At 47.9% G+C, this 144179-nt stretch overlaps 1 protein-coding gene across 1 annotated transcript; it reads right to left on the reverse strand.

The window, feature by feature from the left end:
- Positions 1-28381: 28381 nt before the first annotated feature.
- NDUFS6 (NADH:ubiquinone oxidoreductase subunit S6) lies at positions 28382-120007 on the reverse strand. Its single transcript, XM_063922816.1, has 4 exons — positions 119741-120007; positions 32207-32260; positions 28710-28832; positions 28382-28510 (listed from the first exon to the last, which is right to left on the reverse strand). The coding sequence occupies exons 1-4, from the start codon at positions 119924-119926 to the stop codon at positions 28442-28444; spliced, it is 432 nt and encodes a 143-aa protein (XP_063778886.1). The 5' UTR covers positions 119927-120007; the 3' UTR covers positions 28382-28441.
- Between the last annotated feature and the right edge of the window lie 24172 nt (positions 120008-144179).

A 144179-nucleotide genomic window follows, 5' to 3' on the forward strand; every position in this document is an offset into this window, starting at 1 on the left:
GCTGAAATACGGACATACCGTGGATCCGAATTAAAAGCCTGTGGCACTGCAGTCAGACACTCCACCCATTGAGCTACCAGCCCTGCTTAAGGTGGCATTAGTGTCGCCTCTGGCCCTCCCTTCAACCCTTTGTGGATTGAAAGGAATAAAGGGATGGGCCAGAATAGATATCAGAGGTGGAGCAGCCAAAGAAAGATAAGTGTACTTACCTTTTTAAAATTAGGCAGTGTTATTCGTCTGAAAACCTCACAAAGGATAGGCTGCCAACTGTGTATGTATTGTGTTAGAGTAATCAGTTCCCCTTGGGGTCTGTCTTCCTGTATCCCTGTTGCTAGGTTCAATGTCCCTGTCTCTATGACCTTGTTAACCCAGCAGCCCACTATAGTAAGTGGAATGGCTATTCCCGATTGTTCTTTATTATTCGGTCTGAAAAACCCTGAATGATGTAGCCCCTGGTACTGGAAGTACAATTTTCCTCGATATGCAGGAGACCGATGGGTCCACCATTGGTGGATATTCCCAGAGTTGCCTACTATCAGGAGGAATAGGCACGTAAGATAAAATCCTTCTGGATGTGAGCTTTCTTATCTGGGTGTAGCCACACTTCTTGAAATTGATATAGGAAAGTAGCCACAGATCTTCCACTTTAAGTGAGATCTGTAAAATCCCCTTTACAGCTAAAATGAGGGACCCCACCTAAGATGGGGTGGTAGTGTCCTCAATCTGGACATTTCCCTCCGGGGCATGTCATCAAATTGTAACACTGCTGGAAGCAGACATGTTTGAGACACAAATTGAGTAAGATGAGGAGAACTCTGCTTTGTCTTCAGGGGGGTACACACGGAGAGATCCGTGCTTGAAATGTAAGCAATCTGACTAGATTGCTTAGAAGATGCCCCCCAGCGAAAGTGATGCGCACTATCGCCGGTGAAGTGATGCGCACTATCGCCGGTGCTAGATTGGCATGCAGGCACAATCTAGCACATCGCTCATTTCACCCACTTGGTGAAATGAGTGCCCCCCTCGCTCAGCACACACCGCGCTGTGCTGAGCGGAGGGAGAGATGTGTGCTGAGCGGTCTGTGACAGATCGCTCAGCACACATCTCTCTAGTGCAGAGGTTCTCAAACTCGGTCCTCTGGGGCCCACACAGTGCATGTTTTGCAGGTCTCCTCACAGATTCGCAAGTGAAATAATTAGCTCCACCTGTGGACCTTTTAAAATGTGTCAGTAATTAATACACCTGTGCACCTGCTGGGTTACCTGCAAAACATGCACTGTGTGGGCTCCCGAGGACCGAGTTTGAGAACCTCTGCTCTAGTGTGTACTGGTCTTTCCCTGGCTGAGGTTAAACTGTCCCTAGATATTTTATTAATTTAAAACCTGTGCCCATATTGTTCAGGGGCTATATAGGTTGAGTCTGTAAGACCTCTCTGTCCCCTCTGCCAGCTGCCAGATCCTAAGAGACATCTGACATTCCAATGAGAGCAGTCACCATGATGGTGTAGACTCCTGTGACTTGCCGGATGACTGTGAGGCTGCATCATTAGTACACTGTTCACAATATAATGACACCACTGTAAGTAATTGTGTAAACTACTAGTATAGTTGCAATTGAACAGCATTTGTGAGCCCCTGGATGCAGTGCCTATGCCTGCCATTATCACAGAGAATCCAACACACAAAGATATATGAGTATCAGACACAGTTATAGAAGTGTACATTAGCAGAGAGCTCTACAAAAAGAGAAAATATATATATGCATTTACATGTTAGTTTTATTGATGGTAATGACATATTTCTAAACAGTCATACACAGGATCAGAGCCATGACCTCCACAGTAGGCAGACAGCTTATTGAGTAAGTAAGCTATGTGCTCCTGCTAATAATACCTATATACTAGATATACAGAGATAGATAGATAGCATATAAATTCCCCCACACTAGCCCACACTGTCGACTGTAAGGTCCCAGCAGGCTGTCAGCTGCTTGCATTAGCGCGCTCTCTGCAAAATATGGCTGTTGGAAGCAGTCTCAAAATGGCCCTGTATTGTATAGAAAACGCAAGAAATATACACTCCCCACCCCCCTTTTTCACCTGATATGGTGCCTTGGTTGAGCGGTTTTATCGCTGTTGCATTAGAATGGAGCTGTGAACCTGCTCCCGGTGCCTAGTGAACCATAAATACGGAGCTGATTGGGAGATGTATTAGCTCCAGTCTGCATGACAGAGAGAGCTATAGTAGCAAGCAGTGGTGTCAGATTACTTGCAGACAGCTAGACAAATTCAAACTGGTCTGCCCCGCCTTGCCCACAAATCAAAGATCCCTATTGCATGATAGAGGGGTCTTACAGAGAAATACACATTAGTGTTCTCTCTTACTGTTGTGAAAAACAACAGGGAGCTGTCTGTTATTCAGAACCCCCTGTGTGACTGTTCACAGACCTCCGTTATGGGTGGTGGTGGTGGTGGGGGGGAGAGATCGCTCTGCAAGGAGCGTCCTGCGCTGCCACCAGCCCCGGGACCCCTGCTAGTCGAGGTCCCGGGTCCTTCTCACCTCTGTCATTTTCAGTTGCTTAAGGGTGGCAGGCGGCTCCAGGGAACTCCAGAGCAAGCCCTCACATGGCTGCCTGTGAGCTACCCTGGAACTGATGTCCTAGCAGCCGGGGAACCGGCTGCCAAACCTCTCAGATAGGTGGGAACGGGTCCCCCCCAAAAGCTCCCACGTAGCAGGCAGGTAGTAGCCAAATACAGTAACTGCCAGTGTTGTTTGTGAAAGAGAACTAAAAATAAATTAAAAATGAAAGTAAAACTTTGGAGCCCTCCAGAGTGTGACCGGCTCTGAGGGCACTTTTTCTAAAATTAGTCTGATGGGAAAGGGGCACAGAGGGGAGAAGCCAGCACACACACTCAGTTTGAAATATTTAAAGTACACCGGCTCCAAGGACCCATCTATACCCCACTGCATATCACCATCCCAGTATCCACTATGGATGAATGAGAAAATTGACAAAGCAGATACCTGCACCTTTAGTGTCACTAAACGTAGCCCTCCATCTAACCCCGTCTGTAAAAATAGCAAAAGACGAGATAACTTGAAAGAGGAGATTGGAAACTTCCGAGTTTCACACCAACAAATATAAGCTCACCAAATCCTGTGATGAGCTGCTGTAACTGGCTTCCTCCTAGCACGGAACATGGTTGGTATAACTGACTCTGAAATGTCCTCTCGTCTTAAGAGAGCGGTTTCAACAGCCACCCCGTCAAACGTGGCCGCGCTAAATTGGGATAAAGAAACGGATCCTGTTACAGTAGGTCTGGAAGTAGCGGAAGTGGCAACAGATCGTCTGCGAGTAGAACGCGGAGATTCAAGAACCAAGCTCTCAGAGGCCAATGAGGCACCACTAGTATGACGGTCATGGACTCTCTTTTGATCCACTTTAGCAAGCGAGGAAGCAGCGGAAATGGTGGAAATAGATACATGAGGCTGTACCGCCACGCCATCGTGAGGGCATCCATGGCCATTGCCCTTGGATCTCTAGTTCTAGAGAAATACTTGGGTGTCCGATTATTTTGGCGAGATGCCATAAGATCCACCTGTAGGTAACCCCACCGCTGGACTAACATCTGGAACATTTATGGATGTAAAGCCCATTCTCCTGGATGAAAATCCTGATGATTGAGATAGTTTGCTTCCCAGTTGTCCAACCATGGATGAACACTGCTGATAATATCACTTAGTGATGATTGGCCGAATTCAGGATTCAAGCAACTTCTCGCATGGCCATGCAACTTCGAGTCCCTCCTTGTTTGTTGATGTATGCGACTGCCGTCACGTTGTCTGACTGAACTTGAACAGTTTGAGACTGGAGCATGTGAACTGCCTGTTGCAGAGCGCTGAAAATTGCTCTGAGTTCCAGGACATTTATTGACAGTAATTTTTCTCGGTCTTTTGCATCCGTCGTCAGAATGATCCAATTCAAGACTCCGAACCTTCTTCCCACTGTGAGATTTCTGTTGTGGAGCCACCGGAGCAGTGAAACTCTGGCCCTTGGAGACAAAGGCACCATTTGATGAATTTGTAGACGAGACCCTGACCAATGTGCAATAAGATCTAGCTGAAAAGGACGTGAGTTAAATCTTCCGAACTGGAGTGCTTTAAAAGACGCCACCATTTTTTCTAACAGTTGAATGCAGAAGTGCACCGAGGCTGTCCGTGGTTTGAGCACTAACTATACCAGATGACAAATACTTTGCTCTTTCTCCTCTGGAAGGTAAATTCGTTGATCTACCGTAACCAGAATTATTCAGAGAAATTGAATTTGTTGAGACGGGACAAGGCTTGATTTTTTTGAAGTTGACAATCCAACCGTGCTGAACTAGGACATTGAATGTTAGCAAGGCATTTTGAAGGAGTATTTGTTGAGACGAAACCTTGATGAGTAGGTCGTCTAAGTACGGAACTATCACTACTCCCTGTTCTGAGATGAGCAATCATCACAGACATCACTTTTGTGAATATCCGAGGCACTGATGAGAGCCCAAATGGTAGTGCCTGAAATTGATAATGGTTTTGTTGTACTGCAAACCTTAAGTATGCCTGATGTGATGGCCAAATTGGAATGGTTTGTACAAAAAAATTGGAATAAAACCCTTGAACTTGCTGGTGTACTGGTACCTGAATTAAAACTGCTGAATCTACGAGAGACTGAATAGCGGCCTGCAGAACTGCCTTTGTCTCCTGACACAGGCAGACCTGTCTTGAAAAACCACATTGGTGGCAGGCAATCGAACTCTATTTTGTAACCCTTGCACACTAAATTGCGGATCCACACATCTGTGGATGTCTGAAACCACGCTAAGTGAAATGTTTGAAGGCGTGCTCCCACTACTGAAAATCCGAGATGGGCTGGAAGCCCGTCATGCCACTGGTTTGTCAGCTGGCTTTATTTCATGATGACGGTTAGTGGTTTGTTGAAATCCACGTCTACTCTGTACGTTTGTTCCTCGAGCATGGCCTCGAAAGGACTTATGTCGAAAAGATCTGAACGCTTGTCCAGAGTACTTCCTTTTTAGGTACTGGTGCAGGCAACGGTAGGAACACAGATTTTCCTCCAGTAGCCTGAGAAATCCATTTGTCCAATTCAGGATGAAATAACATATCGCCAGTATAAGACAATGCTTCTATTCCTTGTTTCAACTCAGCCTCTACCTGCCAAGACCGCAACAAAAGAGACCAATGGGCCGCAATAATAGAGGATGAAATCTGAGAACTGACTTGTCCAACATCCACAGATTCCATAGCCAAATACTCAGTCAAATCGCAAATGTGATCGGTTAAAAGTACAAGCTGGTCTGAGGAAAGCCCTTGTTGCAAGCCTAACCTGAGCTGTTTTGCCCATGATACTACAGATTTGTTAACCCAAGATCCAACTAAAGCTGGTCTAAGCAACACTCCTGCTGCTGCATCAATTGACTTTAGCATGGCCTCTAGCTTATGCTCCTACAGGTCTTTAAGTGTTGTTGCAGCCGAGACTGGAATGGTTAACTTCTTTGAAAGATATGAAACTGAAGAGTACACTGGTGGCAAATTTTCCCATTTAGTTGTCATAGACTGTGGGAAAGAATAGTTAGACAGAAATCGCTTTGACATAGAATAGCGTTTATCTGGATTTTGCCATACTTCCATCAATTGCTTCAGAGAATCTGAAAATTGCTTTCAAGGTATCTGAAAAACAAAAACACAGTTGCCCTTTGTCTCTTAGCAAATAAAACCTCATCTTTTGACAGAGACTCCTCTGTCTCCATGAAATCTAGTACCTGGCGTACCGCCTGAATGAGATCATCACTGCCCGGGCTATCAGTGACCTCGCTATCTGACTCCTGGCCCAATTCTCCTCTTCTTCCTGAGAAACAAGGTCTGGCATTGAATCGTCAGGAGTGTAAAATCGAGGAAACGGGTAAATTATGAGACAAACAATGACTACATTTAGGATTTGAACTATTCATGGACATTGGTAAACCCTGCAAAGTTCTCAAAATATCCTGAGCCCACTCTGGCTGCTCAAACGACATTGACAATGGATCAGAGTTTGCCGACTCACGGTCCTTCTGTGCAGCGGACAATTCTGATGCCAAATCAGCCATCATACCTGCCATCATAGCCCAAGGAGTATCAGGCCAGAGGTCCTTATTTGGACCCGAATTTGCAAGACACTCTGTGCAAGTGGAAGTTCCATCACGTAACACTATCACAGTTATAGCAGACAAGATGCTTTTTTGATTTTGAGTTTGCTATTCCAGTCATCATGAACACAGACAGACAGTAATACAAAGAAACAAAGGTACTCACGACTCAGTAAAAAAAATATCTGAAGTGTGTATAAGACTGGTACACACTAAAATAAGATTTTACTTACCGGTAAATCTATTTCTCGTAGTCCGTAGTGGATGCTGGGGACTCCGTAAGGACCATGGGGAATAGACGGGCTCCACAGGAGAAATGGGCACTTTAAGAAATAATTTGGATTCTAGTGTGCTCTGGCTCCTCCCTCTAGGTCCCTCCTCCAGACCTCAGTTAGAGAAACTGTGCCCGGAAGAGCTGACAGTACAAGGAAAGGATTTTGGGAATCCAGGGTAAGACTCATACCAGCCACACCAATCACATCGTATAACTTGTGATAACTTTACCCAGTTAACAGTATGAACAACAACAGAGCATCAGATCAACCCTGATGCAACTATACATAACCCTTATTTAAGCAATAACTATATACAAGCATTGCAGAAGAAGTCCGCACTTGGGACGGGCGCCCAGCATCCACTACGGACTACGAGAAATAGATTTACCGGTAAGTAAAATCTTATTTCCTCTAACGTCCTAGTGGATGCTGGGGACTCCGTAAGGACCATGGGGATTATACCAAAGCTCCCAAACGGGCGGGAGAGTGCGGATGACTCTGCAGCACCGAATGAGCAAACACAAGGTCCTCCTCAGCCAGGGTATCAAACTTGTAGAACTTTGCAAAGGTGTTTGAACCTGACCAAGTAGCCGCTCGGCAAAGCTGTAATGCCGAGACCCCTCGGGCAGCCACCCAAGAAGAGCCCACCTTCCTAGTGGAGTGGGCCTTAACTGATTTTGGCAGCGGCAATCCAGCCGCAGAATGAGCCTGCTGAATCGTGTTACAGATCCAGCGAGCAATAGTTTGCTTTGAAGCAGGCGCCCCAAGCTTGTTGGAAGCATACAGGATAAACAAAGATTCTGTTTTCCTGACCCTAGCCGTTCTGGCTACATAAACCTTCAAAGCCCTGACCACATCCAGTAACTCGGAATCCTCCAAGTCATTAGTAGCCACAGGCACCACAATAGGTTGGTTTATATGAAAGGATGAAACCACTTTTGGCAGACATTGTGGGCGGGTCCGCAATTCTGCTCTATCCGCATGGAAAACCAGATAAGGGCTTTGATGTGACAAAGCCACCAATTCTGACACACGCCTAGCCGAAGCCAAGGCTAGTAGCAGGACCACTTTCCAGGTGAGATATTTCAATTCCACCGTCTCGAGTGGTTCAAACCAGTGTGATTTCAAGAAACTCAACACCACGTTAAGATCCCAAGGTGCCACAAAAGGGGACTGAACATGCAGCACTCCCTTTACAAACGTCTGAACTTCAGGCAGAGTAGCCAGTTCTTTTGGAAAGAAAATGGATAGGGCCGAAATCTGGACCTTAATGGAGCCCAATTTAAGGCCCAAAGTCACTCCCGACTGTAGGAAGTGAAGGAAACGGCCCAGCTGGAATTCCTCTGTAGGGGCATTCCTGGCCTCACACCAAGCAACATATTTACGCCATATACGGTGATAATGTTGAGCCGTCACGTCCTTCCTAGCCTTTATCAGCGTAGGAATGACCTCATCCGGAATGCCTTTTTCTGCTAGGATCCGGCGTTCAACCGCCATGCCATCAAACGCAGCCGCGGTAAGTCTTGGAACAGACAGGGCCCCTGTTGCAACAAGTCCTGTCTTAGAGGCAGAGGCCACGGGTCCTCTGTGAGCATTTCTTGCAGATCTGGATACCAAGTCCTTCTTGGCCAATCCGAAACAATGAGTATTGTTCTCATTCCTCTTTTTCTTATGATTCTCAGCACCTTGGGTATGAGAGGAAGAGGAGGAAATACATAGACCGACTGGAACACCCACGGCGTCACCAGTGCGTCCACAGCTATCGCCTGAGGGTCTCTTGACCTGGTGCAATACTTCTGTAGCTTTTTGTTGAGGCAGGATGCCATCATGTCCACCTGTGGCAGCTCCCACCGACTTGCAACCTGCGCGAAGACTTCTTGATGAAGTCCCCATTCTCCCGGGTGGAGGTCGTGCCTGCTGAGGAAGTCTGCTTCCCTGTTGTCCACTCCCGGGATGAACACTGCTGACAGTGCGCTTACGTGATTCTCCGCCCAGCGAAGAATTCTGGTGGCTTCTACCATCTCCACCCTGCTCCTTGTGCCGCCTTGGTGGTTTACATGAGCCACTGCGGTGATGTTGTCTGACTGAATCAGAACCGGGTGGTCGCGAAGTAGGGACTCCGCTTGACGTAGGGCGTTGTATATGGCCCTTAGTTCCAGGATGTTGATGTGAAGGCAAGTCTCCTGACTTGACCACAGCCCTTGGAAATTTCTTCCCTGTGTGACTGCTCCCCACCCTCGGAGGCTTGCATCCGTGGTCACCAGGACCCAGTCCTGAATGCCGAATCTGCGACCTTCGAGAAGGTGAGCAGTCTGCAGCCAGCACAGGAGCGACACCCTGGCCCTGGGGGATAGGGTGATTAACCGATGAATCTGAAGATGTGATCCGGACCATTTGTCCAGTAGATCCCATTGAAAGGTCCTCGCATGGAACCCGCCGAAGGGAATGGCCTCGTATGATGCCACCATCTTTCCCAGGACTCGCAAGCAGTGATGCACCGACACCTGTTTTGGTTTTAATAGGTCTGTGACCAGTGTCATGAGCTCCTGAGCCTTCTCCATCGGGAGATAAACCCTCTTCTGGTCTGTGTCCAGAATCATGCCCAGGAAAGGCAGACGAGTCGTAGGAATTAACTGCGACTTTGGAATATTTAGAATCCAGCCGTGCTGTTGTAACACTTCCCGAGAGCGTGCCACACTGATCAGCAACTGCTCTCTGGACCTCGCCTTTATGAGGAGATCGTCCAAGTATGGGATAATTGTGACCCCTTGCTTCCGCAGGAGCACCATCATTTCCGCCATTACCTTGGTAAATATTCTCGGTGCTGTGGAGAGACCAAACGGCAACGTCTGAAATTGGTAATGACAATCCTGTACCACAAATCTGAGGTACGCCTGATGAGGTGGATAAATGGGGACATGAAGGTATGCATCCTTTATGTCCAGAGACACCATAAAATCCCCCCCTTCCAGGCTTGCGATGACCGCTCTGAGCGATTCCATCTTGAACTTGAACCTTTTCAGGTATATGTTCAGGGATTTTAAATTCAATATGGGTCTGACCGAACCGTCCGGTTTCGGTACCACAAACATGGTCGAATAATAACCCTTTCCTTATTGAAGGAGGGGAACCTTGACCACCACCTGCTGAAGATACAATTGGTGAATTGCAGCTAACACTATTTCCCTCTCTAAGGGGGAAGCTGGCAGGGCCGATTTGAGGTATCGGTGAGGGGGCATCTCTTCGAATTCCAGCTTGTATCCCTGAGACACAATCTCTATCGCCCAGGGATCCACCTGGGAGTGAACCCACTTGTGGCTGAAATTTCGGAGACGCGCCCCCACCGGGTCTGGCTCCGCCTGTGGAGCCCCAGCGTCATGCGGTGGATTTAGTGGAAGCCGGGGAGTACTTCTGTTCCTGGGAACTAGCTGTGTTGTGCAGCTTCTTTCCTCTGCCCCTGCCTCTGGCAAGAAAGGACGCACCTCGGACTTTCTTGCCTTTTTGTGATCGAAAGGACTGCATTTGGTAATACGGTGCTTTCTTAGGTTGTGAGGAAACATGTGGCAAAAAATTTGACTTTCCAGTAGTAGCTGTGGAGACCAGGTCCGAGAGACCCTCCCCAAACAATTCCTCATTCTTGTAAGGTAAAACCTCCATGTGCCTTTTTGAGTCGGCATCACCTGTCCATTGCAGAGTCCACAGGACCCTTCTGGCAGAAATTGACATTGCATTTATTCTAGAGCCCAGTAGGCAAATGTCTCTGAGCATCTCTCATATATAGGACAGCGTCTTTTATATGCCCCAGGGTCATTAATATAGTATCCTTGTCTAAGGTATCAAGTTCCTCAGATAAGGTATCCGTCCATGCTGCTACAGCACTACACACTCAGGCCGACGCAATTGCCGGCCTTAGTAAGGTACCTGAATGTGTATAAATGGACTTCAGGGTACCCTCTTGCTATCTATCCGCAGCATCTTTTAGGGTGGCCGTATCCTGTGACGGCAGGGCTACCCTCTTGGATAAGCGTGTTAAAGCTTTGTCCACCCTAGGGGAGGATTCCCAGCGTAACCTGTCCGTTGGTGGGAAAGGATACGCCATAAGCATCCGTTTGGAAATCTGCAGTTTTTTATCTGGAGATTCCCAAGCCTTTTCACATAACTCATTTGGCTCATGTGAAGGGGGCAAGGTCACCACTTGCCTTTTCCCCCATACATATGAACCCTCTTGTCAGGGACTGGGGTTTCCACTGTGATGTGCAACACATCCTTAATTGCTATAATCATATAACGGATGGATTTAGACAATTTAGGCTGTAACTTTGCATCATCGTAATCGACACTGGAGTCAGAATCCATGTCGGTATCTGTGTCAACAATTTGGGATAGTGGGCGCTTCTGAGACCATGACGGCCTCTGCGACATAGGATCAGGCATGGGCTGAGACCCCGACTGTCCTAAGGTTTCAGCTTTATCCAACCTTTTATGCAAGGAACTAACATTATCATTTAAAACCTTCCACATATCCATCCAATCAGGTGTCGGCGCCGTCGGCGGAGACACCACATTCATTTGCTCCCGCTCTGCTTCCACATAACCTTCCTCGTCAAACATGTCGACACAAGCGTACCGACACACCACACACACAGGGGATGCTCTTTTCGAAGACCGTTCCCCCACAAGGCCCTTTGGAGAGACAGAGACAGTATGCCAGCACACACCCCAGCGCTATATGTCCCAGGAATCACATAGTAACTTAGAGTTAACCCAGTAGCTGCTGTATATTTAGTTTTTGCGCCTAATTTATGTGCCACCCCTCTCTTTTTACCCTCTTCTACCGTGAATCTGCAGGGGATAGCCTGGGGAGCTTCCTCTCAGCGGAGCTATGGAGAAAAAATGGCGCTGGTGAGTGCTGAGGAAGAAGCCCCGCCCCCTCAGCGGCGGGCTTCTGTCCCGCGTTTTTGTAAAATATGGCGGGGGCTCATACATATATACAGTGCCCAACTGTATATATGTCTAACTTTTGCCAAGAGGTCCTAATTGCTGCCCAGGGCGCCCCCCCCCCCCCCCCCTGCGCGCTGCACCCTACAGTGACCGGAGTATGTGGGTGTAGTGTGGGAGCAATGGCGCACAGCTGCAGTGCTGTGCGCTACCTCAGTGAAGACTGGAGTCTTCCGGCTCTGCGAGGGGGGCGGCGGCGCGGCTCCGGGATCGGACGACAAAGGGTGAGATCCTGTGTACGATCCCTCTGGAGCTAATGGTGTCCAGTAGCCTAAGAAGCAGGACCTATCTGCAGAGAGTAGGGCTGCTTCTCTCCCCTCAGTCCCACGATGCAGGGAGTCTGTTGCCAGCAGAGCTCCCTGAAAATAAAAAACCTAACAAAATACTTTCTTATAGCAAGCTCAGTAGAGCTCACTAATCAGCACCCAGCTCGTCCGGGCACAGATTCAAACTGAGGTCTGGAGGAGGGACATAGAGGGAGGAGCTAGAGCACACCAGAATCCAAATTCTTTCTTAAAGTGCCCATGTCTCCTGCGGAGCCTGTCTATTCCCCATGGTCCTTACGGAGTCCCCAGCATCCACTAGGACGTTAGAGAAATTCTGTTAAGTTTGTGCTGCACTGAAAAACCTACTAACACCCCTGCCCCCTCCAGTGTGTTGTAGGACCAACACCAAATTCCTGCAAGAAGAAACAGGAAGTCAGTATAAAATAGCATCCACACCATGTGCTTATTTTATTTCATTTTTTTTTTTTAAATATATACCCCTATATCTATAACAAACGTATATATTGTCAGCATAGGCTTAATAGCCTGTTTTGCCTAGACTATGCAGGTCTACATATCTAACAGCAGGAAGCACAGTGCCCATTATGCTGAGGTGACTGGGGCCACCAAAACCTCTCCCCACCGCCTGTTAGTTAGCTGCAATAAAGACACATGGTAGTAGGGACTCTAATTCAGTAGTCAGCAAAGCAAAGCATTGACAGTACCTCTTACTGCAGTAAGCCACAGAGCTTCCTTTCCAAACGCAGGAAGCCCTGGCTAGCAGTGAGAGAAGGACTCTTCCCCCCCCCCACACACGAATTCCCCGGCAGCATAAACTCCCACTAAGCTTAGGCTTACAAAGTGCAGTGGCGGGAAGCTGAGTAGAGCGGTGACGGGCGCAGCGGAGCGACCGAAATACCGGACCCTTAGGCCTGGGATTATATGTGGCAGGAAACCTGACTTTCTTGGATTCTGCTTCTGATTGCAGAATATCTGTCAATTCCTTAACAAACTGAATATTCCCAGCAAAAGGCAAAGATTCCAGAACCTTTTTTGATTCTGAATCAGCTTTCCATGTACGTAACCAAACTGCTCTACGAGCAGCTACTGTTAAGGCTGATGCTTTAGAAGCAATTGTACCCATATCTATTGCTGTTGCTTCTTCCAAGAATACTGCAGCCTGTTTCATGTGAGCTATATGGGATTCTTGCTCCCTAGAAGGTGCTGAAACCCATCTTCCAGTACCTCTGCCCATTCCGCTACTGCTTTTTCCATCCAAGCTGAAGCCATAGCTGGCCTTATGACTGCCCCCGACAGAGAAAATATGGTTTTCAAAAACCCATCCACTCTCCTGTCAGTGACATCATCTAATGACGTTGATGGCAAAGGCAATATAGATTTTTGCACTAATCGAATGACATGCGTATCTACTTTTAAACAGTCCCCAGTTGGAAAAATAGGATTTTAGCTACCTACCGGTAAATCCTTTTCTCGTACTCCGTAGAGGATGCTGGGGTCCATATTAGTACCATGGGGTATAGATGGGTCCTCCAAGAGCCATTGGCACTTTAAGAGTTTAAGAGTGTGGGCTGGATCCTCCCTCTATGCCCCTCCTACCAGACTCAGTCTAGAAACTGTCCCCGAGGAGACGACTTACTTCGAGAGAAGGAATTACACAGATAGTGGCGAGATTCATACCAGCTCACACAACACACAAACCCGGCCAACATGCCGGACCAACTCAGCAACAGCTGAAACAGTAAATAACTCAGAACTTACCTAGAAACCATGTAACACTGAACCATAAAAAGAAACAACGCAGGAAAACAAATCACTGGGCGGGCGCCCAGCATCCTCTACAGACTACGAGAAAAGGATTTACTGGTAGGTAACCAAAATCCTATTTTCTTTTACGTCCTAGAGGATACTGATTAGTACCATGGGGATGTCCCAAAGCTCCCAGTACGGGAGGGAGAGCGCGGAAGCTCCTGCAACACTGCTTTACCAAACTTGAGGTCATCAGAGGCCAAAGTATTGAACTTGTAAAACTTGGCAAAGGTGTTTGACCCAGACCTAGTAACAGCTCGACAGAGTTGCACCACCGAGACACCCCGGGAAGCCGCCCAGGAAGAGCCCACTTTACAAGTAGAGTGGGCCTTTACGGATTTCGGACACGGCAAGCCTGCCGTGGAATAAGCATGCTGGATAGTGAACCTGATCCAGCGTGAAATCGACTGCTTAGAAGGACATCCAATTTTCTTTGGATCATAGAGGACAAACAGGGAGTCACTTTTCCTGTGACAAGCCGTCCTCTTCACGTAAATCTTCAAAGTCCTCACTACATCCAAGGCCTTTGAAGTAATTGAGGAGTCAGTAGCCACTGGCACCACAATAGGTTTGTTGATGTGGAAAGCCGACACAACCTTAGGAAGGAACTGTGGACGAGTCCTAAGTTCCGCCCTATCTTCATAGAAGATCAGATAGGGACTTTTACAAGATAAAGCCCCCAATTCCGACTCGCGTTGTGCAGAAGCCAAGGCCAACAAGGTGACCGCCTTCCATGTGAGCAACTTGAGATCAGCCTCCTGTATAGGCTCAAACCAAGCCGACTGCAAGAACTGCAACACCACATCCAGATCCCATGGAGCCGTAGGCGCCACAAAGGGAGGCTGGATGTGCAGAACCCCTTTCAGAAAGGTCTGAACCTAAGGAAGAGCAGCCAACTGTCTTTGGAAGAAGATGGATAAAGCAGAGATCTGGACCTTGACAGTGCCCAGTCTCAGTCCCATATCCACCCCTGCTTGCAGGAAAAGTAGAAAACGTCCAAGTTGAAACTCCACCGCCGGAAACTTCTTGGCCTCACACCAAGAAACATATTTCTTCCAAATGCGATGGTAATGCTTAGACGTTACCCCCTTCCTGGCCTGTACCAGGGTAGGAATGACCTCACTCGGGATACCTTTCCGAGCTAAGATCTAGCGTTCAACCGCCATGCCATCAAACGTAGCCGCGGTAAGTCTTGATAAGCGAACGGCCCCTGCAGAAGCAGATCCTCCCGAAGAGGTAAAGGCCGTGTATCTTCCAGCAGAAGATCCAGCAGATCCGCATACCAAGCCCTCCTTGGCCAGTCCGGAGCTATGAGGATTGCCAGGACCTTTGTTCTTCTCACGAGTTGAAGAACCTTTGGTATCGGAGGAAGTGGAGGGAACACATACACTGATTTGAACACCCACAGAGTTACCAGTGCATCCACCGCCACTGCCTGTGGGTCTCTTGACCTGTAGCAGTACCTCCGTAGCTTCTTGTTGAGGCGTGAGGCCATCATGTCTATGTGGGGAACCCCCCACCAACTGGTTACCTCCTCAAACACCTCCGGATGGAGTCCCCGCTCCCCTGGATGGAGATCGTGTCTGCTGAGGAAGTGTGCTTCCCAGTTGTCCACGCCCGGAATGAACATTGCCGACATTACCACCGCGTGCCTTTCTGCCCAGCTGAGGATCTTTTACACCTCTGCCATGGCAGCTCTGCTTTTCGTTCCGCCCTGTCGATTTAAGTAGGCCACTGTGGTCACACTGTCCGACTGCACCTGAACAGCCCGATGTTGTAGAAGGCATGCTGCCTGCAGAAAGGCGTTGTACACTGCCCTGAGCTCCAGGAATTTTATAGGGAGGAGAGACTCTTGGTCCGACCAACAACCCTGAAAGGTTTCCCCCAGAGCGACTGCTCCCCAACCTCTTAGACTTGAATCTGTGGTTACAAGGATCCAGTCTTGAATTCCAAACCTTCGCCCTTCCAGAAGGTGTGGAAGCTGCAGCCACCAGAGGAGTGAAATCCTGGCTTTCGGAGACAGGCGTATCCTCTTGTGCATATGTAGGTGAGAGCCCGACCACTGGTCCAAGAGGTCCAGTTGAAAAAGGCGAGCATGAAACGTGCCGTACCGTAGAGCCTGGTAGGCGGTAACCATCTTCCCCAGGTGGCGTATGCATTGATGAACCGATACCCGGGTAGGTCGTAGGACATCTCGGGCCATGGTTTGAATCACCAACGCTTTCTCAGCCGGGAGAAACACCCTCTGCACTTCCATGTCGAAGATCATTCCCAGGAAAGACAGCCATCTTGTCAGCTCCAGGTGAGACTTTGGAAGGTTTAGGATCCAACCATGTTTCCTGAGCAGCTGTGTCATGAGCGTGATGGATCGCAACAGCCTGTCCCTGGACGATGCCTTGATCCAGATTAGGAATTATGTTCACCCCCTGCCTGCGGAGGAGGACAATCATCTCCGCCATCACCTTGGTGAAGATCCTTGGTGCTGTGGAGAGGCCAAACGGCAGCGCCTGGAACTGATAGTGCTCGTCCAACAGTGCAAACCGGAGGTATGCCTGATGTGGCGACCAAATGGGAATGTGGAGGTAAGCATCCTTGATGTCCAGAGACACCAGGAATTTCCCCCTCGTGAGTCCTGAGATGACAGCCCTCAAAGATTCCATCTTGAATTTGAACTCCCTGAGGTAAGGGTTCAAAGACTTTAAAGTTTAGAATAGGCCGTACCGAACCATCCGGTTTCGGTACCACAAAAAGGCTAGAATAATAACCCTTGTTCCACTGCTGAGGTGGAAACGGAACAATGACCTCCGAAAACCACCAATTTCCTGATGGCTTCCAAAAGAATTGTCCTGTTTGCAGCAGGGCTGGCAAGCCTGACTTGAAGAAACGGTGAGGCGGGGGATCTTAAAACTCCAGTCTGTACCCTCTGGACACTATATCCAGAACCCAGGGGTCAAGACCCGATGACACCCAGACGTGGCTGAACTGCCGGAGTCTTGCCCCCACCTGTCCTTCCTCCAGGCTTAGCTGTCCACCATCATGCGGAGGACTTAGGGATATCAGAAGCGGGCTTCTGGGTCTGGGAACCTGCGGGAGCAGGTTTCTTTCCTTTGGCACGACCACCTCTGAAGAAGGTGTTCGAAGTTTTATTCTTTCTAGGCCTTGCGGGCCGAAAGGACTGTGACGTGGAAGATGAGAAAGGCTTCTTCGTAGCCGGGGCAGCTGAGGGGAGAAAAGGAGACTTACCCGCGGTAGCCGTGCCAATCCACGCATCCAGCGCCTACCCAAAGAGAGCCTGACCCATGTATGGCAGGCCCTCCACACACTTCCTGGATTCCGCGTCCGCAGAACAGTTGCGCAGCCAGAGACCCCTGCGAGCCGAGACAGACATGGAGGAGATCCCCGCCGCCATGGAACCCAGGTCCTTCATAAAATCCACCAGGAACCCTGCAGAATCCTGAATATTACGTAAAAATAATTACGTCACCGTTATCCAACGTAGTAGATTCCTCCTGCAGAGTGATAGACCACCTGGCCATCGCTTTTGCAATCCAAGCACAGGCTATAGTAGGCCATAATATAGCCCCTGAAGCCGTGTAAATGGACTTTAGCGTAGCATCCACCTTGCGACCTGCCGGGTCCTTTAACGCGGTAAACCCAGGGACCGGTAATACCACCTGTTTGGACAGCCTGGAGACAGAGGTGTCCACGATAGGTGGAGACTCCCATCTCTTCCTATCTTCCTCTGGGAAGGGAAAAGCCACCAAGACTCTCTTGGGAATCTGGAATTTCTTTTCCGAAGTTTCCCATGCCTTTTCAATGATAGCATTCAATTCCTTGGATGCCGGGAAAGTGAGAGGGGGCTTTTTATGATCTGTGAAGAAGGCCTCCTCCACCTGGTCCGGTGCTGTGTCCGAAATGTGTAAAACATCCCTAACAGCTTCAATCATCAACTGCACCCCCCTGGCAAGTGATGCCGTCCCCCTTGACACATCCCCCTCACCGTCTGCAGCATCAGAATCAGTGTCCATGTCATCCTGCATAATTGCAAGTGCACGTATGTGAGAATGTACCACAGGGGACCCCCGAGGAAGTAGTATCCGACCACACAACCACAGAGGACTAGAGGACCTGAGTGGAATGCTCAGTCCTAGCCACCCTATCGGAAATCTAAGAAATAGTCCCCCTCAGAGAGGCTAACCATTCTGGCTCTCTAGCTGGGATCTGTGCTAAGACAGTGCAATCCTGATTACATGGAATGGAGTCTTCCTGGGAAGACAAATCCTCTGCTGCATATTAAACAGTTTCCCTAGACATGTTGCACACACACTCAAACACCCCACAAGCACAGAGTTTCCCTTCCCAAGAATGGCAGAGAGACACAGATTGGAGCCAATCCACACACAGCGCTATCAAAGGTACCGAGCGCACCGAGTACCGCTGAGCCATCCCGGAGCGCGAGTGAGACCGTGCTCCATACCCTAAGGCCGCCTTCTTCACACTGTCCCCCCGCTTGCAAGGGGGGATAGTGACTCACTCGCCACCTCTTCAGCTCCCGAGGGGGTGGCGGCTGGCTGCCAGGGCGAGCGTTCCCCTGTGGCGGGTCGCGATCAGACCCTTCTGAAGCCAGTGTTCAGTCAGCGGGAGCAGTGGCAAAAGACCCCGCAGCAGCCCACACTCAGCCCACACTCAAACTCTTAAAGTGCCAATGGCTCCTGGTGGACCCGTCTATTCCCCATGGTACTAATATGGACCCCAGCATTCTCTAGGACGTAAGAGAAAGGATAATTTGAATACCATTTTCTGGGAATTCTGTATTTTTTATTGGGTGTAGCCCAAGCTTCTTCCATGATTTCCGTCAGCTGATCCTGGAAACTCTAACCTAACTGTTTTGGGACGTTTAAACACAGGTGCCTTGCACACAGGCTCTGCTGAATCCTCTAAGAACAGAATAGCCTTCATTGCTCTAATTAATTCAGCTACATCCACTGAGCTGATACCCTCTACCTGTTCTTCGTATGCTAAAGCAGAGTAGATAGAGCTATCATCATCTGATGTATCATCCTGTGTAGCCTGTGATTTGATGATTTATTTACACTCGGTTTATTAGCTGGTTTCATTGGAGAAGCTTTTGGGGATATACCGTAGGAAGGGAGCTGCATGTATGAGTTAATAGTGTACCCTACTCATGGTATTGAAGCTGTAGGAATTACCCGTTCAGTTATACTGGACAAGGTCTGTGCAAACATTGCCCAAGGTAGATCTACCTGACGCTGAACAGGGATCTGCCTTGTAATCTGCTGAAAAGCAAAACAATTTGCACATAAACCACCCTGTACCAGATCCAGAGAGGATAATACAGTTTTGCAGGACAAACATGATATGAGTGTTGGTGTTACGGTCAGTGTAACCTCGTCACTTTTGCCGCTCTTAGACATGATAAATAATCAGCACTTCTACAGTGGACTACACAATTTGTGACTGTAATCACTTTACCCTTTAAAGTGATATCAATCTGACCCTACCCATGCACCAGCATTGAGGCTCAGGAGAAACCACTGACAAACAAATATAAAGTCAGCAATCACACTAGCAGTCAGTCACATGTTAAATATTAGTCACATGCGCATATTAACAACTACAAACATATTCAAAGTATGTAGGAGTACATATTACTGCATTCTGTTCTATACAGATCTTAACGTATTCAGACGCAATGCGAAGAAAACCACAGTAATGTACACAGACTCATATGCAATGGGCACTAAACTTAACTATTCATACTCACAAAAGTAGATAGAAATTTAGTGCTGTATAACCCGTACTCAGTAGAGTGGGATACAGGGAGACTCACCTCACTTCCAAGATCGATCAATATGTTAGCGAACGATGAGTGGATCCAGACGCTACTAGTGTACAGTTGCTCCGGGAACTTTAGGTGAACACAGATGCTCCGGTCACACAGACGCCTGTACTGAGACCGGGTCTCCTTGCGGTAGCTTTATAGTGAACACAGATCAGCGGCCTATGCTGCGACCGAGACCCCTCGTGGTAGCGTCTGAGACGGAAGTGAGGCAACAGTTCATGGTGGGAGACCGACGGAAACTGGTCATGAACTGGGGGGATGGGCGACCAGGAGAGCGCCTGACTCCCCACCGCTGACATCAACCCTAGGGATCGCAGCCTCATACTATTCCTGGTGCCTGATGAGCCCTAAGGCCTAGCGCTGGAGCACCTGTGGTGGCGGCGCGCCAGCTACTGTTTGGTAGTCTCCTCCCAAAATAGTGTGGCTGTGTCCGTATTCCCATTCTAAGCGGAAACGATGCCTTACCTTCTCCCCGTGCTCGTGGGTAAGCGTTGTTGCAACCCGGCGGAGAGTTGTTGGAGTGACTCTTTCCAATATGAGTATAAGACGCTGTTAGGAAAGATCACTCAAAAACATAGTAAGACTATAAAAAATGAAATAAAAAAAGCTTAGGGCAGCCAAAAACAGCAGTCCTCTGACCATGGTCCGGCTCCTGCCGCACCAAACAAAAAACTGATTTGCCTGAGCCAGTGGGCGGGGATATATGGACGGGCCTATTGCATCCTGGGAGGACTGAAAGCATGTGATCATTTGGTGCCAATCCGCTATCACTCTATCATATCCCATTGTTATCCTGTGGATAACCTGTAAACTCAGCCGGAGAAAATGACAGTTGGGAGCTGATTGGCTGGAGCACCATTTATCATACGCAATAAGTTTTATCAATCACAACAAGTTTCATCACTCAATTTTAAATGAGGCCCATAGATATTGATGAAGATTAAAAAAAAAAAAAAAATATATATATATATATATATATATGCACACACACACACACATTACTGCCTCACAGCACTGAGGTCATGGGTTCAATTCCCACCATGGCCCTAATTGTGCAGAGTTTGTATATTCTCCCCCGAGTACTCCGATTTCCTCCCACAATCCCAAAAATATACTGGTAGGTTAATTGGCTTCCAACAAAATTAACCCTAGTGTGAATGTGTCTGTGTGTACGTGTGGTAGGGAATATAGACTGTAAGCTCCACTGGGGCAGAGACTGATGTGAATGGGCCAATATTCTCTGTAAAGCGCTGCAATATATGTGTGCGCTATATAATTAACTGGTAATAAATATTATATATATAATAAGATTTTACTTACCGGTAAATCTATTTCTCGCAGTCCGTAGTGGATGCTGGGGACTCCGTAAGGACCATGGGGAATAGACAGGCTCCGCAGGAGACAGGGCACTTTAAGAAAGAATTTGGATACTGGTGTGCTCTGGCTCCTCCCTCTATGTCCCTCCTCCAGACCTCAGTTAGAGAAACTGTGCCCGGAAGAGCTGACAGTACAAGGAAAGGATTTTGGAATCCAGGGCAAGACTCATACCAGTCACACCAATCACACCGTGTAACTTGTGATAAACTTACCCAGTTAACAGTATGAACAACAACGGAGCATCAGATCAACCCTGATGCAACCAAACATAGCCCTTATTTAAGCAATAACTATATACAAGTATTGCAGAAGAAGTCCGCACTTGGGACGGGCGCCCAGCATCCACTAAGGACTCCGAGAAATAGATTTACCGGTAAGTAAAATCTTATTTTCTCTAACGTCCTAGTGGATGCTGGGGACTCCGTAAGGACCATGGGGATTATACCAAAGCTCCCAAACGGGCGGGAGAGTGCGGATGACTCTGCAGCACCGAATGAGCAAACACAAGGTCCTCCTCAGCCAGGGTATCAAACTTGTAAAACTTTGCAAAAGTGTTTGAACCTGACCAAGTAGCTGCTCGGCAAAGCTGTAATGCCGAGACCCCTCGGGCAGCCGCCCAAGAAGAGCCCACCTTCCTTGTGGAGTGGGCTTTTACTGATTTCGGAAGCGTCAATCCAGCCGCAGAATGAGCCTGCTGAATCGTGTTACAGATCCAGCGAGCAATAGTTTGCTTTGAAGCAGGAGCACCCAGCTTGTTGGATGCATACAGGATAAACAGCGACTCAGTTTTTCTGACTCTAGCCGTTCTGGCTACATAAACCTTCAAAGCCCTGACCACATCTAGTAACTCGGAATCCTCCAAGTCACGAGTAGCCACAGGCACCACAATAGGTTGGTTCATATGAAAGGACGACACCACTTTTGGCAGAAATTGTGGACGGGTCCGCAATTCTGCCCTGTCCATATGGAAAACCAGATAGGTGCTTTGATGTGACAAAGCCGCTAATTGTGACACACGCCTAGCTGACGCCAAGGCTAATAGCATGACCACCTTCCACGTGAGAAATTTTAACTCCACGGTTTTGAGTGGCTCAAACCAGTGTGACTTCAGGAAACTCAACACCACGTTAAGATCCCAAGGTGCCACTGGAGGCACAAAAGGGGGCTGAATATGCAGCACTCCCTTTACAAACGTCTGGACTTCAGGAAGAGAAGCCAGTTCTTTTTGAAAGAAAATGGATAGAGCCGAAATCTGGATCTGGACCTTAATGGAACCCAATTTCAGGCCCAAAGTCACTCCCGACTGTAGGAAGTGAAGGAAACGGCCCAGCTGGAATTCCTCCGTAGGGGCATTCCTGGCCTCACACCAAGCAACATATTTTCGCCATATACGGTGATAATGTTTAGCCGTCACGTCCTTCCTAGCCTTAATCAGCGTAGGAATAACTTCATCCGGAATGCCTTTTTCTGCTAGGATCCGGCGTTCAACCGCCATGCCGTCAAACGCAGCCGCGGTAAGTCTTGGAACAGACAGGGCCCCTGTTGCAGCAAGTCCTGTCTTAGAGGCAGAGGCCATGGGTCCTCTGTGAGCATTTCTTGCAGATCCGGATACCAAGTCCTTCTTGGCCAATCCGGAACAATGAGTATTGTTCTCACTCCTCTTTTTCTTATAGTTCTCAGCACCTTTGGTATGAGAGGAAGAGGAGGAAATACATAAACCGACTGGAACACCCACGGTGTCACTAGTGCGTATACAGCTATCGCCTGAGGGTCTCTTGACTTGGCGCAATATCTCTGTAGCTTTTTGTTGAGGCGGGATGTCATGTCCACCTGTGGCAGTTCTCACCGCCTTGCAATCTGCGTGAAGACTTCTTGATGAAGTCCCCACTCTCCCGGGTGGAGGTCGTGCCTGCTGAGGAAGTCTGCTTCCCAGTTGTCCACTCCCGGAATGAACACTGCTGACAGTGCTCTTACATGATTCTCCGCCCAGCGAAGAATTCTGGTGGCTTCCGCCATCGCCACCCTGCTCCTTGTGCCGCCTTGGCGGTTTACATGAGCCACTGCGGTGATGTTGTCTGACTGAATCAGCACCGATTGGTCGCGAAGCAGGGACTCCGCTTGACTTAGGGCGTTGTATATGGCCCTTAGTTCCAGGATATTGATGTGAAGGCAAGTCTCCTGACTTGACCACAGACCTTGGAAATTTCTTCCCTGTGTGACTGCTCCCCACCCTCGGAGGCTTGCATCCGTGGTCACCAGGACCCAGTCCTTAATGCCGAATCTGCGACCTTCGAGAAGGTGAGCAGTCTGCAGCCACCACAGGAGAGACACCCTGGCCCTGGGGGATAGGGTGATCAGCCGATGCATCTGTAGATGTGATCCGGACCACTTGTCCAACAGATCCCATTGAAAGGTCCTCGCATGGAACCTGCAGAAGGGAATGGCCTCGTATGATGCCACCATCTTTCTCAGGACTCGCATGCAGTGATGCACCGACACCTGTTTTGGTTTTAATAGGTCTCTGACCAGTGTCATGAGCTCCTGTGCCTTCTCCATCGGGAGATAAACCCTCTTCTGGTCTGTGTCCAGAATCATGCCCAGGAAAGGCAGACGAGTCGTAGGAATTAACTGCGACTTTGGAATATTTAGAATCCAGCCGTGCTGTTGTAACACTTCCCGAGAGCGTGCCACACTGATCAGCAACTGCTCTCTGGACCTCGCCTTTATGAGGAGATCGTCCAAGTATGGGATAATTGTGACCCCTTGCTTTCGCAGGAGCACTATCATTTCTGCCATTACCTTGGTAAATATTCTCGGTGCCGTGGAGAGACCAAACGGCAACGTCTGGAATTGGTAATGACAATCCTGTACCACAAATCTGAGGTACGCCTGATGAGGTGGATAAATGGGGACATGAAGGTATGCATCCTTTATGTCCAGAGACACCATAAAATCCCCCCCTTCCAGGCTTGCAATGACCGCTCTGAGCGATTCCATCTTGAACTTGAACCTTTTCAGGTATATCTTCAGGGATTTTAAATTTAATATGGGTCTGACCAAACCGTCCGGTTTCGGTACCACAAACATGGTCGAATAATAACACTTTCCTTGTTGAAGGAGGGGAACCTTGACCACCACCTGCTGAAGATACAATTTGTGAATTGCAGCTAACACTATTTCCCTCTCTAAGGGGGAAGCTGGCAGGGCCGATTTGAGGTATCGGTGAGGGGGCATCTCTTCGAATTCCAGCTTGTATCCCTGAGACACAATCTCTATCGCCCAGGGATCCACCTGGGAGTGAACCCACTTGTGGCTGAAATTTTGGAGACGCGCCCCCACCGAGCCTAGCTCCGCCTGTGGAGCCCCAGCGTCATGCGTGGATTTAGTGGAAGCCGGGGAGGACTTCTGTTCCTGGGAACTAGCTGTGTTGTGCAGCTTCTTTCCTCTGCCCCTGACTCTGGCAAGAAAGGACGCACCTCGGACTTTCTTGCCTTTTTGTGATCGAAAGGACTGCATTTGGTAATACGGTGCTTTCTTAGGTTGTGAGGGAACATATGGCAAAAAATTTGACTTTCCAGCAGTAGCTGTGGAGACTAGGTCCGAGAAACCTTCCCCAAACAACTCCTCACCCTTGTAAGGTAAAACCTCCATGTGCCTTTTTGAGTCGGCATCGCCTGTCCATTGTCGAGTCCACAGGACCCTTCTGGCAGAAATCGACATTGCATTTATTCTAGAGCCCAGAAGGCTAATGTCTCTTTGAGCATCTCTCATATATAGGACAGCGTCTTTTATATGCCCCAGGGTCATTAATATAGTATCCTTGTCCAAGGTATCAAGTTCCTCAGATAAGGTATCCGTCCATGCTGCTACAGCACTACACACCCATGCCGACGCAATTGCCGGCCTTAGTAAGGTACCTGAATGTATATAAATGGACTTCAGGGTACCCTCTTGCTTTCTATCCGCAGCATCTTTTAGGGTGGCCGTATCCTGTGACGGCAGGGCTACCCTTTTGGATAAGCGTGTGAGAGCTTTGTCCACCCTAGGGGAGGATTCCCAGCGTAACCTGTCCGTTGGCGGGAAAGGATACGCCATAAGCATCCGTTTGGAAATCTGCAGTTTTTTATCTGGAGATTCCCAAGCCTTTTCACATAACTCATTTAGCTCATGTGAAGGGGGAAAGGTCACCACCTGCCTTTTTTCCCAATACATATGAACCCTCTTGTCAGGGACTGGGGATTCCTCTGTGATGTGCAACACATCCTTTATCGCTATAATCATATAACAGATGGCTTTAGCCAATTTAGGCTGTAACTTTGCATCATCGCCATCGACACTGGAGTCAGAATCTGTGTCGATATCTGTGTCAACAATTTGGGATAGTGGGCGCTTCTGAGACCATGACGGCCTCTGCGACATAGGATCAGGCATGGGCTGAGACCCCGACTGTCCTAAGGTTTCAGCTTTATCCAACTTTTTATGCAAGGAACTAACATTATCATTTAAAACCTTCCACATATCCATCCAATCGGGTGTCGGCGGCGACCCCACATTCATTTGCTCCAGCTCTGCTTCCACATAGCCTTCCTCGTCAAACATGTCGACACAAGCGTACCGACACACCACACACACACAGGGGATGCTCTTTTTGAAGACAGTTCCCCCACAAGGCCTTTTGGAGAGACAGAGAGAGAGTATGCCAGCACACACCCCAGCGCTATATGTCCCAGGAATCACACAGTAACTTAGTGCTAACCCAGTAGCTGCTGTATATAATGTTTTTGCGCCTAATTTATGTGCCCCCCCTCTCTTTTTACCCTCTTCTACCGTGTTTCTGCAGGGGAGAGCCTGGGGAGCTTCCTCTCAGCGGAGCTGTGGAGAGAAAATGGCGCTGGTGAGTGCTGAGGAAGAAGCCCCGCCCCCTCAGTGGCGGGCTTCTGTCCCGCGTTTCTGTGTAAAATTATGGCGGGGGCTCATGCATATATACAGTGCCCAACTGTATATATGCCCACTTTTGCCAAGAGGTCTCTAATTGCTGCCCAGGGCGCCCCCCCCCCCCCCCTCCGGCACCCTACAGTGACCGGAGTATGTGGGTTTAATGTGGAAGCAATGGCGCACAGCTGCAGTGCTGTGCGCTACCTCAGTGAAGACTGGAGTCTTCTGCCGCCGATTTCAAAGTCTTCTTGCTTCATTCACCGGCTTCTGTCTTCCGGCTCTGTGAGGGGGACGGCGGCGCGGCTCCGGGATCGGACGACAAAGGGTGAGATCCTGTGTACGATCCCTCTGGAGCTAATGGTGTCCAGTAGCCTAAGAAGCAGGACCTATCTTCAGTGAGTAGGGCTGCTACTCTCCCCTCAGTCCCACGTTGCAGAGAGTCTGTTGCCAGCAGATCTCTCTGAAAATAAAAAAACCTAACAAAATACTTTCTTATAGCAAGCTCAGGAGAGCTCACCAAGTAGCACCCAGCTCTGTCCGGGCACAGATTCAAACTGAGGTCTGGAGGAGGGACATAGAGGGAGGAGCCAGAGCACACCAGTATCCAAATTCTTTCTTAAAGTGCCCTGTCTCCTGCGGAGCCCGTCTATTCCCCATGGTCCTTACGGAGTCCCCAGCATCCACTAGGACGTTAGAGAAATATATACATACATACACACACATATACATGTTGAGTATCCCTTATTAAAAATCCCACATTTTTGGGTCCCCTACTGAGATAATGACATATATATTATGTGCATATATAGATATATAATAAAATATATATGCATATGTGTCATTATCTAAGTAGGAGAACCAAAAATGTGTTATTTTGGATAAGGGATACTCAACCTTATATATATATATATATATATATATATATATATATATATATATATATATTTTTTTTTTTTATTTTTTATTTTACAAGGTTATCCACCTAGTGGAACAGATCGCACTCTCCAGACTTTAATCTCAATTATTCAGCAAAGAGAATTTAATAAAGGTAATCTCACAGTTCCAGTTGTAAAGTCCAATTCCAATTCCGACGTTTCGGTCCACACCAGGACCTTTGTCAAGGAGTTACAGCATAGTTACAGCAGACATCAGCACAGCATGGTCAGCATAAATGGGAACTGTTGTTACAAAGGGATAGCCTCACCGGCCCCCATTAGCCGGTGAGGCTATCCCTTTGTAACAACTGTTCCCATTTATGCTGACCATGCTGTGCTGATGTCTGCTGTAACTATGCTGTAACTCCTTGACAAAGGTCCTGGTGTGGACCGAAACGTCGGAATTGGACTTTACAACTGGAACTGTGAGATTACCTTTATTAAATTCTCTTTGCTGAATAATTGAGATTAAAGTCTGGAGAGTGCTATCTGTTCCACTAGGTGGATAACCTTGTACTGTACTATGGGTCCCACCTCTAAGTGGGTTGGACTCTGATTGGCACCCCAGCTGTTGGCAGAGTTTATGTGAGAGTGCAGGGATCTGTATGTATATATATATATATATATATATACATATATATATATATATATAAACACACACATATATATATTTTTATTTTATTTTTATTTATTTATTTTTTACATAGATTTGGGTTGATTTGGCTAATCTCATCATGTATTGTTCAGATAATATATTTATATGTATTATATTAGTTTCAGGGCTCCCAGCGCGTTGCCACGGGAACCGGCTGACGTGATCGCGTCACTTCCGGCCGGGCCGTGCTGCCGAAACCGGAAGTGCGGGACATGAGACGCCGGACACTCCGTGGTCCACGCAGCTGAGAGTCATGATCGTGGGGGTAAGTGGGTTTTATGTTTCTATTTAAACACTGTTTTTGCACTATGTTGTTGTCTGAGGAAGGGGATACGTCCCCGAAACGTCACCTGTTTGTTTCAATAAAGACTCCACGTCGTGGAGGTTGCTTTTCACTATCTACAAGACTGAGAGTGCCACCTGTTCTTTCCTATTGTATATATATATATATATATATATATATATATATATATAAATAAACACACACATATATATATTTTTATTTTATTTTTATTTATTTATTTTTAACATAGATTTGGGTTGATTTGGCTAATCTCATCATGTATTGTTCAGATTATAATATATTTATATGTATTATATTAGTAAGTACATTTTAAAGGAATTACCTTGCCCTGTATAGGAATATCTTATTTTATATTTCAGTAAGCACAAAAGCCACCACCCATCTCTGAGAACAGCCCGCTCCAGTTAACTCTGGCTACTGTTGTGTGAAGTGTGCTGCTGGTATTTATTTGTTTAGAATAATTGGCTGACCTCAAGCATAATGCCTTGAGATCCAAACACATTTAAGGTTACCTCTATGCAGAAACGCACACAATTTAGAGAGTCAAACTTCCTAGCGTCATTTCCCCGACCGAATTCTGCTGGAAGCTCACTTTAGAGCATACTTAACTCTTGCAAATAACTCAATTATGTCATACCTTTAGAGATACCGGATAGAGACGGAAAAAAATAATTTGGTCTCAATGTAAATGCACCATACCATCATTCCAAAAAATAAAACAAAAATCAATGACATTTTAAAAGCATAAGTGGCAAGGTCTAAATTATTACACAGATTTAATAGTTTAGGTTTGTACACAAGTGATGTATATTGAAAAGCCTAATGATAATGCTTCTGTTTAAACTGAAGTCCACAGTATCCGCAAGTTCCGATTTTTGTTTCTTTATCCTGTTGGAAAGGAAAGGAGAGATACATTAGTATAATGGATTACAGTGGAGCATGCTTTCTTAAAGGAAGCTACTGTTTCAGCTGAAAAAATTTGTGATATTTTGTGAATATTGTAGGGAGGTTAGAAAAATGCAATGATTGCTGTTACGATAAAGCAATAAATTGATGATGCAATGAAGTCATTAAGGAATGAACTTACCAAGTTAATATAAACTTTAGGGTGCCCCAAGGCTCCGCCTTCTCCATCACATGACACAATTCTATTTTCAGAATCATTAACAGGTTGTTCGGCAATCAAGTTAATAGCAAATTGCTCATTGACCTGAAAGACAATCAGTACATGTATATATATTTATTTAAAATAAAATTGCACTTGATTTCTGTAAGTAGGAAATAAAAGTATTAAAACATGGAATCACGTAACACGGTAATCCTAATTTTAGGGTTTATAGTTAAAAAATGAGTTTTGATATTTATCAATATACCTTAACTGCAAATGTGTCTCTTAATCTAAACATTTTACATTAAAAATCTAGTTATAAAAACTATTAAAACCCTTCTCCATTACATTACATAGAGCACTGCAACTCTAAGTAGCTTCTGTTTCTGAGCATAAGTCTCTCTCTGTCTCCTTACGGGGGTATTCTTAATAGGTGCATTAAAATGATGTACTGTTCCCATCTGCTCGTGCTGATGGATAAGACGGCTAACCGCACATAGGCTGTGTTACAGTTTAAAGTAATGTGATGTCTCAGTGACTGACAACACAAATACCTTCCAGGTTACTCTGGCAGACATCAAGGCACCGACTGTGGCAGCTGAAAGACCCCGTCTACCTACTTTGTGGGACGGCCATGCGATGTCTTGACACTTCTGAATGACAAAAGGGCCATACTGCTGTCACTTAATGCACGGCTCTCAAGGCATGGATGACCTTATTATTAATGCTTGGTCTCTGAAAATCAATCCTACTGCAGAAATACGCACACACTCTTTCTAGCGGATAAATGAGCAGGGATGGAAAATAAAACATTTGCTGTGCTACCAGAAAAGTACAAAGTAGTCTACAATTAGCACTGCACATCCTCAGCATTGTGAATCACCTCCATCTAATAGCAAAAGATAACCTATCGGTTTCTGCTTTGGTCTTTTAGCCTGGGTTTCTAGTCCTTGCTATATCTGTTAGTATTGATCAGCACGCTAACAACTATTAGTTGAAGAAGCAGAACTGCAGAGGAAACTGAAATGTCAGGAAAAACAAAAAAACAAATGCAAACAACCGATCTTTTTCAAATACAGCACAAAAATTTGTAAAAGATGAAGTTTCAAAAATCGATACAATAAATGTAGAATAAAAAGATTCTTTAACCAATCATAGGCAGCTTGGCTAAAATTCCTGAAAAGGACTTAAAAATAATGAATTAATATAAACTGGATGTCTTTTATATAATAAACCAGTGGCCCACAAACTTTTTTGAATCACGGCGCCCTAAAGCATCAGCATTTTTTCGTGGCACCCCTAAGATAAAGGTTTCTTACGGAGAATTTTTAAAAAATTCTATTAAATTAAGTACATTGTGCTTATCGGTCAGCCTTAGGGTCAGTTATGTGGTGGTGATTATCCACATGTTTTACGATTGGCAGCCACTAGCACTGGTTTAGCCTATCACTTTGACCATAAATAATTTGATTTGTTCCTGGACCACCAACCTGAGGCACCCCTGCAAGAGCCTTGCGGCACCACAGGGTGCATAGGCACACATTGAGAAACATGATAGCACACTCATGTTCCATTCTAGTAAGCACCATTATGAGCCTACCATACACTGAAGCCTGAGATTAAGCACCATTACAAGTAATACTTACTTCTAGCAGCCAGATATTAGCTCTTAGCCATCTCTCATCTACCCATATGTGAAAGGTTTGCAAACTGTGTTTGGTACCATTCTGACTGTATCCTTATTTGAGTCTACGTCCATACTGTACTTGATATTAAGGGATGACATACGTTTGCATTTTGTTCTATTTGTCTACTAGTTAATTCCAGATGAAAGATGGACCATGTTAATATCCAGATGAAAGATGGACCATCAATAGGCAGTCAACAGTCGACATGAGTTTAGGTTGACAGGGTCGAAAGGTCAACAAGTAAATGGTCGACACATGATTTTTAAGGTTAGGCGCGATACGGAGGGTTAGGGTGACAATAACCCAAAAGAAAATGTGCTAACCTCTTTTTGTGATGACCTCTTGACTTTGTTGACCTAAATCCAGTCGGCTATTTAACACGTGTGTTTAAACTTAGACGAATGCATACAAGACACTTATTTGAAAGTGCACAAATCCTTTACGCAACATGGAGAAGGCGTACAGATTTGGAATGTAACACAATTTGTAATGCGCAATGGAATTTGCTGGCGCAATATAATTTATAAATCTAGCTTGATCTCTTCAAACTGCAAGGCTCTTAAGGTGAGGGGGTAAGATTTCGAAACGGCGCTTTTCAATGCAATTGCGTCTTCAGTCCACTTGATTTAAATGTGCAATAATACTAAATATTTTCTATTTTATTAAATATATATATATATATATATATATATATATATATATATTTTATTGCTCTTTTAAATTGAGTGGCCGAAGACACAGCAGCATTAAAAAAGGTGCAATTTAATAGATTTACCCTCAGGGGGATATCCAATTAGCCCCGGTAATTTACCGGGGCTAATTGTCCCGCCGGGGCTATCTTATTACCCCCGATAAGCCAGCACAAGCAGTGGCTTATCAGGGGTTACCTGAAGCTGCACTGGGTGCTGGCTCCTGACAGCGCCCGGTGCAGCGCTGCTTCTCTGGCTCCCCCAGTCACATGGCCACTCCCGCGTCATGTGACCGCTGCCGGGGGCGGAGGAGAGGGGGGATACGGTCACGGCACTGCCCAGGCTTCTCTGCCGTGGGGTCACCGCGCTGAGGACAACTTCCGGATGCCTGCAGTCCCAGCCTGCTGCTGCTGCAGCGGGCATGGGACGCTGAAGGTTGTCCCGCTCATCGGGGATCAGGCAGGTGAAACCAAATCCCCGGAAACAGACCCGTGTCCGTGCTAAAACGGGGCTTTTCCTACCGAAAACACACAGGTTTCACTGAACCTGTGTGTTTTCGGGAGAAAGGGCATTTTCTTTTTTACAGGCGATCAATCTGGATAGCCTGTTAAAAACCATCGGTGAAACATCTGGAAAAATCGAGAAAAACATACATACGTTTTTCGCACCTGATGTTTTACTGGGCCTAATGGGATATACCCCTTAGGATTTGCGGTATTCCGATAGTCTTGAGCATAGGAAGTGTGTTATAAAATTCCCTCTTTAATACATGGATTTAATATCATTGTAACAATGGGGGAGATGTATCAAGTCTTCTAAACAGAGAAAAAGTGGACAAGTTACCCATAGGAACCAACCAGCTGCTACAATAACTACAATTTTTCAAGTACATTCTATAAAATGATATATACAGTAGAAGCTGATTAGTTGTTATAGGAAACTTCTCCACTCTTTAGAAAGCTTAATACATACAGTATCCCCCAAACTCTTATAATGCAATAAGTAACTTAATGCAGCCTGCAAAGTACAGGATACTGGCATCTATTTCAATATACATACACATATATACAACACACACAAAACAATTTCTCAAACCTACCTCCTTCTGCTTTCCAACAAATCGTATTTTCCTGTAGTCATCGTCATCAAATGCCTAAAAAGTAAAGCATATCTATTATCCTTAATTATATTAACTAGTACCAATAAACTCAAAAATATACATATTTATATAACTACAGCCAATTCCTCTTTAATCAATGACAATTCTTTGGTTGTATTTTACCTTTCCTGAAAGAAGTTTGGATAATCCTTCAAGGTTTATGGAGTCGGAGTTGTGGAGACAGAAGAAATGTGCCAACTCAGACTTCAAAAGCTTATAATGTTGGTACAGCAGGAGTGAGGATTAGCAGTATTGTGTGTTATTAACTGGAGAATACATGACTATGAACTATACATATACATTTATTTAATTATACTAATGTCATGTATTCTCCAGTATCAAGAAAGTAATGAGTTACTTGTTGTCAGAAGAGGTTACTCTACAAATGATGACACAGTTGGAACGTACTAAAAAAGAGGAATCGGGAGGTTTGGTGTACCAACACCACAGCCCTGACAAAGTACGTTTTAATAGTTTTGTCTAAAATGGGAGGGAACAGTTCCTTTAAAGGTCTAATAGTGTTCACTCTAGGTGCAGAGTGCTGATCAGGAGGGCATATCTAAATTTTGAAGGGCAGTAGATGTAGCCATTCATCACGTCTAAACTTTAGTCCTCCAAAATGTAAATATGCCATCCTAATCAGCACCCTGCACTAGAGTGAACACTAATAACATAAAAACCAAAAATAATCAAATAACATATTTGTTTTTTCTTGTTTTTTTAATATCTTGTGGACTAGTGTGGGAGGGGTGGGGTAGAGGCAAAACATTCTGTAACCAATCAGATTACTAGACACAAAAACCACAGAACTGTTCAGAAGGCTACATGAGACAAGGATGATACCATAAAGTAATAAGTGAACTAACAGAATCAAAAAGATCCAGACACTATTGATAGTGGAATGGAGTAGGATAACTGCCATAGCTTGAAATAGAAATTTGTAATTGCTCTTGTCAACTTGGTGCAGGAAGAGTTTTACACATCAATCACAATTATATTTAAGTTTCAGAGAGTCTAATTTTTCGTACTGGGGTTCTTATTAAAAACATAGGGCTCATGCAGTTCTGTGGGCATAATCAATAATAATAAGAATGCAAGAGGAAATAAAAAAGCAATACCCAAAGGTATTACTAAGCCCAGGCGCTAGATGGGTGGTTCCCCACAGCAGCTATACAGAAAAGGGTTGGTCAGACCCCCAAACAATATGTAAACAAGGAAATACAGCGCTTAAATGGTCACATAAGCAAAAACAGGTAGCATGTAAAATCTTTGTTTTATTAAAACATGGAGTAAAAATTTATTTAAAAAATATATATATGATGGTTGAATCAAGTGCACATAGCTGGCAACTGCCACATAAATTCAAATATCAATCTAGATAGGTGTTTTTCCTAGTGTCAAAAGTCCTTGCAGAAGGTAGGTATTATATAGAACCTGTTCCTATGATAGTCCCCTTGAATATAAGGACCCTATATCCTATCCGTGAGTTATAGTTACCACCAGCGTCCCTTGAGGTAATTAGGCGAATCTGCGTCCGCAAATGGCTGTTCCTCAGAGGGTGGTAGATGTGAATCTTCCACGGTGTAATATAGGTTCTTTTAAGGGTCCAAGTTGTTGAAAAGTCAATTGAGGGGGCTTGGTCCAGGTCCAATCCTTCCAAGGTCTAGGCAAACACACTGTCAGGCAAGTCCCACCAACGCGTTTCGTTGCTTGCGTGCAACTTTTTCAACCTTGATATTTGAATTTATGTGGCAGTTGCCAGCTATGTGCACTTGATTCAACCATCATATATATATTTTTTAAATACATTTTTACTCCATGTTTTAATAAAACAAAGATTTTACATGCTACCTGTTTTTGCTTATGTGACCATTTAAGCGCTGTATTTCCTTGTTTAAATAATAAGAATGCAGTCTACTTTAAAAATACCTACTGCGGGTTGTAATATTGCTTAAGTACATGGGGATGTAGTTACGATCCTGGCGGTCAGGATCCCGGCAGTCCGAATACCGACATTGGGATTCCGACCGCCGAGAATGCAGACAGCTGTGCCAATGCTATTCTGACTCATGGGAGTCCACGACATCCATAGAGTGGGAATAGAACCTTCAGCACATGCAGCCTTTCTACCGAGCCCGCAAGGAGCTTTCTAGCGCTGTCCACGCTGCCGGCATTCCGGTGGCCGGGATTGGTATACTGACCGCCGGGATTCCACACTAAAACCAGTACATGGACTTAAATTAGATACTAAATTAGTTATGCTATAATGATGCTGTGTATTTTCTACTTGGTATGGACCCTATCAATTCACCAGTAACTAGTGACATAATTTAGGCACTACTAAGCATTACACTGTGATGTCAGTTGCTTCTAGATTTCCAAATTGTACACCTACAACTATGAAAAGTCCTCTCCAGTTTGAGATAGGGAATTGATAGCTATTGCATTTTCCCCAATAGTGACTCAGGTCAAAGGTTGTGCTCAGTACTAATAAAACCTAAAGAAAATATTTGCTAGAAAGACTTGCAGATATATGTATGCTTCACTGTACTACAATATAGCCACTATATGCCTCACTGTACTACAATACGGCCACTATATGCCTCACTGTACTACAATACGGCCACTATATGCCTCACTGTACTACAATACGGCCACTATATACCTCACTGTACTACAATATGGCCACTATATGCCTCACTGTACTACAATATGGCCACTATAGGCTTCACGTTAACATTCACGTCATAACACTACTACTGCCCACTATAACATCCCCGCACACAGTACCCACCCCTACTTGTTGCTTCTGCTGCTAATATGGTGAATAATTTAGCACTATAACTGGTTACAGCACTAGATTGTAATTTACTATAAGAAGTGCATCCTTAACGCTAAGGCAGTGCTTCCTACCAGGCAGCTGTCAGTGTACTTTATTCTTTACAAGCAAAACTCTCAGTATGATGAGCCCTTTCCCCAATGCTACAATAACTCAGGTTACTGCCGGTGCAACCTGGGTCACGGCTTCATGTCAAATGGTATCTTTTAAAATAACCTGGATCCAGTTACCGAGGAATCCAACCCTGGTAGCTACCAGGTTTGAACCCGGGAAGAACCTGGGCAGCCTTCAGTGTAAACGGTTGAGCCGGGTCGGACTAAAAGCCTATGTACAGTATATTACACAGCTGCAATGGAAAATTTAGAACCTCCACCACAAACGTCAAATATCTAAATGGACATTAAACATTAAATCAATGAGCTGCAACCTTGAAAGATGGCAAGAACACTTTAAGCACCTATTAAATTGCCCCAGGCCTGAAAACTAAGACCATCAATATTGCAGTGACATAACGGATAACCCCCCCAAATGCAGACGAAATTAGACAAGCAATTAAAAAGCTGAAGAATGGAAAAGCATCAGGCATTGATAACATCCCAGCAGAAGCTTTAAAAATGGGAGGAAAGGCAATAGTAAACCAACTCAGAGACATATATACCCTTGTCTGGAAAGAGTCCTGTGTTCCAGAAGACTTCAAAAATAGTAATTCCCATTAACAAAAAAGGTGACCCTACAAACTGTAAAAACTACAGGCATACAATACCAGTCAAAAATGTGGACACACCTTCTCATTCAATGGTTTTTATTTATTTTAAATTATTTTCTACATTGTAGATTAATACTGAAGACATCAAAACTATGAAAGAACACACATGGAATTATGCTGTAAACAAAAACAAGAATTTACTTACCGATAATTCTATTTCTCGTAGTCCGTAGTGGATGCTGGGAACTCCGTAAGGACCATGGGGAATAGCGGCTCCGCAGGAGACAGGGCACATCTAAAGAAAGCTTTAGGATCACCTGGTGTGCACTGGCTCCTCCCCCTATGACCCTCCTCCAAGCCTCAGTTAGGATACTGTGCCCGGACGAGCGTACACAATAAGGAAGGATTTTGAATCCCGGGTAAGACTCATACCAGCCACACCAATCACACTGTACAACTTGTGATCTGAACCCAGTTAACAGCATGATAATAGAGAAGCCTCTCGAAAAGATGGCTCACTACAACAATAACCCGAATTTTTTGGTAACAATAATTATGTACCAGTATTGCAGACAATCCGCACTTGGGATGGGCGCCCAGCATCCACTACGGACTACGAGAAATAGAATTATCGGTAAGTAAATTCTTATTTTCTCTGACGTCCTAGTGGATGCTGGGAACTCCGTAAGGACCATGGGGATTATACCAAAGCTCCCAAACGGGCGGGAGAGTGCGGATGACTCTGCAGCCCCCAATGAGAGAACTCCCGGTCCTCCTCAGCCAGGGTATCAAATTTGTAGAATTTTACAAACGTATTTGCTCCTGACCAAGTAACTGCTCGGCAAAGTTGTAAAGCCGAGACCCCTCGGGCAGCTGCCCAAGATGAGCCCACCTTCCTTGTGGAGTGGGCATTTACAGATTTTTGGCTGTGGCAGGCCTGCCACAGAATGTGCAAGCTGAATTGTACTACAAATCCAACGAGCAATAGTCTGCTTAGAAGCAGGAGCACCCAGCTAGTTGGGTGCATAGAGGATAAACAGCGAGTCAGATTTCCTGACTCCAGCCGTCCTGGAAACATATATTTTCCGGGTCCTGACAACGTCTAGCAACTTGGAGTCCTCCAAGTCCCTAGTAGCCGCAGGCACCACAATAGGTTTGGTTCAGGTGAACGCTGAAACCACCTTAGGGAGAAACTGAGGACGAGTCCTCAATTCCGCCCTGTCCGAATGGAAAATCAGATAAGGGCTTTTACAGGATAAAGCCACCAATTCTGACACGCGCCTGGCCCAGGCCAGAGCCAACAGCATGACCACTTTTTCTGTGAGATATTTTAACTCCACAGATTTAAGTGTGTCAAACCAATGTGACTTTTGGAACCCAAAAACCACCTGGAGATCCCAAAAGTGCCACTAAAGGCACAAAAGGAGGCTGTATATGCAGTACCCCTTTAACAAATGTCTGAACTTCAGGGACTGAAGCTAGTTCTTTTTTTTTTTTTTTTTTTTTTGGAAGAAAATTTACAGAGCCGAAATTTGAACCTTAATGGACCCCAATTTCAGGCCCATAGATACTCCTGTTTGCAGGAAATGTAGGAATCGACCCAGTTGAATTTCCTCCGTCGAGCCTTACTGGCCTCGCACCACGCAACATATTTTCGCCAAATGCGGTGATAATGTTTTGCGGTTACATCCTTCCTGGCTTTGATCAGGATAGGGATGACTTCATCCGGAATGCCTTTTTCCTTCAGGATCCGGCGTTCAACCGCCATGCCGTCAACGCAGCCGCGGTAAGTCTTGTAACAGACAAGGTCCTTGCTGGAGCAGGTCCCTTCTTAGAGGTAGAGGCTACGGATCCTCCGTGAGCATCTCTTGAAGTTCCGGTTACCAATTCCTTCTTGGCCAATCCGGAGCCACTAATATAGTGCTTACTCCTCTCCATCTTATCAATCTCAGTACCTTGGGTATGAGAGGCAGAGGAGGGAACCCATACACTGATTGGTACACCCACGGTGTTACCAGAGCATCTACAGCTATTGCCTGAGGGTCCCTTGACGTGGCGCAATACCTGTCGAGTTTTTCCCAACGGTTTATAATCATGTGGAAGACTTCTGGGTGAAGTCCTTACTCTCCCGGGTGGAGGTCGTGCTGAGGAAAACTGCTTCCCAGTTGTCCACTCCCGGAATGAAAACTGCTGACAGTGCTATCACATGGTTTTTCGCCCCGCGAAGAATCCTTGCAGCTTCTGCCATTGCCCTCCTGCTTCTTGTGGCACCCTGTCTGTTTACGTGGGTGACTGCCGTAATGTTGTCCGACTGGATCAACACCGGCTGACCTTGAAGCAGAGGTCTTGCTAAGCTTAGAGCATTGTAAATGGCCCTTAGCTTCAGGACATTTATGTGAAGTGATGTCTCCAGGCTTGACCATAAGCCCTGGATATTCCTTCCCTGTGTGACTGCTCCCCAGCCTCGCAGGCTGGCATCCGTGGCCACCAGGACCCAGTCCCGCATGCCGAATCTGCGGCCCTCTAGAAGATGAGCACTCTGCAACCACCACAGGAGGGATACCCTTGTCCCTGGTGACAGGGTTATCCGCTGAAGCATCTGAAGATGCGACCCGGACCATTTGTCCAGTAGGTTCCACTGGAAAGTCTTGCGTGGAATCTGCCGAATGGGATTGCTTCGTAGGAAGCCACCATTTTTACCCAGAACCCTTGTGCATTGATGCACTGAGACTTGGTTCGGTTTTAGGAGGTTCCTGACTAGCTCGGATAACTCCCTGGCTTTCTCCTCCGGGAGAAACACCTTCTTTCTGGACTGTGTCCAGGATCATCCCTAGGAACAGAAGACAAGTCGTCGGAACCAGCTGCGATTTTGGAATATTGAGAATCCAATCGTGCTGCCGCAACACTACCTGAGGTAGTGCTACACCGATCTCCAACTGTTCCCTGGATCTCATCCTTATCAGGGAATCGTCCAAGTAAAGGATAACTAAAATTCCCTTCCTTCGAAGGAATATCATCATTACGGTCATTACTTCAGTAAAGACCCGGGGTGCCGAGGACCATCCCTACGGCAGCGTCTGAACTGATAGTGACAGTTCTGTACCATAACCTGAGATACCCTTGGTGAGAAGGGTAAATTTTGACATGAAGGTAAGCATCCTTGATGTCCCGAGACATCATGTAGTCCCCTTCTTCCAGGTTTGCAATCACTGCTCTGAGTGACTCAATTTTGAATTTGAACCTCTGTATGTAAGTGTTCAAAGATTTTAGATTTTAGATTTTAAAATCGGTCTCACCGAGCCGTCTGGCTTCGGTACCACAATAGTGTGGAATAATACCCCGTTCCCTGTTGCAGGAGGGGTACCTTAATTATCACCTGCTGGGAATACAGCTTGTAAATGGCTTCCAAAACTGCCTCCCTGTCAGCGGGAGACGTCGGTAAAACAGACTTTTGGAAACGGCGAGGGGAATACGTCTCGAATTCCAATTTGTACCCCTGAAATATTACCTGAAGGATCCAGGGGTCTACTTGCGAGTGAGCCCACTGCGCACTGAAATTCATTGAGAACGGGCCCCCACCGTGCCTGAACTTGTAAAGCCCTAGCGTCATACTGAGAGCTTGGCAGAGGCGGAAAAGGGTTTCTGTTCCTGGGAACTGGCTGATCTCTGCAGCCATTTTCCTCTCCCTCTGTCACGAGCAGAAAAGAGGAACCCTTTTGTCCGCTTGCCAACCAGGACTGCGCCTGATAATACGGCGTCTTATTTTGAGAGGCGACCTGGGGTACATCCCCTTTTTTTTTTTTAAGGCAATACTTCCAAATGCCGTTTGGAATCCGCATCACCTGACCACTTTACTGGTATAATTGGACAACGCACTTATACTTGATGCCAGTCGGCAAATATTCCGCTGTGCATCATGCATATATAGAAATGCATCTTTTAATTGCTCTATAGGCAATAATATACTGTCCTTATCTAGGATATCAAATTTCCAGTCAGGGAATCCGACCACGCCAACCCAGCACTGCACATCCAGGCTGAGGCGATTGCTGGTCGCAGTATAACACCAGTATGTGTGTAAATACATTTTAGGATACCCTCCTGCTTTCTATCAGCAGGATCCCTAAGGGCGGCCATCTCCAGAGAGGGTAGAGCCCTTGTTCTTACAAGCGTGTGAGCGCCTTATCCCCCCTAGGGGGTGTTTCCCAACGCACCCTAACCTCTGGCGGGAAAAGGTATACTGCCAATAACTTTTTAGAATTTATCAATTGTTATCGGGGGGAAACCCACGCATCATCACACACCTCATTTTATTTCTCAGATTCAGGAAAACTACAGGAAGTTTTTCCTCACCAAACATAATACCCCTTTTTTTGGTGGTATTTATATTATCAGAAGACTGTAAACTTTTTCCATTGCCTCAATCATGCAATGTGTGGCCCTATTGGAAATCACGGTTGTCTCTTCACCGTCGACACAGGAGTCAGTATCCGTGTCGGCGTCTGTATCTGAGGTAACGGGCGCTTTAGAGCCCCTGTATGAGACGTCTGGACATGCACAAGCTGAGTAGCCGGCTGTCTCATGTCAACCACTGTCTTTTATACAAAGCTGACACTGTCACGCAATTTCAACAGTACATCCACTCAGGTGTCGACCCCCCAGGGGGTGACAACACTATTACAGACACTCTACTCCGTCTCCTCATCATTTTTCTCCTCATACATGTCGACACAAACGTACCGACACACAGCACACACACAGGGAATGCTCTGATAGAGGACAGGACCCCACTAGCCCTTTGGGGAGACAGAGGGAGAGTTTGCCAGCACACACCAGAGCGCTATATATATACAGGGATAACCTTATATAAGTGTTTTTCCCTTTATAGCTGCTGTAGTTTATACTGCGCCTAATTTGTGCCCCCCTCTCTTTTTTAACCCCTTTCTGTAGTGTAGTGACTGCAGGGGAGAGCCAGGGAGCTTCCCTCCAACTGAGCTGTGAGGGAAAATGGCGCCAGTGTGCTGAGGAGATAGGCTCCGCCCCTTTCTCTGCGTCCTTATCATCCGTTTTCTTGTATGTTTTGGCAGGGGTTAAATGCATCCATATAGCCCAGGAGTTATATGTGATGCATTTATTTTAGCCATAAAAGGTTTTCTATCGATTTATTGCGTCTCAGGGCGCTGCCCCCCCAGCGCCCTGCACCCTCAGTGACCGGAGTGTGAAGTGTGCTGAGAGCAATGGCGCACAGCTGCGGTGCTGTGCGCCTACCTTTATCTGAAGACAGGAAAGTCTTCTGCCGCCGATTTTTCCGGACCTCTTCGCTCTTCTGGCTCTGTAAGGGGGCCGGCGGCGCGGCTCCGGTGACCCATCCAGGCTGAACCTGTGATCGTCCCTCTGGAGCTAATGTCCAGTAGCCTAAGAAGCCCAATCCACTCTGCACGCAGGTGAGTTCGCTTCTTCTCCCCTTAGTCCCTCGATGCAGTGAGCCTGTTGCCAGCAGGTCTCACTGAAAATAATAAACCTAAACTACAACTTTCACAAAGAGCTCAGGAGAGCCCCTAGTGTGCACCCTTCTCGTCGGGCACAGAAAATCTAACTGAGGCTTGGAGGAGGGTCATAGGGGGAGGAGCCAGTGCACACCAGGTGATCCTAAAGCTTTCTTTAGATGTGCCCTGTCTCCTGCGGAGCCGCTATTCCCCATGGTCCTTACGGAGTTCCCAGCATCCACTAGGACGTCAGAGAAAAAGAGTTAAACAAAACAAAATATGTTTTATATTTTAGTTTCCTCAAAGTAGCCCCCTTTTGCTTTGATGACAGCTTTGCACACGTTTGGCATTCTTGTGCCTGTTCATCTGCAGTCTCCAAATTCCAGCTGCAAAGATCTCTCCAATACGAGGGTCTATACGTGGCCTGTGATTGCGGCCTCTGAGGGGGTAGTGATGTGGCCAGTGGGCGGGATATTGTTCACCTGGGGCATGGCTGCAGAGGCGTGGTTTGCCTAGGGGTATACCCTTAGTTCATGGGTCTTCAAACTGTGGCCCTCCAGCTGCTGTGGAACTACACATCCAGCATGCCCTGCCACAGTTTTGCTATTAAGGCATGCTAAAACTCAGGCAGGGCATACTGGGATGTGTAGTTAAACAATAGCTGGAGGTCCGCAGGTTGAAGACCCATGCCTTAGTTGTTTGCCCGGTGTCAGCTGCTCATTAATGTGGTCTCGGGGGGAGGGGCATTGTTTGCCTGGGGGTAGCTACACAGCAGTGTGGCTGCAGGGGGCTGGTTTGCTTTTTTTTTTTTTTTTGGGGGGGGGGGGGGGGGGTCTGGCTCCTACACCTTCATCCTAGCTCCTAGATTTTAGAGTAATGTGTCAAGCCCTGACCTGAGGAACAAATAAGAGGTAGGAGACACCTAGATGTCAGGTATGCTTGTCTAGTGGGGGGGCCAGGAGACAGACTCCTTGCTGCACACAATAGGAGTAGAGATAATGTAGGACTCCTGAGTCCCGCTTCAGATGATATCCCTGTCCTAGAAAAGCAGTCCAGTAGTGGAGAAGACTCCTGAGACCAGGGATCTGCACAGTTTGCAAAAGGAGAACAGAAAGCACTCAGGCTGAAACTGAATGGGGAAATACTGCAAGATCACTATTGTCACCCAATCACTCTGCCCTGTCCTATTGGGAACAATGCACCCTGCAGGACCCGCTCATTTAAAAAAAAAAAATTAATTCCTAGCTGCCTAAAAGTGTAAATACGAGTGCTGGATAGCATGTAAAAGTAGCTGGGCGAAGCGCCCATGAAATTGATCCTACACAGGACACTGTACTCTGTACTATCTGATATTATATGCTTTATGCTGTTACAAATAAAACGTATGATGCTGGGGAATATACATTACGGAAAGGGATATTTTAACCACTTTGATGAGATTTGTCCTCACTGGAAATCTAAGAGATCTACAATTTCACAGCACTTCCATATGAATGGTTACTCACCATAATCTTAATGCACTGACAATGGAACTACATATCATAACTAAACAACCATAGATCAGCACAAATGTCCTTACTAAGTAGCCAAAGCACTTTCTTGTCTAGTGTTTCAATTTTTTGCCCATTCCATCTATACAAACACACCTATAACTCCATCACCATAAACATATTTTACAGCCCAACGTCATCTATTGTAAACATATGCTATTATAATTTTGACAATACATTATGCAAAACTCTGTGATTATACACACAAATATATATACATATACAGGTTGAGTATCCCTTATCCAAAATGCTTGGGACCAGAGGTATTTTGGATATGGGATTTTTCCGTATTTTGGAATAATTGCATACAATAATGAGATATCATGGCGATGGGACTCATGTCTAAGCACAGAAGGCATTTATGTTACATATACACCTTATACAGACAGCCTGAAGGTCATTTTAGCCAATATTTTTTTATAACTTTGTGCATTAAACAAAGTGTGTTTACATTCACACAGTTCATTTGTTTCATATACACCTTATACACACAGCCTGAAGGTCATTTAATACAATATTTTTAATAACTTTGTGTATTAAACAAAGTTTGTGTACATTGAGCCATCAGAAAAATAAGAATGTACTCACCGGTAATTCTATTTCTCGTAGTCCGTAGTGGATGCTGGGGACTCTGTAAGGACCATGGGGAATAGACGGGCTCCGCAGGAGACTGGGCACTCTAAAAGAAAGATTAGGTACTATCTGGTGTGCACTGGCTCCTCCCTCTATGCTCCTCCTCCAGACCTCAGTTAGGGAAACTGTGCCTGGAAGAGCTGACACTACAAGGAAAGGATTTGGAATCCAGGGTAAGACTCATACCAGCCACACCAATCACACCGTATAACTTGTGATAACCATACCCAGTTAACAGTATGAACAACAACTGAGCCTCAATCAACGGATGGCTCATAACAATAACCCTTTAGTAAGCAATAACTATATACACGTATTGCAGAAGAAGTCCGCACTTGGGACGGGCGCCCACCATCCACTACGGACTACGAGAAATAGAATTACCGGTGAGTAAATTCTTATTTTCTCTGACGTCCTAGTGGATGCTGGGGACTCCGTAAGGACCATGGGGATTATACCAAAGCTCCCAAACGGGTGGGAGAGTGCGGACGACTCTGCAGCACAGAATGAGCAAACTCAAGGTCCTCCTCAGCCAGGGTATCAAACTTGTAGAACTTAGCAAATGTGTTTGAACCCGACCAAGTAGCAGCCCGGCAAAGCTGTAAAGCCGAGACCCCTCGGGCAGCCGCCCAAGAAGAGCCCACTTTCCTTGTGGGATGGGCTTTTACTGATTTTGGATGCGGCAATCCAGCCGCAGAGTGAGCCAGCTGAATCGTGCTACAGATCCAGCGAGCAATAGTCTGCTTCGAAGCAGGAGCGCCAACCTTGTTGGCTGCATACAGAATAAACAGCGAGTCAGACTTTCTGACTCCCGCCGTTCTGGAAACATACATTTTCAAAGCCCGGACTACGTCCAGCAACTTGGAATCCTCCAAGTCCCTAGCAGCCGCAGGCACCACAATAGGTTGGTTCAAATGAAACGATGATACCACCTTAGGGAGAAATTGGGGACGAGTCCTCAATTCTGCCCTGTCCATATGGAAGATCAGATAGGGGCTTTTACATGACAAAGCCGCCAATTCTGACACACGCCTAGCCGAAGCTAAGGCCAATAGCATGACCACTTTCCACGTGAGATATTTTAGCTCCACGGTCTTAAGTGGCTCAAACCAGTGGGATTGCAAGAAATCCAACACAACGTTAAGATCCCAAGGTGCCACTGGTGGCACAAAAGGAGGCTGAATATGCATCACTCCCTTTACAAACGTCTGAACCTCAGGCAGTGAAGCCAGTTGTTTTTGAAAGAAAATGGATAGGGCCAAGATCTAAACCTTTATGGACCCTAATTTGAGGCCCATAGTCACACCTGACTGTAGGAAATGCAGAAAACGACCCAACTGGAAGTCCTCTGTAGGGGCCTTCCTGGCTTTACACCAAGCAACATATTTCCGCCATATGCGGTGATAATGCTTTGCTGTCACATCCTTCCTAGCTCTTATCAGCGTAGGAATTACTTCATCCGGTATACCCTTTTCTGCTAGGATCCGGCGTTCAACCGCCATGCCGTCAAACGCAGCCGCGGTAAGTCTTGGAACAGACAGGGCCCCTGCTGCAACAGGTCCTGTCTGAGAGGCAGAGGCCATGGGTCCTCTGTGACCATCTCTTGAAGTTCTGGGTACCAAGTCCTTCTTGGCCAATCCGGAACAATGAGTATTGTTCTCACTCCTCTTTTTCTTACTATTCTCAGTACCTTGTGTATGAGAGGGAGAGGAGGAAACACATATACCGACTGGAACACCCACGGAGTTACCAGTGCGTCCACAGCTATCGCCTGAGGGTCCCTTGACCTGGCGCAATATTTAAGCTTTTTGTTGAGGCGGGACGCCATCATGTCCACCTGTGGCCGTTCCCACCGATTTGCAATCTGCTCGAAGACTTCTTGATGAAGTCCCCACTCTCCCGGGTGGAGGTCGTGCCTGCTGAGGAAGTCTGCTTCCCAGTTGTCCACTCCCGGAATGAACACTGCTGACAGTGCTTGTATGTGATTCTCCGCCCAACGAAGAATCCTTGTGGCTTCCGCCATCGCCACCCTGCTTCTTGTGCCGCCCTGTCGGTTTACATGGGCGACTGCCGTGATGTTGTCTGACTGAATCAGCACTGGTTGGTCTCGAAGCAGGGGCTCCGCTTGACTCAGGGCGTTGTATATGGCCCTTAATTCCAGTATGTTTATGTGCAGACGAGTCTCCTGACTTGACCACAGCCCCTGGAAGTTTCTTCCCTGAGTGACTGCCCCCCATCCGCGGAGGCTTGCATCCGTGGTCACCAGGACCCAGTCCTGTATGCCGAACCTGCGACCCTCGAGAAGATGAGCACTCTGCAGCCACCACAGAAGAAACACCCTGGCCCTCGGGGACAGGGCGATCAGCCGATGCATCTGAAGATGCGATCCGGACCACTTGTCCAACAGATCCCACTGAAAGATCCTGGCATGGAACCTGCCGAAAGGAATGGCTTCGTATGACGCTACCATCTTTCCCAGGACTCGCGTGCAGTGATGCACCGACACCTGCTTTGGTTTCAGGAGATCCCTGACCATGGTCACTAACTCCTGAGCCTTCTCCTCCGGGAGAAATACCTTCTTCTGTTCTGTGTCCAGAATCATGCCCAGGAAGGGCAGATGCATCGTAGGAATCAGCTGCGACTTTGGAATATTCAGAATCCAGCCGTGCCGTAGCAACACTTCCTGAGAGTGCGCTACGCTGACCAACAACTGCTCTCTGGACCTCGCCTTTATGAGGAGATCGTCCAAGTACGGGATAACTGTAACTCCTTGCTTCCGGAGAAGTACCATCATCTCCGCCATTACCTTGGTAAAGACTCTCGGTGCCGTGCATAGACCAAACGGCAACGTCTGGAATTGGTAATGACAGTCCTGTACCACAAACCTGAGGTACTCCTGGTGAGGCGGATAAATGGGGACATGCAAGTACGCATCCTTGATGTCCAGAGATACCATAAAATCCCCCTCTTCCAGGCTGGCAATGACCGCTCTGAGCGATTCCATTTTGAACCTGAACTTTCTCATGTAAATGTTCAAGGATTTTAAATTTAGAATGGGTCTTACCGAACAGTCCGGTTTCGGTACCACAAACAGTGTGGAATAGTAACCCCTTCCCTGCTGAAGAGGGGGTACCATTATTATCACTTGCTGGAGGTACAGCTTGTGAATAGCCGTCAGGACTATCTCCCTCCCCGTGGGAGAAGCTGGCAAGGCGGATTTTAGGTAACGGTGAGGGGGCGTCACTTCGAATTCCAGCTTGTATCCCTGAGATACAATTTGTATAGCCCAAGTATCCACTTGTGAGCGAACCCACTGGTTGCAGAATTTTCGGAGACGCGCCCCCACCGCTCCTGGCTCCGCCTGTGGAGCCCCAGCGTCATGCGGTGGACTTAGTGGAAGCAGGGGAGGACTTTTGTTCCTGAGAACTGGCTGCATGGTGCAGCTTCTTTCCTCTACCCCTGCCTCTGGCAAGAAAGGATGCACCTCTGACTCTCTTGCTTTTTTGAGAACGAAAGGACTGCATTTGGTAATACGGTGCTTTCTTAGGCTGTGAGGAAACCTGTGGCAAGAAAGTCGACTTTCCAGCTGTCGCTGTGGATACGAGGTCCGAGAGACCGTCTCCAAACAATTCCTCACCCTTATAGGGCAAAACCTCCATGTGTTTTTTAGAGTCGGCATCCCCTGTCCATTGCAGAGTCCATAAGACCCTCCTGGCAGAAATGGACATTGCATTTATTCGAGAGCCCAGCAGGCAAATGTCCCTCTGGGCATCCCGCATATATAAGACGACGTCTTCAATATGGCTAAGTGTTAGCAATACGGTATCCCTGTCCAGGGTATCCAACCCCTCTGACAGAGTATCTGTCCATGCTGCAACAGCACTGCACATCCAAGCTGAAGCAATAGCTGGTCTCGGTAGAGTACCAGAGTGTGTATACACAGACTTCAAGATACCTTCCTGCTTCCTATCCGCAGGTTCCTTTAGGGCGGCCGTATCCTGAGACGGCAGGGCCACTCTTTTAGATAAGCGCGTCAGGGCCTTGTCAACCCTAGGGGAGGATTCCCAGCGCAACCTATCCGTTGGCGGGAAAGGGTACGCCATTAGTACTCTCTTGGGAATCACCACTTTCTTATCAGGGGAAGACCACGCTTCTTCACATAACTCATTTAATTCATGTGACGGGGGAAAAGTCACTGGCTGCTTTTTCTCCCCAAACATATTTACCCTCTTGTCAGGGACAGGGTCAGCCTCTGAAATGTGTAATACATTTTTCATTGCAATAATCATGTATCGGATGGCCTTAGTCATTTTAGGCTGTAATAGTGCCTCATCCTCGTCGACGCTGGAGTCGGACTCCGTGTCGACATCTGTGTCAACCAACTGAGATAGTGGGCGTTTTTGAGACGCTGACTGCCTCTGAGGCGCCTGGGCAGGCCCGGGATGAGAGCCCGGCTGTCCCCCGGCAGCAACATAATCAAATCTCTTATGTAATGAGTTTACATTGTCATTTAAGACCTTCTACATATCCATCCAATCAGATGTCGGCTCCGACGGGGGCGACACCACATTTATCTGCACTTGCTCCGCCTCCACGTAACCCTCCTCATCAAACATGTCGACACAGCCGTACCGACACACAGCACACACAGGGAATGCTCTGACTGAGGACAGGACCCCACAAGGTCTATGGGGAGACAGAGAAAGAGTATGCCAGCACACACCACAGCGCTATATACACAGGGATACACACTACCAGAAGTGAATTTTTCCCAATAGCTGCTGTATCAATACACCTTTTGCCTAAATTTATGTGCCCCCCTCTCTTTTTACCCTCTTAGTGCCAGGAGACTGCAGGGGAGAGCCTGGGGAGCATCCTTCCAGCGGAGCTGTGAAGAGAAATGGCGCTGGTGTGCTGAGAAAGAAGGCCCCGCCCCCTCAGCGGCGGGCTTCTGTCCCGCTGTTTCTGACTAAAAAATGGCGGGGGTTTTACACATATACAGTCACAGACTGTATTATGTGTCTTTTTTATGCCAAAGGTATTCTTATTGCGGCCCAGGGCGCCCCCCCCCCCCAGCGCCCTGCACCCTACAGTGACCGGAGTGTGTGGTGTGCAGTGGGAGCAATGGCGCACAGCTGCGGTGCTGTGCGCTACCTTAATGAAGACAGGAGTCTTCAGCAGCCGATTTCATCACCAACTTCTGATCTTCTGGCTCTGCGAGGGGGACGGCGGCGCGGCTCCGGGAACGGACGACCGAGGACCTTTGCCTGTGTTCGAACCCTCTGGAGCTAATGGTGTCCAGTAGCCTAAGAAGCGAAACCTAGCTGTGTACAGGTACGTTTGCTTCTCTCCCCTCGGTCCCACGTAGCAGTGAGTCTGTTGCCAGCAGACCTCACTGAAAATAAAAAACCTAACATTACTTTCTTTACTAGCAGGCTCAGGAGAGCCCACTAGGTGCATCCAGCTCTGGCCGGGCACAGATTCTAACTGAGGTCTGGAGGAGGGGCATAGAGGGAGGAGCCAGTGCACACCAGATAGTACCTAATCTTTCTTTTAGAGTGCCCAGTCTCTTGCGGAGCCCGTCTATTCCCCATGGTCCTTACGGAGTCCCCAGCATCCACTAGGACGTCAGAGAAATATAATTACCGGTGAGTATTAAACAAAGTTTGTGTACATTGAGCCATCAGAAAACAAAGATTCCACTATCTCACTCTCACTCAAAAAAGTCCGTATTTCGGAATATTCCGTATTTCGGAATATTTGGATATGGGATATTCAACCTGTGTATATATATATATATATATATATATATATATATATATATATATATATATATATATATATATATATATATATATATATATATATATAGATCCCACACAATGGAGGCACTCTGCGAATAATAACTGACACCACCACAGCCGGTACGGTCAACGTTTCAGGGACTTCTCCCTTTTATCAAGACACAACCAGCACTGACATAGAAAAACATATATATACAAAACTATCTCTTACCAAACACCAATAAACGAGCAGGATACATTGTCCCCCCAGCTGCAGGTACTAAACTCCACAGCTGTCCCACTAACTGTCGAGAACAGCGTCCGAGCGGGGTGGGCGCGGCCTTCTCACGTCGGGGAATGGTTGCATAGCAACACTCCCCACAACGTCTCACAGCCAACCGCCGCAGCCCGCAGGTGCTGACCTCACTCCCACGTCACCTCCTCCGTAGGTGCGGCCTGGTGGGCGGCAGACGATTGGCTCCACGCTGCGAGGGGTTGCCTAGCAACCATCCCCAACAGAAAGAGAGCACGGATCCCGAATAACACCCAATGTGCACATGTAAAACATACACAAATATCCAAACATAACAAAAAAGACTCTGAGGTATTCTGATCGTCCTCCCTAACCAATAGTGGAAAAACGATCAGGCAAAATAAACATATAATATAACGGATAAGATTCATCTGGCCTGTATCTTAATAACATGTTGTTATATTGCTAATCAGTAATGCTATAACAGTTACAGAAGACTAATAGATTAAATAAAGTGTTTCAGATAACTAGTAAAAAGCATGGAAAAACAACTTATCTGTATACTAATAAACCAGACCTGAACTGGCCTATGCTCACTTCTCTCTGGAGAAATTACAAGAAGCAATTGAAGATTAATGCTTCATTAAGACCATGGGGATGCACAGTCTGCAATTTGTGTATCCACCAAGCTTCTTTCTGTAACAGGGTTTTGCCCATGTCACCACCTCTGACTCTGTCTGGAATGTGATCAATAATTTTATAGCGAATAGTCGCCAAAGAATGATGGCAATTCTTGAAGTGTCTTGCCACCGGCTGATCACTTCCCTTCCCCTCCAGTGCCGCTCTAATGCTGGATCTATGTAACGCAATTCTCTCTTTGAACTGCCTTATACTCTTACCCACATATAACAGGCCACAAGGGCACTTGATATAATACACAATAAATTTGCTAGTGCACGTAAGGGCATATCTGATCTTAAAAGATTTCCCTGATCTGGGGTGTAGAAACGTATCACCTATTTCCAGGCAACTGCAGGTTGTACATCCTGTACATCTGTAGTTCCCAGGTTGACGTGTAAGGACGTGTAAGGACCATGGTTAGAAATATCATTATGGACTACAATATCCTTCACATTACGTCCTCGCCTATATGAAGCCATCAGTGAGGTATTTTTCAATGAGGGCAATTCTTTGTCTCTGGAAATCACAGGCCAAATTCCTTTGGCCCTGCTGTATAGATGTTTACTGGCAGTGGTATAATCCTGAGTCCACACCATCCGGGACTGTTCTTCAGTCCGTGTTTTAGTTAGTGATGAGCGGGTTCGGTTTTACTCGATTTTACTCGGTTCTAAAAACGGCATCTTATTGGCTATCCAAAACACGTGACATCCGTGAACCAATAAGATGCCGTTTTGAGAACCGAGTAGAACCGAGTAAAACCGAACCCGCTCATCACTAGTTTTAGTCCTTAATGCCTCAGATCGTGAAATGGCTAAAGCTTTTTGTTCAGCTTTTTGAAGAGAATCTATAGAGTACCCTCTGGCTTTGAATTTTTCTGTCATATTAGAGATCTGTATCTGGGCGTCCTCCTCGTCGCTACAGATTCGTCTTATGCGTAGAAATTGGGAGAACGGGAGACTCCACTTTGTGGATTCTGGATGGAAACTGTTTGCTCTTAAGACCGTATTGCGGTCGGTGGGTTTGTAATACATACTCGTATTAATGCTGAAGTCAGTCCCTATTGAAACAGCTACATCCAGATAATGGATCTTTTCAAAACTACATTCAAAGGTGAATTTAATGTCAGAATCCTTTTCGTTGATTGATGTAATCATATCCTTGAATTCTGCTTCCGTCCCCGTCCAAATGCTAAAGATATCGTCTATGTAGCGACGGAAAAGGAGGATGTTATCCGCATAGCCCTTGTTGCTGAAAAAAAGATGTTTCTCTAATTCGCTCATAAAGACGTTGGCGAAACTGGGTGCCACACACGATCCCATGGCGCACCCAGTCCGTTGGCGAAAAATCTTGTTGTCAAACAGAAAGTAATTTCTTTCTAGTGTGAGACCTAGAAGGGTAATGAAGAAGGCAATATCGGGACCACCATATTCCGGTTGGTTCCTCAGGAATGTTTCCATTGCATGTAGACCCCTCTCGTGGGGAATGCTGGTGTATAGATTAATCACGTCGACTGTGCACAGCAAATAGCGAGTCGGTAGAGGTGAAATGGACTGTAATGTAAGAATGAAGGCCGTGGTATCTTTCAGGCAAAGCGGTAATTTCCGGATCAATGGCTGTACATAAAAATCCAGAAATTTAGAAAGATTGTAGTAGAGAGAATCCCTTGCCGCTATAATGGGGCGTCCCGGAGGGTTAACCACATCCTTATGGAGTTTAGGGATGGTGTAAAACACCGGAAGGATGGGCCATTGTTCGCTCAATGCCTCTCTAGTGTTATCTGTGATGATTCCATCTTCCACTGCCTTTTTTAAGATCTTATGCAATTCTGTTTGGTATTGTGCAGTCGGATCCTTACTGAGTTGTTCATAGGTCACTGTATTATCCAATTGTCTATACGCTTCAATTTTATAGGCGGTAAGGTCTTGCACCACGATGCCTCCACCTTTATCCGCCGGTCGTATGGTAATGTCCTTATAATTACCTAATTGCTTCAAAGCTGCAAACTCTATCCTCGAGAGGTTGTGCACACCTGGATGCTGTATGGGGGTACTTTCTTCAATGTACGTCTCCATGCAATTGGTGAAGGTTTTAATACTTTTATTCAACGACAGAGGGTTGAAATTCGACTTCTTGTATATAGGCATAGGTTCAACAGTGTTGGTTTTATTGGCAAAATGTTCTTTGAGTTTGACCCGACGATTTAACTTAAATAAATCAACTTTGTTCGTAAATACATCAGGCCCACGCGTGGGGACAAATGAAAGTCCTTTGTTCAATACCTGGACTTCTGTAGTGCTTAATGACCTCGATGAAAGGTTGAACACTATGTTTTCTTGGATGCTGCTTTTGCCTGCTTCCCTTTTGTTTTGGCCCCCCCTGCGTGTCCGGGCTCTTTTTTTGACTCGTTTTTTGAGCGAGTTTTTACTCCAGCTGGTTGTTTCTGAGAGGCGGAAGTGGAAGCACATTCCGTGTCACTGGAAGATAATGCCGTGCTAGATTGATCCGTTTCTAATGCAAACTTCTTAGATTTCTGTATTGGGCTGATGCTTTATTGTATACCCAACTATATACCTGATTTAGCTCGTAATCTCTGTTGACAGTAGCACGTTTGGCTTTCTTAAAATTGATCAGCTCTGTCTGATATTTATCTATTTGTACAGATAATTTTTCCAGCCAATCTGGGGGTGCTTCTGCCTCAATTTTGCTTAAATGGATGCTTTCAAAAGTAGAGATTTTTTCTTTAGTAATTTCCAATTCTCTTCTAGATTCTGCCACAACCAGCAATATCAAGTCAAAAAAACAACGACACAACCAGCTACAGATTCGTCTTATGCGTAGAAATTGGGAGAACGGGAGACTCCACTTTGTGGATTCTGGATGGAAACGGTTTGCTCTTAAGACCGTAGCTATATAACAACATGTTATTAAGATACAGGCCAGATGAATCTTATCCGTTATATTATATGTTTATTTTGCCTGATCGTTTTTCCACTATTGGTTAGGGAGGACGATCAGAATACCTCAGAGTCTTTTTTGTTATGTTTGGATATTTGTGTATGTTTTACATGTGCACATTGGGTGTTATTCAGGATCCGTGCTCTCTTTCTGTTGGGGGTGGTTGCTAGGCAACCCCTCGCAGCGTGGAGCCAATCGTCTGCCGCCCACCAGGCCGCACCTACGGAGGAGGTGACGTGGGAGTGAGGTCAGCACCTGCGGGCTGCGGCGGTTGGCTGTGAGACGTTGTGGGGAGTGTTGCTATGCAACCATTCCCCGACGTGAGAAGGCCGCGCCCACCCCGCTCGGACGCTGTTCTCGACAGTTAGTGGGACAGCTGTGGAGTTTAGTACCTGCAGCTGGGGGGACAATGTATCCTGCTCGTTTATTGGTGTTTGGTAAGAGATAGTTTTGTATATATATGTTTTTCTATGTCAGTGCTGGTTGTGTCTTGATAAAAGGGAGAAGTCCCTGAAACGTTGACCGTACCGGCTGTGGTGGTGTCAGTTATTATTCGCCGAGTGCCTCCATTGTGTGGGATCCATATACTCGTCTGAGAGGTTGTGCACCGGACCTGTTGAAATCTTCCAAGCATGAGTGCCAGACACATTGTGCTGATATATATATATATATATATATATATATACTTATTTATTTGTTTATATATATATATATATATATACACACACACACACACACACACACACACACACACACACTATATACGTACAATACAGTTCATCCATATACATTTGGACCCAATTTTGTTTTATTTCATCAGCTTACAAAAAATGATATTTAAGGTAAGAACTTACCGTTGTTAAATCTCTTTCTGCGAGGTACACTGGGCTCAACAAGGAAATACATCGGGGTGTAGAGTAGGATCTTGATCCGAGGAACCAACAGGCTCAAAGCTTTAGACTGTTCCCAAGATGCACAGCGCCGCCTCCTCTATAACCCCGCCTCCATGCCAGAGAGCTCAGTTTAGTTAACCAGCCCAATGCAGTATCAGGTACCAGAGACGACAACCGCTCGTAGCCAATTTCACCAAACACTCACCACAGGAGAGGGTGTCAGCGGCTATGCCAATACCAACCCAAAAAAGCTAAGTGCATCAGGGTGGGCGCCTTGTGGAGCCTAGTGTACCTCGCAGAAAGAGATTTAACAACGGTAAGTTCTTACCATAAATCTCGTTTTCTGCTGCGGGGTACACTGGGCTCCACAAGAAAATACATCGGGGATGTCCCAAAGCAGTTCCTCACGGGAGGGGACGCACTGTAGGGGGCACAAGAACCCGGCGTCCAAAGAAAGCATCCTGGGAAGCGGCGGTATCAAAGGCATAGAACCTAATGAACGTGTTCCTCGAGGACCACGTAGCCGCCTTGCACAATTGTTCAAGGTTCTCACCATGGTGGGCCGCCCAAGAAGGTCCAACCGAATGAGTAGAATGGGCTTTGATGGTAGCAGGAACCGGACGACCGGCCTGTACATAAGCATGTGCAATCACCATTCTAATCCATCTGTGTTATGCACACCAGTGCCTGCAGGAATGTACTGGTGTCTGAACTGTTATGCACACCAGTGCCTGCAGGAATGTACTGGTGTCTGAACTGTTATGCACACCAGTGCCTGCAGGAATGTACTGGTGTCTGAACAGATAGGGATGCAAAACAAATGAACTCACAGACAGACTGGGGAATATGACATTACGTACACAGAAGGTGATAGGGTAACAAAATAAACACAAAGTGAACAGAGAAGCCCAGAGGCTAAGAAACTGGGTGTCTCCCTAGTATTAAGAATGCTCAGATGGAAAAAGCAAGATGTTGTGTTTTAATACGTAGAGAACCCGAAATGCTGTTGCTAAGGGCAACAGCAAAACCCTAAAGGGTTACCAACGGGTGTGGCAGTAAACTCCTTGGTCAGAGATGGAATGATAGACACAAGGAGAGTCTCCACAATCCTAATCCTCACTTGCAGTGCACAGGTTCAGCTTACTGCCACTAAACTGACACCTGAACACCTTGCACAGTGAGACAGGATTTAGGCAGGCAAGTCTGAGAATACAGCCGCAAACTTGCTAAATTCACAGAGTAGCAAAAGAACCCCAGCAAGTTAAACGACTGACTCCAGTCTTACTGCTAGGTCTGGATTGGCAGAGTGTAGTACCAAATCCCAAGGCCTATATGCAGTAAGCAACAACAAATACAAAGCTACACAGTACTGGCTAACTTTCAGGAACTAACTAACCAACAAAGATTCAGCAGCATCTGCTTAACCTGAGAAGAGGCCTTATATAGCAGGTGCTGTCCACGCCCCACTCAGACCTCACAGACTGTGAGCACAAAAACCAGCACCGGATCCCCTGCCGTGCACAGAGCCTGTAACCACTGCACAGCAAAAGACCCGAACCGGAGTATCAGCTGCGCTCAGGTACTCCGCTAGCACTTGTCTCCCGGTTGCCATGACGACGTGGCAGCACAGGGCAGGAGACCCTAACAGTACCCCCCCTCTGACGAGGGATCAATAAACCCCTACCACCGGGTTTATCGGGGAACTGCGAGAAGAAAGAGCGTATCAGTCTGGGGGCATGAAGATCACAACTGCGCACCCACGACCGCTCCTCCGGGCCATACCCCTTCCAGTGCACCAAAAATGACAGCCGACCCCGAACCATCTTGGAGTCAAGAATCCTTTCAACAACAAACTCCCTCTGGCCACGTATCAGAAGAGGGGAAGGTCTTCCACTGGAAGAAGGATTACTAATCGCCCGTTTTAAAAGGGAACAATGAAATGTTTTATTGATACCCAAAGAACGGGGCAGATCTAACTGAAATGCCACCGGATTGATAACCCTGGTGATCTTATAAGGGCCGATGAACCGGGGGCCTAACTTATGAGATGGCTGTCTCAACTTCAAATTCTTGGTAGACAACCAGACGAAGTCTCCTAATTTGAAGCTGCAGGGTCTTTTCCGCTTATCAAAAACCCTTTTGGTCACTAATGACACAGACACAAGGGCTTTCTTCACTTTCCTCCAAATACCTCTAAGGACCGAAACCAAAGAGGAACCACCAGGCGTGGAGTCCAGGGGGTCAAAAGAATTGGCCTTAGGATGATGCCCATACACACAAAGGAAGGGAGAGATCCCTGTAGCAGAGTGAGCCGCGTTGTTATAGGCAAACTCCGCCATGGACAGATGAGCAACCCAGTCAGTCTGACACTTGGAGACATAACACCTGAGGAACTGCTCCAAGGACTGGTTCACCCTTTCAGTCTGCCCATTAGACTGCGGATGGTAGCCTGACGACAAGCTGACAGAAATCTGGAGATCGGAACAAAATGCCCTCCAGAATTTGGCCACAAACTGGGATCCGCGGTCAGAGACCACATCAAGTGGCAACCCGTGGAGACGCACAACATGCAGCATAAATAATTCAGACAGGCGTCTGGCCGATGGCAGCCCAACCACTGGAACGAAGTGCGCCATCTTCGAAAACCTGTCAACGACAACCCAGATGGCTGTCATCCCCGAGGATTTGGGCAAGTCCACCACAAAATCCATTGAAATGTGGGTCCATGGCTTAGATGGGATAGAGAGTGGATGTAATGGGCCACCAGGAACCCCTCTAGGAGTCTTATTTCGGGCACAGATGTCACATGCCCGAACCCACTGATCCACATCCTTAGCCACCGAGGGCCACCACACCGCCCTAGATAGCAACTCCCGAGTTCTGGCAATACCCGGGTGACCTGCAGACTTCTTGGCATGGAATTCCAGGAACACTCGCTGTCTTAACCTAGGAGGCACAAACAAAAGACCTCCCGGAAGGTCTGGAGGAGCCTGCTCCTGTGCTCTAAGGACTAATGATAAGAGGTCTTGGGTAATGCCCACTTTAATACATGATGGGGACACAATGGGCAACGGCTCCTCGGTGGTCTCCTGGATTGGAGCAAAACTCAGCGAGAGCGCATCAGCCTTGATATTTTTTGACCCAGGGCGATATGTTATCAAAAAATTAAAGCGAGCAAAAAACAAAGCCCATCGTGCCTGCCTGGCATTGAGACGCTTCGCTGACTCTAAATATGCCAGATTCTTATGGTCGGTGAGAATTGAGACCACAAACTTAGCCCCCTCAAGCCAGTGTCTCCACTCCTCGAGTGCATCCTTAATAGCCAACAATTCCCGGTTACCCACGTCATAATTCATCTCGGCAGGCGAAAATTTACGGGAAAAGTAAGCACAGGGATGAAGGCGATTATCAGACACTCCCATCTGAGATAGCACTGCCCCAATACCCATCTCAGAGGCATCCACCTCCACCACAAAAGGACGCTCTGGATCTGGGTGTCGCAGCACCTTGGCCGATACAAATGCCCTTTTGAGACGGGCAAAAGCCGCTTTAGCCTCACAAGACCAGTGAGCAACATCCGCCCCTTTCTTAGTGAGTGCCACCAAGGGCGCCACTATAGACGAAAATCCAGCGATAAATCGTCTATAAAAATTTGCAAAGCCCAGGAAACGCTGAAGCGCCTTCAAACTAGTGGGCTGCACCCAATCCAGGACTGCCTGTACCTTGGAACCCTCCATTTGGAAACCTTCTGGGGAGATAATATATCCTAGAAATGCGATTTGCTGAACTTCAAATTCGCACTTCTCCAGCTTCGCCCCAAGCCGGTGGTCTCTGAGTTTCTGGAGGACTAAGCGTACATGCTTCCGATGTTCCTCCAGGGAATGGGAGAAGATTAGGATGTCATCTAAGTATACAACTAAGAATCTATCCAAATATTCCCTGAGTACATCGTTCATGAAATCCTGGAAGACTGCCGGGGCATTACAGAGCCCAAAAGGCATCACCAAATATTCATAATGCCCTGAGTGCGTATTAAAGGCAGTCTTCCATTCATCCCCCTCTCTTATTCGGATTAGATTGTACGCCCCGCGTAGGTCAATCTTAGAAAAAATGGTGGCAGTACGAAGCTGGTCAAACAAGACCGAAATGAGAGGCAGTGGGTATGAGTTTTTAATTGTGATACGGTTCAATTCCCTGAAGTCGATGCAGGGTCGCAATGAACCGTCCTTTTTACCCACGAAGAAGAACCCCGACCCAACTGGAGACTGTGAAGGTCTGATAAATCCCTTAGCCAAGTTCTCCTGAATGTACTCTGCCATAGCCTGAGTCTCAGGACGTGACAGGGAGTACAACCTGCTCTTGGGAAGCTTAGCATTTGGCAACAAATTAATGGCACAGTCATAGGGGCGATGGGGAGGTAGTACCTCTGCAACTTTTTTGGAGAACACGTCCGCAAAATCTGCATAACACCCTGGCAATCCTGGCAAACTTAGCTGCGAGAGCCTGACTGGAAGGCTCAAGCAACTCCTGAAACAATCAGTACCCCAACTAAGAATCTCCCCAGAGACCCAGTCAAATTGAGGATTGTGGGCCCTTAACCAGGGTAACCCCAACACCAATGGGGCAAAAGTACAGACAGTCACATAAAAGGACAATTTTTCAGAGTGTGTGGCTCCAATAAACAAAGAAATCTGGCTAGTGCAAGAGGTAATTTTACCTTGGGATAATGGTTCCCCGTTTAACCCACAAATCTCAATTTCCGATGCCAAGGGTACTAAGGGAACAGAGTGTTTCAGGGCGAATTGGCGGTCCATAAAAACCCTGTCGGCCCCACTGTCCACAAAGGCCTCAGTCTTGACAGTTTGACCGAGGATCTTCAAGGTCACCGGAATGATAAAAGTCTTCTTGGGAAATTCTGACTTCTGGCCTGACAGGATATTTCCCATCACCCTCAGGCCCTGAAGTTTTCCGGCTTTTCAGGGCATGATACTACCACATGACCTTTATTCCCACAGTACAAACACAACCCCTGCTGTCTCCTCCGCGTCTTCTCACGCGAGGAGAGGCGGGTAGCCCCAATCTGCATAGGCTCCTCGGAAAATTCCTCAGAGTCTGAGGTTCCCTTGGGAAAGAAGGAAACCTCGGTCTCCCTTTCAAGCCTACGCTCTCTCAGCCGTCTATCCACCCGGATGGATAACTGCATGAGCTGATCCAAGCTATCAGGCAAGGGATATTGTACCAGTTGGTCTTTTATCTGGTTAGAAAGACCTCTTCGGTACTGGTGTCTCAGGGCTGGGTCATTCCACTGGGTATCATGGGCCAACCTCCGAAACTCCGTACAGTAAACCTCAACTGGCCTTCGCCCTTGCTTAAGGATCGAAATCTGAGCCTCGGCTGAGGCCGTCTTGTCAGGGTCATCATACAACATGCCCAGTGCCGTAAAAAAAGCATCAACACTTTTAAGCGACGGACAGTCAGGCTGCAACCCATATGCCCAGACCTGTGGGTCTCCTTGTAGCAAGGAAATCACTATGCCCACTCGCTGAATCTCCGACCCAGAAGACTGAGGCCTAAGCCGGAAGTATAGCTTGCAGCTCTCCTTGAAACAAAAGAACTGCGAGCGATCTCCAGAAAAACAATCCAGGAGATTTACTTTTGGCTCCTTAACCCCTGAAGGTGCTGCTGCTGCGGGAGCTCCGCCAGCGGCCTGGGAGGTGTGCATTTTAATGGACAAATCATTAAATTGTCGAGTCAGGACCTGCACCTGATCGACCACCTGTTGCAACGTATTTTGAGGGGTATGCTCCATATTCCCACAAAATTTCAACAGGAGTATTAGGCTGCTGAATATGTTATGCACACCAGTGCCTGCAGGAATGTACTGGTGTCTGAACTGTTATGCACACCAGTGCCTGCAGGAATGTACTGGTGTCTGAACTGTTATGCACACCAGTGCCTGCAGGAATGTACTGGTGTCTGTACAGATAGGGATGCAAAACAAATGAACTCACAGACAGACTGGGGAATATGACATTACGTACACAGAAGGTGATAGGGTAACAAAATAAACACAAAGTGAACAGAGAAGCCCAGAGGCTAAGAAACTGGGTGTCTCCCTAGTATTAAGAATGCTCAGAAGGAAAAAGCAAGATGTTGTGTTTTAATACGTAGAGAACCCGAAATGCTGTTGCTAAGGGCAACAGCAAAACCCTAAAGGGTTACCAACGGGTGTGGCAGTAAACTCCTTGGTCAGAGATGGAATGATAGACACAAGGAGAGTCTCCACAATCCTAATCCTCACTTGCAGTGCACAGGTTCAGCTTACTGCCACTAAACTGACACCTGAACACCTTGCACAGTGAGACAGGATTTAGGCAGGCAAGTCTGAGAATACAGCCGCAAACTTGCTAAGTTCACAGAGTAGCAAAAGAACCCCAGCAAGTTAAACGACTGACTCCAGTCTTACTGCTAGGTCTGGATTGGCAGAGTGTAGTACCAAATCCCAAGGCCTATATGCAGTAAGCAACAACAAATACAAAGCTACACAGTACTGGCTAACTTTCAGGAACTAACTAACCAACAAAGATTCAGCAGCATCTGCTTAACCTGAGAAGAGGCCTTATATAGCAGGTGCTGTCCACGCCCCACTCAGACCTCACAGACTGTGAGCACAAAAACCAGCACCGGATCCCCTGCCGTGCACAGAGCCTGTAACCACTGCACAGCAAAAGACCCGAACCGGAGTATCAGCTGCGCTCAGGTACTCCGCTAGCACTTGTCTCCCGGTTGCCATGACGACGTGGCAGCACAGGGCAGGAGACCCTAACAATCTGGCCAATGTCTGCTTAGAAGCAGGCAAGCCACATTTGTGAAAACCAAACAACACAAAAAGAGAATCGGATTTCCTAACAGAGGAAGTTCTCTTCACATAGATACGGAGAGCCCATACCACAGCCAATGACCGCTCTTTGGAAGACAACTCAGGAGAATTAAAGGCCGGAACCACAATCTCCTGGTTAAGGTGGAAAGAAGACACCACTTTGGGTAAATAACCTGGGCGTAACCGAAGAACCGCCTGGCCACGGTGAAAAATTAGATAGGGGGACTTATAGGATAAGGCACCCAAGTCCGAGACCCTTCGAGCTGAAGCAATAGCCAGCAAAAACAACACCTTAAGGGAAAGCCATTTAAGGTCAGCAGAGGTAAGAGGCTCAAACGGAGACTCTTGTAAGGCCTCCAAGACCACCGACAGATCCCAAGGGGCCACAGGTGGCACATAAGGAGGCTGAATCCTCAGCACACCCTGAATAAATGTATGGACATCAGGCAGGGTAGCGGATCTTTCTCTGAAACCAAACCGACAAGGCCGAGATGTGAACCTTGAGGGAGGCCAGACGCAGGCCTAAATCCAGGCCTTGTTGTAGAAAGGCCAATAGTTTGGCCGTACTAAACTTGAAAACGTCATGATTGTGAGACGCAAATCAAGTAAAGTAAGCATTCCAGACCCTATGGTATATCCGAGCAGAAACTGGCTTACGGGCCTTCAACATAGTTTGAACAACCGCCTCAGAAAAACCCTTGGCCCTCAGGACGGAAGCTTTAAGAGCCATGCCGTCAAAGCCAGACGGGCCAAATCCTGGTAAACACAAGGGCCCTGAACGAGGAGGTCTGGTCGTTGTGGAAGTAGAAGGGAACGATCCAACGAGAGGCCCTGTAGATCGGAGAACCAGTGCCGCCTGGGCCACGCTGGAGCGACTAGAAGTAGGTTTCCTCCTTCTTGCTTGAACTTCCGTATTACTCTGGGCAGGAGGGACACCGAAGGGAACACATACGGCAGCCGAAAGTTCCACGGGATTGATAGAGCATCCACGAAAGCTGCTTGAGGATCCCTTGTCCTTGCTCCGAAGACTGGAACCTTGTGATTGTGTCGAGACGCCATCAGGTCCACATCTGGGAGAACCCACTTGTCGACGAGAAGTTGAAACACCACTGGATGTAGGCTCCATTCTCCAGCGTGCACGTCCTGACTACTGAGATAGTCCGCCTCCCAGTTCAGAACGCTCGGAATGAACACTGCTGATATGGCCGGCAGACGGCGTTCTGCCCACTGAAGAAACCTCGATACTTCCCTCATTGCCATGCGGCATCGAGTGCCGCCCTGATGATTTATGTACGCCACCGTGGTGGCGTTGCCCGATTGTACTTGAACAGGTCTGTTCTGTATCAGATGCTGGGCCATTGTCAATGCATTGAACACTGCCCGCAGTTCCAGAATGTTTATCGGGAGTAGAGACTCCTCCTCGGTCCACCGACCCTGGAGAGAGTGTTGTTCCAACACCGCGCCCCAACCTCACAGACTAACATCCGTCGTCAGCAGGACCCAGTCGGATATCCAGAAGGGACAGCCCCAATCGTTGGTCCTGAAGCCACTAGCTCAGTGACAGACGAACCTCCGGAGATAGGGAGATCATGTGAGATCTTAACCGGTGAGGCAGACCGTCCCACTTGGACAGAAATCAACTTCTGCAGAGGGCGAGAATGGAGTTGAGCATAATCCACCATGTTGAAAGCCGATACCATGAGACCTAGCACTTGCATTGCCGAATGAATCGACACTTGCGGACGAGATAGGAAGCATTGAATCTTGTCCCGAAGCTTCAGGAATTTCTCCTGAGACAGGAAAAACCACTGGTTGTGGGTGTCCAATAACGCTCCCAGGTGTACCATGCTCCGAGCCGGAACCAGGGAGGATTTCTTCCAGTTGATCAGCCATCCGTGGGCTTCCATGCACTGGATTGTCAAATCGAGATGACACAGGAGAAGTGCTGGGGAACTCGCCAGGATTAACAAATCGTCTAGGTATGGTAGTATCCTGACCCCTTGACAGCGTAGCGTGGCCGTCGTGATTGCCATAACCTTGGTGAAGGCTCGTGGAGCCGTTGTCAAACCAAAAGGTAACGCCCGAAATTGGTAATGAAGGTTGCCCACTGCAAACCGCAGGTACTGCTGATGAGATACCGCAATAGGAATATGTAGGTAGGCATCTTGTATGTCCGGGGAGACCATATAGTCCCCCCAGGCTCATGGCCAGAACAATAGAGCGCAGCGTTTCCATACGGAACTTGGAAATTCGCACATGCTTGTTCAAGGACTTCAGATTGAGAATGGGCCGCAAGGACCCGTTCGGTTTCGGGACTAGAAACAGCAGTGAATAGAACCCCTTGCCCCTCTGAGCCAGAGGAACCTGTACCACCACTCCTGTGGACAGGAGGGAATGTACCACCGAGTGCAACGTGTTTGCTTTTGCCGGATACAGAGGCATATCTGTTAGGCAAAACCGATGAGGGGAGCGATTCTTGAAGGGTATGGCGTAACCTCGAGCAACGACTTCCCTCATCCAGATATCTGAAGTGGTCTTCAACCATTCCAGGGTAAAACCTAGAAGTCGGCCCCCCACCCTGGGATCCCTCAGGGGGAGGCCCGCCCCGTCATGCGGCAGGCTTATCAGTTTTTGAAGCTGGTTGATGGGCGGCCCAAGCACGCTTCGTTCTGGGCTTGGCAGGTCTGGAAGCACAGGCTTACTTTGGGTATGCCTGACCTTTTGTTTTACCTGGCGTACGAAAGGGCCGAGGGAAAGTACTTTTAGCATTCTGTGCGGAAGGAGCCGTACTAGGCAGGCAGGCTGTTTTAGCAGTAGCCAGGTCATCCACAATCTTATCGAGATTTTCTCCAAAGAGAATGTCTCCCTTGAAAGGAAGAACCTCCAGGGTTTTTCTGGAATCCAAATCCACCGATCAGGATCTCAACCAAAGGATATGTCTGGCCAAAATGGATGCAGTAGCAGCCTTGGCCGCAAGCACCCCGGCATCGGCGGCCGCCTCCTTAAGGTATAGAGAAGCCGTGGCAATATACGAGAGACATTGTCGAGCATGCCCAGAAACATCAGAAGGCAGTTCCGCCTCAAGTTCCTGAGGCCACGCCTCAACAGCTTCAGAAGTCCAAGTCGCTGCAATAGTTGGCCTTTGAACAGCCCCAGACAAGGTATAAATCGCTTTTAAACAGCCCTCCACCCGATGATCCGTCGGTTCCTTCAGAGAGGTGATGGTAGTTACGGGCAGGGCAGAGGAAACAACCATACGCGCCACATGAGAATCTACAGGCGGAGAGGTTTCCCAATTTTTACACCCCCCCGCAGTAAGAGGATAGAGAGCCAACAGTCTCTTACTCGGTGTAAACTTTGTCCCCGGATTTTCCCAGGATTCCTGACGTATGTCAATCAGGTGTTTAGAGTAGGGTAGAACCTGCTTAACCACCTTCTTACGCTTAAACCTATCAGGTTTCTTGGAGACCGTCTCAGGCTCAGAGTCATCAGCCACCTGAAGAATGAGCCGCATCGCCTCAATCAAATCCGGGACATCCACGGACGATTTCCCCTCCCCATCTGAAACATCAGCGTCAGAGGGGTCAGTATAAGCACCGTCCTCCTCAGAGGACGCGTCAGTTAAGGCCGCGGATCGGGAGGAGGTAATGGCCCTTTTAGAAGACGACTTAGTCTTATGCGGGCTAGTGTGACCCTTAGATTTGGACATGGATCGGTTCAAATGCTGTAACTAAGTGGAAAGTTGATCCGCCCATGGCGGGTTCACAGCGGGGACAATAATCTGTGATAGCGCCACAGGTGGTCCCACAGGGAGCGTTAGTTTAGTTACAAGAGTGTTTAACAATGTGGAAAATGTAGCCCAAGGTTGATCTTGAGTTGCCCCGAGCGCTACTGACCCACTGGGGGGCAGGAAGGCCCCTGAACCTGAAGTCTCAGCTGCTAAATTATCCTCCATGCCGTCAGTGGCCTCACTACCACGCAGTGTGGGAGAGGCCCCAACGTCATTGCCACGTGAAGCAGACATAACAATGCGCACAGTAATGGGCAACCTGGTACAAAAAGATATTTATAATTTTGTAGCAGCACTATACCTAATAAGAACTCTCAGAGAAACAGCCGAAGCTGGCACAGACCGAGTGTTCAATAGGAATAGAACATATGGTGACTATAATTCACAAGAAAAAATAAGAATTTACTTACCGATAATTCTATTTCTCGTAGTCCGTAGTGGATGCTGGGGACTCCGTCAGGACCATGGGGAATAGCGGCTCCGCAGGAGACAGGGCACAAAAGTAAAAGCTTTAGGATCAGGTGGTGTGCACTGGCTCCTCCCCCTATGACCCCCTCCAAGCCTCAGTTAGGATACTGTGCCCGGACGAGCGTACACAATAAGGAAGGATTTTGAATCCCGGGTAAGACTCATACCAGCCACACCAATCACACTGTACAACCTGTGATCTGAACCCAGTTAACAGCATGATAACAGCGGAGCCTCTGAAAAGATGGCTCACAACAATAACCCGATTTTTGTAACAATAACTATGTACAAGTATTGCAGACAATCCGCACTTGGGATGGGCGCCCAGCATCCACTACGGACTACGAGAAATAGAATTATCGGTAAGTAAATTCTTATTTTCTCTGACGTCCTAAGTGGATGCTGGGGACTCCGTCAGGACCATGGGGATTATACCAAAGCTCCCAAACGGGCGGGAGAGTGCGGATGACTCTGCAGCACCGAATGAGAGAACTCCAGGTCCTCCTCAGCCAGGGTGTGCCCCTGACCAAGTAGCAGCTCGGCAAAGTTGTAAAGCCGAGACCCCTCGGGCAGCCGCCCAAGATGAGCCCACCTTCCTTGTGGAATGGGCATTTACATATTTTGGCTGTGGCAGGCCTGCCACAGAATGTGCAAGCTGAATTGTACTACATATCCAACTAGCAATCGTCTGCTTAGAAACAAGAGCACCCAGTTTTTTGGGTGCCTACAGGATAACAGCAAGTCAGTTTTCCTGACTCCAGCCGTCCTGGAAACCTATATTTTCAGGGCCCTGACAACATCTAGCAACTTGGAGTCCTCCAAGTCCCTAGTAGCCGCAGGTACCACAATAAGCTGGTGCAGGTGAAACGCTGACACCACCTTAGGGAGAAACTGGGGACGAGTCCGCAGCTCTGCCCTGTCCGAATGGACAATCAGATACGGGCTTTGTGAGACAAAGCCGCCAATTCTGACACTCGCCTGGCCGAGGCCAGGGCCAACAGCATGGTCACTTTCCATGTGAGATATTTCAAATCCACAGATTTGAGCGGTTTAAACCAATGTGATTTGAGGAATCCCAGAACTACGTTGAGATCCCACAGTGCCACTGGAGGCACAAAAGGGGGTTGTATATGCAGTACTCCCTTGACAAACTTCTGGACTTCAGGAACTGAAGCCAATTTTTTCTGGAAGAAAATTGACAGGGCCGAAATTTGAACCTTAATGGACCCCAATTTGAGGCCCATAGACACTCCTGTTTGCAGGAAATGCAGGAATCGACCGAGTTGAAATTTCTTCGTGGGGCCTTCCTGGCCTCACACCACGCAACATATTTTCGCCACATGTGGTGATAATGTTGTGCGGTCACCTCCTTCCTGGCTTTGACCAGGGTAGGAATGACCTCTTCCGGAATGCCTTTTTTCCTTAGGATCCGGCGTTCCACCGCCATGCCGTCAAACGCAGCCGCGGTAAGTCTTGGAACAGACATGGTACTTGCTGAAGCAAGTCCCTTCTTAGCGGCAGAGGCCATGAGTCCTCTGTGAGCATTTCTTGAAGTTCCGGGTACCAAGTCCTTCTTGGCCAATCCGGAGCCACGAGTATAGTTCTTACTCCTCTACGTCTTATAATTCTCAGTACCTTGGGTATGAGAAGCAGAGGAGGGAACACATACACCGACTGGTACACCCACGGTGTTACCAGAACGTCCACAGCTATTGCCTGAGGGTCTCTTGACCTGGCGCAATACCTGTCCAGTTTTTTGTTCAGGCGGGACGCCATCATGTCCACCTTTGGTCTTTCCCAACGGTTCACAATCATGTGGAAGACTTCCCGATGAAGTCCCCACTCTCCCGGGTGGAGGTCGTGCCTGCTGAGGAAGTCTGCTTCCCAGTTGTCCACTCCCGGAATGAACACTGCTGACAGTGTTATCACATGATTTTCCGCCCAGCGAAGAATCCTTGCAGTTTCTGCCATTGCCCTCCTGCGCCTTGTGCCGCCCTGTCTGTTTACGTGGGCGACTGCCGTGATGTTGTCCCACTGGATCAATACCGGCTGACCTTGAAGCAGAGGTCTTGCTAAGCTTAGAGCATTGTAAATTGCCCTTAGCTCCAGTATATTTATGTGGAGAGAAGTCTCCAGACTATATCACACTCCCTGGAAATTTTTTCCCTGTGTGACTGCTCCCCAGCCTCTCAGGCTGGCATCCGTGGTCACCAGGACCCAGTCCTGAATGCCGAATCTGCGGCCTTTAATAGATGAGCACTCTGCAGCCACCGTAGAAGAAACACCCTTGTCCTTGGAGACAGGGTTATCCGCTGATGCATCTGAAGATGCGATCCGGACCATTTTTCCAGCAGATCCCACTGAAAAGTTCTTGCGTGAAATCTGCCGAATGGAATCGCTTCGTAAGAAGCCACCATTTTTCCCAGGACCCTTGTGCAATGATGCACTGACACTTTTCCTGGTTTTAGGAGGTTCCTGACTAGCTCGGATAACTCCCTGGCTTTCTTCTCCGGGAGAAACACCCTTTTCTGGACTGTGTCCAGAATCATCCCTAGGAACAGCAGACGTGTCGTCGGAAACAGCTGCGATTTTGGAATATTTAGAATCCACCCGTGCTGTCGTAGAACTACTTGAGATAGTGCTACTCCGACCTCCAACTGTTCTCTGGACCTTGCCCTTATCAGGAGATCGTCCATTTTCTTTGAAGAAGAATCATCATTTCGGCCATTACCTTGGTAAAGACCCGGGGTGCCGTGGACAATCCAAACGGCAGCGTCTGAAACTGATAGTGACAGTTCTGTACCACGAACCTGAGGTACCCTTGGTGAGAAGGGCAATTTGGGACATGGAGGTAAGCATCCCTGATGTCCAGGGACACCATATAGTCCCCTTCTTCCTGGTTCGCTATCACTGCTCTGAGTGACTCCATCTTGATTTGAACCTTTGTATGTAAGTGTTCAAATATTTCAGATTTAGAATAGGTCTCACCGAGCCCTCTGGCTTCAGTACCACAATATAGTGTGGAATAATACCCCTTTCCTTGTTGTAGGAGGGGTACTTTGATTATCACCTGCTGGGAATACAGCTTGTGAATTGTTTCCAATACTGCCTCCCTGTCGGAGGGAGACGTTGGTAAAGCAGACCTCAGGAACCTGCGAGGGGGAGACGTCTCGAATTTCCAATCTGTACCCCTGGGATACTACTTGTAGGCTCCAGGGGTCCACTTGCGAGTGAGCCCACTGCGTGCTGAAACTCTTGAGACGACCCCCCACCGCACCTGAGTCCGCTTGTACGGCCCCAGCGTCATGCTGAGGACTTGGTAGAAGCGGTGGAGGGCTTCTGTTCCTGGGAATGGGCTGCCTGCTGCAGTCTTCTTCCCTTTCCTCTATCCCTGGGCAGATATGACTGGCCTTTTGCCCGCTTGCCCTTATGGGGACGAAAGGACTGAGGCTGAAAAGACGGTGTCTTTTTCTGCTGAGATGTGACTTGGGGTAAAAAAGGTGGATTTTCCAGCTGTTGCCGTGGCCACCAGGTCCGATGGACCGACCCCAAATAACTCCTCCCCTTTATACGGCAATACTTCCATGTGCCGTTTGGAATCTGCATCACCTGACCCCTGTCGTGTCCATAAACATCTTCTGGCAGATATGGACATCGCACTTACTCTTGATGCCAGAGTGCAAATATCCCTCTGTGCATCTCGCATATATAGAAATGCATCCTTTAAATGCTCTATAGTCAATAAAATACTGTCCCTGTCAAGGGTATCAATATTTTCAGTCAGGGAATCCGACCAAGCCACCCCAGCGCTGCACATCCAGGCTGAGGCGATCGCTGGTCGCAGTATAACACCAGTATGTGTGTATATACTTTTTAGGATATTTTCCAGCCTCCTACCAGCTGGCTCCTTGAGGGCGGCCGTATCTGGAGACGGTAATGCCACTTGTGATAAGCGTGTGAGCGCCTTATCCACCCTAAGGGGTGTTTCCCAACGCGCCCTAACTTCTGGCGGGAAAAGGTATACCGCCAATAATTTTCTATCGGGGGAAACCCACGCATCATCACACACTTCATTTAATTTATCTGATTCAGGAAAAACTACAGGTAGTTTTTTCACACCCCACATAATACCCTTTTTTGTGGTACTTGTAGTATCAGAAATATGTAACACCTCCTTCATTGCCCTTAACATGTAACGTGTGGCCCTAAAGGAAAATACGTTTGTTTCTTCACCGTCGACACTGGAGTCAGTGTCCGTGTCTGTGTCGACCGACTGAGGTAAATGGGCGTTTTAAAGCCCCTGACGGTGTTTGAGACGCCTGGACAGGTACTAATTTGTTTGCCGGCCGTCTCATGTCGTCAACCGACCTTGCAGCGTGTTGACATTATCACGTAATTCCCTAAATAAGCCATCCATTCCGGTGTCGACTCCCTAGAGAGTGATATCACCATTACAGGCAATTGCTCCGTCTCCTCACCAACATCGTCCTCATACATGTCGACACACACGTACCGACACACAGCACACACACAGGGAATGCTCTGATAGAGGACAGGACCCCACTAGCCCTTTGGGGAGACAGAGGGAGAGTTTGCCAGCACACACCAAAACGCTATAATTATACAGGGACAACCTTTATATAAGTGTTTTCCCTTATAGCATCTTAATATATAATCATATCGCCAAATAAGTGCCCCCCCTCTCTGTTTTAACCCTGTTTCTGTAGTGCAGTGCAGGGGAGAGCCTGGGAGCCTTCCCACCAGCAGTTCTGTGAGGGAAAATGGCGCTGTGTGCTGAGGAGAATAGGCCCCGCCCCATTTTCGGCGGGCTTCTTCTCCCGTTTTTCTGACAACCTGGCAGGGGTTAAATACATCCATATAGCCCCAGAGGCTATATGTGATGTATTTTTAGCCAGTATAGGTACTTTTATTGCTGCCCAGGGCGCCCCCCCCCAGCGCCCTGCACCCTCAGTGACCGTTGGTGTGAAGTGTGCTGAGAGCAATGGCGCACAGCTGCAGTGCTGTGCGCTACCTCATGAAGACTGAGAAGTCTTCAGCCGCCGATTTCTGGACCTCTTCTCTCTACAGCATCTGCAAGGGGGTCGGCGGCGCGGCTCCGGTGACCCATCCAGGCTGTACCTGTGATCGTCCCTCTGGAGCTAGTGTCCAGTAGCCTAAGAAGCCAATCCATCCTGCACGCAGGTGAGTTCACTTCTTCTCCTCTAAGTCCCTCGTTGCAGTGAGCCTGTTGCCAGCAGGACTCACTGAAAATAAAAAACCTAATAAAACTTTTTCTAAGCAGCTCTTTAGGAGAGCCACCTAGATTGCACCCTTCTCGGCCGGGCACAAAAACCTAACTGAGGCTTGGAGGGGGGTCATAGGAGGAGGAGACAGTGCACACCACCTGATCCTAAAGCTTTTACTTTTGTGCCCTGTCTCCTGCGGAGCCGCTATTCCCCATGGTCCTGACGGAGTCCCCAGCATCCACTTAGGACGTCAGAGAAAATACAGTAGCATATCTTGTGAAACAAACCTATATTATCAGAAAAAAACCTGAAACACTTGGCCCCCACAGGTATAGTAATATAGGAATAGCATGCTGAGTGAAATACCCTGCAATAAGGCAACCACACAGCAGCTACATGCACACACACACACACGTATATAGTCACAAGCGTACCATGCAGAAATTATGTACCATAAACTGCACTGGACTAGCAATACAAAGTAATACTCAGTATGGCTATATGTGATGATAATAATAGATATAACAAACGCAGTAGGCACTGGATGTATATCACAGGGCGTTTGTACCACACAACCCTGACAGTATGCACTCTTTCTTAACTAACAGTCGCAGTGACAGGTAGAATGCTCAAGTGTCCTGTAGGAAGCACAGCACTGGCAGTCAGGCGGTTCCACAAAGGAGGATTTGCCCCAGCAGTCCTAGAAACAGCTCAGCTCCACCTGTAATGGCAGCTGACCAGGAGTGAGGGAGAGAGATATGCAGCTCCAGGGCAAGAACATTACAGAAATGGCGCCCTGGGGTTGGGGGGAGGGGCCTCAGGTCCAACCTACTCCCCCTGCTGGCATCCCCACCGGGCGTGCGGGCAGTGATAAGAAGTGGGGTGTAATAGTACAAAAGTCCCCCCTGACCTGTGCCCCTGTAAAAACACCCTGGTGGCTAGTGGAACAGCAGCCCAGTAATCTGTGTCCACGCCAGCACTCTCGCGGCCCGCCTCCTACGGCCACGCGGGATCGCGGTGTACAGCGTGGGCACAGAAGCCCCTTACCTCCCCTTGACAGCGGCCCCGCGATCCCGGAGACGGCGACGTGTGTGTGTGACTTACAGAGGACAGAGGAAGAAAAGCCGGCGCCTCCGCTGTAGTGACCCGGCAACCACGGCGCGGGAGTATACAGCGTCCGCTGGGGGTGATGGAGCTGCTGCAGGGACGTCTTCAGACACAGCCTGCTGCAGCCCTGGTAAAGTCCTCTTGTTTTTTGTTGAAGCTAAAGCTAAGAATTTGGCTGCCTGAGGCAGCCCCCTGTTAAGTGACCTGCTACTGCAGGCACCAACTACAAACTGGGTTCTCTGGCATGGAGGCGGGGTTATAGAGGAGGCGGCACTGTGCATCTTGGGAACAGTCTAAAGCTTTGAGCCTGTTGGTGCCTCGGATCAAGATCCTACTCTACACCCCAATGTATTTGTCAGATTGTGTTTGGGCTGTGTCCCCGGAGGGGGCGCTAGTGGGTCAGTGGAGGTAGATGGGAGAAAACGAGGAGGCTGGATAACGTTCCTGCGCATGAGCGCAATGGTATTTATTTGGCAGATGATATTATACAGAATGGTAGCAGAAACAATAATAACAGATGAATAAAGTCAATCACTCAGCATGATAACTGAAAGTCTATGGCAATGGATGACAGATGACTTGAGAAAATAATATCCGGTAATATATATAAACAGAAGAACAAGTGCTTGTGAAATGGTTCTGGTTTGGAAACCAGTGCAGGTTTTAAAACAGGAAACTTAGGCAGCAAGGTGTAGAAATGGCAAACCTGAGCAGAGGCAGGAGTCTGACTTCACAGTGCAGGTGATGAGGCACTGGCAGCAGCAAGCTGTATCACAGGTGGAGGAATGAAACACACCTGGAGTCAGTCTTCAACTGCAGGCTGAAGCACACAAGGTGGTGATGAGTGTGAAGCCTTATTTGCAGGTTGCAGGTATTGCTGGGCCTTGAAGTTCCACGGAGCTGTGCAGAGTAACCAGGAGTACAAGTTCTTAAGCAGAGAACCAGGAACACAGGAGAAACAGGAACAGATCCTTTCACATGGGTCGCTGGAGAGACACAAAGTCCAGGATGCCTGCAGACTGATCCTGCGGTCTCTTATGTACCCCATGGTGCACAGGGATTGGATGAGTGAAGGAAAGTGGGTGCGGCCAAGCACCGGATTGGCCGCAGTATACTGGCTGTTTACAGACTGTCATGGCGGCGCCCACGCTGCGGCCCAGCAGGGACGCGGCGCGCTACATGCCCGCTGTCTCAGGAGTGTTCCCAGGCCCTTGACGATGTCCCATAGCAGGGGCACAGGTGACAGGTGACCGCAGGGAGCCAGGACGGAGTCCGCAGCGGCGGACGGATGCCAGCCTGGTAAGTCGATTCCTGACAGTACCCCCTCCTTTAGGGGTGGACACCGAACACCCACGTGGTTTGGAGGGATGAGTGCTGTGGAAGACACGGACCAACCTAGGAGCATGGACATCGGACGAATTCACCCAACTTCTCTCCTCTGGGCCATAACCGGACCAATCGACCAGGTACTGGAGACGTCCATACCGACAACGGGAGTCCAGAATTTTGTTGATCTCGAATTCCACGCCCCGCTGAGTTCGAACCTTGGGACCTACTGGAAGAGTATTCTGAAAGCGGTTTAGGACTAGAGGTCTGAGGAGAGAAATATGAAAAGCGTTAGGTATACGAAGGGAAGATGGTAACTTTAATTTATAGGCCACTGGGTTGATGACTCTTTCGACAGGGTAAGGACCAATGAAGCGTGGTGCAAACTTCATGGATGGGACCCTGAGACGGAGGTTACGGGTTGATAGCCAAACCTTGTCCCCAGGTTTCAAATGGGGAACCGCACGTCTCTTGCGGTCGGCAAAGACCTTGTACCGACTGGAGGCCTTTTTGAGGGAAACGTGAATTTTTCTCCAAATAGATGAAAACTGAGTCAGAGCAGTAGTGGCAGCAGGAACATCCATATGAGGGAGTTCTTGGAAATCAGGTACACGGGGATGTTGCCCATATACTGCAAAGAATGGTGTCGTTTCAGTGGCAGTATGGTATCGAAAGTTGTGGGCAAACTCGGCCCATGGGAGCAGATCGAACCAGTCATCCTGGGAAGATGAAACATATAATCTTAAAAAAGTCTCAAGTTCTTGATTGACCCTCTCTGTCTGCCCATTCGTCTGAGGATGGTATGAAGATGAAAACTTCAGTTTGACCTGCATGGCAGAACAGAGGGCCCTCCAAAACCTCGCTACAAACTGTACCCCCCGGTCAGATATTATTTCAGAGGGTAAACCATGTAAGCGGAAAATCTCCCGTAGGAAGATTTGGGCAAGTTTTGGGGCAGAAGGGAGACCCTGGAGAGGAACAAAATGAGCCATCTTGGTGAATCTGTCCACTACAACCCAAATGGTATTATGTCCTTGAGAAGGAGGAAGGTCGGTGATAAAATCCATGGACAGGTGTGACCAGGGACGACTAGGGATAGACAGTGGTTGTAACTGACCTGCTGGAGACTGACGAGGAGTCTTGTGCTGCACACATTTAGGACAGGATGCCACGAAATCCTGGATGTCCATTTTCATCTTTGGCCACCAATATGTAGCAGAAAGGAACTTGAAGGTCTTCAGGACCCCAGGATGACCAGTGAACTTGGATTGATGGGCCCAAGATAGCAACTTGGGACGGAGATCTGGGGAAACAAAAGTCTTACCAGGAGGAGGAGCTGGGGAGACTTGAGATGCAGCGAAAACCACGGGACTCAGGATGGAATGTGGCACTGAGTCAGATGTTCCTTCTTCAGATTCCATGGATCGGGATAACGCGTCGGCTTTCACATTCTGCGAACCTGGGCGGAAATGAAGCTTGAAATTAAAACGTGAGAAAAACATAGCCCACCTGGACTGGCGAGGGTTAAGGCACTGAGCTGCCTTTAAATATAGCAGGTTTTTATGATCCGTGTAGATATTAAACGGATGTTTGGCCCCTTCTAGGAGATATCTCCATTCCTCGAGAGCCAGCTTGATCGCCAGTAGTTCTTGATCCCCCACGGAGTAGTTAGCTTCTGCAGGAAGAAACTTTCGAGAATAAAACCCACAAGGGTGGACTTTCCCATCGGATCCCTTCTGGGAGAGAACAGCTCCAACCCCAACTGTAGAGGCATCTACCTCCAACTCGAATGGTCTGTTGACATCTGGCTGAGACAGCACTGGAGCAGACATAAAGGCTAGCTTGATCTTCTGGAAGGCTGCCAAGGCTTCTTCTGACCAGTTGGAATGGTCTGCCCCTTTCCGAGTCAGGTTGGTAATAGGAGCGATGAGAGTGGAGAATCCTCGAATAAATTTTCTATAGTAGTTGGCGAAACCCAGGAATCGCTGGATAGACTTGAGAGAGTTTGGAATGGACCAATTGGCAATAGCTTCCAATTTTGTCGGGTCCATCTGAAGATCCGATCCGGAAATTATATAACCCAGGAAGGGTATAGAGGGAACTTCAAAGGTGCATTTAGATAGTTTCCCGTAGAGCCGGTTCTCACGAAGACGTCGGAGAACTTCACAAACTTGTAGACGATGAGATGGAAGGTCTTGGGAGAAGATAAGGATATCATCTAAGTAAACAACGAGGTACTTATACAGGACATCACGAAAGATTTCGTTCACAAAGTGTTGGAACACTGCTGGAGCATTACTCAACCCAAATGGCATTACCAGGTATTCATAATGGCCATCTCGAGTGTTGAAAGCTGTCTTCCACTCGTCACCACTCCGGATTCTGATGAGATTATAGGCACCGCGGAGATCTAACTTGGTGAAGATGCGGGCTCCTTTAACTCTGTCAAATAGTTCGGTAATGAGTGGTAATGGATAACTATTCTTGATAGTAATGTCATTGAGACCCCGATAGTCAATGCATGGACGCAGTCCTCCATCCTTCTTTTTAACAAAGAAGAAACCTGCACCAGCGGGAGATGATGACGGACGGATGAATCCCTTCTGAAGATTCTCTCTGATGTAATTACTCATCGCCTCAGTTTCAGGAACAGACAACGGGTAGGTGCGCCCCCTAGGTGGCTTCTTGCCAGGAAGGAGATCGATGAGACAATCCCATTCCCTATGGGGCGGCAGGATATCAGCAGCCTTTTCACAGAAGACGTCTGAGAAGTCTTGATAAGCTGCTGGGAGACTTGACTGTGTCTTTACTTCGGTAGACTTAATGGGACACACTTGGGCTAAGCAGGATTGATGACAATGTGAACCCCATGAGGTAAGCTGCAACGTTGACCAGTCAAACTGTGGATTATGTAGCTGGAGCCAGGGCATGCCCAAGACAATCTCCTGGGTGGCTTGAGGGATGACCAGGAACTTGATCAGTTCAGAATGGAGAAATCCAACTCCCAGAACCACTGGAACAGTTTGATGAGAAATGTTCCCCTTGGAGATTCGACTACCATCCACAGCAGTAATGTAAACTGGACAAGAAAGTTCACAGGTAGATAGGCAAAATTTATTTACCGCAGCTTGGGTGATAAAGTTTCCTGCAGCACCGCAGTCCACTAATGCTGACGCAGACTGGAGCCCAACTGGAGTCTCTAGCATCACTGGAAGGATGAGGTCTTGTTGAGAAGGAGCTTGACTGAAAGATCCTAACTTGACTCCTCCCTTACAAGTCAGGATCTGGCGTTTCCCGAACGCACCGTGCAGGAGTTAATCTGATGGCCCGCAGCAGCACAGTATAGGCAGAGTCTCTCACGTATTCTTCTTGCCCGCTCTTCAGGAGTTAGGCGGGACCTATTTATCTGCATAGGCTCGTCAGAAGAGGGAGACTGGAACTGTACAGGAGGTATGAACCTTGATCTGCGTGGCTCACTCCGAGCGCGTTCATTATTGCGTTCGCGGATGCGAGAGTCCAACTTAATGCACAGGGAGATCAAATCAGACAGTTGAACAGGAATGTCACGGGTCGCCAGTTCATCCTTGATCCGATCCGAGAGTCCGTGCCAGAAAGCTGCTACCAGAGCTTGGTTGTTCCACTGAACCTCTGCAGCCAACGTCTGGAACTGGATGACATATTGTCCCATGCTTCGGGTACCTTGACGAAGTTGGATCAGGTCTGCCGAAGCTGATGTCGCACGACCAGGCTCGTCAAAGATCCGTCTGAAGGTTGACACGAAGTCTGTGTAGTTGTTAATCAGAGGGTCAGCACGTTCCCACAGAGGAGACACCCAACTCAGAGCAGATCCAGAGAGTAAGGAGATGATGTAGGCAACCTTGGATCTTGGCGTGGGGAAATTATGTGGCAATAACTCAAACTGTATTTCACATTGATTGAGAAACCCGCGACATAACTTAGGACTGCCATCATACTTGCTCGGCACGGGCAGATGCAGACGTGACACTGGAGCTGATGCAGCCGGCATAGAAGAACTCACAGCACTGGCAGGTGCTGGAGTAACAGGAACAGTAGGAGAGAGTACACTAGGCAGGGATTGCTGTAGTGTATCTAATCGGGAGGACATCCCTTGCAGGAATTGAAGCATCTGCTGCTGCGCAACCTCTTGACCATCCAGACGGGAGACCAGATTTTGCAAGGCCTCTGACCCCACACTCCGTCCACCATCCGAGTCCATCGATCCTGGACTTACTGTCAGATTGTGTTTGGGCTGTGTCCCCGGAGGGGGCGCTAGTGGGTCAGTGGAGGTAGATGGGAGAAAACGAGGAGGCTGGATAACGTTCCTGCGCATGAGCGCAATGGTATTTATTTGGCAGATGATATTATACAGAATGGTAGCAGAAACAATAATAACAGATGAATAAAGTCAATCACTCAGCATGATAACTGAAAGTCTATGGCAATGGATGACAGATGACTTGAGAAAATAATATCCGGTAATATATATAAACAGAAGAACAAGTGCTTGTGAAATGGTTCTGGTTTGGAAACCAGTGCAGGTTTTAAAACAGGAAACTTAGGCAGCAAGGTGTAGAAATGGCAAACCTGAGCAGAGGCAGGAGTCTGACTTCACAGTGCAGGTGATGAGGCACTGGCAGCAGCAAGCTGTATCACAGGTGGAGGAATGAAACACACCTGGAGTCAGTCTTCAACTGCAGGCTGAAGCACACAAGGTGGTGATGAGTGTGAAGCCTTATTTGCAGGTTGCAGGTATTGCTGGGCCTTGAAGTTCCACGGAGCTGTGCAGAGTAACCAGGAGTACAAGTTCTTAAGCAGAGAACCAGGAACACAGGAGAAACAGGAACAGATCCTTTCACATGGGTCGCTGGAGAGACACAAAGTCCAGGATGCCTGCAGACTGATCCTGCGGTCTCTTATGTACCCCATGGTGCACAGGGATTGGATGAGTGAAGGAAAGTGGGTGCGGCCAAGCACCGGATTGGCCGCAGTATACTGGCTGTTTACAGACTGTCATGGCGGCGCCCACGCTGCGGCCCAGCAGGGACGCGGCGCGCTACATGCCCGCTGTCTCAGGAGTGTTCCCAGGCCCTTGACGATGTCCCATAGCAGGGGCACAGGTGACAGGTGACCGCAGGGAGCCAGGACGGAGTCCGCAGCGGCGGACGGATGCCAGCCTGGTAAGTCGATTCCTGACAGTATTTCCTTGTAGAGCCCAGTGTACCCCACAGCAGAAACATGTTTAAAGTTATAGTTATATAATGTATATGCTTTAAAGCACAGACCGTCAGCTTTAATTTGAGGGTATTCAAATCCAAATAAGAGGGTTTAGGGATAACAGAAATGTAATATGTAGTCCCCTCTTTTCAAGGGACCAAAAGTATTTGGCCAATTGACTCAAAAGCTGATTCATGGACAGGTCTGGGCTATTTCTTCATTATTTCTTTCATTAGGTAATTGTGTTGCATTTGCATTTGGAAGCTGTTGCTGTGTGAACCCACAACATGCAGTGAATGAAGTTCTCAATGCAAGAGAAACAGGCCGTCCTTAGGCTTGTAAAACTAAAAAAATATATATATATCTCTATCAGAGAGATTGCGGCAAAAAAAGAAAAAGAAAAAAAAATAAGATTTTAAACCTACCGGTAAATCTTTTTCTCCTAGTCCGTAGAGGATGCTGGGGACTCCGTAAGGACCATGGGGTATAGACGGGCTCCGCAGGAGACATGGGCACTTTAAGACTTTAAATGGGCGTGAACTGGCTCCTCCATCTATGCCCCTCCTCCAGACCCCAGTTATAGGAACTGTGCCCAGAGGAGACGGACATTACAAGGAAAAGGATTTTGTTAATTAAGGGTGAGACACATACCAGCTCACACTACAAACACACCGTACAACATGGTATATAAGTAAACCAGTTAACAGTATAAACAACAAAAATCAGCAACAGCTTGATCTCAACTGTAACACAACCCTTGTGTAACCTTATCAATAATTATGTACAATTATTGCAGATTTCAGTCCGCACTGAGACGGGCGCCCAGCATCCTCTACAGACTAGGAGAAAAAGATTTACCGGTAGGTTTAAAATCTTATTTTCTCTTACGTCCTAGAGGATGCTGGGGACTCCGTAAGGACCATGGGGTTTATACCAAAGCTCCAGACCGGGCGGGAGAGTGCGGATGACTCTGCAGCACCGATTGAGCAAACATGAGGTCCTCATCAGCTAGGGTATCAAACTTATAGAATTTTGCAAAAGTGTTTGAACCCGACCAAGTAGCTGCTCGGCAAAGCTGTAACGCCAAGACACCTCGGGCAGTCGCCCAAGAAGAACCCACCTTCCTAGTGGAATGGGCCTTGACCGATTTTGGTAACGGCAATCCAGCCGCAGAATGAGCCTGCTGAATCGTGTTACAGATCCAGCGTGCAATAGTCTGCTTGGAAGCAGGCGCGCCAATCTTGTTGGCCACATATAGGACAAACAGTGCCTCTGTTTTCCTAATACGAGCCATTCTGGCTATATAGATCTTTAAAGCCCTGACCGCATCAAGGAACTTGGAATCCTCCAAGACCTCCGTAGCCACAGGCACCACAATAGGTTGGTTCATGTGAAACGACGAAACCACCTTGGGTAGAAATTGAGGACGAGTTCTCAATTCCGCTCTATCTTCATGGAAAATCAGATAGGGGCTCTTGTGAGACAAGGCCGCCAATTCGGACACCCGCCTTGCAGATGCCAAGGCCAATAATATGACCACTTTCCAAGTGAGAAATTTCAAGTCAACAGTTTGAAGAGGTTCAAACCAATGTGATTTAAGGAACTGTAACACCACGTTAAGGTCCCACGGTGCCACTGGGGGCACAAAAGGAGGTTGGATGTGCAGTACTCCCTTCACAAAAGTCTGCACTTCTGGAAGAGAGGCCAATTCCTTCTGAAAGAATATTGATAAGGCCGAAATCTGCACCTTAATGGAGCCTAACTTTAAGCCCATATCCACTCCTGTCTGTAGAAAATGGAGAAAACAACCCAGATGGAAATCCTCCGTAAGAGCATTCTTGGATTCACACCAAGACACATACTTCCTCCAGATACGGTGATAGTGCTTCGCCGTTACCTCCTTCCTAGCTTTAAGTAGAGTAGTGATGACTTCCCCTGGAATACCTTTCCTAGCTAGGATCTGGTGTTCAACCGCCATGCCATCAAACGTAATCACGGTAAGTCCTGGAACACACACGGCCCCTGTTGTAACAGGTCCTCTCTGAGAGGAAGAGGCCAAGGATCTTCCGTGAGCATTTCCTGAAGATCTGGATACCAGGCCCTTCAAGGCCAATCTGGAACAATGAGTATCGTCTGAACCTATGTTCTTCTTATGATTCTCAATATTTTTGAGATGAGTGGAAGTGGAGGGAACACATAGACCGCCTGATACACCCATGGTGTTACTAGCGCGTCTACTGCTATCGCCTGAGGGTCCCTCGACCTGGAACAATATGTCCGAAGCTTCTTGTTGAGGCGTGACGCCATCATGTCTATTTGAGGCAGTCCCCAGCAACTTGTCAGTTCTGCAAAGACCTCTTGATGAAGTCCCCACTCTCCTGGATGGAGATCGTGCCTGCTGAGGAAGTCTGCTTCCCAGTTGTCCACTCCTGGAATGAATACTGCTGACAGAGCGCTCGCATGATTTTCCGCCCAGCGAAGAATCCTGGTGGCTTCCGCCATTGCTGCTCTGCTCCTTGTTCCGCCCTGTCGGTTTACATGCGCCACGGCTATGATGTTGTCTGACTGGATCAGAACGGGTAGGTTGCGAAGAAGATGCTCCGCCTGTCTCAGGCCGTTGTATATGGCCCTTAATTCCAGCACATTTATGTGCAGACAAGCCTCCTGGCTTGACCATATTCCCTGAAAGTTTTTTTCCCTGTGTGACCGCTCCCCATCCTTGGAGGCTCGCGTCCGTGGTCACGAGAACCCAATCCTGAATTCCGAACCTGCGACCCTCTAGAAGGTGAGCACTCTGGAGCCACCACAGGAGAGAGATCCTGGCCCTGGGGGACATGCTTATCATCCGATGTATTTGGAGATGGGACCCTGACCACTTGTTTAGTAGGTCCCACTGAAAAGTTCTTGCATGGAACCTGCCAAACGGAATGGCCTCGTAGGCCGCCACCATCTTTCCCAACACTCGAGTGCATTGATGAATTGACACTCCTTTTGGTTTCAGCAGATCCTTGACCATGTTGTGGATTTCCTGAGCTTTTTCCACTGGAAGAAAAACCCTCTGCCTTTCCGTATCCAGAATCATGCCCAAAAACGACAGCCGAGTTGTCGGAACCAACTGCGACTTTGGCAAATTTAGAAGCCAGCCGTGTTGTTGTAGCACCCTCAGAGAGAGTTCCACGCTTTTCAGTAATTGTTCTCTTGATCTCGCCTTTATCAGGAGATCGTCCAAGTACGGGATAATTGTGACACCCTGCTTGCGCAGGAGCACCATCATTTCTGCCATTACCTTGGTGAAAATCTTCGGGGCCGTGGAAAGCCCAAACGGCAACGTCTGAAATTGGTAATGACAATCCTGCACAGCGAATCTCAGAAAGGCCTGATGAGAAGGGTATATGGGGACATGAAGGTATGCATCCTTTATGTCTAGCGACACCATAAAATCCCCCCGTCCAGACTGGAGATCACTGCTCGGAGAGATTCCTTCTTGAATTTGAATCTCTTCAAATACAGGTTTAGGGATTTTAGGTTCAGATCGGTCTGACCGAGCCGTCTGGCTTCGGAACCACGAATAGAGTTGAATAAAAACCCTTTCCCTGTTGTAACAGGGGAACCCTGATAATCACTTGCTGTTGACACAGCTTTTGTATTGCCGCTGAAACTATTGTTCTCTCTGGGAGAGAAGCTGGTAAGGCCGATTTGAAAAATCGGTGTGGAGGCACGTCTTCGAACTCCAGTTTGTACCCTTGGGTCACAATTCCTAGCACCCAAGGATCCAGGTCCGACTGAACTCAGACCTGGCTGAAGATGTACCCCTACCTGTGCGGACTCCCGCAGGGGAGCCCCAGCGTCATGCGGTGGATTTGGCAGAAGCCGGAGAGGACTTTTGCTCCTGGGAACTAGCCGTAGCTGGTGTCCTTTTCCCTCTTCCTCTACCTCTGGCGAGGAAAGATGATCCACGCCCCTTTCTGGTATTGAGGCATTTTCTTTTGCTGTGGGGGAACAAAAGGCAAAAAAGAAGACTTACCTGCGTCAGCTGTGGAAACCAGGTCCGCGAGGCCATCCCCAAACAAAACTTCACCCTTGTAAGGCAAAGCCTCCATAAGTCTCTTGGAGTCAGCATCACCAGTCCATTGACGGGTCCACAGCGACCTCCTAGCTGAAATTGCCATGGCATTTACCCTTGATCCCAAGAGGCCAATGGGGGTCATTCCGAGTTGTTCGCTCGTTGCCGATTTTCGCAACGGAGCGATTAAGGCAAAAATGCGCATGCGCATGGTACGCAGTGCGCATGCGCTAAGTATTTTAGCACAAAACTTAGTAGATTTACTCACGTCCGAAAGAAGAATTTTCATTGTTGAAGTGATCGGAGTGTGATTGACAGGAAGTGGGTGAAACTGACCGTTTTCTGGGAGTGTGCGGAAAAACGCAGGCGTGCCAGACTAAAACACGGGAGTGTCTGGAGAAACGGGGGAGTGGCTGGCCGAACACAGGGCGTGTTTGTGACGTCAAACCAGGAACGAAACGAGCTGAGCTGATCGCAATTTAGGAGTAAGTCTCGAGCTACTCAGAAACTGCTAAGAAATTTCTATTCGCAATTCTGCTAATCTTTCGTTCGCAATTCTGCTAAGCTAAGATACACTCCCAGAGGGCGGCGGCCTAGCGTGTGCAATGCTGCTAAAATCTGCTAGCGAGCGAACAACTCGGAATGACCCCAAATATCTCTCGCAGCCTCCCTTAGGTATAACGCTGCGTCCTTGATGTGACCCAAAGTTAACAGAACAGTATCCCTGTCGAGGGTGTCCATGTCAGATGACAAGTTATCTGTCCAACCTGCAATTGCGCTACTCACCCATGCCGATGCAACCGCCGGTCTGAGCAGGGCTCCCGTAGTCGCATAAATTGATTTTAAAGTGGTTTCCTGCTTGCGGTCCGCAGGATCCTTTAGGGTCACCGTGTCCGGGGACGGTAGGGCCACTTTTTTGGATAACCGCGTCAAGGTTTTATCCACCATGGGTGATGATTCCCACCGTCACCTGTCCTGTGAGGGGAAAGGATACGCCATAATAATTCTCTTGGGAATCTGCAGCCTCTTGTCTGGAGTTTCCCAAGCCTTTTCAAATAGAGCGTTCAGTTCATGAGGGGAAACGTTACTTCACGTTTCTTCTCCTTAAACATACAGACCCTTGTGTCAGGGACAGAGGGGTCCTCTGTGATATGTAATACATCTTTTATTGCTATAATCATGTACTGAATACTCTTGGCCACCCTTGGGTGTAACCTCGCATCATCATAGTCGACACTGGAGTCGGAATCCGTGTCGGTATCAGTGTCTGCAATCTGGGTAAAGGAACGTTTCTGGGACCCTGATGGGTTCTGTGACACAGTAATATCCATGGATTGACTCCATGCTTGGTTCTGAGACTCAGATTTGTCCAACCTTTTATGTAATAAAGCTACACTTGCATTCAAACCATTCCACATGTTTACCCAATCAGCAGTCGGCGGTGCCGACGGAGTCATTACCACATTCTGCTCCGCTTCCTCCCTCGACGAGCCCTCCGCCTCAGACATGTCGACACACACGTACTGACACCCCCAAACACAGTGAAGTATAGGGCACAGACCCACAATGAGGTCCTTTGGAGAGACAGAGATGGAATTTGCCAGCTCAAACCCAGCGCCGCCACAGTCTGAAATATTAACAATACCTCAGATCTGTAAGAGCTTTTATATATAAATATATATCAAATCAGCACCAAATTATTGTGCCCGCTTCCCGCCTCGTTTTGCACCCTGTTACTTGTGTATAGCAGGGCAGGGTCCGGGAGCAGTGTCTCTGCAGCAAGCTGTGGAGAAAATGGCGCTGGTTAAAACTGAGGGAAGAAGCCCCGCCCCCTTGATGGCGGGCTTCGGTCCCGCTATTATTTATACTGGCGGGGGTTTGTATACCCTGCCTATGCAGTGTATATACTATGCCAGTCTAGTATCTGAGGTAAATTTTGCTGCCCAGGGCGCCCCCCCTGCGCCCTGCACCCTTGTAGTGCCTTGTGTGTGTGTGGGAGCAATGGCGCGCTGCGCGGTACCTCACGAAGATCTGACGTCTTCTGCCGCCTCTGAAGTCTTCTTGCTTCCTATACTCACCCGGCTTCAATCTTCCGGCAATGTGAGGAGGACGGCGGCGCGGCTCCGGGAACGAACAGCTAGACGACACCAGTGTTCAGACCCTTTGGAGCGAACGATGTCCAGTAGCCTAAGAAGCAGAGCCCATCAGTCTAGGAAAGTGGGTCTGCTTCTCTTCCCTCAGTCCCACGAAGCAGGGAGCCTGTTGCCAGCAGTGCTCCCTGAAAATAAAAAACCTAACAAAGTCTATTTTCTAGAGAAACTCAGTAGAGCTCCCCTAGTGTGTGACCAGTCTCCTCTGGGCACAGGATCTAACTGGGGTCTGGAGGAGGGGCATAGAGGGAGGAGCCAGTCCACGCCCATTTAAAGTCTTAAAATGCCCATGTCTCCTGCGGAGCCCGTCTATACCCCATGGTCCTTACGGAGTCCCCAGCATCCTCTAGGACGTAAGAGAAAATAAGAATTTACTCACCGGTAATTCTATTTCTCGTAGTCCGTAGTGGATGCTGGGGACTCCGTAAGGACCATGGGGAATAGACGGGCTCCGCAGGAGACTGGGCACTCTATAAGAAAGATTTGGTACTATCTGGTGTGCACTGGCTCCTCCCTCTATGCCCCTCCTCCAGACCTCAGTTAGGATACTGTGCCCGGAAGAGCTGACACAATAAGGAAGGATTTTGAATCCCGGGTAAGACTCATACCAGCCACACCAATCACACCGTATAACTCGTGATATTATACCCAGTTAACAGTATGAAATATAACTGAGCCTCTCAACAGATGGCTCAACAATAACCCTTTAGTTAGGCAATAACTATATACAAGTATTGCAGACAATCCGCACTTGGGATGGGCGCCCAGCATCCACTACGGACTACGAGAAATAGAATTACCGGTGAGTAAATTCTTATTTTCTCTGACGTCCTAGTGGATGCTGGGGACTCCGTAAGGACCATGGGGATTATACCAAAGCTCCCAAACGGGCGGGAGAGTGCGGATGACTCTGCAGCACCGAATGAAAGAACTCAAGGTCCTCCTCAGCCAGGGTATCAAATTTGTAGAATTTAGCAAACGTGTTTGCCCCTGACCAAGTTGCAGCTCGGCAAAGTTGTAAAGCCGAGACCCCTCGGGCAGCCGCCCAAAATGAGCCCACCTTCCTCGTGGAATGGGCTTTCACTGATTTAGGATGCGGCAATCCAGCCGCAGAATGCGCCAGCTGAATTGTGCTACAAATCCAGCGAGCAATAGTCTGCTTAGAAGCAGGAGCACCTATTTTGTTGGGTGCATACAGGATAAAAAGCGAGTCAGTTTTCCTGACTCCAGCCGTCCTGGAAACATAAATTTTCAAGGCCCTGACTACGTCCAGTAACTTGGAATCCTCCAAGTCCCTAGTAGCCGCAGGCACCACAATAGGTTGGTTCAAGTGAAAAGCTGATACCACCTTAGGGAGAAACTGGGGACGAGTCCTCAATTCTGCCCTATCCATGTGGAAAATCAGATAAGGGCTTTTACATGACAAAGCCGCCAATTCTGACACACGCCTGGCCGAAGCCAAGGCCTATAACATGACCACTTTCCACGTGAGATATTTCAGATCCACAGTTTTAAGTGGTTCAAACCAATGTGATTTTAGGAAACTCAACACCACATTGAGATCCCAAGGTGCCACAAAAGGGGGCTGAATATGAAGCACTCCCTTTACAAATGTCTGAACTTCAGGCAGTGAAGCCAGTTCTTTCTGGAAGAAAATCGACAGAGCCGATATCTGGACCTTAATGGAACCCAATTTTAGGCCCATAGTCACTCCCGACTGTAGGAAGTGCAGAAAACGACCCAGCTGAAATTCCTCTGTAGGGGCCTTCCTGGCCTCACACCACGCAACATATTTTCGCCAAATGCGGTGATAATGGTTTGCGGTTACTTCTTTCCTGGCTTTTATCAGCGTAGGAATGACTTCCTCCGGAATGCCCTTTTTCTTTAGGATCCGGAATTCAACCGCCATGCCGTCAAACGTAGCCGCGGTAAGTCTTGGAACAGACAGGGCCCCTGCTGTAGCAGATCCTGTCTGAGCGGTAGAGGCCATGGGTCCTCTGATATCATTTCTTGAAGTTCTGGGTACCAAGCTCTTCTTGGCCAATCCGGAACCACGAGTATCGTTCTTACTCCTCGCCTTCTTATTATTCTCAGTACCTTTGGTATGAGAGGCAGAGGAGGGAACACATAAACCGACTGGTACACCCACGGTGTCACTAGAGCGTCCACAGCTATCGCCTGAGGGTCCCTTGACCTGGCGCAATATCTCTTTAGTTTTTTGTTGAGGCGGGACGCCATCATGTCCACCTGTGGCCTTTCCCAACGGTTTACCAACAGTAGGAAGACTTCTGGATGAAGTCCCCACTCTCCCGGGTGTAGGTCGTGTCTGCTGAGGAAGTCTGCTTCCCAGTTGTCCACTCCCGGAATGAACACTGCTGACAGTGCTAGTACGTGATTTTCCGCCCATCGGAGAATCCTTGTGGCTTCTGCCATCGCCATCCTGCTTCTTGTGCCGCCCTGTCGGTTTACATGGGCGACTGCCGTGATGTTGTCCGATTGGATCAGAACCGGCTGGTTTTGAAGCAGGGGCCTTGCCTGACTTAGGGCATTGTAAATGGCCCTCAGTTCCAGAATATTTATGTGTAGGGACGACTCCTGACTTAACCAAAGTCCCTGGAAATTTCTTCCCTGTGTGACTGCGCCCCAGCCTCGAAGGCTGGCATCCGTGGTCACCAGTCCTGTATGCCGAATCTGCGGCCCTCTAGAAGTTGAGCACTCTGCAGCCACCACAGTAGAGACACCCTGGTCCTTGGAGACAGGGTTATCAGTTGATGCATCTGAAGATGCGATCCTGACCACTTGTCCAAGAGGTCCCACTGGAAGGTCCTTGCATGGAACCTGCCGAATGGAATTGCTTCGTATGAAGCCACCATTTTTCCCAGGACTCGTGTGCAGTGATGCACCGATACCCGTTTTGGTTTTAGGAGGTCTCTGACTAGAGATGACAGCTCCTTGGCTTTCTCCTGCGGGAGAAACACTTTTTTCTGTTCTGTGTACAGAATCATCCCCAGGAACAGTAAGCGTGTGGAAGGAACCAGTTGTGACTTTGGAATGTTTAGAATCCAGCCATGCTGTTGTAGCACTTCCCGAGATAGTGCTACTCCGACCAGTAACTGCTCCCTGGACCTCGCCTTTATTAGGAGATCGTCCAAGTACGGGATAAGTAAAACTCCCTTTTTTCGAAGGAGTATCATCATTTCTGCCATTACCTTGGTAAACACCCTCGGTGCCGTGGACAGTCCAAACGGTAGTGTCTGGAATTGGTAATGGCAATCCTGTACCACAAATCTGAGGTACTCCTGGTGAGGAAGGTAAATTGGGACATGCAGGTAAGCATCCTTGATGTCCAGGGATACCATGTAATCCCCCTCGTCCAGGCTTGTGATAACCGCCCTGAGCGATTCCATCTTGAACTTTAATCTTTTTATGTATGTGTTCAAGGATTTCAAATTTAAAATGGGTCTCACCGAACCGTCCGGTTTCGGTACCACAAACAGTGTGGAATAGTAACCCCGTCCTTGTTGAAGTAGGGGTACCTTGACTATCACCTGCTGGGAAAACAGCTTGTGAATTGCCTCTAGTACAGCCTCCCTGCCCGAGGGAGTTGTCGGTAAGGCCGATTTGAGGAAACGGCGGGGGGGAGGCGCCTCGAATTATTCCAGCTTGTACCCCTGAGATACTACTTGAAGGATCCAGGGATCCACCCGTGAGCGAAGCCACTGATCGCTGAAATTTTGAGGCGGCCCCCCACCGTACCTGGCTCCGCCTGTGGAGCCCCACCGTCATGCGGCGGATTTGGAAGAAGCGGGGGAGGACTTTTGTTCCTGGGAACCTGCTGCGTGTTGCAGCTTTTTTCCCCTTCCTCTGCCTCTGGACAGAAAGGACCCGCCTTTTCCCCGCCTGTTTTTCTGGGGTCGAAAGGACTGTACCTGATAATACGGCGCTTTCTTAGGCTGTGAGGGGACATGGGGCAAAAATGCTGACTTCCCAGCTGTTGCTGTGGAAACAAGGTCTGAGAGACCATCCCCGAATAACTCCTCACCCTTATAAGGCAAAACTTCCATGTGCCTTTTAGAATCTGCATCCCCTGTCCACTGCCGAGTCCATAAGCCTCTCCTAGCAGAAATGGACAATGCACTTATTCTAGATGCCAGCCGGCAGATCTCCCTCTGTGCATCTCTCATGTACAAGACTGAGTCTTTTATATGCTCCACGGTTAGCAATATAGTGTCCCTGTCTAGGGTGTCAATATTTTCCGACAGGGAATCTGACCAAGCAGCAGCAGCACTGCACATCCACGCTGAAGCAATATCTGGTCTCAGTATAACACCAGTGTGTGTATATATAGACTTTAGGATAGCCTCCTGCTTTCTATCAGCAGGTTCCTTTAGGGCGGCCGTATCCGGAGACGGTAGTGCCATCTTTTTAGACAAACGTGTGAGCGCTTTATCCACCCTAGGGGGAGTTTCCCAACGTGACCTATCCTCTGGCGAGAAAGGGAACGCCATTAGTAATTTTTTTGAAATCACCAATTTTTTATCGGGGAAAGCCCACGCTTCTTCACACACTGCATTTAATTCTTCAGATGGGGGAAAAACTATTGGTAGTTTTTTCTCCCCAAACATAATATCCTTTTTTGAGGTACCTGGGTTTATATCAGAAAATAAGATTTTACTCACCGGTAAATCTATTTCTCGTAGTCCGTAGTGGATGCTGGGAACTCCGAAAGGACCATGGGGAACAGCGGGCTCCGAAGGAGGCTGGGCACTCTAGAAAGATTTATGACTACCTGGTGTGCACTGGCTCCTCCCACTATGACCCTCCTCCAAGCCTCAGTTAGGACACTGTGCCCGGACGAGCTGACATAATAAGGAAGGATTTTGAATCCCGGGTAAGACTCATACCAGCCACACCAATCACACCGTACAACTCGTGATACTATATCCAGTTTGACAGTATGAAAACAACTGAGCCTCTCAACAGATGGCTCAACAATAACCCTTTAGTTAGCAATAACTATTTACAAGTATTGCAGACAATCCGCACTTGGGATGGGCGCCCAGCATCCACTACGGACTACGAGAAATAGATTTACCGGTGAGTAAAATCTTATTTTCTCTGACGTCCTAGTGGATGCTGGGAACTCCGAAAGGACCATGGGGATTATACCAAAGCTCCCAAACGGGCGGGAGAGTGCGGATGACTCTGCAGCACCGAATGAGAGAACTCAAGGTCCTCCTCAGCCAGGGTATCAAATTTGTAGAATTTTGCAAACGTGTTTGCCCCTGACCAAGTAACAGCTCGGCAAAGTTGTAAAGCCGAGACCCCTCGGGCAGCCGCCCAAGATGAGCCCACCTTCCCTGTGGAATGGGCTTTCACTGATTTAGGATGCGGCAGTCCAGCCGCAGAATGCGCCTGCTGAATCGTGTCACAGATCCAGCGAGCGATAGTCTGCTTAGAAGCAGGAGCACCCAGCCTGTTGGGTGCATACAGGATAAATAGCGAGTCAATTTTCTTGACTCTAGCCGTCCTGGAAACATAATTTTTCAAGGCCCTGACTACGTCCAGTAACTTGGAATCCTCCAAGTCCCTAGTAGCTGCAGGCACCACAATAGGTTGGTTCAAGTGAAAAACTGATACCACCTTAGGGAGAAACTGGGGACGAGTCCTCAATTCTGCCCTATCCATATGGAAAATCAGATAAGGACTTTTATATGACAAAGCCGCCAATTCTGATACACGCCTGGCCGAAACCAAGGCCAATAACATGACCACTTTCCGCGTGAGATATTTTAGATCCACGGTTTTTAGTGGTTCAAACCAATGTGATTTTAAGAAACTCAACACCACGTTGAGATCCCAAGGTGCCACTGGAGGCACAACCGGGGGCTGAATATGCAGCACTCCTTTTACAATGTCTGAACTTCAGGTACTGAAGCGAATTCTTTCTGGAAGAAAATCGACAGAGCCGAGATCTGTATCTTAATGGAGCCTAATTTTAGGCCCATAGACACTCCTGCTTGTAGGAAATGCAGAAATCGACCTAGTTGAAATTCCTCTGTTGGGGCCTTTTGTGGCCTCACACCAAGCAACATATTTCCGCCATATGCGGTGATAATGTTTTGCAGTTACATCTTTCCTGGCTTGAATCAGCGTAGGAATGACTTCCTCCGGAATGCCCTTTTCCTTTAGGATCCGGCGTTCAACCGCCATGCCATCAAAACGTAGCCGCGGTAAGTCTTGGAACAGACAGGGCCCCTGCTGCAGCAGGTCCTGTCTGAGCGGCAGAGGCCATGGGTCCTCTGATATAATTTCTTGAAGTTCTGGGTACCAGGCTCTTCTTGGCCAATCCGGAACCACGAGTATCGTTCTTACTCCTCGCCTTCTTATTATTCTCAGTACCTTTGGTATGAGAGGCAGAGGGGGGAACACATAAACCGACTGGTACACCCACGGTGTTACCAGAGCGTCCACAGCTATCGCCTGAAGGTCCCTTGACCTGGCGCAATATCTTTTATAGCTTTTTGTTGAGGCGGGACGCCTTCATGTCCACCTGTGGCCTTTCCCAATGGTGTACAATCCTTTGGAAGACTTCTGGATGAAGTCCCCACTCTCTCGGGTGGAAGTCGTGTCTGCGGAGAAGATCTGCTTCCCAGTTGGCCACTCCGGGAATGCACACTGCTGACAGTGCTAACACATGATTTTCCGCCCATCGGAGAATCCTTGTGGCTTCTGCCATCGCCATCCTGCTTCTTGTGCCGCCCTGTTGGTTTACATGGGCGACTGCCGTGATGTTGTCTGATTGGATCAGGACCGGACGGTTTTGAAGCAGAGACCTTGGCTGACTCAGGGCATTGTAAATGGCCCTCAGTTCCAGAATATTTATGTAGGGAACTCACCTGACTTGACCAAAGTCCCTGGAAGCTTCTTCCCTGTGTGACTGCCCCCCAGCCTCAAAGGCTGGCATCCATGGTCACTAGGACCTAGTCCTGTATGTCGAACCTGCGGCCCTCTTGAAGATGGGCACTCTGCAGCCACTACAGTAGAGATACCCTGGTCCTTGGAGACAGGGTTATCAGCCGATGCATCTGAAGATGTGATCCGTACCACTTGTCTAACAGGTCCCCCTGAAAAGTTCTTGCATGGAACCTGCCGAATGGGATTGCTTCGTAGGAAGCTATCATTTTTCCCAGGACTCGCGTGCAATGATGCACCGATAACTGTTTTGGCTTCAGGAGGTCTCTGACTAGAGATGACAGCTCCTTGGCTTTCTCCTCCGGGAGAAACACTTATTTCTGGTCTGTGTCCAGAACCATCCCCAGGAACAGTAGACGTGTCGTAGGAAACAGCTGTGTCTTTGGACTGTTTAGAATCCAACCGTGCTGTTGTAGCACTTTCCAAAATAGTGCTACCCCGACTAGCAACTGCTCCTTGGACCTCGCCCTTATAAGGAGATTGTCCAAGTACGGGATCATTAAAAACTCCCCTTTTTCGAAGGAGTATCATCATTCCGGCCATTACCTTGGTAACACCCTCGGTGCCATGTACAGTCCAAACGGCAGAGTCTGGATTTGGTAATGGGAATCCTGTACCACAAATCTGAGGTACTCCTGGCGAGGATAGTAAATGGGGACATGCAGGTAAGCATCCTTGATGTCCCGGGATACCATGTAATCCCCCTCGTCCAGGCTTGCAATAACCGCCCTGAGCGATTCCATCTTGAACTTGAATTTTTTTATGTATGTGTTCAAGGATTTTAAATATAAAAAAGGGTCACACCGAACCATGCGGTTTCGGTACCCCAAACCGTGTGGAATAGTAACCCCGTCCTTGTTGAAGTAGGGGCACCTTAAGTATTACCTGATGGGAATACAGCTTATTAATTGCCTCTAGCACAGCCTCCCTGCCTGAGGGAGTTGTCGGCAAGGCATATTTGAGGAAACGGCGGGGGGAAGACATCTCGAATTCCAGCTTGTACCCCTGAAATACTACTTGAATGAAACAGGGATCCACCTGTGAGCGAGCCCACTGATCGCTGAAATTTTTGAGACGGCCCCCCACCGTACCTGGCTACACCTGTGGAGCCCCCGCGTCATGCTGTGGACTCAGAGGAAGCGAGAGAAGAATTATGATTCTGGGAACAGGCTGACTGGTGCAGCTTTTTCCCTCTTCCCTTGTCTCTGTACAGAAAGGAAGCGCCTTTGACCCGCTTGCTTTTCTGAAGCCGAAAGGACTGTACCTGATAATACAGTGCTTTCTTAGTCTGTGAGGAAAACTGAGGTAAAAATATTTCTTCCCAGCTGTTGCTGCGGATACGAGGTCCCAGAGACCATCCCCAAATAATTCCTCAACCTTATAAGGCAGAATCTCTATGCGCCTTTTAAAGTCAGCATCACCTGTCCAGTGACAGGTCTCTAATACCCTCCTGACAGAATGGACATTACATTAATTTTGGATGCCAGCCGGCAAAATATCCCTCTGTGCATCCCTCATATATAAGACGACGTCTTTAATATGTTCTCATGTTAGCAAACTAGTATGTTTGACAGGGTCACCGACCACGCTGCAGCAGCACGCTCTGCAGGTTTCAGTCTAGTACCTGAGTGTGTAAATACAGACTTCAGGATAGCCTCCTGCTTTTTATCAACAGGTACCTTCAAAGTGGCCGTTCCTAAAACGGCAGTGCCACCTATTTTGACAACCGTGTGAGCGCCTTATCCACCCTAGGGGATATCTCCCAGCGTAACTTATCCTCTGGCGGGAAAAGGTACGCCATCAGTAACTTTTTAGAAATTACCAGTTTCTTATCAGGGGGAACCCACGCTTTTCACACACTTCATTCATTCATCTGATGGGGGAACAAAACACTGCCTGCTTTTTCTCCCCAAATATAAAAACCCATTTTTAGAGGTTAATGTCAGAAATGTGTAACACATTTTTTATTGCCGGGATCAAGTCACGGATGTTCCTAGTGGATTGTGTATATGTCTCAACCTTGTCGACACTGGAGTCAGACTCCGTGTCTGCCATCTGAATGAGCGGGCGTTTTTGAGCCCCTGATGGCCTTTGAGACGCCTGGGCAGGCGCGGGCTGAGAAGCCGGCTGTCCCACAGCTGTTACGTCATCCATACTTTTATGTAAGGAGTTGACACTGTCGGTTAATACCTTTCACCTAACCATCCACTCTGGTGTTGGCCCCACAGGGGGCGACATCACATTTATCGGCATCTGCTCCGTCACTATATAAGCCTCCTCCTCAAACATGTCGACACAGCCGTACCGACACACCGCACACACACAGGGAATGCTCTGACTGAGGACAGGACCCCACAAAGCCCTTTGGGGAGACAGAGAGAGAGTATGCCAGCACACACCAGAGCGCTATATAATGTGGGGATTAACACTATAACTGAGTGAATTTTCCCCCATAGCTGCTTGTATATACAATATTGCGCCTAAATTTAGTGCCCCCCCTCTCTTTTTAACCCTTTGAGCCTGAAAACTACAGGGGAGAGCCTGGGGAGCTTTCTTCCAGCTGCACTGTGAAGAGAAAATGGCGCCAGTGTGTCTGAGGGAGATAGCTCCGCCCCTTTTCCGCGGCCTATTCTCCCGCTTTTTTCTGGATTCTGGCAGGGGTATTTACCACATATATAGCCTCTGGGGCTATATATTGTGGTATTTTTGCCAGCCAAGGTGTTTTTATTGCTGCTCAGGGCGCCCCCCCCAAGCGCCCTGCACCCTCAGTGACCGGAGTGTGAAGTGTGTATGAGGAGCAATGGCGCACAGCTGCAGTGCTGTGCGCTACCTTGGTGAAGACTGATGTCTTCTGCCGCCGATTTTCCGGACCTCTTCTTGCTTCTGGCTCTGTAAGGGGGATGGCGGCGCGGCTCCGGGACCGAACACCAAGGACTGGGCCTGCGGTCGATCCCTCTGGAGCTAATGGTGTCCAGTAGCCTAAGAAGCCCAATCCGGCTGCAAGCAGGCGAGTTCGCTTCTTCTCCCCTTAGTCCCTCGCTGCAGTGAGCCTGTTGCCAGCAGGTCTCACTGAAAATAAAAAACCTAATTCTATACTTTCTTTCTAGAGGCTCAGGAGAGCCCCTAGTGTGCATCCAACCTCGGCCGGGCACAAGATCTAACTGAGGCTTGGAGGAGGGTCATAGTGGGAGGAGCCAGTGCACACCAGGTAGTCATAAATCTTTCTAGAGTGCCCAGCCTCCTTCGGAGCCCGCTATTCCCCATGGTCCTTTCGGAGTTCCCAGCATCCACTAGGACGTCAGAGAAATGTGTAATACCTCTTTCATTGCCTCAATCATGCAACGAATGGCCCTAGTGGACATTAAATTTGACTCATCGTCGTCGACACTGGTATCAGTATCCGTGTCGACATCTGTGTCTGCCATCTGAGGTAGTGGGTGTTTCAGAGCCCCTGATGGCCTTTGAATTGTCTGGGCAGGCACGAGCTGAGAAGCCGGCTGTCCCGCATTTGGCATGTCGTCAAAAGGAGTCGACACTTGCACGTAATTCCTTCCATAAGTCCATCCACTCAGGTGTCTGCCCCGTAGGGGGTGACATCACATTTATAGGCATCTGCTCCGCCTCCACATAAGCCTCCTCATCAAACATGTCGACACAGCCGTACCGACACACCGCACACACACAGGGAATGCTCTTAAAGGAGACAGGACCCCACAAAAGCCCTTTGGGGAGACAGAGAGAGAGTATGCCAGCACACACCAGAGCGCTATATAATGCAGGGACTAACTGAATTATGTCCCCTATAGCTGCTATAATATTTACTGCGCCTAATTTTAGTGCCCCCCCCCCCTCTCTCTTTTACCCTTTTCTGTAGTGTAGACTGCAGGGGAGAGTCAGGGAGCTTCCTTCCAGCGGAACTGTGAGGGAGAAATGGCGCCAGTGTGCTGAGGGAGATGGCTCCGCCCCTTTTTCGGCTGACTTTTCTCCCGCTTTCTTCTGTATTCTGGCAGGGGTAATTACCACATATATAGCCTCTGGGGCTACATATTGTGGTTATTTTGCCAGCCGAGGTGATTTTATTGCTGCTCAGGGCGCCCCCCCCCCCAGCGCCCTGCACCCTCAGTGACCGGAGTGTGAAGTGTGTATGAGGAGCAATGGCGCACAGCTGCAGTGCTGTGCGCTACCTTGGTGAAGACTGAAGTCTTCTGCCGCCGATTTTCCGGACCATCTTCTTGCTTCTGGCTCTGTAAGGGGGACGGCGGCGCGGCTCCGGGAACGAACACCAAGGACGGGTCCTGCGGTCGATCCCTCTGGAGCTAATGGTGTCCAGTAGCCTAAGAAGCCCAAGCTAGCTGCAAGCAGGTAGGTTCGCTTCTTCTCCCCTTAGTCCCTCGTTGCAGTGAGCCTGTTGCCAGCAGGTCTCACTGTAAAATAAAAAACCTAACATATACTTTCTTTCTAGGAGCTCAGGAGAGCCCCTAGTGTGCATCCAGCCCGGCCGGGCACAGAAATCTAACTGAGGTCTGGAGGAGGGGCATAGAGGGAGGAGCCAGTGCACACCAGATAGTACCAAATCTTTCTTATAGAGTGCCCAGTCTCCTGCGGAGCCCGTCTATTCCCCATGGTCCTTACGGAGTCCCCAGCATCCACTAGGACGTCAGAGAAATAGGATTTTGATAACCTACCGGTAAATCCTTTTCTCCTAGTCCGTAGAGGATGCTGGGGACGACATCAAGACCATGGGGTATAGACGGGATCCGCAGTAGACATGGGCACTCTAAAGACTTTTCCTTGGGTGTGAACTGGCTCGTCCCTCTATGCCCTTCCTCCAGACCTCAGTTGTAGGAACTGTGCCCAGGGAGACTGACATTTCGAGGAAACAAATGACTTAACTAGTGGTGAGATATCTACCAACTCACACCCTCAACCATGCCGCACACATGGCATTCAACATAACACACGCCAACAGGCATGAACCAAATGCAGCAACAGGCTGAAACCAAGATAACAAAACTTGTGTAATTCTTATAACTAAACTGCAGGTAAAGTACGCACTGGGACGGGTGCCCAGCATCCTCTATGGACTAGGAGAAAAGGATTTACCGGTAGGTTATCAAAATCCTATTTTCTCATACGTCCTAGAGGATGCTGGGGTCTATACCAAAGCTCCAGTACGGGCGGGAGAGTGCGGATGACCCTGCAGCACTGATTGACAAAACTTGAGGTCCTCCTCGGCCAAGGTGTCAAACTTGTAGAACTTAGCAAATGTGTTTGACCCTGACCAAGCAGCTGCTCGGCAAAGTTGTAATGCAGAGACCCCATCCCAGGCAGCTGCCCAGGATGAGCCCACCTTCCTAGTGGAGTGGGCCTTTACCGACGTCGGTAACGGCAATCCAGCCGTAGTATGAGCTTGCTGAATCGTATTTCTAATCCAACGTGCAATAGTCTGCTTGGAAGCAGGACAGCCAATCTTGTTGTGATCATACAGGACAAATAGAGTCTCTGTTTTCCGTATACAAGCCGATCTAGCAACATAGATTTTCAAAGCTCTAACCACATCTAGAGATTTTGAATCAGTGAATGTGTCAGTAACTACTGGCACTACAATGGGCTGGTTTATGTGGAAAGATGAAACCACCTTCGGAAGAAAATGTTGACGAGTCCTCAACTCTGCCCTATCTTCATGGAAGATCAGGTAAAGGCTCTTGTGAGACAAGGCCCCCAATTCAGACACCCGCCTTGCGGATGCCAAAGCCAAGAGCATCACCATTTTCCAAGTGAGAAATTTCAACTCTATCTTTTGTAGAGGCTCAAACCAATCCGATTGAAGGAACTGCAATACCACGTTAAGGTCCCATGGTGCCACTGGAGGCACGAATGGAGGCTGGATGTGCAGAACCCCTTTCACAAAGGTCTGAACCTCTGGAAGAGAGGCCAATTGTTTCTGGAAGAACAACGACAAGGCCGAAATCTGGATCTTGATTGATGCCAATCGGAGGCCCGCCTCCACACCATCCTGCAAAAAATGGAGAAAACGTCCTAAGTGAAACTCTTCCGAAGGAACTTTCTTGGATTCACACCAAGATACGTATTTTCTCCAAATACGGTGGTAAAATTTCGACGTTACTCCCTTTCTGGCCTGAATAAGGGTGGGGATGACCTCCTCGGGAATACCCTTCCTGACTAGGATACGGCGCTCAACAGCCATGCCGTCAAACGTAGTCGCGGTAAGTCTTAGTACACACACGGCCCCTGCTGCAGCAGGTCCTCTCGAGGAGGAAGAGGCCGAGGATCTCATATGAGTAACTGCTGAAGATCTGGGTACCAAGCCCTCCTTGGCCAGTCTGGGGCAATGAAGATTGCTCGAACCCTTGTTTTTTTTATGATCCCGAGTACTTTTGGGATCAGCGGAAGTGGAGGGAAGACATACACTGATGGAAACACCCACTGGGTCCCCAGTGCATCCACTGCTACTGCTTGAGGGTCTCTCGACCTGGAACAGTATCTCCGAAGCTTCTTGTTGAGACGAGACACCATCATGTCTATTTGAGGAACTCCCCAAAGACTTGTCACCTCTGCGAAGACTTCTTGGTGGAGGCCCCACTCTCCTGGATGGAGATCGTGTCTGCTGAGGAAGTCCGCTTCCCTGTTGTCTACTCCCAGAATGAATATTGCCGACAGAGCTTGTAGATGTTTTTCTGCCCAGCGGAGGATTTTTGTCGCCTCTGCCATTGCCGCTCTGCTTTTCGTTCCACCCTGCCTGTTTATGTATGCGACTGCTGTTACATTGTCCGCCTGGATCTGCACGGGACGGTCTTGAAGAAGATGTACCGCTTGTTGAAAGCCGTTGTGAATGGCTCTTAGCTCCAGAACGTTTATGTGAATGCAGACTTCCTGTTGTGACCAACGTCCCTGGAAGTTTTCTCCCTGAGAGACTGCTCCCCATCCTCGGAGACTTGCATCCGTGGTTACCAGGACCCAGTCCTGAATCCCAAACCTGCATCCCTCTAGTAGGGGAGAGCTGTGTAACCACCACAGGAGCGAAATCCTGTTTTTTGACGACAGGATTATCTTTCTGTGCCTGTGTAGGTGTGACCCCGACCACTTGTCCAACAGGTCCCACTGGAATACTCTGGCATGGAACCTGCCAAACTGTATGGCCTCGTAGGCCGCCACCATCTTCCCCAACAACCGAATGGACTGATGGATCGACACACTTGATGGTTTCAATATCTGTTTTACCATTTTCTGGATTTCCAGAGCCTTTTCCAGCGGAAGAAATACTCTCTGAACTTCTGTGTCCAGAATCATCCAGAGGAAAGACAACCTTGTCGTAGGTTCCAACTGTGACTTTGGGTAATTTACGATCCACCCGTGTTGTTGGAGTATTGACAGAGAGAGTGATATGTTTTGTAACAACTGCTCCCTGGATCTCGCCTTTATCAGGAGGTCATCCAGATAAGGAATTATATTGACTCCTTTCTGACGAAGGAGAACCATCATCTCCGCCATCACCTTGGTGAATACCCTCGGCGCCGTGGAGAGACCGAAAGGTAACGTCTGGAATTGGTAATGGCAATCCTGAACCGCGAATCTCAGATAAGCCTGGTGAGGAGGATAAATGGGAACATGCAGGTAAGCATCCTTTATGTCCACCGACACCAAGTAGTCACCCTCATCCAGACTGGCAATCACTGCCCGAAGTGATTCCATCTTGAACTTGAACCTTTTTAGGTAACAATTCAGATCCTTTAGATTTAGGATCGGTCTGACCGAGCCGTCCGGCTTCGGAACCACAAAGAGGCTTGAATAAAAACCCCTCCCTTGTTGTGATAACGGTACAAGGACTATGACCTGGTCTTGACATAATTTTTGGATTGCCGCTGTTACGGCTTCTCTTTCTGACGGAGAAACTGGCAAGGTCGATTTGAAAAATCGGCATGGGGGAATGTCTTGAAACTCCAGCTTGCACCCCTGGGATACTATTTGCAACACCCAGGGATCCAGGCCAGACAGAATCCAATCCTGGCTGAAGAGTCTGAGACGTGCCCACACAAGAGCGGCCTCCTGCAAGGGAGCTCCAGCGTCATGCTGGGGATTTGGCAGAAATAGGGGTAGCCTTCTGCTCTTGGGAACCTGGAGCCGCTGTGGGCTTCTTTCCCCTTCCCCTTCCTGCAAAGAAGGGGGAACCTCTCGTCTTTTTGTATTTATTGGGCCGAAAGGACTGCATTTGCGGGTGATAGGTCTTTTTTGCCGGTGCAGGCGCAGAGGGCAAAAATGTCGACTTACCTGCGGTAGCCGCTGAGACTAACGCATCCAGGCCATCGCCAAATAAGGCCTCACCTTTATATGGGAGAGCCTCCATGTTTCTTTTGGAATCTGAATCCGAGTTCCACTGGCGAATCCACAACGCTATCAAAGCCAATACTGCCATGGTAGCGGCCTGTGAACTCAAGAGTCCAATATCCTTCATTGCTTCCAGCATGAAGGCGGCAGCGTCCTTGACATTCCCTAACTTAAGGAGTATCTCATCTTTATCAATCGTGTCAATTTCTGATGACACGCTTTCTGACCATTTTTCAATAGCGCGACTCACCCATGCGCAGGCAATAGTGGGCCTAATCAGTGTACCATTGGTAACATAAATGGATTTCAATGTCGTTTCCATTTTGCGGTCTGCCGGCTCTTTAAGAGAAGCCGTGCCAGGAGCAGGGAGAATTACCTTCTTTAACAACCTGGAAAGTGCACTGTCTAACACAGGGGGTGACTCCCACTTTTTCCTGTCCTCAGCCGGGAAAGGGTAAGCTATGTGAATCCTTTTGGGAATACGAAATCTTTTATCAGGATTCACCCACATCCCTTCAAACAGAGCATTTAGTTCATGTGAAGGCGGGAACGTGACTTTGGACTTCTTTTCCATACATAAATACGCCTTCTCCTGAGGTACAGGAGTGGTTTCTGTAACCTCCAACACGTCCCTTATAGCCACAATCATATATTGTATATTTTTTGCCAATTTATGATCTATCTCTATGGATTCACTATCGTCGACACAAGAGTCAGAATCCGTGTCGGTATCAGTGTTTACAACATTTGCAAATGGTCTCTTATGTGACCCAGAGGGGCCGCCCGCATAAGGAATAACAGCATCCTGAAAATCACATCTTCCACAGATTTTCTCCAGCATGCAGCCTTAGATTCAGACTTATCTAATCTACGGTTAATCAGATGCATACTGTCACGTATCTCTTTCACCCATTGCAGGCTCTTGGTGTGCCGGTAGCGCCACCACATTACAACTCTGTGTCCCTAAAATGGCTTCCTCCGGTAAGGAACTCCCTGCCTCAGACATGCCTCACACGTGTACAGCACACTAACAGACACACTGGGACTTATTTTGGGGACAGACCCACAGTAAAATCTGTCAGAGGGACACAGGATAGGAGCAGCCAGTTCACAACCCCAGCGCCAGTATTCCCTGTGAACACAGAATGTCCACAGCCAAATAGCGCCTTTAAACAGTAATTCACACTATTAAATGCACCACAATCGCTTTGTGCCCCCCCTTAATAGCACCCTGTATTTGTCAGAAGTGGAGAAGAGGACCAGCGTGTTCTCTGCAGCCTGAGGAGAGAGAAAATGGCGCTGAGTAGTGTGCTGGCTGCCTGAGGAAGAAGCTCCGCCCCCGCAATGGCGCGTCCTTACACTCATACAAACACTGTAATATTTATACTAGCGGGGGTAGGGCTGTGCCAGCGGCAACTTATGCCCCCTTTTAGCCAGTTTTGAGGTATTTTTCTAGCTGCCCAGGGCACCCCCCCCCGCGCCCTGTAGTGCCTGTGTGTGGGGGCAGCAATGGCGCGCTGCGCTCCCGCCAGCCGCGCCACACCACAGCCATCACTTGATAGAAGATCATTCTTCTTATACTCACCTGTCTTCTGACTTCTGGCTCTGTGAGGGGGGTGACGGCGTGCTGTGGGAGTGAGCATCTAGACACGGATAGTGTTCAGTTCCCTTCAGGAGCTAATGGTGTCCTGTCAGCCAGAAGCAGAGCCATGAAACTCTGAGGAAGTTGGTTCTGCTTCTGCCCCCTCAGTCTCACGAAGCAGGGAGTCTGATGCCAGCAGATCTCCCTGAAAATAAAAAACCTAACATAAGTCTTTTCAGAGAAACTCAGTAGAGCTCCTCAGAGTGCATCCAGTCGACCTGGGCACATTTCTAAAACTGAGGTCTGCAGGAGGGGCATAGAGGGAGGAGCCAGTTCACACCCAATGAAAAGTCTCCTGCGGATCCCGTCTATACCCCATGGTCTTGATGTCGTCCCTAACATCCTCTAGGATGTATGAGAAAATGCATTGGTGAGCATGGCAACACAAAAAGGGTTGGACACCCACAGAAGACAATAGTGATGATCACAGGAGAATTTCAATGGTAAAGAAAACTCCCTCACAGCATCGATCAAAGTGAAAAACATTCTCCAGGGGTTAGCTTAATCATTTTCCAAGTGTACCATAAAAGTCTACCATAAGAAGACTTCACTAGAGCAAAAACAGAGGGTTCACCTAAGGTGTAAACCAGGGGTGGGCAATTAATTTATATAGGGGGCCACATGAAAAATCTGAACTGTGTTGGAGGGCCGAACCAATGATGCTGATGCTACTTGCAGTGGTTTATGCCGCCACTGTTAGTACGTGATTCTATACTTAATTGTATGTGGTTGTCCTAATAAATTTGTGGTTTTATGCACTGTGGTGCACACCCCTTCTTTTTAATTGAGTTGCACACATTACCTGATGGTGGATACGGGAATAAGGGCAAGATGCCAAACTAATTAAGAAGGTCTTAAGTGCACCAGATCCAGCGCTGGGTATTTATATAAGAAAATTAAGAGACAATCGAACCTGGGACTTGTAGTTCCACAAGCAGTACTTGTGGTGCTGACTGAGCGGCGCGCTGTCAGGCAAGGAAGGACGACGGACGTATCAGGAGGCGCCTTGGGAACATGCTGGCGGTGACTGACAGGGGAGGCGGGCAATGGGGAACGATTGTGTCCTGCAGGATGCGCTGTGAGTCACTCGTCCTGTGTGCGCCTCAGCCAATAGCATTTCAGTATTGGCTGAGGCACACACAGGACTGTGATTCACAGCGCGTCCTGCAGGACCCGAGCATCCATGGTACAGGGAGCCTGTGGGCGGAGAGGGGCCGGACAGGGATTGCCAAAGGGCCGCATGTGGCCCGCGGGCCGTACTTTGCCCAGGTCTGGTGTAAACCATTCATAACCCTCAAGTATAGGAAGGCCAGACTAGACTTTGACAAAAAAAAGTGAAACACCCCTCCAACAATGAGCTGGCCAGCCGTGGGTTACTGTTACTGTCTGGAGTCTCTCTACATAAGGTATGTTATGCACAGTTGTATTTATGTTCCTGATATAGGTTGTTAACCAAAAAATTAAATAGCTATACAGTAGTGGAATCTTTATTTAAAAGACCCGTGAGTGTTGCCATCTATACTGTACGTATATATTTAGGACTAGTTTACACCAGGGAGGGCACCAGGGCTAGTAACATTATTGAATTGGAGTGGAGTTCCAGCCTGCATTGTGTATATGTAGTGTTCATTTCAGCACCCTGTCCCTTCTACAAACCCTGCAGTTCCTTTTTCCTGTCTGGAGTGTCGCTCTCTGCTCTGGTGCTTCTAGCACACTCGGGTCTGTATCTCAGCACTGAGATACAGACCAGAGTAAGCTGCAGGCACCAGAGACACACCAAACAGGAAAGACGCACTGCACAGGTTGTGACAGTGTCACGCTCCATCACAGCACTGTCCGCATAGTCAAGCACCCTTGTCAAGTCTACCAAATAGATGTGGATACTGCTCTTGTTGTAGATGAAAAAATAGGATTTTGGTACCTACCGGTAAATCCTTTTCTCCTAGTCCGTAGAGGATGCTGGGGACTCCAAAAGGACCATGGGGTATAGACGGATCCACAGGAGCTTGGGCACACTATAAAGACTTAAACTGGGTGTGAACTGGCTCCTCCCTCTATGCCCCTCCCCCAGACCTCAGTTAGAAAACTGTGCCCAGGAGAGACGGACATTTTGAGGAAAGAATTTAGAATTTAACCACAGTGAGTGTTATACCAGCTCACACCACGAACATACCGCAAGACATGGCCTTCAACAGAATACCAGCCCACGGTATGAAAAACATACAGCCATATGTTGAGAGAATATGTAACACAACCTGTGTGTCAACCCAACCAACGATAAGAAACCACATGCCATGGCATGAACGTCGTCAGCAATAGCCTGGACAGAGAAGAATCACCACAAAGTGCAACCAAAATCAATAACTGCAGACACAGTACGCACTGGGACGGGCGCCGAGCATCCTCTACGGACTAGGAGAAAAGGATTTACCGGTAGGTACCAAAATCCTATTTTCTCTTACGTCCTAGAGGATGCTGGGGACTCCAAAAGGACCATGGGGTCTATACCAAAGCTCCAGAACGGGCGGGAGAGTGCGGACGACTCTGCAGCACCGATTAAGCAAACATGAGGTCCTCATCAACCAGGGTATCAAACTTGAAGAGCTTAACAAAGGTGTTTGAAACCCAAGCAAGTAGTCGCTCGGCAAAGTTAACCCGCCGAGAAATCTCGGGCATTCGCCCAATAAAAGCCCACCTACCTAGTAGAATGGGTGTCCCCCTACTTCGGTCACTGCAACCCAGCCGTAGAACTAACACGCCGAATCGTATCATAGATCCAATGCGTAACAGACAGCAGAGACGCAGGCGCCCCAAGCACGCTGGGAGCATACTGACAACAAGAGCCTCTGTTACCTCAAACTGAGCCCAATGGTCGACATAAATCCTCAAAGCCCTGACTACATCTAGAGACCTTGAATCAGCCCATGCTGAAGTTACCACAGGCATCAAAATAGGCAGACTTTCGAAAAACCCCGAAAAACCTTTTCGACAGAATTACTATCCGAGTACTCAAATCTTTCCACTTGGAAGATCAAACAGGGACTCTTGTGAGACAAAGCCGCTACTTCCGACAACCGCCTCGCAGTTTCCCAAAGGGAAAACGCATGACTACTCTCCAAGAGAGAAAATTTAACACAACCTTTAATAAAGGTTCCACTCAGTGAGACACAAGGGGGGTCATTCCGAGTTGTTCGCTCGTTATATTTTAGTCGCAACGGAGCGAATAGTCGCTAATGCGCATGCGCAATGTCCGCAGTGCGACTGCGCCAAGTAAATTTGCTATGCAGTTAGGTATTTTACTCACGGCATTACAAGGTTTTTTCCTCGTTCTGGTGATCGTAATGTGATTGACAGGAAGTGGGTGTTTCTGGGCGGAAACTGGCCTTTTTATGGGTGTGTGCGAAAAAACGCTACCGTTTCTGGGAAAAACGCGTGAGTGGCTGGAGAAACGGAGGAGTGTCTGGCCGAACGCTGGGAGTGTTTGGGACGTCAAACCAGGAACGAAACTGACTGAACTGATCGCAGTTGCCGAGTAAGTGTGGAGCTACTCAGAAACTGCTAAGAAGTGTCTATTCGCAATTTTGCTAATCTTTCGTTCGCAATTTTGATAAGCTAAGATTCACTCCCAGTAGGCGGCGGCTTAGCGTGTGCAAAGCTGCTAAAAGCAGCTTGCGAGCGAACAACTCGGAATGAGGGCCAAGAAACGCAACACCACGTCAAGATCCCACTGTGCCAATAGGGACACAAATGGAGGTGGGACGTGCAGTATTCCTTTCACGAAAGTCTGAACTTCCGGAAAGGTGGCCAAATCTTTTTTTTTTTTTTTTAAGAAAATTTATAAGGCCAAACTGCCCTGAAGCCCAAATACCGTAGTAAGGTTTTGCAGTTACTTCTTTCTAGCCTGAAGAAGGGTGGAAATGACCTCACTGGGAAACCCCAGTCGGACTAGGATATGACGTTCAAACGCCACGCCGTCAAACGCAGCCGCGGTAATTCCTGATACACGCCCGGAGCCTGTTGTAACAGATCCCCCCGTAGAGGAAAATGCCAGGGATCCTATATGAACAAATCTTGTAGAACTGTATACCCAGCTCTCCTTGGCCAGACCAGAACAATGAGAATCGCCGGAACCTCCGTTCTTCTTACGTTTATCACCTTCAGCAGAGTGAAAGCGGAGGAGACACATATACAGACTGAAAACACCCAAGGTGTCACAAGGTCGTCTCCTGCTATAGCTTGAGTGATCCTTGACCTGGAATCCTAATCCTGAGGTCCCTCATTGAAGCAAGACGGCAACATGTCCACTTGAGACAGTCCTCAAAGACTTGTCACTTCTGTGAAACTTCTCGATGACGACAGTTTTTCTCCCGGATGGAGAGCACGTCTGTAGAGGTAATCTATTTCTCCTTCGTTTACGTCCGGAACGAAGACTGCTAATATAACGTTTACCAATCTTTCCACACGGCGGCAAACAATTTCAGCTTCTGCCATTGCCGCTTTGTTCCTAGTTCCGCCCTAGCGACTTAGTCACGCCACTGCTGTCAAGTCATCCAACAGAATTAATACGGGCAGATCGCGAAGAATATGTTCGTTGAAACCCGTTCTTAAGTCAAGAAAGCTTAATGTAGACAAGCTTCGCAGCTTGACCGTTTTCCTCTGTAAATACTGCCCATGTAAGGACTGCTCACCAGCCCCGGAGATCTGCATACATGGACACCCGGATCTAATCCTGGATCCCAAACCTTCGTCCCTCTAGGAGATGAGAACTGAGCAGACACCACAGGAGTGATATCCTGGCCATTAGAACAATATTCCGGTGCCTACGCCGGTGAGACCCAGACCACCTTCCCAACAGGTCCCATGAAAACCACTCTGGTATTCAACCTGCTCACCGAAAAAAACCTCCTAGGCCGTACCCAACTTCTTTATCAACGTAACATATTGATGAAGTGGCACTACAAATCTGATCCAACTCAGGATCTTCAGACCTCTTTTCCACAGAAAAACACCGAACTTCAACCGTTCAGTATCTACCCTGATACCACCTCCGACATCTGCACCATTGGGAACAACAGCCCATCCCTATGTTGAAAACAGTCAGAGAGAAACAACGATTTGCACCACTTGTTTCTTGACCTCGCCCCACTCAGGCGAACATCTCAGTATAGAATAACAATGGCTCCTACTATTGAAAGAAAACCATCATACTACCATCACTCCCGTGAAATGGCCAAGAATGGCTATCCCTCCAGGAAATCTGAATGCGTAGAACAACACATGCCAAACTTTTTTTTTTTATCATAACCGGGAGAGGAGGACAAGGCCCTGAACCTGACGCACCCCTGGTACGGCGTTGCGTACTACCTCCCCTTCCAGAGGGGAGATGGTAAAATCCCTTAGAAAACCAGTGAGGGGAAACATCTGTAACTCCAGAACGTCCCCTTTGGATTCTATAAGTAATTCCCCAGTCCTAGGGTATTCGTGGACTAACTGAAAGTAGTACTGAGACCTGACCGGAGCAGGGTCCCTCCACATAGACTCTGCGACATGTGGTGTATGCGGTAGAAATAGAAACGACATCCACATCCGCGAACCCAACAAGGCTGCAGAACTCTTACCTTTTCACCTTTCACAGGCTGCACAGAAACGGAAAAACAAAAAACTGTATTTAACCGATTAAAAAGACTGCATCCCTCAAAGGAATGAGTCACTAACTGTTGCCAGGGAATCTAACTCCCGAAGTTAGACTTACCAGGAATATCCACCGAGATTAGCTGAACTGAGGCATCCCCACAATCAGCGGTACACCATCCCAGAGCAAAACTCCAGTAACTCACGGAGTCAGGCTCCTCAGTCCCCCGGCCACACTACCTGTATACATACGACAGCCTGCCGCAAATTTATAGAGAGGATCCAACATAAGGAACCACCTCCTTAGGGTAAATCCATTTAATGACCTACCGAACACAAATACTCCCTCATGAGTCTGCAATGCAAAAAAAACCCCACAGCATAGAAAAATAATCATATCACTTCGCTTTCCTGTATACGATCCATTGAGACAGGGCCCCGTGTTGACCAGTCATTGACTTTCACAATATTCCATCCATGGCGGAAAAAGAATAACCCTTCTGACTTCAGGAGAGGGTGTGAGACACAGCCGACCTAGAGCTTTAACAACAGAGCGACCAGCACATGAGAAGGAATACCATTACACCAGTATTCATCAGAAATCATCATATGAACATACATATTGCAATACACATATAGCCACATATCATATATATATATATATATATATATATATATATATATATATATATATATATATATATAAAAAATAAGAATTTACTTACCGATAATTCTATTTCTCATAGTCCGTAGTGGATGCTGGGGACTCCGTAAGGACCATGGGGAATAGCGGCTCCGCAGGAGACTGGGCACATCTAAAGAAAGCTTTAGGACTATCTGGTGTGCACTGGCTCCTCCCCCTATGACCCTCCTCCAAGCCTCAGTTAGGATACTGTGCCCGGACGAGCGTACACAATAAGGAAGGATTTTGAATCCCGGGTAAGACTCATACCAGCCACACCAATCACACCGTACAACTTGTGATCTGAACCCAGTTAACAGCATGATAACAGAGGAGCCTCTAGAAAAGATGGCTCACTACAACAATAACCCGATTTTTTGGTAACAATAACTATGTACCAGTGTTGCAGACAATCCGCACTTGGGATGGGCGCCCAGCATCCACTACGGACTATGAGAAATAGAATTATCGGTAAGTAAATTCTTATTTTCTCTAACGTCCTAAGTGGATGCTGGGGACTCCGTAAGGACCATGGGGATAATACCAAAGCTCCCAAACGGGCGGGAGAGTGCGGATGACTCTGCAGCCCCAAATGAGAGAACTCCAGGTCCTCCTCAGCCAGGATATCAATTTTGTAGAATTTTACAAACGTATTTGCTCCTGACCAAGTAGCTGCTCGGCAAAGTTGTAAAGCCGAGACCCCTCGGGCAGCCGCCCAAGATGAGCCCACCTTCCTTGTGGAGTGGGCATTTACAGATTTTTGGCTGTGGCAGGCCTGCCACAGAATGTGCAAGCTGAATTGTACTACAAATCCAACGAGCAATAGTCTGCTTAGAAGCAGGAGCACCCAGCTTGTTGGGTGCACACAGGATAAACAGCGAGTCAGATTTCCTGACTCCAGCCGTCCTGGAAACATATATTTTCAGGGCCCTGACAACGTCTAGCAACTTGGAGTCCTCCAAGTCCCTAGTAGCCGCAGGCACCACAAATAGGTTGGTTCAGGTGAAACGCTGAAAACACCTTAGGGAGAAAATGAGGACGAGTCCTCAATTCCGCCCTGTCCGAATGGAAAATCAGATAAGGGCTTTTTCAGGATAAAGCCGCCAATACTGACACGCGCCTGGCCCAGGCCAGGGCCAACAGCATGACCACTTTCCATGTGAGATATTTTAACTCCACAGATTTAAGTGGTTCAAACCAATGTGACTTTTGGAACCCAAAACTACAGTGAGATCCCAAAGTGCCACTGGAGGCACAAAAGGAGGCTGTATATGCAGTACCCCTTTTACAAACGTCTGAACTTCAGGGACTGAAGCTAGTTCTTTTTGGAAGAAAATTGACAGGGCCGAAATTTGAACCTTAATGGACCCCAATTTCAGGCCCATAGACACTCCTGTTTGCAGGAAATGTAGGAATCGACCCAGTTGAATTTCCTCCGTCGGGCCTACTGGCCTCGCACCACGCAACATATTTTCGCCAAATGCGGTGATAATGTTTTTCGGTTACATCCTTCCTGGCTTTGATCAGGATAGGGATGACTTCATCCGGAATGCCGTTTTTCCTTCAGGATCCGGCGTTCAACCGCCATGCCGTCAAACGCAGCCGCGGTAAGTCTTGGAACAGACAGGGTCCTTGCTGGAGCAGGTCCCTTCTTAGAGGTAGAGGCCACGGATCCTCCGTGAGCATCTCTTGAAGTTCCGGTTACCAAGTCCTTCTTGGCCAATCCGGAGCCACGAATATAGTGCTTACTCCTCTCCATCTTATCAATCTCAGTACCTTGGGTATGAGAGGCAGAGGAGGGAACACATACACTGACTGGTACACCCACGGTGTTACCAGAGCGTCTACAGCTATTGCCTGAGGGTCCCTTGACCTGGCGCAATATCTGTCGAGTTTTTCCCAACGGTTTATAAACAAGTGGAAGACTTCTGGGTGAAGTCCCCACTCTCCCGGGTGGAGGTCGTGCTGAGGAAGTCTGCTTCCCAGTTGTCCACTCCCGGAATGAATACTGCTGACAGTGCTATCACATGATTTTCCGCCCAGCGAAGAATCCTTGCAGCTTCTGCCATTGCCCTCCTGCTTCTTGTGCCACCCTGTCTGTTTACGTGGGTGACTGCCGTGATGTTGTCCGACTGGATCAACACCGGCTGACCTTGAAGCAGAGGTCTTGCTAAGCTTAGAGCATTGTAAATGTCCCTTAGCTTCAGGATATTTTTGTGAAGTGATGTCTCCAGGCTTGACCATAAGCACTGGATATTCCTTCCCTGTGTGACTGCTCCCCAGCCTCGCAGGCTGGCATCCGTGGTCACCAGGACCCAGTCCTGAATGCCGAATCTGCGGCCCTCTAGAAGATGAGCACTCTGCAACCACCACAGGAGGGACACCCTTGTCCTTGGTGACAGGGTTATCCGCTGATGCATCTGAAGATGCGACCCGGACCATTTGTCCAGCAGGTCCCACTGGAAAGTTCTTGCGTGGAATCTGCCGAATGGGATTGCTTTGTAGGAAGCCACCATTTTACCCAGAACCCTTGTGCATTGATGCACTGAGACTTGGCTCGGTTTTAGGAGGTTCCTGACTAGCTCGGATAACTCCCTGGCTTTCTCCTCCGGGAGAAACACCTTTTTCAGGACTGTGTCCAGGATCATCCCTAGGAACAGAAGATAAGTCGTCGGAACCAGCTGCGATTTTGGAATATTGAGAATCCAATCGTGCTGCCGCAACACTACCTGAGATAGTGCTACACCGACCTCCAACTGTTCCCTGGATCTTACCCTTATCAGGGAATTGTCCAAGTAAGGGATAACTAAAATTCCCTTCCTTCGAAAGAATATCATTATTTCGGCCATTACCTTGGTAAAGACCCGGGGTGCCGTGGACCATCCATACGGCAGCGTCTGAACTGATAGTGACAGTTCTGTACCATAAACCTGAGGTACCCTTGGTGAGAAGGGTAAATTTTGACATGAAGGTAAGCATCCCTGATGTCCCGAGACATCATGTAGTCCCCTTCTTCCAGGTTCGCAATCACTGCTCTGAGTGACTCAATCTTGAATTTGAACCTCTGTATGTAAGTGTTCAAAGATTTTAGATTTAGAATCGGTCTCACCGAGCCGTCCGGCTTCGGTACCACAACAGTGTGGAATAATACCCCGTTCCCTGTTGCAGGAGGGGTATCTTGATTATCACCTGCTGGGAATACAGCTTGTGAATGGCTTCCAAAACTGTCTCCCTGTCAGAAGGAGACATCGGTAAAGCCGACTTTAGGAAACGGCGAGGGGGAGACGTCTCGAATTCTAATTTGTACCCCTGAGATATCACCTGAAGGATCCAGGGGTCTACTTGCGAGTGAGCCCACTGCGCGCTGAAATTCATTGAGACGGGCCCCCCACCGTGCCTGATTCTGCTTGTAAAGCCCCAGCGTATACTGAGGGCTTGGCAGAGGCGGGAGAGGGTTTCTGTTCCTGGGAACTGGCTGATTTCTGCAGCCTTTTTCCTCTCCCTCTGTCACGGGGCAGAAATGAGGAACCTTTTGCCCGCTTGTCCATGAAAAGACTGCGCCTGATAATACGGCGTCTTCTCATGTTGAGAGGCGACCTGGGGTACAAACGTGGATTACCCAGCTGTTGCCGTGGCCACCAGGTCTGAAAGAGTGACCCCAAATAACTCCTCCCCTTAAAAAGGCAATACTTCCAAATGCCGTTTGGAATATGCATCACCTGACCACTGACGTGTCCATAACCCTCTACTGGTAGAAATGGACAACGCACTTAGACTTGATGCCAGTCGGCAAATATTCCGCTGTGCATCACGCATGTATAGAAATGAATCTTTTAAATGCTCTATAGGCAAAAATATACTGTCCCTATCTAGGGTATCAATATTTTCAGTCAGGGAATCCGACCACGCCAACCCAGCACTGCACATCCAGGCTGAGGCGATTGCTGGTCGCAGTATAACACCAGTATGTGTGTAAATACATTTTAGGATACCCTCCTGCTTTCTATCAGCAGGATCCTTAAGGGCGGCCATCTCAGGAGAGGGTAGAGCCCTTACAAGCGTGTGAGCGCTTTATCCACCCTAGGGGGTGTTTCCCAACGCACCCTAACCTCTGGCGGGAAAGGATATAATGCCAATAACATTATAGAAATTATCAGTTGTTATCGGGGGAAACCCACGCATCATCACACACCTCATTTAATTTCTCAGATTCAGGAAAACTACAGGTAGTTTTTCCTCACCGAACATAATACCCCTTTTTGGTGGTACTCGTATTATCAGAAATGTGTAAAACATTTTTCATTGCCTCAATCATGTAACGTGTGGCCCTACTGGAAGTCACATTTGTCTCTTCACCGTCGACACTGGAGTCAGTATCTGTGTCGGCGTCTATATCTGCCATCTGAGGTAACGGGCGCTTTAGAGCCCCTGACGGCCTATGAGACGTCTGGACAGGCACAAGCTGAGTAGCCGGCTGTCTCATGTCAACCAATGTCTTTTATACAGAGCTGACACTGTCACGTAATTTCCAACAGTTCATCCACTCAGGTGTCGACCCCCTAGGGGGTGACATCACTATTACAGGCAATCTGCTCCGTCTCCACATCATTTTTCTCCTCATACATGTCGACACAAAAGTACCGACATACAGCACACACACAGGGAATGCTCTGATAGAGGACAGGACCCCACTAGCCCTTTGGGGAGACAGAGGGAGAGTTTGCCAGCACACACCAGAGCGCTATATATATATACAGGGATAACCTTATATAAGTGTTTTTCCCCTTATAGCTGCTGTATAGTTAATACTGCGCCTAATTAGTGCCCCCCTCTCTTTTTTAACCCTTTCTGTAGTGTAGTGACTGCAGGGGAGAGCCAGGGAGCTTCCCTCCAACGGAGCTGTGAGGGAAAATGGCGCCAGTGTGCTGAGGAGATAGGCTCCGCCCCTTTTTCGCGGACTTTTCTCCTGCTTTTTTATGGATTCTGGCAGGGGTTAAATGCATCCATATAGCCCAGGAGCTATATGTGATGCATTTTTTGCCATCCAAGGTGTTTTTATTGCGTCTCAGGGCGCCCCACCCCAGCGCCCTGCACCCTCAGTGACCGGAGTGTGAAGTGTGCTGAGAGCAATGGCGCACAGCTGCAGTGCTGTGCGCTACCTTGTTGAAGACAGGACGTCTTCTGCCGCCGATTTTCCGGACCTCTTCTGCCTTCTGGCTCTGTAAGGGGGCCGGCGGCGCGGCTCTGGGACCCATCCAAGCTGGGCCTGTGATCGTCCCTCTGGAGCTAATGTCCAAGTAGCCTAAGAAGCCCAATCCACTCTGCACGCAGGTGAGTTCGCTTCTTCCCCCCTTAGTCCCTCGATGCAGTGAGCCTGTTGCCAGCAGGTCTCACTGAAAATAAAAAACCTAAACTAAAACTTTCACTAAGAAGCTCAGGAGAGCCCCTAGTGTGCACCCTTCTCGTTCGGGCACAGAGATCTAACTGGGGCTTGGAGGAGGGTCATAGGGGGAGGAGCCAGTGCACACCAGATAGTCCTAAAGCTTTCTTTAGATGTGCCCAGTCTCCTGCGGAGCCGCTATTCCCCATGGTCCTTACGGAGTCCCCAGCATCCACTTAGGACGTTAGAGAAATATATATATATAACATACATATAAGCGGATTGCCCGGAGCCTTCGGGTCCCCAGTGACATTAATGTGTTCTGAACGTGTATGACCATGTACTGAAAAGCCCCAGTTGTGGATCTACCAGGAAACATTATAGTCGACAGAAAACCCCAGTATTCGTCGACAGCAGGGATTAGGAACCAGGGAAAATTACCATCTTGCGACCCCAAGGGGTCCGAGGGAAGTAACATACAACTTTATATACACAGGTATAATTCATAAACAGCATGTCCAGTTACCCCCGGTGACAAACAGTTGGTGCCCGCAGGGCCACCCACATACCATTGTGTCTCCCATAAATATTAACTTCTTATTTGTAGCAAGTACCCACGTGCGTCGGCGATGCCGACAGTGAACCCCATAGGTGTTTATAACCGAACACTCACGCCCATCGACACAAGTGTCCTAAATGGGTATATCTGACAGGGAGCACACAAAACTACACACAAGAATGATCTGCCTGCCTAGTCCTCACTCAACTAGTGTTATATATGTGTACATAACACTAAACACTGTGCCCCTCCCCCCCCTTGTTTGTGCATTACATACATCTTGGTGGGGACAGAGGAAAAATGGTGCTGACCCTGTTTGTGTGAGAGCTAAGCCCCGCCCCCCTCTGCGCGCTATAGCTCCTAATATTATAGACATACAGGTCTGGCCCCTTATATAGTGTAAACACACTATATAGGAACTAATGCTGCTCAGGGCGCCCCGTACCCAAGCAAACCCTTCAACTTGTGGGAGCACCGGCGCGCAGCGCACCCGCGGGTAGCAAATGGCGGGGGTAACGGCCGCGGCGATCGTACCTTGTTTTTCCCTGCTCAGTAACTGCCGCCCAGGGCGCTCCCCCCCAGCGCCCTGCACCCATGGAAGCGGGCGGCGCTGGGGAAATGGCGCGTAGTGCGCTATAAGCCGCTGGCGGGGGTCTGGGACACGGAGCCCCGGCCCCTCAACCGTACCGCAATACAGCGCTTTTAGCAAAACCTGTAACTTGCTGCCCAGGGCGCAAGTTACAGCGCCCTGCACCCGTGGAAGCCGGCGGCGGGGTATTAAAGGCGCGCAGCGCTGTAGCATGCTGGCGGGGGTATGAGACACGGTGCAAAGGCACCGAAAAAGCTTTCACTGCCAGCCTTACCAAGACATCAGTAACCTGCTGACCAGGGCGCTCCCCCCCCCAGCGCCCTGCACCCTGAGAGTGCGTTGGTGTGTGGGAGCATGGAGCGCAGCGCGACCGCTGCATGTTACCTCTGTTACTGAAGTCTTCTGCCGTCACTGAAGTCTTCTGTTCTTCACATACTCACCCGGCTTCTTTCTTCTGGCTTCTGTGAGGGGGTTGACGGCGCGGCTCCGGGAACAAGCAGCTAGGCGCACCAAGTGATCGAACCCTCTGGAGCTAATGGTGTCCAGTAGCAGAGAAGCAGCGCCTTTAAACTAAGAAGAAGTAGGTCCTGCTTCTCCCCCCTCAGTCCCACGCTGCAGGAAGCCTGTAGCCAGCAGGTCTCCCTGAAAATAAAAAAACCTAACAAAGTCTTTCAGAGAAACTCAGTAGAGCTCCCCTAGTGTGTGTCCATTCACTCCTGGGCACAAAGTCTAACTGAGGTCTGGGGGAGGGGCATAGTGGGAGGAGCCAGTTCACACCCAGTTTAAGTCTTTATAGTGTGCCCAAGCTCCTGCGGATCCGTCTATACCCCATGGTCCTTTTGGAGTCCCAAGCATCCTCTAGGACGTAAAAGAAAGGAAATATGTAGCCAAAGGTGCACTAACCACTGTTATAAGTTTGTTTCTGTGCAGGTAATTGTTCATACAAGTTGTTCACAAGTTATTTTTAGAACAAAGGACCACAAAATAGTGTGTTGTGTTGATATAAAGTAGTCTTTACGCTATGTTGTTTTAGCAGTGCACCGCACCCTGCCCTTTTAGCGATGCCCTGCTAAAACAGCCTGTCCATTAATGTGTTGCCGCCACGTGAAAAGGTGCAGTGCGGATGTACACAGCATCTATTCACATGAAGGGTGCTGGGCACGCCCCCATTAATGACGACTGGGTATGCCCTCATTATAAGCAACGATGGCTGGGCACACCCCCATTAGTAACACTAATGAGGTCGCACTGCCCCCAATAGTGATACCGGCGGGCCCGCGCCCCTCCAGCCAGCCACTCACCCTTGTCAAGCCCACCCATACTACCCCTGCAACCTGCATCCTAGCAGGAACTCTATAAAGGGACACTGATGAAAATGCCTGAGCAAAACATAGTTTATTAGCATTTTTAATGTGTGCTACACTAGTGGCCAAAATTGTGGAAACCTTTTGTGAAATGTGTGTTTTTAGGGTTTAATTGCGTATAACTGCAACATTTTTAAAGAAAATCCTATGAAGGTACAGTTGTGCTCATAAGTTTACATACCCTAGCAGAATTTGTGATTTTCTGGCCATTTGTCAGAGAATATGAATGATAACTCACAAACTTTTCTTTCACTCATGGTTAGTGGTTGGGTGAAGCCATTTATTGTCAAACAACTGTGTTTACTCTTTTTAAACCATAATGACAACAGAAACTACCCAAATGACCCTGATTAAAAGTTTACATACCCTGGAGATTTTGGCCTGATAACATGCACACAAGTTGACACAAACGGGTGTGAACGGCTACTAAAGGTAACCATCCTCACCTGTGATCTGTTTGCTTGTAATCAGTGTGTGTATATAAAAGGTCAGTGAGTTTCTGGACTCCTGAAAGACCCTTGCACCTTTCATCCAGTGCTGCACTGACGTGTCTGGATTCTGAGCCATGGGGAAAGCAAAAGAATTGCCAAAAAATCTGTGGGAAAAGGTAACTGAGCTGTATAAAACAGGAAAAGGATATAAAACGATATCCAAGCAATTGAGAATGCCAATCAGCAGTGTTCAAACTCTAATTAAGAAGAGGAAAATGAGGGATTCTGTGGAAACCAAATCACGGTCAGATAGACCAACAAAAATTTCAGCCACAATTGCCAGGAAAATTGTTCGGGATGCAAAGAAAAATCCACAAATAACTTCAGCTGAAATACAGGACTCTCTGAAAAAAAGTGGTGTGGTTGTTTCAAGATGCACAATAAGGAGGCATTTGAAGAAAAATGGGCTGCATGGTCGAGTCGCCAGAAGAAAGCCATTACTACGCAAATGCCACAAAGCATCCCGCTTACAATACTCCAAACAGCACAGAGACAAGCCTCAAAACTTCTGGAACAAAGTCATTTGGAGTGATGAGACCAAAATTGAACTTTTTGGCCACAAGCATAAACGTTACATTTGGAGAGGAGTCAACAAGGCCTATGATGAAAAGTACACCATTCCTACTGTGAAACACGGTGGTGGATCGCTGATGTTTTGGGGATGTGTGAGCTACAAAGGCACTGGAAACTTGGTCAAAATTGATGGCAAGATGAATGCAGCATGTTATCAGAAAATACTGGAGGAAAATTTGCACTCCTCAGCCCAGAAGCTGCGCATGGGACGTACTTGGACGTTCCAACATGACAATGATCCAAAACACAAGGCCAAATCGACCTGTCATTGGCTACAGCAGAATAAAGTGAAGATTCTGGAGTGGCCATCTTGGTCTCTGACCTCAATATCATTGAGCCACTCTGGGGAGATCTCAAACATGCAGTTCATGCAAGACAGCCCAAGAATTTACAGGAACTGGAGGCTTTTTGCCAAGAAGAATGGGCAGCTTTACCATCTGAGAAAATAAAGAGCCTCGTCCACAACTACCACAAAAGACTTCAAGCTGTCATTGATGTTAAAGGGGGCAATACACAATATTAAGAACTGGGGTATGCAAACTTTTGATCAGGGTCATTTGGGTAGTTTCTGTTGTCATTATGGTTTAAAAAGAGTAAACACAGTTGTTCGACAATAAATGGCTTCACCCAACCACTAACCATGAGTGAAAGAAAAGTTTGTGAGTTATCATTCATATTCTCTGACAAATGGCCAGAAAATCACAAATTCTGCTAGGGTATGTATACTTATGAGCACAACTGTATATATCACTGGAAAGATAATTTTGTAGACAATATAATGCAGTTCACCGCAATGAATTATATTTATTACTTAAAAAGTTGTAGCTAAATAAAGACAGGGAGACTTTATCTGCAAAGAGTGAGAATTTCTTCAACTCAAAACTGACAAAGGAGTATTTGTTCTGAGAGCCAATCAGGTATTACAATGCCAAAAAATGGATCCAATAAGGTGTTAGCATGAGTAAGCTCACATTTGTTGCTATCAGCATTGAAAGTAAAACATCTTATTTAGTTGTTTGATTATCACTAAGCTTGTCGCTGGTTTTTATGCGTTTATTTTACTATAATTCCCTGAAGTAAGCTGTGTAACTTATTTAGGATGACAAGCAAAGTAAAGCTGGTCACCTAGAGATACAAAAATAATTACTTTACATGAAGAAGGTAACACAACAAAATTATAAGAAAAGTAGGTGGCAACATAACCAAAGGAGGAATTTGGAAACTGTGGAATAAGTATCAACAGACTCCATCCATTCAAAACCAAACTGATAAAGGTAGAAGATCCACAACACCATTCTGTGATAGAAGAATTGAATAACTGTGCAGAAGAGACAGAAAAAAAATCATCTGAGGCAATACAAAATTATTTATGTGAATGTGGTGTAAACATCAGTGCCAGGACTGTTTGACGGAGACTTCAATATTTTAGATTAAACGCTAGAATCCCAAGGAAAAGGTCACTTTTATCTCTCAGACAAAGACAGAAATTATTAGAATGGGCTAAAAAGCATATTAATTGGTCAGAAGAACAATGGAACAGTGTCATCTGGAGAAACAAAACCAGAATATCCATATTGGGTAGTGATGGCATGAAATATGTCCACAGAAGTATTGGAGAAAATTTGCTACCTGAGTGCATAACATCTACTGTGAAGCATCCAGTTAGTGTTATGCTGTGGGACACATTTATGTGATCAATGGCACTTTAAATAGCAGCAAATACATCAGTGTCCCACAGTAGGGAGGGGGGAGCAGTTGGGGGGGAAGGTGGGAGCACAAACTATGCAGAGCAGTGGGTAAGCAGCGGGTGAATAGACGCTGTGCACATGCACACAGCATCTGTATACTCAGTGCAGAGAGAACCTGGGGGCAGCCCAGCATAACGGGAAGTGCTGGGCTTGTCTCCACAGTGACTGAAAAAAGAGTGACACAAGGCCCAGCCCCTTTTCCCTAGGCTCCATCCCTTGTCTGATGCGGGCATGCTTTCAGAAAGCCAAAGGTCCCGCCCCACTGGCAGCCAATGTTAGGAGGTAACTGCAGCAAAAGGCTTCCCAATGAAGCACTAATGAATATTGGGGTAGATGTATTAACCTGGAGAAGGCATAAGGAAGTGATAAACCAGTGATATGTGCAAGGTGATAAACGAACCAGCCAATCGGCTCCAATATGTAAATTAACAGTTAGGAGATGATTGGCTGGTTCGTTTATCACCTTGCACATATCACTGGTTTATCACTTCCTTATGCCTTCTCCAGGTTAATACATCTGCCCCATTGTGCGAAACTAAGAAATGTGCTTTTCTACAGTTCAGTACGTATAACTTATCAAAGCGTAAAATTGTGTTATAAAGTTCAATGTATTATTTTGTATTATGTTCTAAATTAAATTGCCATTGTAATGATGTGTGCTTTTTGATATAATACTAAAATATATTAGTGCTATAAGCTGATAAACTTAAAAAATGCACATTTTACAGAAGGTTTCCACAATTTTGGCCACTACTGTATGTTTTACAGGCTTCATTGACTAATTACTGTATATGCCACTTTTGTTCCATTTGTGAGCCAGAAGTGTTTAAAGCGACAAGGATTTCTACGCAGTGTATGGATAGCCTCCCTTCAAAATATGGCCATTTATATACATCAGAACAATGTGGTTCCCAAACTATTTTGAATCACGGCACCCTAGACTATCAGAATTTCTTTCACGGCACGCTTAGGCCAAAAGGTTATAGAGAAACTTAGAAATAAATATAAAATTAAGTAAATCATGTTTATATGTCATCCTTAGGTTCAATTGTGTGGTGTGGGGACAAGATTTGCTTCTGTATGTCTACATAAGTTATGATTGGCAGCCACCAGCACTGGTTTGCTTATTTTATTACATTTACCACAATTAAACTGAATTGGTCCTGGACCACCAACCCAGGGAACCCCCTACAAGTGCCCAGATGCACCCCAGGGTGCCACAGTACACAGTTTGAGAACCAATGACTTCAGCAGATAAAATTCTGAAGTAGTTTTGCAAATTGCCTGTCTCTGCACTATAAGCCAAAGGACAGTTTCCATGAACACTTATGTTATAACCAGAGGTTTGCTAAACAAGATCAACAGTCACTTTATTTTAAATCATGAACCAGTATAAGCTACAGGAGGGCCTGTAAGGCATTACATGGGGGGTATGTGATCATGGCCTGACCTGCCCCGTGTGGGTGACCTTCTCCGTGGAGCTGGGGGCCAGCGCGCACTGATGTCTCCCGGTGTGTATGACAGCACATCCTGAGGCGCACAGCTGGGAGGAACAGCCTGGAGAGCACCCAAGTAGTCTCTTTCCCGCGATAGATCGGGCACAGGACCGGCCCAGTGCAAACCAGGAGGCCGCCATGTTTGGAGTCACCTCCGAGCTGTCTCCGCCTTCGGCTTTGCAGTAACCCTGGAAGTGATACCTGTAACTAGGCAGCACAGAGGACACAGCCCAGCTGCGCTCAGTGTCTGTTTAGCCAATGGGAGAGAGGAAGGAGCGTTACGTGCGTGCACTTTCACTCTAATGGCAGAATAGCCATGTGCGCATGCGTACTGTGGTCTGGACGCTTGGGTCACAACTACTGGGTGTTATTTGGCTTGTGACGCTGTGACCTGGTGTAGGAGGGAGAGACGGAGCACGGCACTCGGGCACAGATACACGGCCGTGTGTAACCGGAGCAAAGCGGGGGCGCCACCAGCAGATGGTCAGTCACGTTGTCTGCGCCCATTCAGGTTTTTGGTTTTATTAAAGAAAAAAAACTTCCTAGAACCTGCCAGCAGCGAATCCCCCGTGTGAGCCCATGTGCTGGGGATAAAAGGCTTCTTTTCTAATGAGTCATTTACTAAGGCCGTCTCCGCCTGGTTTCTCCGGAGGTAGACCCATGAAGGTCACGGGCCTTACTGCATACTTGTCTACCTGACCCTCTCAATGAGAGAGAAAATGCTCTGTTCCTGGACTTTCCTGGTAATGTATGATTGCCATCACCTGTGGTGAGCTAGCTAGTTAATTGATAAGAAAGGTGTTTCACCACAGGTGATGGCAATCATACATTACCAGGAAAGTCCAGGAACAGAGCATTTTCTCCCTCATGGTGAGGGTCAGGTAGGCAAGTATGCCTTACTGTAGTTCAGACATCTAAATGTTAGGGGCCTTTTTTTTTTCAAACGTATTGCCTGGATATGTCATAGCTATAACCGCACTTAAGTGCCGCGCCTGCATAGTAACTATGGGGTCTAATTACTAATCCTTGGACAGAGAGAAAGCATCAGCCAATCAGCTCCTAAATGCCAGCTAGGATCTGGGTGGTACCACTGGCGTATTTATAATGTGTGCAGTGCACACGAGTCCAACACTGCATACCCTGTACTCATTTCTTCCAATAATTATCTTCCAGAATCCCGCGTTAGCAGCAGCGCTGCAGAAAACACTGAGAAAATGGCACAGTGGCCTAGTGTCCAGAGTCAACAGCGCTGCTGGCTAGAGAGTAGGGGGCCCAGAAGGAAGATTGCACATGGGCCGCCTCCTGTTTGAAGACGCCCCTGGTTGATACTTTAACTCTGTCCACTTTATTGGGATTAGGTAAAAACCGGAACGGTCAGGGCCCCGATATGCTGGCTGGAACGGTCCAGACCATACAGCAAGGCTGCAGTCTCTCCCTCCCCAGTGACAGTTGTCACAGGCACACACCCTGGAGAGGACACCCCCCAGACGGGGACGAACGTGGACGAGCACTACAAGCTCAAGAATGGCAGAGTTTGCTGAAGGGAGCTGGTCCGGACTGTTCTGGTTTTTCCCTTATCCCCACTTTGTCTCCAAGGGCTTAGTAAATAGACCCCTAAGACTGCGGATCGATATTAAATATTTTTACATTATAAGTATCTCTATCTGATGCGCCGTTTTAGTTGATGCTGTTTGCACGATACAGAGGGTGAATATATTATCGAAATAGGCAAAATTTTTGCTTCCGCCCCATCTGCTTTTGCCATCCAATCTTTCCTGCATTTTTTGTACATAGGTTTTTATTTCCCTTATTCAGCACTGTTAAGGGTCCCATACACTGCAGCGACATGTCAGACCCTCATGTCGCATAAGGTTTCCCTTGAACCGCCCGGCAGCCTCGCGGGCTGCAGGATCGCATAGGATACATAGTATGCGGTCATTGCATATGATGTATCTTATGCGATCCCAGCCATGCCGGTGGGATCCGAGAAATCACGAGTGTAGCACTAACGACCTAGGGGCTCCCATCGGATGTAAAACACAACAGATTTGCCACTTTCCATCCGATTTATCAAGCCGAAAGGTCGAAATCGGATGATATCGGGCATTATCGTTGTAGTGTAAGAGGCCCTTTATTGTATTCTCAGAACTTTCTTCGAACTAAGAATCACAAAAAAATGGCATAGTTTGTAACCTCATTGATAAACGCATCCTTTGGAAAAACTTTTCTGAAATGGTGAATAAAAAATAAAATGCTAAAGTCTCAATAGTTCACAACAGGATAGTCAATGGGGATTCAATACTCTTACTTCCAGAAGTGTGTATGTACCGCTAATACCTACAATAAGGTTAGGTCATAAAAAGACATCTAGTGCAACATTGGATATAAAAAATAAACTGTATTTTAATGTTTTGCACTTACAAACATAGAGGTCTATTTACTAAACGATAAAGTACCAATTATTAGTATTAATGGCCTTATACTGGAAACTACTGAGGAGGAAAGGGATCTAGGAGTCTGTTACAGGTGACTTAAAAGCAGGTAAACAATTTAACAAAGCAATGAGGAAGGCTAGTCAAATGCTTGGCTGCATTGGGAGAGGAACCAGCGGCAGAAAGAAAGAAGTAATAATGCCACTGTATAGGTCATTGGTACGGCCTCATCTAAAATACTGTGTTCAATTCTGGAGGCCATATCTTCAAAAGGATATCAATACATTAGAGACTGTACAGAGAAGGGCAACTAAAATGGTGCATGGCCTACATCACAAAACATCCCCAGAAAGACTTCCTACCTCTATGACTGTTTGTTATCACCCAGTTTGTTATTGTTATTTCCAATTGTAAAGCGCAACGGAATTTGCTGCGCTATATAAGAAACTGTTAATAAATAAATAAATAAATAAGACTAAAAAATCTCAATATGTATAGTTTGGAGCAGACAAGGGAAAGGGGGGACACGATAGAAACTTTTAAATATATCAAGGGTTTTAGCAAAGTCCAGGAGTGAAACATTCTCCAAATGAAGAGAAGCAATAGGACACGAGGACATGCACTGAGACTGGAGGGGGGGGGGATTCAGGGGAAATTTGCGGAAAAATTACTTCACAGAAAGGGTAGTGGACAAGTGGATTAGCCTCCCATCACAGGTGGTAGAGGCTAAGACAGTAGAGCAATTTAAACATGCATGGGATAGACATAAGGATATCCTTACAAAGAAAAAAAGGATTAAATAAGGATTGAGCTAAAAATATGGTTAAAAAAAAAAAAGACATACTAGATGGGCCAAGTGGTTCTCATCTGCCGTCAACTTAGGTGTTTCTATGTAACTAACCGGCTCCTGTCATTTTTTAAACATCCTGTACCAAGACAGGTCTTTCTGTCCACTTTATCTCTCTCCGAGGCTTAGTAAATAGACACTTATGTTTGTAAGTGCAAAACATTAAAATACATTTATTACAGGTTGAGTATCCCATATCCAAATATTACAAAATACATAATGTTTTGAGTAAGACTGAGATAGTGAAACCTTTGTTTTGTGATGGCTCAATGTACATAAACTTTGTTTAATACACAAAGTTATTAACAATATTAGCTAAAATGACCTTCAGGCTGTGTGTATAGGGTGTATATGAAACATAAATGTCTTTTGTGCTTAGACTTGTGTCTCATCACCATGATATCTCATTATGGTGTGCAATTATTCCAAAATATGGCAAAATCCGATATTACTTCTGGTCCCAAGTATTTTGGATATGGGACACTCAACCTGTATTATTTAGGGGCAGATTAGATGAGCCAAGTCTTATAAAAAAAACAGCACTCAAATACTGCAATATTTTTTTCCCCATTTAATTATATTACACACAATGTATACATCTAATATATAAAAATGAAAATTTGTCCTTCTGCCTTACTATATAAATCCAGTTTACAGGCAAAGATCGTAAAATTTTACATACAAGCGTATTAAAACACGGCGGAGGCAACTAAAACAATTTGAAATCCCCAGCACCCCTAGAGGGGCAGACAGCAGCACAGAGTATATCAGGAGACAGCATAACTCAGGAATTGCTGGAGCAATGTACTCAAAAATTGGTATACATATTCCTTACAATCAAGCAACAAACACTGTGGGGGTCAGACACCCCTAGCACCCCTAGGGGTGGGACAGCAGCATAGAGTATGTCAGCAGACAGCATAACTCGAATGCCTGGAGCAATTTACACCAAACTTGCTACACATATGACTTACACTCTGGGAACAAACACTGTGTGGGTAACACACCACTAGCACCCCTAGGGGTGGGCCAGCAGCACACACTATATCAGGACATGCATGATATCTCAGTGATGACAGGGCTGCATGTGACAGGGCCAGTGACATGATGTGAGGAGGGAAATGCAGGTAGCACAAGCCCACACACTGAGAGTTATATAGTGGAAGTAGCATGGTCCCCCAGCAGCACAGAGTATGTCAGGAGATACATAATGTGCGCCGCTATATAAGAAACTAAAAAAAATGTTAATTTCACAGGGGCACTGACATGATGTGAGGAGGGGAATGGAGGCAGCACAAAGACACAGACTGAGAGTTGTATAGTGGGAAGAGCAGGGTCCCTTGGGGGACCAAACAGGGGTCCGGCCACTACAAAAAGTGCGTCAGGGAAGCAAGATATGCCTATATACTAGATCTCCAACCAACGTAAATTAACGAACAACTATCATTCTAATTTACCATCCTCATCCTGTAGCGAAGCACGGATATTCCGCTATCTACAATGTTATTTATACTGTGTGTTTAATATTTATATTTGTAAACAGACATTCTTAAAATACCGGGCAACGCCGGGTACTCCAGCTAGTATATATATATATATAAAAAGAACAAACAAAAGAAATTTGATAATACTGTTGCACCGGCTTGGTGGTCAGTAGTAGGGACCCTTCCAGTAGGCTTGTTTAGGATAGATGGCACAGTCCAATTTAAAGCTCTGGTACTCCTCCACACTTTCAGGTCTTTCACTGCGGTGAGTTGCTCCTCTGGGCCACAATAGATGTAAAATCCGAATTTGTTAGCAGTTGGGCAAAACCATGTGCACTGCAGGGGAGGCAGATGTAACATTTGCAGAGACAGTTAGATTTGGGTGGGTTATTTTGTTTCTGTGCAGGGTAAATACTGTCTGCTTTAGTTTTACACTGCAATTTAGATTTCAGTTTGAACACACCCCATCCAAATCTAACTCTCTCTGCACATGTTATATCTGCCCCCCCTGCAGTGCACATGGGTGGTCATTCCGAGTTGATCGCAGCCAGCAACTTTTTGCTGCTGCTGTGATCAACTAGCCCACGCCTATGGGGGAGTGTATTTTAGCTTAGCAGGGCTGCGATCGCTTGTGCAGGCCTGCTAACCTAAAAAAATTTCAAGCAGAACAAGACTAGCCCTGGACATACTTACCCTGTGTGAACGATCTTAGCGATGCTGGGGCCGGATTTGACGTCAGACATCCGCTCTCCGTTCTCCTGGACACGCCTGCGTTTTCTTCACCACTCCTCGAAAACGGCTCCAAACTGTCTGGGAACGCCTTCTTTCGGTCAATCTTCTTGCGACCGCTTTCTTCGTTGACCGCGACGTAACCCGGCTACCCCTGTCGCTGGGTTACGTCGCGCATGTGCATTCCAGTCCAGTTTGCACTGCAGCGACAAACCGCTGCGTGCGAATGGGTCGGAATGACCCCCATGGTTTTGGCCAACTGCTAACAAATTTGCTGCTGCGATCAACTCTAAATTAGGCCCTTAGTCTCCTACCAGAAATAACGCACTATGGAGCAAAACAGAATGTATGCTTGTTCAGTCCTGGCCTTCACTGCGCAGTTTAGTCACTCCTCTTGAGAAACTATAAAATTTCTGGTGGTTCCCATCCAAAGGTCCTGTATATGTTTAGACACCTTTACAGTTGTATCTTTTTCAATAAACATAGGGGTGTATTCAATAGATGTCGGATCCTTTCCTACAGAAAGGATCCAAAATCTAAGTATTCAATGTCGGATTTGGCCTTTCCCAACAATGCCAACCCAACTTTTTTTAAAGTCGGATTGACATTGCCGGAAACTGGGCTAATACTTGTCGGATTTGGGCACGTTTCCAACAAAACACGTGCCGTCGATCCACGTGCTTTCCGACAAGTCTTAATTCCTGACTTGTCGGAAAATCTGAGGCATCATTGAATAGGTTGGAACCCCTTCCGACCTAAAAAAGTTGGAAACTGCCATCTTTCCAACAAGGCGGCAGTTTCCGACAAGAATTGATTACACCCCATAATGGGTGTTGAAGCCAGCTTCAATACCTGTAAATCTGTTTGTTGAAAAAAAATACATTGCATTGAAACGTTTATTTCTCTTACGTCCTAGAGGATGCTGGGGACTCCGTAAGGACCATGGGGAATAGACGGGCCCCGCAGGAGACATGGGCACTAAAAAGAACTTTAGGTATGGGTGTGCACTGGCTCCTCCCTCTATGCCCCTCCTCCAGACCTCAGTTTAATACTGTGCCCAGAGGAGACTGGGTGCACTACAGGGAGCTCTCCTGAGCTTCCTGTAAAAAATTATTTTGTTAGGTTTTTTATTTTCAGGGAGACCTGCTGGCAACAGGCTCCCTGCATCGTGGGACTGAGGAGAGAGAAGCAGACCTACTTAAATATTAGGCTCTGCTTCTTAGGCTACTGGACACCATTAGCTCCAGAGGGAGTCAGAACGCAGGTCTGCCCTAGCGGTTCATCCCGGAGCCGCGCCGCCGTCCACCTCACAGAGCCGTAAGATAGAAGCCGGGTGAGTATAGGAAGGCAGAAGACTTCAAAGGCGGCAGAAGACATCAGATCTTCAGTGAGGTAACGCGCAGCGATAACGCTACGCGCCATTGCTCCCACGGACACACACACAGCGGACACTGTTGGGTGCAGGGCGCGGGGGGGGGGCGCCCTGGGCAGCAATGTGGACCTCGACACTGGCAATAGGTACATACAAAATTTTTAGTATTAATTCAGACCCCGCCAGTTTAAAGAAAGAGTGGGACCGAAGCCCGCCACTGAGGGGGTGTGGCTTCTCCCTCAGCACTCACCAGCGCCATTTTCTCCACAAGCACACGCTGAGAAGCTGGCTCCCCGGACTCTCCCCTGCTGATCACCGGTGACAGAGGGTTTTAAAGAAAGGGGGGGGGGGGCACATCATTTGGCGCAGTGAATAGCGATGTATCTGGGTAATATTTTTTCTTTTCCCAGAGTTATTGGCGATGGGTGTGTGCTGGCAGACTCTCTCTCTGTCTCTCCAAAGGGCCTTTTGGGGGAACTGTCTCCAGATAGAGCTTTCCCTGAGTGAGTGGTGTGTCAGTACGTGCATGTCGGCATGTCTGAAGCGGAAGGCTCTCCTAGGGATGAGGTGGAGCGTATGAGTGTGGTGTCTCCGTCGGCAACACCGACACATGACTGGATGGAAATGTGGAATATTTTAAATGCAAATGTTAATTTCTCTAACGTCCTAAGTGGATGCTGGGACTCCGTAAGGACCATGGGGAATAGCGGCTCCGCAGGAGACTGGGCACAAAAGTAAAAGCTTGAACTAGCTGGTGTGCACTGGCTCTTCCCCCTATGACCCTCCTCCAAGCCCCAGTTAGATTTTTGTGCCCGAACGAGAAGGGTGCATGCTAGGTGGCTCTCCTGAGCTGCTTAGAGTAAAAGTTTATTTTAGGTTTTTTATTTTCAGTGAGTCCTGCTGGCAACAGGCTCACTGCATCGTGGGACTAAGGGGAGAAGAAACGAACTCACCTGCGTGCAGAGTGGATTGGGTTTCTTAGGCTACTGGACATTAGCTCCAGAGGGACGATCACAGGTTCAGCCTGGATGGGTCCCGGAGCCGCGCCGCCGGCCCCCTTACAGAGCCAGAAGAGTGACACTTATATAAGGTTATCCCTATATATATATATATATATATATAGCGCTCTGGTGTGTGCTGGCAAACTCTCCCTCTGTCTCCCCAAAGGGCTAGTGGGGTCCTGTCCTCTATCAGAGCATTCCCTGTGTGTGTGCTGGGTGTCGGTACGATTGTGTCGACATGTATGAGGAGGAAAATGATGTGGAAGCAGAGCAATTGCCTGTGTTAGTGATGTCACCCCCTAGGGAGTCGACACCTGACTGGATGGTTGTATTTAAAGAACTACGTGACAATGTCAGCACTTTACAAAAAACTGTTGACGACATGAGACAGCCGACAAATCAATTAGTGCCTGTCCAGGCGTCTCAGACACCGTCAGGGGCGATAAAACGCCCGTTACCTCAGTGGGTCGACCCAGACACGGATACTGAGTCCAGTGTCGACGGTGAGGAGACAAACGTAATGTCCAGTAGGGCCACACGTTACATGATCACGGCAATGAAGGAGGCATTGAACATTTCTGACACTACAAGTACCACAAAGAAGGGTATTATGTGGGGAGTGAAAAAACTACCAGTAGCTTTTCCTGAGTCAGATGAATTAAATGAGGTGTGTGATAAAGCGTGGGTTTCCCCCGATAAAAAAGTGCTAATTTCTAAAAAATTATTGGCACTATACCCTTTCCCGCCAGAAAACACCCCCTAGAGTAGATAAAGCGCTCACACGTTTATCTAAACAAGTAGCGTTACCGTCTCCTGATACGGCCGCCCTCAAAGAACCAGCGGATAGAAGGCTGGAAAATATCCTGAAGGGTATATACACACATACTGGTGTTATACTGCGACCAGCAATCGCCTCAGCCTGGATGTGCAGTGCTGGAGTGGCGTGGTCGGATTCCCTGACTGAAAATATTGATACCCTGGATAGGGACAGTATATTACTAACTATAGAGCATTTGAAGGATGCATTACTATATATGCGTGATGCACAGAGGGATATTTGCACCCTGGCATCAAGAGTGAGTGCTATGTCCATTTCTGCCAGAAGAGCGTTATGGACGCGACAGTGGTCAGGGGATGCGGATTCCAAACGACATATGGAAGTATTGCCGTATAAAGGGGAGGAGTTATTTGGGGCCGGTCTATCGGACCTGGTGGCCACGGCAACGGCCGGAAAGTCCACCTTTCTCTATCGTCCTAAGTGGATGCTGGGGTTCCTGAAAGGACCATGGGGAATAGCGGCTCCGCAGGAGACAGGGCACAAAAAAGTAAAGCTTTTACCAGATCAGGTGGTGTGCACTGGCTCCTCCCCCTATGACCCTCCTCCAGACTCCAGTTAGATTTTTGTGCCCGGCCGAGAAGGGTGCAATCTAGGTGGCTCTCCTAAAGAGCTGCTTAGAGAAAGTTTAGCTAGGTTTTTTATGTTACAGTGATTCCTGCTGGCAACAGGATCACTGCAGCGAGGGACTGAGGGGAGAAGGAGTCAACTCACCTGCGTGCAGGATGGATTGGCTTCTTGGCTACTGGACATCAAGCTCCAGAGGGACGATCACAGGTACAGCCTGGATGGTCACCGGAGCCGCGCCGCCGGCCCCCTTGCAGATGCTGAAGACAGAAGAGGTCCAGAATCGGCGGCTGAAGACTCCTGCAGTCTTCTAAAGGTAGCGCACAGCACTGCAGCTGTGCGCCATTTTCCTCTCAGCACACTTCACACAACAGTCACTGAGGGTGCAGAGCGCTGGGGGGGGCGCTCTGAGAGGCAAATAAAAACCTTATTAGAGGCAAAAAATACCTCACATATAGCCCACAGAGGCTATATGGAGATATTTAACCCCTGCCTAACTTCAAAAATAGCGGGAGACGAGGCCGCCGAAAAAGGGGCGGGGCCTATCTCCTCAGCACACAGCGCCATTTTCTCTCACAGAAAAGCTGGAGAGAAGGCTCCCAGGCTCTCCCCTGCACTGCACTACAGAAACAGGGTTAAAACAGAGAGGGGGGGCACTGATTTTGGCGATATTGTATATATATAAAAGATGCTATAAGGGAGAAACACTTATATAAGGTTGTCCCTATATAATTATAGCGTTTTTGGTGTGTGCTGGCAGACTCTCCCTCTGTCTCCCCAAAGGGCTAGTGGGTCCTGTCCTCTGTCAGAGCATTCCCGGTGTGTGTGCTGTGTGTCGGTACGTGTGTGTCGACATGTATGAGGACGATGTTGGTGAGGAGGCGGAGAAATTGCCTGTAATGGTGATGTCACTCTCTAGGGAGTCGACACCGGAATGGATGGCTTATTTAGAGAATTACGTGAGAATGTCAACACGCTGCAAGGTCGGTTGACGACATGAGACGGCCGACAATCTATTAGGACCGGTCCAGGCGTCTCAGAAACACCGTCAGGGGTTTTAAAAACGCCCATTTACCTCAGTCGGTCGACACAGACACGGACACTGAATACAGTGTCGACGGTGAATAAACAAACGTATTTCTCATTAGGGCCACACGTTAAGGGCAATGAAGGAGGTGTTACGTGTTTCTGATACTACAAGTACCACAAGAAAGGGTATTATGTGGGAGTGAAAAAACTACCTGTAGTTTTTCCTGAATCAGATAAAATAAAATGAAGTGTGTGATGATGCGTAGGGTTACCCCGATAGCAAATATTGGCGTTATACCCTTTCCCGCCAGAAATTAGGGTACGTTGGGAAACACCCCTTAGGGTGATAAGGCGCTCACACGCTTATCAAGTGGCGTTACCGTCTCCAGATACGGCCGCCCTCAAGGAGCCAGCTGATAGGAAGCTGGGAAAAATATCCTAAAAAGTATATACACACATACGGTGGTTATACTGCGACCAGCGATCGCCATCAGCCTGGAGATGCAGTGCTGGGTTGGCTTGGTCGGATTCCCTGACTGAAAATATTTTATTCATGTAGAGCATTTAATAGGATGCATTCTATATATATGTATGTGAGATGCACAGAGGGATATTTGCTCTCTGGCATCAAGATAAGTGCGTTGTCCATATCTCCCAGAAGATGTCAGGGACACGACAGTGGTCAGGTGATACAGATCCCATACGGCAGATGGAAGTATTGCTGTATAAAGGGAAGGAGTTATTTGGGGGTCGGTCCATCGGACCTGGGGACCACAGCAACAGCTGGGAAATCCAACCTTTTTTACCCCAAGTTACATCTCAGCTAAAAAAGACACCGTCTTTTCAGCCTCAATCTTTCCTTTCCCATGAGGGCATGCAGGCAAAAGGCCAGTCATATCTGCCCAGACATAGAGGTAAGGGAAGTAGACTGCAGCAGGCAGCCCTTTCCCAGGAAAAGAAGCCCTCCACCGCGTCTGCCAAGTCCTCAGCATGACGCTGGGGCCGTGCAAGCGGACTCAAGGTGGGGGGGTAGTCTCAAGAGTCTCTCAGGGCGCAGTGGGATCACTCGCAAGTTGACCCCTAGATCGTACGAGTATTATCCCAGGGGTAAAGATTGGAGAGTCGAGACATCTTCTCCTCGCAGCTTCCTGAAGTCTGCTTTACCAACGGCTCCCTCCGACAGGGAGGCAGCATTGGAAACAATTCACAAGCTGTATATCCAGCAGGTGATAATCAAAGTACCCCTCCTACGACAAGGAAAAGGGTATTATTTTTCCACACTATATTGTGGTACTGAAGCCAGACGGCTTGGTGACACATAGTCTAAATCTAAAATGTTTTGAACACTTACATAAAAGGTTCAAATCGAGATAAAGTCACTCAGAGCAGTGATAGCGAACCGGAAAAAAGGGGACTATATGGTGTCCCTGGACATCAAGGATTACCTCCATGTCCAAAATTTGTCCTTCTCATCAAGGGTACCTCTGGTTCGTGGTACAGAACTGTCAATATCAGTTCAGACGATGCCGTTTGAATTATCCACGGCACCCCGGGCCTTTTTACCAAGGTAATGGCCGAAAAGATGTTTCTTCAAAGAAAAAAGGCATCTAAATTATCCCTTACTTGCACGACCTAAAAAGGGCAAGTTCCAGAGAACAGTTGGAGGTCGGAAGAGCACTATCTAAAGTAGTTCTTCGACGGCACGACTGGATTCTAAATATTCCAAGAATCGCAGCTGTTTTCCGACGATACGTCTGCTGTTCCTAGGGATGATTCTGGACACGGTTCAGAAAAAGGTTTTTCTTCCCGAGGAAAAAGCCAAGGAGTTATCCGACCTGTCAGGAACCTCCTAAAACCAGGAAAGGTGTCTGTACATCAATGCACAAGAGTCCTGGGAAAAATGGTGGCTTTTTACGAAGCAATTCCATTCGGCAGATTCCATGCAAGAATTTTCCAAAGGGATCTGTTGGACAAATGGTCAGGGTCGCATCCTCAGATGCACCTGCGAATAACCCTGTCGCCAAGGACAAGGGTATATCTTCTGTGGTGGTTGCAAAAGGCTCATCTATTGGAGGGCCGCAGATTCGGCATACAGGATTGATCCTGGTGACCACGGACGCCAGCCTGAGAGGTTGGGGAGCAGTCACACAAGGAAGAAACTTCCAGGGGGTATGGACGAACCTGGAAAAGTCTATTCACATAAACATTCTGGTACTAAGAGCAATCTAAAATGCTCTAAGCCAGGCGGAACCACTCCTGCAAGGAAAACCGGTGTTGATTCAGTCGGACAACATCACGGCGGTCGCCCATGTAAACAGACAGGGCGGCACAAGAAGCAGGAGTGCAATGGCAGAAGCTGCCAAGATTCTTCGCTGGGCGGAGAATCACGTAATAGCACTGTCAGCAGTGTTCTTCCCGGGCGTGGACAACTGGGAAGCAGACTTCCTCAGCAGACACGATATTCACCCGGGAGAGGGGGGTCTTCATCCAGAAGTCTTCCACATGCTAATAAACTGTTGGGAAAGACCAATGGTAGACATGATGGCGTCTCGCCTCAACAAGAAACTGGACAAGTATTGCGCCAGGTCAAGAGATCCACAGGCAATAGCTGTGGACGCACTGGTAACACCTTGGGTGTACAAATCAGTATATGTGTTTCCTCCTCTGCCTCTCATACCAACGGTATTGAAGATTATACGGTGAAGAGGAGTAAGAACAATACTAGTGGCTCCGGATTGGCCAAGAAGGACTTGGTACCCGGAACTTCAAGAGTTGGTCACGGACGACCCGTGCCCTCTACTTCTGAGAAGGGACCTGCTACAACAGGGTCCCTGTCTCTTTCAAGACTTACCGCGGCTGCGTTTGACGGCATGGCGGTTGAACGCCAGATCCTAAAAGGGAAAGGCATTCCAGAAGAAATCATTCCTACCTTGATTAAGGCAAGGAAGGAAGTCACCGCGAAACATTATCACCGCAGTTGGCGAAAATATGTCGCGTGGTGCGAGGATCGGAGTGTTCCGACGGAGGAATTTCAACTGGGTCGTTTCCTACATTTCCTACAATCAGGATTGTCTATGGGTCTCAAATTGAGATCTATTAAGGTTCAAATTTCGGCCCTGTCAATATTCTTCCAAAAAGAATTGGCCTCAGTTCCTGAGGTACAGACTTTTGTTAAAGGAGTACTGCATATACAGCCTCCTGTGGTGCCTCCGGTGGCACCGTGGGATCTAAATGTAGTTTTAGATTTCCTCAAATCCCATTGGTTTGAACCATTGAATAAGGTGGATTTTAAATATCTCACATGGAAAGTGACTATGTTACTGGCCCTGGCTTCCGCCAGGAAAGTATCTGAATTGGCGGCTTTATCTTATAAAAGCCCTTATCTAATCTTCCATTCGGATAGGGCAGAACTGAGGACTCGTCCGCATTTTCTCCCTAAGGTGGTATCAGCGTTTCACCTGAACCAACCTATTGTGGTGCCTGCGGCCACTGGCGACTTGGAGGACTCCAAGTTGTTGGACGTTGTCAGAGCCTTAAAAATATACATTTCAAGGACGGCTGAAGTCAGAAAATCTGACCCGCTGTTGATACTATATGCACCCAACAAGTTGGGTGCCCCTGCTTCTAAGCAGACGATTGCTCGTTGGATTTGTAACACAATTCAACTTGCTCATTCTGTGGCAGGCCTGCCACAGCCTAAATCTGTTAAGGCCCATTCCACAAGGAAGGTGGGCTCATCTTGGGCGGCTGCCCGAGGGGTCTCGGCATTACAATTCTGCCGAGCAGCTACGTGGTCGGGGGAAAACACGTTTGTAAAATTCTACAAATTTGATACCCTGGCAAAAGAGGACTTGGAATTCTCTCATTCGGTGCTGCAGAGTCATCCGCACTCTCCCGCCCGTTTGGGAGCTTTGGTATAATCCCCATGGTCCTTTCAGGAACCCCAGCATCCACTTAGGACGATAGAGAAAATAAGAATTTACTTACCGATAATTCTATTTCTCGGAGTCCGTAGTGGATGCTGGGCGCCCATCCCAAGTGCGGATTATCTGCAATACTGTACATAGTTATTGTTAACAAATTCGGGTTATATTGTTAAGGAGCCATCTTTAAGAGGCTCTTTCTGTTATCATACTGTTAACTGGGTTTAGATCACAAGTTGTACGGTGTGATTGGTGTGGCTGGTATGAGTCTTACCCGGGATTCAAATTGCCTCCCTTATTGTGTACGCTCGTCCGGGCACAGTACCTAACTGGAGTCTGGAGGAGGGTCATAGGGGGAGGAGCCAGTGCACACCACCTGATCTGGTAAAAGCTTTACTTTTTTGTGCCCTGTCTCCTGCGGAGCCGCTATTCCCCATGGTCCTTTCAGGAACCCCAGCATCCACTACGGACTCCGAGAAATAGAATTATCGGTAAGTAAATTCTTATTTTTTACCCCAGGTCACCTCTCAGCAGAAAAAGACACCGTCTTTTCAAACTCAGTCCTTTCGTTCCCATAAGTACAAGCGGGCAAAAGGCCACTCATTTCTGCCCCGGGGCAGAGGAAGAGGAAAAAGACTGCACCAGGCAGCCTCTTCCCAGGAGCAGAAGCCCTCCTCTGCTTCTGCCAAGTCTTCAGCATGACGCTGGGGCTTTACAAGCGGACTCGGACACGGTGGGGGCCCGTCTCAAAAATTTCAACGCGCAGTGGGCTCACTCGCAAGTGGACCCCTGGATTCTGCAGGTAGTATCACAGGGGTACAAACTGGAATTCGAGACGTCTCCCCCTCGCCGGTTCCTGAAGTCTGCTCTACCAAAGTCTCCCTCCGACAGGGAGGCAGTTTTGGAAGCCATTCACAAGCTGTATTCCCAGCAGGTGATAATCAAGGTACCTCTCCTACAACAGGGAAAGGGGTATTATTCCACGCTGTTTGTGGTACCGAAGCCGGACGGCTCGGTGAGACCAATTTTAAATCTAAAATCCTTGAACACTTACATAAAGAGGTTCAAATTCAAGATGGAGTCACTCAGAGCAGTGATAGCAAACCTTGAAGAAGGGGACTATATGGTGTCTCTGGACATCAAAGATGCTTATCTCCACGTCCCAATCTACCCTTCTCACCAAGGGTACCTCAGGTTTGTAGTACAAAACTGTCATTATCAGTTTCAGACGCTGCCGTTTGGGTTGTCCACGGCACCTCGGGTCTTTACCAAGGTAATGGCCGAAATGATGATTCTTCTTCGAAGAAAAGGCGTTTTAATTATCCCTTACTTGGACGATCTCCTGATAAGGGCAAGGTCCAGGGAACAGTTAGAAGTCGGAGTAGCACTATCTCAGTTAGTGTTACGTCAGCACGGGTGGATTCTAAATATTCCAAAATCGCAGCTGAATCCAACGACACGTCTCCTGTTCCTAGGAATGATTCTGGACACAGTCCAGAAAAAGGTGTTTCTCCCAGAGGAGAAGGCCAGGGAGTTATCCGAGCTAGTCAGGAATCTCCTAAAACCAGGCCAGGTGTCAGTGCATCAGTGCACGAGGGTCCTGGGAAAAATGGTGGCTTCTTACGAAGCGATTCCATTCGGAGGATTCCATGCAAGAACGTTTCAGTGGGATCTTCTGGACAAATGGTCCGGATCGCATCTTCAGATGCATCAGCGGATAACCCTGTCGCCAAGGACAAGGGTGTCTCTTCTGTGGTGGCTGCAGAGTGCTCATCTACTAGAGGGCCGCAGATTCGGCATTCAGGATTGGATCCTGGTGACCACAGATGCCAGCCTGAGAGGCTGGGGAGCAGTCACACAGGGACAAAATTTCCAGGGCTTGTGGTCAAGCATGGAAACATCTCTTCATATAAACATTCTGGAACTAAGGGCCATTTACAATGCCCTAAGTCAAGCAAAACCCCTGCTTCAGGGTCAGGCGGTATTGATCCAATCGGACAACATCACGTCAGTCGCCCACGTAAACAGACAGGGCGGCACGAGAAGCAGGAGGGCGATGGCAGAAGCTGCAAGGATTCTTCGCTGGGCGGAGAATCATGTGATAGCACTGTCAGCAGTGTTCATTCCGGGAGTGGACAACTGGGAAGCGGACTTCCTCAGCAGACACGACCTTCACCCGGGGGAGTGGGGACTTCATCCAGAAGTCTTCCAAGAGATGGTAAACCGTTCGGAAAAACCAAAGGTGGACATGATGGCGTCCCGTCTCAACAAAAAACTAGACAGATATTGCGCCAGGTCAAGGGACCCTCAGGCAATAGCGGTGGACGCTCTGGTAACACCATGGGTGTACCAGTCAGTGTATGTGTTCCCTCCTCTGCCTCTCATACCAAAAGTACTGAGAATCATAAAAAGGAGAGGAGTAAGAACTATACTCGTGGTTCCGGATTGGCCAAGAAGGACTTGGTACCCGGAACTTCAAGAGATGCTCACGGAGGACCCGTGGCCTCTACCTCTAAGAAAGGACCTGCTCCAGCAGGGACCTTGTCTGTTCCAAGTCTTACCGCGGCTGCGTTTGACGGCATGGCGGTTGAACGCCGGATCCTGAAGGAAAAAGGCATTCCAGAAGACGTCATCCCTACCCTGATAAAGGCCAGGAAGGATGTAACCGCAAAACATTATCACCGCATTTGGCGAAAATATGTTGCGTGGTGTGAGGCCAAAGAGGCCCCTACAGAGGAATTTCAACTGGGTCGCTTCCTACATTTCCTGCAAACAGGACTGTCTATGGGCCTAAAATTAGGGTCCATTAAGGTTCAAATTTCGGCCCTGTCGATTTTCTTCCAAAAAGAACTGGCTTCAGTGCCTGAAGTCCAGACGTTTGTCAAAGGGGTACTGCATATACAGCCTCCTTTTGTGCCCCCGGTGGCACCTTGGGATCTCAATGTGGTTTTGGGGTTCCTAAAATCACATTGGTTTGAACCACTCACCACTGTGGAATTAAAATATCTCACATGGAAGGTGGTAATGCTGTTAGCCCTGGCTTCAGCCAGGCGTGTCTCAGAATTGGCGGCTTTATCTTATAAAAGCCCTTACCTGATTTTTCACACGGATAGGGCAGAATTGAGGACTCGTCCTCAATTTCTCCCAAAGGTGGTTTCAGCGTTTCACGTGAACCAGCCTATTGTGGTGCCTGCGGCTACTAGGGACTTGGAGGACTCCAAGTTACTGGACGTAGTCAGGGCCCTGAAAATATATATTTCCAGGACGGCTGGAGTCAGGAAATCTGACTCGCTGTTTATCCTGTATGCACCCAACAAGCTGGGTGCTCCTGCTTCTAAGCAGACGATTGCTCGTTGGATTTGTAGTACAATTCAGCTTGCACATTCTGTGGCAGGCCTGCCACAGCCAAAATCTGTAAAAGCCCATTCCACAAGGAAGGTGGGCTCATCTTGGGCGGCTGCCCGAGGGGTCTCGGCTTTACAACTTTGCCGAGCAGCTACTTGGTCAGGGGCAAACACGTTTGCTAAATTCTACAAATTTGATACCCTGGCTGAGGAGGACCTGGAGTTCTCTCATTCGGTGCTGCAGAGTCATCCGCACTCTCCCGCCCGTTTGGGAGCTTTGGTATAATCCCCATGGTCCTTACGGAGTCCCAGCATCCACTTAGGACGTTAGAGAAAATAAGAATTTACTTACCGATAATTCTATTTCTCATAGTCCGTAGTGGATGCTGGGCGCCCATCCCAAGTGCGGATTGTCTGCAATACTTGTATATAGTTATTGTTACAAAATTCGGGTTATTATTGTTGTGAGCCATCTTTTCTAGAGGCTCCTTCGTTTATCATACTGTTAACTGGGTTCAGATCACAGGTTGTACGGTGTGATTGGTGTGGCTGGTATGAGTCTTACCCGGGATTCAATATCCTTCCTTATTATGTACGCTCGTCCGGGCACAGTATCCTAACTGAGGCTTGGAGGAGGGTCATAGGGGGAGGAGCCAGTGCACACCAGCTAGTTTAAGCTTTTACTTTTGTGCCCAGTCTCCTGCGGAGCCGCTATTCCCCATGGTCCTTACGGAGTCCCAGCATCCACTACGGACTATGAGAAATAGAATTATCGGTAAGTAAATTCTTATTTTATTGCACAAACGTTTGGACAAAGCAGAATCCAGGGACAGTACAGAGGGTCATACCCTGCTTTTCCCTACGTCACAGGGGCCTTCTGGGTCTCAAAAACGCCCACTTTCCCCGGTAGTTGACACAGATACCGACACGGATTCTGAATCCAGTGTCGATTATGATGATGCGAGGTTGCAGCCAAAATTGGCAAAGAGTATTCATTATATGATTATTGCTATAAAGGATGTGCTGCATATTATAGATGACCCCGCGGTGCCTAATCCGAAAATCCACATGTTTAAAGAAAAGAAGCCTGAGGTTACTTTTCTACCTTCTTTTGAATTAAATGAGTTATTTGAAAGTGCTTGGGAAACTCCAGACAAGAAACTGCAGATTCCCAAAAGGATTCTTATGGCGTATCCTTTCCCGATCAAGGACAGGATACGGTGGGAATCATCCCCAAGGGTGTATAAAGCGTTGACGCGCCTTTCCAAAATGATGGCGCTGCCGTCGCAGGATACTGCTGCCCTCAGGGATCCTGCTGATCGCAAGCAAGAAACTACCTTAAAGTCCATTTACATGCATACCGGTACATTACTCAGACCGGCAATAGCGTCGGCTTGGGTTTGTAGCGCTGTACTAGCGTGGACAGATACCTTATCTACTGATATGGATACGATGGATAGGGATTCTATCTTATTGACCCTGGGTCATATTAAGGATGCAGTCCTTTATATGAGAGGCTCAGAGGGATATAGGCATACTGGGGTCCAGAGCGAACGCGATGGCAGTTTCTGCCAGGCGAGCACTGTGGACCCGACAGTGGTCGGGTGATGCAGACTCAAAACGGCATATGGAGGTTTTACCTTACAAGGGTGAGGAGTTATTTGGGGAAGGTCTCGCGGACCTAGTTTCCACAGCTACTGCAGGTAAATCAACCTTTTTACCTTATGTTTCCTCACAGCCTAAGAAAACGCCACATTATCAGATGCAGTCCTTTCGGCCGCATAAATCCAAGAGGGCTCGGGGATCTTCCTTTCTTGCCAGAGGTAAGGGCAAGGGGAAAAAGCTGCCAACTACAGCCAGTTCCCGGGATCAAAAGTCCTCCCCGACCTCTACTAAATCCACAGCATGACGCTGGGGCTCCGAGGGTGGAGTCCGCTCCAGTCGGGGCACGTCTTCGTCTTTTCAACCAGGTCTGGATTCATTCTCAGGTGGACCCCTGGGCAATAGACATTGTTTCCCGGGGGTACCAGCTGGAATTCGAAGAGGTGCCCCCTCGCCGGTTTTTCAAATCGGCACTGCCAACTTCTTCCCCAGAGAGGGAGGTAGTTTTGGCAGCAATTCAAAAATTGTCTCCAACAAGTGGTGGTCAAGGTTCCCCTGCTGCAGCAGGGGATGGGCTATTACTCAACCCTGTTTGTGGTCCCGAAACCGGACGGTTCGGTCAGACCCATTCTAAATTTAAAATCCTTAAACCTATACTTAAAGAGGTTCAAGTTCAAGATGGAGTCGCTCAGGGCGGTCATTGCAAGTCTGGAAGAGGGAGATTATATGGTGTCTCTAGACATAAAGGATGCATACCTTCATGTCCCCATTTATCAACCTCACCAGGCGTTCCTGAGATTTGTGGTGGAGGATTGTCACTACCAATTTCAGACGTTGCCGTTTGGGCTGTCCACGGCTCCGAGAATTTTTACCAAATTAATGGCGGAGATGATGGTGCTCCTGCGCAAGCAGGGGGTCACAATTATCCCATACTTGGACGATCTCCTGATAAAAGCGAGATCGAGAGAACAGTTGCTGGTCAAAGTATCACTCTCCCTGAGGGTGTTACAACAACACGGTTGGATTCTAAACCTGCCAAAGTCACAGTTAATTCCAACAACCAGATTGCCTTTCTTAGGCATGATTCTGGACACGGAACAAAAGAGGGTCTTTCTCCCGACGGAAAAGGCCCATGAACTGCAGGACTTGGTCAGGGACCTGTTGAAGCCAGACAGGGTGTCGGTACATCACTGCACGTGAGTGCTGGGAAAAATTGTGGCGTCTTACGAGGCCATTCCATTCGGCAGGTTCCATGCCAGAAACTTTCAGTGGGACCTTCTGTACAAGTGGTCCGGGTCACATCTACAGATTCATCAGATGATCCGCCTGTCCCCCAGGGCCAGGGTATCTCTCCTGTGGTGGCTGCAGAGTGCTCACCTTCTAGAGGGTCGCAGGTTCGGAATCCAGAACTGGGTTCTGGTGACCACGAAAGCGAGTCTCCGAGGATGGGGAGCAGTCACACAGGGAAGAAACTTCCAGGGCCTGTGGTCAAGCCAGGAGGCTTGTCTACACATCAACATTCTGGAATTAAGGGCCATATACAACGGCCTTCATCAGGCGCAGACCTTACTTCAAGGTCTACCGGTTCTGATTCGGTCAGATAACATCACAGCAGTGGCTCATGTAAACCGCCAAGGCGGCACAATGAGCAGAGTGGCAATGGCAGAAGCCTCAAAGATTCTTCGATGGGCGGAGAGTCATGTAAGCTCTCTAACAGCAGTCTTCATTCCGGGAGTAGACAACTGGGAAGCAGACTTCCTCAGCAGACGCGATCTACATCCAGGAGAGTGGGGACTTCATCAGGAAGTCTTCGCAGCGATTGCAAGTCAGTGGGGTCTGCCTCAAATAGACATGATGGCTTCACGCCTCAGCAAGAAACTTCCGAGATATTGCGCCAGGTCAAGGGACCCTCAGGCGATTGCAGTGGACGCACTGGTGACACCGTTGCTGTTTCAGTCGGTCTATGTGTTCCCTCCTCTTCCTCTCATCTCACAGATTCTGAGAATCATAAGACGAAGAGGGGTTCAGGCGATTCTCATCGTTCCAGATTGGCCTCGAAGGGCCTTGTATCCGGATCTACAGGAAATGCTCTCAGGGAAGAACTGTTACAACAGGGCCCTGTCTGTTCCAGGACTTACTGCGACTGCGTTTGACGGCATGGCGGTTGAACGCAGGATCCTAGCGGAAAAGGGCATTCCGGAAGAGGTCATTCCTACTCTAATAAAGGCAAGGAAGGAGGTGACATCGAAACTTTATCACCGTATCTGGAGGAAGTATGTGTCTTGGTGCGAAGCCAAGACTGCTCCTCCGGAAGTATTCCGTCTGGGCCGTTTTCTCCACTTCCTGCAAACTGGAGTGAATTTGGGCCTAAGATTAGGCTCCATTAAGGTTCAGATTTCGTCCCTATCCATTTTCTTTCAAAGGGAATTGGCTTCTCTTCCAGAAGTCCAGAATTTCGTGAAAGGGGTGCTGCATATCCAGCCTCCTTTTGTGCCTCCAGTGGCACCATGGGACCTTAACGCGGTGTTACGGTTCCTTAAGTCTCACTGGTCTGAACCGCTTCAAACAGTTGAATTAAAGTATCTCACTTGGAAAGTGGTCATGTTGTTGGCCTTGGCTTCGGCGCGGCGAGTGTCGGAGTTAGCGGCTTTGTCTCACAAAAGCCCTTATCTGATTTTCCATGTGGACAGAGCTGAGTTGCGGACTCGTCCCCAATTTTTGCCTAAGGTGGTTTCTTCTTTTCATATGAACCAACCTATTGTGGTGCCTGTGGCTACAAGGGACGTGGAGGATTCCGAGTCCCTGGATGTGGTCAGGGCATTGAAAATTTATGTGGCCAGAACGGCTCGAGTTAGGAAAACAGAGGCTCTGTTTATCCTGTATGCTGCCAACAAGGTTGGTGCTCCTGCGTCTAAGCAGACTATTGCTCGCTGGATCTGTAACATTATTCAGCAGGCTCATTCTACGGCTGGATTGCCGTTACCGAATTCGGTTAAGGCCCATTCCAGAAGGAAGGTGGGTTCTTCTTGGGCGGCTGCCCGGGGCGTCTCGGCTTTACAGCTTTGCCGAGCAGCAACTTGGTCGGGTTCAAATACTTTTGCAAGATTCTACAAGTTTGATACCCTGGCCGATGAGGACCTAATGTTTGCTCATTCGGTGCTGCAGAGTCATCCGCACTCTCCCGCCCGTTTTGGAGCTTTGGTATAATCCCCATGGTCCTTACGGAGTCCCCAGCTTCCTCTAGGACGTAAGAGAAAATAAGATTTTAAACCTACCGGTAAATCTTTTTCTCGTAGTCCGTAGAGGATGCTGGGCGCCCGTCCCAGTGCAGACGACATACTGCAAGACTTTGTATATAGTTGTTGCTTACATAAGGATTATGTTTCAGTTGAATCAGTTTTGGACTGATACTGGTTTTGTTTCATACTGTTGACTGGTTCATATATTCCATGTTATACGGTGTGAATGGTGTGGCTGGTATGAATCTTGCCCTTGGATTTACAAAATCCTTTCCTCGTACTGTTCATCTCCTCTGGGCACAGTTTCTCTGACTGAGGTCTGGAGGAGGGGCATAGAGGGAGGAGCCAGTGCACACCCATACCTAAAGTTCTTTTTAGTGCCCGTGTCTCCTGCGGAGCCCGTCTATGCCCCATGGTCCTTACGGAGTCCCCAGCATCCTCTACGGACTACGAGAGAAAAAGATTTACCGGTAGGTTTAAAATCTTATTTTACTTATATACATTGTTTCACTAGATGGTGTTTTTTTTTTTTAAATCTTTTGACCTCACCTTATTGTGGATATTGGACTATCTGAGGGAATGAACATACATACATACACATATATATATATATATATATATATATATATATATATATATATATATTTCTCTATCGTCCTAAGTGGATGCTGGGGTTCCTGAAAGGACCATGGGGAATAGCGGCTCCGCAGGAGACAGGGCACAAAAAAGTAAAGCTTTTACCAGATCAGGTGGTGTGCACTGGCTCCTCCCCCTATGACCCTCCTCCAGACTCCAGTTAGATTTTGTGCCCGAACGAGAAGGGTGCAATCTAGGTGGCTCTCCTAAAGAGCTGCTTAGAGAAAGTTTAGCTTAGGTTTTTTACTTTACAGTGAGTCCTGCTGGCAACAGGATCACTGCAACGAGGGACTTAGGGGAGAAGTAGTGAACTCACCTGCGTGCAGAGTGGATTTGCTGCTTGGCTACTGGACACTAGCTCCAGAGGGACGATCACAGGTACAGCCTGGATGGTCACCGGAGCCGCGCCGCCGGCCCCCTTGCAGACGCTGAAGAGAGAAGAGGTCCAAAATCGGCGGCTGAAGACTCCTGAGTCTTCATAAAGGTAGCGCACAGCACTGCAGCTGTGCGCCATTTTCCTCTCAGCACACTTCACACAACAGTCACTGAGGGTGCAGAGCGCTGGGGGGGGCGCTCTGAGAGGCAAATAAAAACCTTATTAGAGGCAAAAAAATACCTCACATATAGCCCACAGAGGCTATATGGAGATATTTAACCCCTGCCTAACTTCAAAAATAGCGGGAGACGAGCCCGCCGTAAAAGGGGCGGGGCCTATCTCCTCAGCACACAGCGCCATTTTCTCTCACAGAAAAGCTGGAGAGAAGGCTCCCAGGCTCTCCCCTGCACTGCACTACAGAAACAGGGTTAAAACAGAGAGGGGGGGCACTGATTTTGGCGATATTGTATATATATAAAAGATGCTATAAGGGAGAAACACTTATATAAGGTTGTCCCTATATAATTATAGCGTTTTTGGTGTGTGCTGGCAGACTCTCCCTCTGTCTCCCCAAAGGGCTAGTGGGTCCTGTCCTCTGTCAGAGCATTCCCGGTGTGTGTGCTGTGTGTCGGTACGTGTGTGTCGACATGTATGAGGACGATGTTGGTGAGGAGGCGGAGAAATTGCCTGTAATGGTGATGTCACTCTCTAGGGAGTCGACACCGGAATGGATGGCTTATTTAGAGAATTACGTGAGAATGTCAACACGCTGCAAGGTCGGTTGACGACATGAGACGGCCGACAATCTATTAGGACCGGTCCAGGCGTCTCAGAAACACCGTCAGGGGTTTTAAAAACGCCCATTTACCTCAGTCGGTCGACACAGACACAGACACGGACACTGAATACAGTGTCGACGGTGAATAAACAAACGTATTTCTCATTAGGGCCACACGTTAAGGGCAATGAAGGAGGTG

This window comes from Pseudophryne corroboree, chromosome 5 (genome assembly GCF_028390025.1).
Source record: "Pseudophryne corroboree isolate aPseCor3 chromosome 5, aPseCor3.hap2, whole genome shotgun sequence".
NCBI classification, from domain to species: Eukaryota; Metazoa; Chordata; class Amphibia; order Anura; family Myobatrachidae; genus Pseudophryne; species Pseudophryne corroboree.

Bases quoted from the DNA above. Each gene is read 5' to 3' on its own strand.
- NDUFS6 (XM_063922816.1), bottom strand. From the start codon at position 119,926: ATGGCGGCCTCCTGGTTTGCACTGGGCCGGTCCTGTGCCCGATCTATC. The intron at 28,833-32,206 runs GTAGGTTTGAGA...ATTGTCTTTCAG, and splicing joins TTGTTGGAAAGCAGAAGGAG to GTCAATGAGCAATTTGCTAT. The intron at 28,511-28,709 runs GTAAGTTCATTC...CCTTTCCAACAG, and splicing joins CTAAAGTTTATATTAACTTG to GATAAAGAAACAAAAATCGG.